The sequence below is a fragment of the Telmatherina bonti genome, assembly GCF_933228915.1.
Source record: "Telmatherina bonti genome assembly, chromosome: 1".
In the NCBI taxonomy this organism is placed as follows: Eukaryota; Metazoa; Chordata; class Actinopteri; order Atheriniformes; family Telmatherinidae; genus Telmatherina; species Telmatherina bonti.
Genome location: NC_136619.1, coordinates 34,649,696 through 34,793,874, shown reverse-complemented (window position 1 = coordinate 34,793,874; position 144,179 = coordinate 34,649,696). Strand labels below are relative to the sequence as shown.

At 39.4% G+C, this 144,179-nt stretch overlaps 4 protein-coding genes across 10 annotated transcripts in view; 1 reads left to right on the top strand and 3 right to left on the bottom strand.

The window, feature by feature from the left end:
• Window positions 1–30,676, bottom strand: part of myo9aa (myosin IXAa) — a 122,271-nt gene extending 91,595 nt beyond the window's left edge. For all 7 annotated transcript variants that reach the window (XM_079240383.1, XM_079240387.1, XM_079240384.1 and 4 more), the window contains exons 1-2: window positions 30,382–30,676; window positions 7,263–8,234 (exon numbers count right to left, since the gene is read on the bottom strand). In XM_079240383.1, the coding sequence (XP_079096509.1) occupies window positions 7,263–8,147 (885 nt within the window). In that variant the 5' untranslated portion in view covers window positions 8,148–8,234; window positions 30,382–30,676. The remainder of the gene's footprint in view (window positions 1–7,262; window positions 8,235–30,381) is intronic.
• A 422-nt stretch (window positions 30,677–31,098) lies between these two features.
• Window positions 31,099–33,787, top strand: senp8 (SUMO peptidase family member, NEDD8 specific). The gene is made up of 2 exons (XM_079241461.1): window positions 31,099–31,171; window positions 32,519–33,787. Exon 2 carries the CDS (start codon window positions 32,543–32,545, stop codon window positions 33,206–33,208), a length of 666 nt encoding a protein of 221 aa, XP_079097587.1. The 5' UTR covers window positions 31,099–31,171; window positions 32,519–32,542; the 3' UTR covers window positions 33,209–33,787.
• A 9,583-nt stretch (window positions 33,788–43,370) lies between these two features.
• gramd2aa (GRAM domain containing 2Aa) lies at window positions 43,371–77,631 on the bottom strand (the record flags this gene model as incomplete). Its single annotated transcript, XM_079246518.1, has 12 exons — window positions 43,371–44,276; window positions 44,571–44,675; window positions 45,557–45,650; window positions 48,353–48,530; window positions 49,404–49,460; window positions 49,560–49,631; window positions 51,467–51,565; window positions 52,041–52,144; window positions 55,393–55,465; window positions 56,796–56,853; window positions 68,243–68,325; window positions 77,470–77,631. The coding sequence occupies 12 exons, from the start codon at window positions 77,629–77,631 to the stop codon at window positions 44,273–44,275; spliced, it is 1,089 nt and encodes a 362-aa protein (XP_079102644.1). The 3' UTR covers window positions 43,371–44,272.
• A 5,271-nt stretch (window positions 77,632–82,902) lies between these two features.
• znf609b (zinc finger protein 609b) lies at window positions 82,903–140,653 on the bottom strand (the record flags this gene model as incomplete). The annotated part of the gene is made up of 7 exons (XM_079254276.1): window positions 82,903–83,032; window positions 84,593–84,970; window positions 86,039–86,393; window positions 86,497–88,804; window positions 90,692–90,779; window positions 106,760–106,985; window positions 139,901–140,653. The coding sequence occupies 7 exons, from the start codon at window positions 140,651–140,653 to the stop codon at window positions 82,989–82,991; spliced, it is 4,152 nt and encodes a 1,383-aa protein (XP_079110402.1). The 3' UTR covers window positions 82,903–82,988.
• Window positions 140,654–144,179: the final 3,526 nt, after the last annotated feature.

Genomic DNA, 144,179 nt, shown 5'->3' with positions numbered 1-144,179 from the left:
ATGGCAAAAAACAGCCTCAAGTGTCCCTGAAACCCTCAACTAGAATACATGTTATAACCTGATGTCCAGTGACTCCTCTCCAGAACACCAGTATTTCTTTTCTCTCCTCAGTTCTAACATTGTTCGATCTATGATTTGGTCAGAGCCACATTATTACATCTCTGAATGTTGCATTGAACACAGTCAAACATTCCTCCAGTATATTCTGAGTTTCAGTGAATGGTTAGCAATGGAAAGTAATATTATATATATTCACAAAAAATTATCAGATTTTGTTTCGTTTTCCCTGCAAACTGATGTTTTGGTCTCACCAGACTAACTCAGAGCCATTTGAAGCAACAGACTGAATTTTTAGAACAGTGTAAAGATGACGCGTATTTCCAAACACCAATACTGACATTAAACATTGGTTTTAAGAAGTACCTAAACATGATGGCTGACCTTATTAAAACCTCCAGCAATGTTAAACGTACAAACAAATACAATTTAAAAAAAAAACACTCCAGATACAAAAACTGACTGAAAATGCAGCCCTGTAAGGCAAATTTGGCAGAAACACTTTGTTTCTGTTATTGCACACATAAGCTCACAATGTGATCGTTGATCAATATTATGAATCTGAGAATCACTTCCACAGTTGGATGTTTACAAGTTACTTATTATACATTTTTTTCAACAATTAATATGGGTGTCAGAGGTCCAGCGATGTTTTTAAAGTTTATTACCCCAAATTTAGCTTTGGTCCTTTATTTCAGCCATTCCAAAGGTCGCTCTGGTAAATGGCAGTATTCACTACAGAGGCTGCAGTTATTTCTGTTCTTCAGGTCATAAAAGGAAAGATCTCACTCATTTGAGCACAAATTCGCTAAAAATTGAAGCAAGCAAGCTAGACAGGTGACCAAATGTTCTCATTATTTATAAAATGGAAGTTGCATATTATGGGCCCTTAAAAGACTCAACTGGTGACATGAGACAAAATATAAACAATACTAACTCTGAACTATTTTCCTTCTTCTTTGACTTTCCATCCATTAATGTTTGCCCAGTTTGGTTGGTCTCCATAATCCGTCTTCAGCTCCCAGTGTAAGTGGTTCCAAACTATGACCCATCAAAGAGTCAGTTCCAGTGTATCGCCAGTTTAGCAGTGCTCAAGTCAGGATTTGTTGGTCGAAACTGAAACAGCTAGTACAAAGTTAAGCTTGTTACATGCTCCACGAGAAGCGAGAACCTTTTTTTTTTGTTCTCGAGGCCCCAAGAAAAAAAAAAGAAGTTATTTTGTTCTCGCGGATACGTTTGAAGTATAGACTGTACATAAAAGATGGACGACGCCTTCGTGATGTCACCTGTAGGCTTCTGAAGAGCTGAATTAAAGCTCATTGAGCAGTTCCTACCATCGCCATCTTGGCCGCGTCACGCGTGTTATTTCTCCTGAAAAATACAAATATGGACAAAGAGGTGGAGCTGAGAGGGGGGCTGTGAGCATTGGGGTGGATGTTTGACAACAAGTGAACTACGAGATGCCTGTAGCTAAGCGTTAACAGAGCTAACTCGGAGCCAACAGGAGCTAACCAGCTAACGGAGGTAAGCAGGCTAAAGCTAAGGCACGCTGTAACCGGATAAAAACTTTGGTTGTTCTCCATTCCTCTCACTTAAAGCAGGATATCGGGCACCTGTCAATCAAAAGGACACGCCCTTAAATATGCTAAATTTTTAGATTAAATTACGTTTAAATGGGGACGTTTAAATGGGAAAATTAACTCACCCCCACGGCCTTGAGAGCAGAAACAAAGTTCTCGCTTCTCGTGGAGGATGAAACAAGGATTAGACTCTTGTTCTAAAGTCAGCAGTGGAGAAACTAAAACAAATTAAGCTTAACATGTAGGGATGTATCGATCCACTTTTGGAAGTTTCGATCAGATACCAATATCTGAAATTTGAATATGTGCAAATACAGTTATTTGCTGATAAAAAATCTGTTTATGTGAACAATATTGTGACTATGGTTATTATTGCTGTTATTACTGTGTAAGATTTTATTAGGTTGTAATAAAGTACCCTTCCTTCCTTAAGTTACCTCACCAATCCAAATATAAACATCACAGATCTAACTATTTCAACAAATTTTATTTTGATTGGGCACATTTTACCTAAATACAACTATAAATGTGTGGTTTTGAAACAAAGATATAGCTTTTGGTGTAACAAAACATGTCAAATTTTTACATTCAAAGCATTTATTTCTTTTAAAACACGTCCAAAGCGTGTCATCAAACACATCTTTGTTGGCTTAACTAGTGTGGTATCGGGTATCGGTTGTGGTATCGGTACGCTTTTATTAATATGAAGTACGAGTACACACACTTGGTATAGAGCAGATACCAAAATCAGATTTAGATATCGGTGAATCCCTATTAACATATTTAAACACCTTCAGAAATTCATTGCTTGACTCTGTTTATTCATTCTTAAATGTCAGACAGCCTCCTGATAACCTAAACACTCACGAGGATAACACCTGGACTCAAAGTATGGCTGCTGGTTGAATCAACTACAACTCACAACAAATCAAGGCAAAATAACCACATTTATATAAAGGATTAAATCCAACAGAAACAAGGACAGCCATCGTTCAATCATCCAGGAAATGTTTTTTTAATCAATAAACTTTAATCCAAATGGTTGACTGATCTGCTCCACAACTAAAATGAGAGGATGGGCACTGCAATCTATCACTTTTTCACTGCACTCTGTACAAACTAATCATTCAGGATGAGCACAAATGGAGCGATCGAGTAGAAATAGACTTGAACAGTAATGCCAAACAGCTTTCCATCATAGCTGTCCATCAACCACAGGAGCAAATGTCACATGTCATCATTATTGACTTGGTGATAAAGTTACCTATTTAAAAATATCCCTACTATATCAACCATACAACTGTAAACTATTGTTCTAGTTTAAATCTCTCTGCGCGCAAGTTTCCGCACAAGTCGAAACTTCTTTCATACTATAAACATCAGCACCATGGAGACATAAGACGATAAAGACAAATCCAAACAATGTCAAACAGCACTTTCCAATGAATAAGCAAGCAGTCAATGTAAGTCTTTAGTCAGTGGAGTCGTATCTGTCACATGAAGGTAAACGACGGACAGGTATGCATTGAAGCAAATCTGGGTGCAGAATTTCTCGTATTTCAGGTATGCATGTATTCATCTTCAGTCTGCAGGTTCAACTAAAGTCCAGACCTGTTGAAAGCAGGAAAAGTAGATGTGGTTTATTATCCTTCAGTCTTCAACCTGAAACTGAAGCCTGTCATCGTCTGCCTGTCTGTGGAATGATGCTGAAACTCACTGTGATTATGAAAATGACATGTATCGTTACAGAGAATGTTTTTTGTTTTTGTTTTGTTCATCTTCGTCTGAGCTTTATGAATTAAAACACTGCAGTGACGAAGCTTGTCAAGATTCTAACATCATGCCAGCTGCTGGCTGGTTTCCAGGACAAACCTGTTTGTAAATTATATCTACTCTTCATAACGCAACATTTCTCAGGATGTTTTTACCCCTGAACTGCCAGTCAGTAGGAATACAACTGTCTACTTTGTTTTGCTACTGCAGGGATCACCGAATGCAAATCCAGCCATCTTGGGCCCAAGTCCTGCAGATTTTCACAGTGTCCCTGCTCCAAAACACCTAAGCAAATTAAATGAATCCAACCGCGTATGAAATTCTGCATCATTACTCATTGACCTGAGTCAGATGTGTTCTAGCAGGGAAACATTAAAAACCAGCAGGACACTGGCCCACGAGGTCCGGTTTTGGTGGTCCCTGGAATATAAGAGCCCACTACAATGGCCCGGCTTTATTCATACAGTTTGTTCCAACAGGTTATGATGGGTTGAAGTCTCAAAACTTTTATTTTCAGAAAATTAAACTAAACGTTATTTTCTTACTAGCTGGTATCAACCTGTAAACAGAGTTTTCCTCAAACCTTTAATGAATTTTCACTGGTATATGATGTATCATGGGCTGTTGAAGCTTTAAGAACATTTTAACTAAGAGTTTGATTCTTTACTTGACTCATCCTAAAACATTACAATTTAATAGACAGAAAGCAGATGCTCCAAAACACAACCACAAGCTCCTTTGCATATATACTTCCATTGTTGATAAAATTAAACGTGTACATTGGCAGACATAGTTCAGAGACAAATTAACTTGGCGAGCATGTTTTTCGACTGTGTGAGGAAGCTGAAGTAGGCATACACAGATATGTAAACTCCACACAGACAGATCCCCAACCGAGCTTCAAACTAATAACCTTATTGTGCAGCGAAGGTGTTAACCACCCCCTCTGTCCGGTGTAATAACTTTAAAAAAAAAAAAAAACTAATTTCAAGCTTTTAATACACAACAAAACACAATAACTGTTTCCGTTTGAGCTCGTCAGTGAAACTGTGTGCATAAAGCATCTAAATAAGGGGGAAATCAAGCCCCTGAAAGCAATAGTCCATGCTAAGTTAGAAGTCAGGCTTGACTTTAATGCCATTTACATTAAGCTGATGGTACATCAACTACAATAGAGGCTAAAATTACTGCATCGGTGACAGAAACCTGTGATAAACACTGTTCCACATCGCCCAGCACTTCTCTACTTCCTTCAATGAAAAGCTTCAAAGACATGAAGATAAGTGACTCCTCTGAGGTCATTTTGGCTAATGTTCCTCCACTCCTCTCGCCTATCTCTCCTTGCAGTAGCACAGAGGCTTCAGTCTTGGCATCAATCAGCAGCAGGCAGATATGCAATCTTACTGTGCAAACAATTACGGGCTGCTCCTCTGCACTCTAAACTACTCACTCGTGTTAGTGTGTTGAGGATTAACACGATGTGCTTACACATTAAACCAGGAGACATGCCTATGAATGGCATTCCTTAGAAGTGGATTTGCCAAATGGAAGACAGTAAAACAAAGCGTAGAGCTACTTGTTGCCAGAAATGCTGTCATGTGAGCTACCTTTGGACTGTGACTTCAAGCTGCCAGTTTTAAGTTGACATTAATCCTAAAAGTATCTGTATTTAATCCTTTTAAACAGGAAATGAGGAAATGAGGAAAAAATAAATATTCCAAACACTTGTATACAAAATATTTTAATTTGTGAATCATTTTTTAATAATGGAAGGAACGAGCACAGTCACGCATCATCTCTTGGCTGATGAAGAGATAAAGAACTATCGGGGAACATGTATGGATTTCTGCCAAGCTGCCCTGTTCATTGTGAGCAAACCAAAAGTAAACACTCGAAGGTCAGGTGATTTGACAGTGAGGGATTACACCCCTCATAAAATATGGCAACGCTGTTGACAGCATGCAACCTGTATTTGCCTTTCTGAGCGGCAGCATTGTGCATACAGTTCAGGAATTCAGTAGGACAAATGAGAAAACAATGTGTAGTTGTAAACTTCTCAATGACTATTGACTGGAGTGTATTAAAGTGACGGGTCCCTGAAGGAGAAAAAGAATATGAGCGGAATGTCTTGAGTAATATGAAAACAAGCAGTTTCCTTCACAACCTCTGACTGGGCCTCTTCAGCATCTACCTTAATTTCCACCATGTAGAGAGAGAGAGAGAAAACAAGACTATAACTGGAGCAGTGATAGACCACTGCTGCTTGCAGATAGAGCTCCTTTGTGCACAAAATAATCCCAACACAGCTGGACTAAAAGTGTAATAAATCTCTGTATGTGGGTAAGACAGTTGTAGCTTAACAGTGTTGTGTAACTCGTGTTAAGAGCTGCACAGAACTAAACTGGAAGTCCCGTTGAGGGTTGGAGCGACAGGACTGCATTTACCGAAGCAAAACAGCATAAAGTATTAACGCAGAATTAACAAACAAACCTTTGGGGCATAAAAAGATGCCAAGGCTTTTAGTTGAACTTAAAATCCTGACTAACTTTGGAGAAGTTTTGGCTCAGGGACGAGGGAATCTCTCTAGGTGTGTTTCCATTACAACGAGAATTAAGCAAAAGCTAAATATCACAATAAAAAATGTAAATAAAAAAAAAAGAAATTTTGGGAAAAAGACTGAAACACCACTAAAAAGTTTTTACGCTCTCACCAAGTGGTTTTTCAGATGTTTGGATAGAGAAATATATCTCAAATGTGTCATGGAAACACTTTATAGTATTTCTGGGCGTGGTGTAAGGGGTCGTGACCAGTTCATTTCTGATAAAGATGGTGCGGTATAGAACAAACGGGAGCAAATTTCAGAGTTTTAGAAATAAACACGATGGAGAAAAGTTTTGAAAAGCTGTAGCAAATTCTCTGCAGCAAATAGAAAACCACAAAATAACCCTACATGGCAACTCTGCATAGGCCGCAATTCTCATAAAATCTCATTTTACGAGAACTGGGGTTTATGCAATGAACACTGTTCAATGGAAACGCCTGCAATTTACAATTGTTGTTTGCCAAAACTTACAAATATTGCTTTTACTTTGCAAGAAAATGCAATGAAAATGCAGCTTCTGATAGTGAGCAAATTTGTAGCTCAAAGAAAACTGAAACCATTTCTGCACTAATGTGGGATGAAACAGATGTGTTTTTAATGCAGTAAAAAAAAATTTTTTATAAAAGGTACTGCAATCAATCTTTTAACAGAAATTTCCCACAAACAGGTAGTCCAGATTTCATAACTCCGAGACAACTCCTGAATGTCAGTTCTAAATCTAGACACCCATCTTTACATGCAAACTCTTGCACATTTTGAACAAGCATAACTTGCTTGTTTCAAGCAGCAACTTGCCTGTTATGGCCCCTTTTTGATTTATAGCTGTTGTAACATTTTGTCAATACCTGTGTTTTGGTCTTGTGCCATTTTTTCCATTTCTTTTCCTGATGAAATTCTCGTTTGAAAGCAGCTTGTCTGCTTTGCTTTTACTCCAACAACCGTCTTCATTTGAAGGTTCAGTTTTGAGAAAACAGGATACAAAACTCGCTTGCATTTCTATTTGAATTTGTGACCATTTTCTATCAAAACCTTGTTTGATATTTTCTCAGTACAAACAGAACAGTACAAACAAAATCTTAAATAATCTGAGGACATGGATTTTGAAGGTGAGCATTTAAATGAGGTATTGGAGTTTATTTTGCATATTGTGCCTACAGTGTTGGAAAATGGTACCTTCCTCTGTTTCTTTGACCAGTCAGAAAACACATTTATGTTTGCACCGAACAGAAGAAGAAAAGTGTTTTACTCACCTCTAATACTGGTCCTGCCCCCAAGATTATCTGCTCCACTCCACTGGCGAAGCCCTTCTGACTGAGAGCCGTAAGATGATGAATGAGAAAGTTTGTGCTTTGCGTCTTGCCAGAGCCGCTCTCCCCAGATATAACGATGCACTGATTCCTCTGCCGCCGCAGCATGGCGTGATATGCTGCGTCTGCCACCGCGTAAATATGTGGCTCCAAATCTCCCAGTGTGTGATGATCGTACATCTTCACATACTTGGGGTTGTAGATTGGCAGGAACTTGAAGGGGTTGATGACAATGAGGATGCTTCCGACATAGGTGTAGATTTTTTCCTGGTGGAAGCGCGAGCGCAGGTTGTCCAGCAGCGAGCGCTCGTTAAGCTCCGCCAGGCAGCACAGATCCGCTTGGTCACCCTGAGATTCGGGCTGTGGCAGCAGTCCACGTTCTACCATGCGCCTGCGCTCCTCTGTGACCTGGAGCCACATCTGGAGGCTGCCGCCGTAATGAATGGAGCCATCCAGGTTCTTCTGCCTCAGGAGGAAGCGGTAATCCTCCCCACCGGACAGTGGACGGTGCTCTAGAGCCACGCGGGGCCAGAGCATCATCCTCTGGACTGGACAGTCGCTGGGATTCAGAATCCATTCCTCCCCACCAAACTCCTTCACCTCAGCGAGAACATAACACTTAGTGCGGTCCAGCTCCAGCCGTTCGATGACACGTTCAATGGCCTCAGCAGCTGTGGTGGTCTTGCGGGCACTGATTGGGCAGTAGATGGTGCCCTCTGCCAGGGCGCCTGGATAGATGCGCACGGTGAACTCTGAGTTCTCAAAGCGCTGCCGCCGGCCCAGGGTACCCATGCCACCAACACCACCAACCCCATCATGAGCACTCATGGCGAAGCAGGAGTTCCCATGAGCAGCAGCCCGGCACTGGGATGTCCTTTACTGGGCTGGAGGGGCCAAAATCTCAAGACATCACAACTGTAAAAGAGAGGGACGACAAAGAGACAAGACACGGATCAATCTTCTACACACATTAAAAAACACAGATTTGTTTGAGACCAGATCCAACTTCTCTGAACGCAACCAGCAAACTGATGTACGAGCAGGGTGTTCTGCACAATCCTCTGAAATCCGCCACGTTACGAAATTTGTCAGATTATGACACAAAGACCCTCATGTGCTGTTATGTAATCTACTCGAGGGCCAAATTATTTTGCCGGAGCCTGACATGCATACTCATACAGGATAAAAGGATAAGTCATCTGGATCCGCAGGATTTACCATTAACACACATCCCCACTCCTGACTTGCACACGTAAGCTCTCGCCGGCCCCAAGACCAGCAGCTGCCATCCTCTTCACTCAATGCACAATCACACCATTCACAAGTCCCTGCTTTAATACACAGCAGAGGGACACGATGGGAGAGCAGGGGCCACATGGAGACAAAGAAGCAGCGGCAACAAAAAACGCTGCTCTGGGGTTTCTTTGTCATCATCATGCAGGTTTTAGGCACTTCTCTCACACATAATATTGACATAATATATCAGTATGAATTAAAAAGAACCTGAAATTATTCTCAGAGGAGAGACAGAAGGATTAAAGTTGAAACACCACATCTTTTACAATGTAATATGTCATGTGGTTGGGTTTGTTGATCGCATGAGGTGTGCCAACCTAGACAACAATACAGACTTGTGTATCATCAGATTGAAATGTTCAGTGCATTCCAGGAGTTATTATGAAATGAGTTATAATTTATCTGTATGTTTTGCCTGCTTTGCTTAAAGCACACCTTTCATCTTCAGATAACAGTTTTCAAAGCAAACAGGAATGGGTTTCAGCTTGTTGGTATCAGTTGTGGTTTCTTCATACAGGTTGAGAAGTAAAGGCATCCTGTATCACTTTAGATTCCTGACTAACTGCAGCAGCTTGCGGATGTATTTCAGTCTAGCTTCAAAAGAATTTACAGAAGTTAGGACGTTTGACTGGTACAAGGACATCAATATGAATTCTGCAATTTATATCATTCAAAGCAAAGAAAATTCCAAAGAAACAAAAAAAAACTCATTCAGATCTTACAACTGGTGAACAGCATGTTTTATTGTATTTCTTGGTAATGAGACAGCCCTCTTACTATTGCAACCTTTGGGCAGAATCTGTCATTGTATCCCAGTGCGACCAGTCAACAAATACAGTAATATGTGCTGCACCAGTAGAATGAGGGGGGTTTTACTCACCCAGCAAAGGGGTGTGTTGATGTGTCTGTTCTTTAAACATAAAACTGCGACAAGACTGTCTAAAAATGAGGCTTTATTTTTCTGATTTATTGCTTTGTTCCATGGCTCACCGCAACATCTCCCATTTGGTTGAAAAACTGCAGCTGCTTTGCTGCATTCGATGGAAACTGGGAAGTTGGGTTACTTGTGTTCATTTTTTTGCCCACACAAAAACAAAGTCTGTGCTTTTTTTTAAAAAAAATCTCTGTCTTGTGACTGAAAATAATGTCAAGCAGAGATTATTTCCCAAATTAATTCCAATGTTTCTGATTGTAATTTCACTTAGAACAACATTCAATTACCATCCATTAAAAATAACCTCATTTAAATTTATTTTATTGAATGGAATATGTATTGTAATAAAAGTTGTTCACTATTATAATTTGTGTTTCATCAACAGATACTATTAGCAATTGATTCATTGTTACAGTTCTAATAAGAATCATAAAAGCAGTTTCTGCGATTATTAAGCCTAGTGTACGTGAACATCTAGCAAAACCTACAAAACACTAACTAACTAGATTAAAAGTACATTTATAAATAATTAATTAACAAATAGAAAAACAGAACAGGTGGCAACAGGTAAACACAGCATGAAGTGTAATTTTGTCTCCTTTCAATAAGTTGAAATATGGTGCAGTTTGTGGATTACAGGTGTTTTTATATTATGAATATAATTTACAACTCTAAATGCATGATTCTTACTAATTTACTGTCAATATATAAATGAAAGTCGCATTTTTTGTTAAATGTCAACCACCATGAGCTACAGGACCAAAGCAAAACAAGCGAAAACAGGAAATGGAACATTGACAAATATAGTTGGTGCACATGGCAGAAAACACACCAGCAGGGAAATGACACAACGCTGCGCCCATGCCTGGTCATTTCCTGTCGCCTTGTATCCAACCTGCCATGTGTTACCTCAGCAACTTTGACACATTCATGTGCCAAACAGACATACCAGCGTGAGGGGCCTCTCCCCTTTCCAAGTTCAAACACACAGTTAGGAAACACAGGAAGTGTCACCATTAACCTTTCCACGACACAAACTGTGTGTGGCTGAATTCAGGCACACGCATGTAGAGCCCATGTAGGCATTGCCTGTCTCGGATAAATGCACGTCTGTTTCCTTGCATGTGTGACTGCACTGTGTCTACATGTATGTGTGTGTGTTCGTGTGTGTGTGTGTGTTTTGAACACAGAGTTATGGCCTGGTTCCCCGAACAGATGGTCAGCTCGCTGCTTAAAGGATAGGGAGGGAGGAGGGGATTTAGGGTTGTGGCAGTGCTGGACAGCACAAGGCCTTGCAGACAGCTTCTCTGTTTACCATCAGAGGACAATCAGCTGATGGACTTTACCGATCCCAGAACATTTACCAGAATCTGTGAGACCATCGCGGTTCCGGTATATTTACAGAAAACTGCTCTTATCACAGATCAGATCAAGGAGACCAGAAAATCCTGTTCAGATGGGCTGATGTCATTTAAACATGATCAGTAATGAATCATGTAGGTTTTAAACAAGCTGCAAGGCCAATAAAAAAACATCAGCCAAAGAAAATATCATTAAAACATTTAATATTTGAATTATATTCATCAATATTGCAAGTTAATCGTCATTACAATTAACTAAATGTCACAAATAATCTTATAATCATTCTGTGCTTCTAAAGAAAAATTGAAAATCATAATTTACAAATTAAAAAGAATTAAATTGGTATTGTCCAAACAAAACAAACTAAATCATAGATACAGGAAAACCGTGATAATAATAAAATATATTGTGTCAGACAGCTAATCTCACAGACCTTTCAGTGATTAACAATTATTAGTGAACAGTTTTAGAAATGAGTCTACAAGGTTCTATTAAAGGGTCTATGGTGGTATAATAATAAACACAGACAGTGGAGAGGTGTAACAGGTGTTTTTCATCTCAATGTTTCACTTTGGTGTGTTTAAGATAAGCAGAACTGTTTCTTATACTGTTTCATAATTTAATTTTCAGGCCCAGCTTTGTGTTGTAGACAGTCAAAAGAAAATCCTGTGTACATCACTAAAAACGCTGAAATAACTTAGAGTTTTGACTTTTATTTCCCAACTAAAAAAGTATCATAAGTTTACACACACGCTTTGATGCCAAACAGTGACGCCATTACTTTGTGCAAATATTTCCATGTATCAGAATGAAGACGATTAAATAAAAAACAGCCTAAGAAAAAAACCTAATTTGAGGCATGATATTATTTTACCAGAGTATTGTCGATTCTTACACCAGCTTTAGTTTAAAGTGTGAGCTTTGTGCCCTGCAGGTGATGACACAGCAGGTGGACGATAGCGAAAGGAAACCTGGCGTGACCTCTTTTCTACATGTTCTCATCACCCGACTGAACCAGGAACAGATCTGGTTACGTTACATCAATGCTTAAGGTTGACGCACACCGGTGGCTAATCAGACCTGAAATCAGTTTCATGCCATTCCTCTCCAGACGCTGAAGATAAAGGCAGATGGAATCTCAACTAAAATACCAGAAACAAGCAACGATGGAATTCAGACAAACTGAATTCAGGATGTGCTAAAACACCAAAGTTGTGTGTTCTTCCTCTGCGCTTTTGTTAATGTTCAGCTTAAGTCTGATGCTATCGGACTCCACAGGGAAGCTTTTCAGTTTATCTGCAGTTTGATCAAAAAGACACTCATGAGCAAAGCACTAAAACAAGAAGCACTTTTTGGTAGCAGGAACCATTTCAAAATTACTGCAGGAGGAAACACCCCTTCTTTTTAATACCTGGACGGAAGGAACTCATTACCAAAGTTTGTGGAGCTACAATGGTGAGAACGTTCTTTGCCCCAACCTGTACCAGTTTAGAGGTAGAGAGAGGCTGTTTCCCTGCTGCAACACACCTGAGTCAAATCACGGGGTGATTAGCAGACTGGTGCAGAGTTCGATGTCCAGTTCTGCACCAGCCTGCTGATTATGCCTGATGTGTGTCGGGTGTGTTGTAGCAGGGAAACTCCCAATGCTTGCAGGGCTGCAGCTCTCGGGAATCAGACCTGGCCACCTCTGAAGTAGTTGCTTTTCCAGTACAAGAGGAAACATCTGAACGGTGATTGGCCCAGATGGCCCAAGCACACATGGATTGGTCAAACACATATGCACAGTTTAGAAAAAAAAAAGATACACCACCAGTTGCACAAGTGACAGCGCTGAAGAGCCGTTGGTCTCCTTTGAGACAAATTTCAATGTGATTTTAACTCACCAACCACTGACCATTTGGCCCAGTTCAAATTCACCCCAATATTATTTTGGTTTGCAGGAGCAGTGATTCCTGCTGATACTGGTTCCCTAACCTAAATTTAATTGGTTGGGATGAGTCAGCTCATTAAGACTGAAATGAAAAGGTTCTGAACCTGAAAAGTCAGTTCTCAAAGGTCACTAAAAGATGCAACTGGAGCAACTGGATCACGCCTCTTGAAGAAGTTTTACCTGAACACCTCACGGCTGAACTATTAATGTTTCAATACATTTTTTAAAAAATGAATCAACAATTAAGCGAAGTGTAAAAGAAAAAGAAAATAGCTTTCATGTTTTTTTTTAAAATTTATATTTTAAAAATAAAAAAATAAAAAAATAATTTAAATTTAAAGAAATTTGTACTGTGAATTCTCTGCAGCCAGTACAGGAAGAATCCCAGTCAGATAACAAGGTAGCCATCGATGGAGGCACATCACCAGGAAAATTGCAAACATTTTGTATTGTGTCTTTCAGTGGGTAAACTGGATTCATGTAAATTCGAAATGTTAACATCTTTCAAAACTAGCTTGTTCGTCTGAATGCACGGTTTATTTGGGGTGAACGCAGCTTGGTATGGAGCCTGACAAATTAATGATCATCTTTTATGACCAAATTTCTAAACTGTTTACTTCAGTGGAGTAAAGTCCCCCCACTTTCTGTCCCAGTTAAACTGGTGAGAACTAGAGCTGGTTGGTCAGAAAGCACCACAGTTCTGAGACAGAGGTTTTGGAGGGCCATTCTGATAGATGGACCACCACTTTAACCTAAAATGGAAAGGGGATGTAGAGGAGGGGTCATGTGGTAGGTCCATTGGTAGTAACTAGGTTTTAGCCAAAGCTCTCTCAGGAAGTTCTTCAGTTACTTTTACTTAGTCTTACTTACTGAGTTACTTAGTCTTTTAAACTAATGATAAATATAATGATAATATATAAAGATTTAATTGTACAAAATGGAAGCAGCTTTTCCACGAGGAGTCAATGCACATGGGTGAAGCTGTGTGTGGTTTTATGCATTTAAAATGTAATTTACAATCATTTAATTTACAATAAGGATGCTTGGACTATTAGAAGAGAATAAAACTCTACATTCTTCATGTAATATGAACTAAATCTAAAGGAGAACTTGTTGGTGGATCCCTCTGACAGGAAACCAAGGATAGGTTTAACCATGTGAGTCAGACCCATCAATGGCTGCCATTGTTGCAGAATAGTGAAGGATCAAGTTTGGTCAGCTAGCTGCATTGTGAAGTCATCTTTCTGAAAGCTATGCATATGTTGCTGTCATCACTAAGCTTGTTTACTCAGGGCTCACAACGCTGCAGCACTTCTTTATTACACGTTTAGCGACTAAGGGTGTGCATGTGTTGCACTGGGGTGTGCGAGCTGGCAGTGAACTGTGAACTTTCGCATCTAGTCTTCAAGTTTTCTGAGGGTTTATTTGAGAATTTAACAGCTCTGTGATGCCAAATTTAGCCTCTATGTTTATTAGCTACATGCCACAGGATTGCAATGCCACATTTTCCTTGTTGTACATTTTGTTTTTGTTGGTTATTGATATGAGTTTGCAATCAACTGTTGCTAAAACAACAGTCTGGATTTTTGGCGTGACTGGGGCCGCTGTTAAGTCTAAACAAGGGAAACATTCAGATCCACTTTTAGTGAACGTCATCTTCTTTCTTCTGACACCTCAACATGTGAAATATACAGTTTACTGTCCCAACCTTCACTGTAAATGTCCACGCACGTGTTACTCAGCTAACAGTGAATCAGGAGTGTCACTGAGCTCTGCGAAGCCGTGAAAGCGGCTTTACCTTCGAAAAGTCATCTGCTGATCAATAAATATAAAAATAAACTTTAAGTTCTCCATTTGTTGGGCACTTATTACAAACACCAAAACAAAAGGACATTCTTACACAAGACTGTCAAGCATGCCTGAAGTTTATTGCCATCTACCTGTATAGTAAGAAGGTGCTAATTATGGTGTTGCAGCACAGATCACACACAGATAAGACTCAGAGCTAGACTATGTTTTGAAGCTTGCATACCACAGAGAGAAATTTCTTTTAATAGAGCTGCGCAACCTTCGGAACAGGCCTCACCCCCCCTCCTGTTACCCCTACGTTCACATGCAGAGGAAATTGCACATATAATGCAAACAGTACAGCCAGTCATAAAACCAATGGCAAAGAAAAGGGATGGGCAAGAGCAACTTAAGCAAGGAATAACTGAAGTCAAATGCCTTGAGCACTTCCAGAGAAGATTGAAGTGAAAGAGTTTCAGGTTTTAAAGCAGCGCAGCTCAAAGTTTTCCCACTCAAACTGTGGCCCCCAACAAAGATTAGAAATGTTTGAATAAGAGACAAATTGGTGCTCATTAACTGCCACTTGGTTTGTTATTTGAGACATGATTTACTGCATTAAATAAGCAAGAGATGGATTTTTTTAATTTTTTTTTTTTATGTATATTAAGTCCCAGACAAGACATCAGAAAGTTTATTCTCTGTCCTTCCGTGTAGGGATGTGTGTGCAGTCCAGTCTGGATTATTTCAGGAACGTGATCATCAGAAGCCTGTAGTACGATGTCTTCCTTTATGTTGCTGTCGTGAGAAGCCTGACCTCTGGGAGGTCTGGGAAGTAAAAGTTCCAGCCCACAAATCACTGATAATAAACCTGAGACTTCACACAAAGAGAAGGGTTTTATTGAACTTGTTCTTGCAGGTCCTGCGATGGACTGGCAACCTGTCCAGGGTGTACCCTGCCTTTCACCCAAAAAACAGCTGGAATAGGCTCCAGCTGTCCCATGACCCTTAAAGGAATTAAGAGGTTAGGAAAATGAATGAATGAATGAATTAATTAATTAATGAATGTTCTTGCAGGTTTACCCACATAAAAAAAGTAATTAAACGCTGCTTGTGATGAAAAACTATTTGTCCATTTTTTGGGTATCTGATGAAACATATCAAGTAGGAAAAGCTCGACTAGCAAGCTGGAGGAAGCACAATTCACTACCTATCACAGCATAGCAAGACACGCTTCAATTAGAAAATGGATTCCTTTCACAGGTTTGTCTACGGGATGAAGCAGTGGTCTAATTAAACAGCTGATCCATGTGTCCATGGAAACCAAAGCAGAATTTCATCTGTAATGCTAAAAAAAAAAAAAAAAGTTGCTTTAACAGATTCTTCAAAATTTGTTGTTTTAAGAAAAGCTTCATCTTCCTTTAAGACCTTTTTTTAAATAATCCAGTTAAACTGTATACGTTAGCATTAGTCCCTACTCTGAGTGGATATTTGGAGAAGCAGGCCCAGCTGTTGCAGTACAGGCCAGCTGACTGATGTGCTGGTGAAGGTGCCATACGAGCACCAACTCGCTCAACGAAGACACAATTACAGGTCATCAACTATTTAACCAAAATGCATCCACTGTAAGAGAACTCTGTCTCGCAGGAACGACGGTCCAACGGCCTGGAGGCAACGGGCTGCTGCACGGAGACACAAAGAGTCACTAGAAGCTGTTCAGACTGTCAGACCGCTGCACATGTACAACTATCCAGAGCCTCCAAGTCACTGCTTACGTCCAACACTAGAGGACAGTAAATCAAATGACTGATGATCAAGTTCAGGCTTTTGCAGGACTCAATCTTCCAACTGTTTTGGGAGACATTCTGCGCTTCATGAAAATGGCAGCTTGCTGTGAGTTATCTCCTGTTAAGATTCATGTCAGTTGAGTAAAATTTTGTAAATAATTCGTTAAATCCTGTTGGGAATGACATTATTAAATGCAATGATACAAAATGTGTCACAAGGAAACTCCAGTAATGGTTTGTAACAAGTCCATACCACAGTGTCCACACTGTAATTAAAAGTGACTAAAGACCTCCTAATGGGCATACAGCAGCTGATAACTGAGCCACGTCATCCTGAATAAAGTGCTGGTCCAACACCAACTCCCTCCACATTCCTCCGTGCGAACACCAACAGGTGACACGATGAGCGTGAAAATATGACACTCGAGGAAGTGCTGAGTGTGCCTGCTAAATTAAGAGGCCTCCCTTCACTGTGCAGGCCTGGTTATTGTTGTTGACTGAAGTAGACTGCCTGAAGAGAGTGGAGGGAGAAACCAGAGGAAGGAAATTAATCCAGAGTACTGCAGAAATCCCAAGGACAACACAGAAAATACAGCACGCTACTGAGCACTCTGAAACGTACTCCTGATGTTTCAGTGCTCCCACTTTCACTGACTCACGTGTCACGAGTTGATATTAAAACATCCCAGAAGAGAAGATAAAATATAATAAATACAGTTTTTCTGACCAGATTCAGTCAAACAACAATTCCAAGGATTGAGGCATAATTGGTGGATTTAACTTATCGGACCCTCTGAAGAGCAAAGAGGCTGAAAGAAATAGGAACTCCCATCTCGATGCAAACTCACGCACCAAACTGAAGTTTGAGTAAAATATTTAAGTTTAATAAATATAATCATGCTGCCGTCTGATCCAGGCTGCTGCACAGACTGGTTCTTTATATAAATGCTTCAGGGGATTCCATGAAACAACACCAGAAACAGTGGGAGTAAACAGCACCACTCCTCTGTTGTCGCCATGGAGAATTCCACTTCCTGTGTCCACTCCCAGGACAGCGACAGCAGCTATGAACGGGACAGGAAGTGTCGCACTGTGTGGGGTTCAACAACACGACACCATCATGACATTGTTAATACATTTCACATTTCACCCTCAACAATACATGCTTGTAATGTCAAACTAAGCTTTCAAGTTTCTTTAGAAACAGGCAAGGAGTTTTCTTTTTTCATCATCTTTAACAGATTAAAACAAATGCATTAAGAACCAGCCTTATTAATCCTCAAGAAATCAGGACAAACCTTCATATACATAAGTAGTGCTTCACGTTTAACCTCATTTTTATGCTTTAATATGGAGAGATTCGTCAATGAGGAGCAAAAAAATGAAAAAGTATTAGCAGATAGTTCCATATTGCAACACAGTCATGTGACAATGCAGCAAGAGTTAAGTCCACAGTTAGTTCAAAACCAGCTTTTTACCCCTGATATTCTATGTTCAAGCCTCAAGTTGCTTCATTTTGTAGAAAGGAGGCCTAACGCAGATGAATATATGCTTCGTGTTGTTCATTTTTACTCATGTCCAGGGTGCAGAAGCAACGTTTGAGACACCCAAGGCGGCTCATTCTGAAACACCTGCTGCCTTTTTCCAACCACTTCTGGCTCGGATAAGCTCTAGTCTGGCTAGTGCACATGTAAACTAGCTCCTCTCCACTTATTTTATGTCCTGAGCTGCATGATTTGTAGACAAGAACATTTTCTTTACAAGTGTATCTAATCTTTAATAATAATAAAAATTTAAGTATGGGAGAAAAGTTCCAGATAAATTTCCATAAGATATCCGAGAAAATAAAACGATAGACTCTAAAATCTGAAGCACATTGAGAAGAAATCTCTTCATGTTTTTGCACCAACATGGTGGTTTCTGACTAGATTAACATTAAAGTGTAAAAGCATGAATGACAGTCAATGTAAATCTCTGAAGAGGAAAAGAAATGTTTAGAAAACGTGAAGGCTGCTGTCTTAAAACAAGCCTTGTTGGGTTGACCTCACGTTCAGGTTTTACTGTTTTAGCGAGTGGAAAAATGTTTTCCTTTCAGACTCCGTTTCAGCTCTGGAAACATCAATATGACACAGTCGTCATTTGGCCCGTGGAATAGGAAAAGTACACCGCCCTGCAATAAAGTAGGCCAGCAAACAGAAGAAACATCATCAACGGCAGCTGTTTGAAAGGTTTTAAGGTTTAAAGTTCCCTGAAAGTCAAACCAGGAATTCAAGTTTAGTTTCGATACTGAAAAATCTTACAACTACCTTAACTTAATGTTTCCAAGTAAAAACAGAAACAGTCTGCAGATGGAAAAGAACACTGTATGATGCGTTTAAATGTCAGCTGAAACAAATGCACGTATGTGGATGTAAAAAGCAGCGTTGCATCGGACGTAATGAAAATAATGTCTGAATTCCTTCAGAAGCCATTGCGTTGTGTCCATCAGAGCTGATATAGAAACTCAGCATGTTTGTGATTTCAACTGAAATGCAGCAAACATCCCAATGGCTCGTAAGATAAACAAACAAACTCAGACCGCTCATTTCTGGCAGAAGCTGGATTAAGCTGCGTTGAGGAGAAGAGGAGATGGTCAGCAAACACAATGCACAACATCCTCCCAGTTTCAGAAGGAAAATCGTGTGCTGATCATAAAGTTTCATCAATATTAGTGGTTTTACTAAACCAAACAGGAGATGAGAAAAAGAAACACCAGATGACAGGAGACAGACTTTAATAACAATCATACTCATCTTTATTTCTCTGTAACGTCTGAAAAAAAACAATCAGTTTAAGAAACTTAAATTGCTTCATTCAGAACCTAAATTGTTACCTCTGAGATTTATAATGGCATTATATAATTACTGGATACCACCAACTTCCAGCATTACAGTGAGAAACCACCATTTTATCACCAGAATTAGTCTTTTAGCTCACATGAAACCAGGTATTTGGATCAGTTTTTTCCTGATCGGCTAAATAAGCGTTGTGTCCCAACCTTGTCCACGCCTTCATCACATCCAGACTGGACCACTGCTACAGCTATTTTAGCTTGGTGTTCGAACGTGCTGCAGCCAGAACGCTGACTCGTACCACCAAGACAGATCCCATTTCTCCTGCCTCATCCTCTCCATGCGGGGTACCAGTAAAACTTAAAGGATTTAAAATCTTTCTCACTGAATTCAAACCATTCATGGCTCCATCTCATCTCACAGTTCCACATCACCCTCTCCGACGCCTGGCCTGCTTGTTTTCACCAGACCAGAATGAGAGACGGAGCTTTTATCTCATTTCCTGCAGAATTGGCTCCCAGTTTGATAGCTTTCATTTAATTTACTGATCTCTGTTGTGCTACTTCTTTTAGTATGCTCCTTTTGTCTTGAATATTTTCCATCCTTTTGTTTTCATGCAAGCTTTTGCTCTTATTTATACAGATATTTCAGATTCTTTCTGGTAGATCTCTTTCTATGTCCTTCCTTCTCCAAAGTACTTTAAATTGAACGTCAGCTTGAAAGGTGTCAAATAAAAATGCGTTGGACTGAGTAGCATATTTACTAATGGAAACTGCATTCATAGCTAAGTAGTCATTTTATAAGCATATGCTTTTCAACAATTAAAAAAATCTAGCTTTTGCAGTCAAGTGCAGTGATTCCAGACAGGCAGAGTTTCCAAAGTCACACTGCAGTTTAAAGGCAATACAAAAACAACTAAATAAGTTAAAAAATGTACAATATGTGACTTAGGCTATGTTCACACTACAGGTTGAAGTGACTTAAATCAGATGTTTTTGCCCCTATGCGAACTGATCTTTTCTTAATCTGAACGACACAGATATCTGATATCTGATATTTTCAAATGCGACCCAGGCCGCTTGGATATGTGGTCCTAAATCCGACATGTATCTGATCTTTTGCCATGCGACTTCAGTCTGAACGGTCAGGTCGCATTAATCCGACAGACGCGTCATTGACACACGACAAACGTCATTATTCTGCGTTTGTTGTTTATGAACTCTATCGGTAAATGCGCTCACATCACTCTCCCACCGATCCTGACTGCGACTCCGTACCCAAACGTTTCTCTCTACAGTTGTTGCTGCCACAGCTCCACAAAAGTCCTTGACCAAAACTTTTACTTTCCTCTTCTGTAAACGTCTCCTTAAAACAAACCCATTCACAATGTTGTGGCTGCGGTTGGACAAAACTTTTAAAATAGCGAATGCTCTGCTGCCGTCCATATTTACTTCCACAAACACAAAGACGTCACACAGATGCTCACTGCACGTCGCCGTGTCTTCTACGCATGCGGGACGCTTCTGGTGTGCTTGAGGTTCATACAGGAGATCACATACAAGTCACATTTGATCGGAAATCTGAACGGACTTTCAAAAAATTTGGATTTCACAAAAACATCCGATGTGAGCAGCGAGTCCTGCAGTGTGAACGTAGCCTAACTCTATGTACTCTATTGTGTTTCTTCCAGTTATGTACAGCATACTGGGTTGCCTCGTGGATTAAATGTGCTAGCTAAATAAATTGGCCTTACCTCACATCTTTTAATCTAATTTTCTCTAATATATTAATGTATAAATATATGCCAATATTGCCGTCTCTAACTTATTTCTCTTTTTTTCTGCAGGTCTTCCTGAATAAGTGCAGTTGTACATGTTGATCTGTCTTTCCTGTCCTCTCCACCCCAACCAGTCGAGGCAGATGGCTGCCCTCCCTGAGCCGGGTTCTGCCAGAGGTTTTCTTCCTGTTAAAGGGGAGTTTTTTCCTTCCCACTGTCGCCGCGTGCAGCTCAGGATGGAGGATTGGATCGAAGTCATGACTTGATGCAATCAGTTGGTTTCTATTATAGGATATGTATGAATTGGCTCGATATGATGTGTATGTTGATTCGTGTATGTAAAGTGCCCTGTGACAACATTGTTGTGAAGTGGCGCTATACAAATAAAGTTGACTTGAATTTAATTGAATCTTGTAGAAAGTTTAAACTAACAAAATGACTGAACCTTTTTCTCATGTCATGTAAATGTACTTACCAATCCTTCATATTTCAGTCATCTAAATAAACTTAAATCTCATAAAGAGCATTCACTCAGCAGATACAGTAAATTAAGCAGCACTGAAACAGTGATAATGCCTGAAAAACACAGGGTTTCTAAGTTTTAAAATGCACAGAAAAGTATTGTTTTTAGAGTAAGATTCAGAATGAGTTATGATTTATGTGTTATTAGCAAAAGTGTTAAAAAAAAATGATTTGAATAATATGTATGAATTGGCTCGAAATGATGTGTATGTTGATTTGTGTATGTAAAGTGCCCTGTGACAACATTGTTGTGAAGTGGCGCTATACAAATGAAGTTGAATTGAATTAAATTAATATCAATAATATTTTCAGATTTTTATGGGTCTAAAAAATTGAGCAACAACTGACAAAAATGGTTGCACTATGCTGCCGGCAGCGGATGGCAAGGTGTTATCTAGCAGAAGAGGAAAAGACAGATTACAGAAGAGGACGGAGAAGAAGAAGACAGTGAGGGGCGAGGAGATATCATTGACCCAAATTATACACACTCCATTTCGCTTTAAGAAAGGGAATCACTCAAGCCAAACGGACCCATTCAGAAGCCTTTGGCCTCAAGGGAAGACAGTGCTGAGGAGAAGTCAGACAACCATCACTCCAGAAACAGTCTGCATGTAAAAGTCGACAAACCAAGCAGCGGAAAGGCATTGTGTGCGAGTATGTCAGGCCTCAACATAGATGGGCATGGTGCATGTACACAATGGATGGGGGGCTTACAGGGATCGGGATCTAGTCAAACACAAATACATACTCAGCAGGAAAGACTGCAGATGCCAACAGGACTCATCTTGTCTTCCACAGCTGAGCGGAGATGAGTGATAATAAGTGTAACTGCTCACAGGACTGCAATGCCAAGGTGCCCCGAGCTTCCTCATGACGAACACAGATGTGCACCAAGATCTCTTCCTTTTCTCCATACCTGAGGGCAAGTCAAGCATGCGGACAAACAACATTTAGCAATAAAGTATGCATTTTTCAACCTCGTGTTTTGGCAGTGAAGGTGCAGTCTTCATGGTCAATTACATCTAATCAGTTGCCAGAGGTTTCTTTTGTGAAGTGCTGTAAATTGATACAGATGGATGGTTTTCCCTTCAGGGCGCTCAGCACCCACATAAAGAGCCATTTGAAAGACGTCACAATAAATCGCGCTGTACGCGAGTGGCGTCTCTGATCAAAGCAGAGTATTGCGATGTATCAGAATCTGCATGTGAAACTGAGACCCTGGAAAGGCAAAAGTCTGTGTGAGATGATGCAATTCAGGCCGTGCTATGTCATATCGACAAACCTTCAACACAGAGTCAGACTGTTCGGATGTTCTCATGTGAAAACCTTAAGTTTAATCCACTTTAGGTAAGCTGTTAATAGTCAAAGCCTCTTTTTTTTTTATGTAAATTGTGACAAATGTGATTTAAAAACCAGAAGAAAACAAGTCCATACATAGTTAAATGATGTGTTATGGTTGATTTCTTTTTTTTTTCTTTTTTTTTTTAAGTGAGCATGACAGCGACAGATTTTTTCCTTTATCTAAATCACTCAGGAACCACAGGCAGATTACACCTTCACCAGCTGATGGTAATGACAGGTCATCAAGTGTAACTCCGGGTCTGAGCGTTAAGAATAATCCTAAGCACATCTGTTTAGCGTATTAGGAAAAAAAAACACGGCTTGTAATTACAGGGCAGTGTTGCAGAGTCTCTTGCTATCTTTTCTGAGGATGGAGGGGGGGGGGGTGAAGGCTGTCTGCTGTTTTTCTGCCTACAGCAGATCGCAGGATGTTTGAAATCCGAGCCTGACGCTGCAGACCAAGCTGCTGTGTGATGATGAGAAAGTTTGGTTGCTGGCTTCAAGGGGATGATGGAAGACGTTGGTGAGCTCCAGTGCAGTCAGTGTGTAATGTTGTGGCCTCCTGGTTTACCTGTGTGTCCTCAGCTTATACACACACACATGAAGCAGAGCAACACCTAATAAACTCTGGTTGAGAAATATTCATGACTGGCTGAACCAATGCAGCCATGTACATGTGCTGAAACATGTATTATGAGTAGATTACTCCTTGAGCTTGTGAAATTCCTTCATTTCCCATAATGCCATCTGATACCCCCAGACACATGCATGGTCTTGTTTGGTTTGTTTCGTACACGCAGTGACCGATAGCACCAGCAAGGCGTGACACGAGGGGCACCAAACCAAGAACATAAAACATGATATACTTCATGTTTATGTTGGTTTACTGAAAAAACAAACAAGCCTCTTGCTTCATATCACAACATAAAGCGCGTGTGCAAAAGGACGAGTCTGGACGCTCTTAAATGGGCACAAAGACATTCTGCTGTGTTTGTTACAAGCTCAGCTGAGAAACCTTGGGAAACTTCACATGTACCTAAACACTGCTGCAGACTCAGCAACCCCCCCCCCCCCCCATTTAACAATGCAAGAACGGCTCAGGAACTTTAACACAGCCAAAAAACCGTTGAGACACAACCTCCACAGTCCCCAGATCCCAATCTGATCAAACATTCCCATGATGCGCTGGAACAAGTGGGATCCAAGGAGGCCCCTCCTCGCAACAAACGATACCTGAAGGATCCGTTGCTTTACGTCCCAGAGCCAGAAGTCACATCCACAACAAAGCTCTGAGATTTCTCTTCAGCGGGTCTTTTTTTGTTGTTGTTTACAATTACATACAAAATTAAGAGTTAGAGTTAAATTTACTTCACTTTTTTACTTTACTTCTTTATTTCAGACCCAGAAGGATCCATGTCACAAAAACAAAAAACACACACACAAAAGAAAACAAGTTTCTCCACAATGGTCCATGTCCAACATACAAAGAGGTTCACCAGTGGTTCCACAATCTGGAAGAGGATCTGGCATCACTGCGTACAGCATTAACCAACACAGCAATTAGGTTATTTTCTGATTTAGACACCCTACACATAAATCTAAACATCAAGTTGCACAAGACAGCAGAGCAGGTTGGTTCCCCGACAGTGACAAACATACTACGCACTGGAACTTCTTGACAGCCTCATACGGACATTATAAGCCACCGTGAGTTTTCTCAGGCTTCCTTGTTTATATCAACACCACAGATTGGAAGAATAAAAAGGTGTTCAATAAGCTTTAAAAAGTGAGATCTTCACTGGTATGGAACACATGTTAAACTTACGACATAGAACATTTGCTATGTCGATGCAAATTTTAAACAATATATCAAAATAAAAGTTTATCATTGCAGTACTCACTAAGGGCCGCATTCCATTTGAAGGTAGAACTGTTCTTGTGAATGTTGCACAACTAAGTGGAATGCAGCCCTCATTAATACACATGAAATGACCTCCATTAATTGAATAATTTCATCCCTGCAATATTCAGCAATGATCCCACCCACATGTCAGTATAATGTAGCTGTGTCTTGTGTTGCTTTGCCCAATTATGCACAGCACCTTCCCAGTTTCACAGTGGTTGTTCTACAAGGCTTTATAAATAAAGTTTAGTTGAGTCTATTTGGTCCAACTTTAGAAGAAAGTGAAGCAACACATAAAGGTTTAAATGATCTGAATGATGCATGTATCATCAACAAAATATTCATCATATTTTTTCTTTATTTCTAACTTATTCATACAAAAAGTGTTTAATACCCACAATTCCTCAGGAATGAACACTAAAAATTAACCAGTAACTTTCTGTTTTAATCCATTAACTTTATTCAATAACTTTCCAACCAAAAAGAACTAATGATGCAGATTTATATTTTAAAGTCTCGTGACCATCAATCCACAAAAAAAATCATAAAATAAAAAAAATTAAAAAAAACTGACACAGCCCAGTCCCAGAACAATGCCACATTGTCTGAGCAGAGAAGGTCAGAACAGTCCAACCCTTCATGTGAAGCCTTGTTAAGCTCCCACTGGCGTGAACTCTCCATCTCTACGACTGGCACTCGAGTCTGCTCCCATAGCTCACCTGTTCTCTGGTGCAGCTTAGCTGGCACGCCACACACAGAACACAAATATCTGCTAAGCTGCGACAGAGCGCTCTTTTAGTCTGAACGGACAGGGTGGGGGGGGGGGACTTCAGGATGTTCCGCTGTAATTATTTAGACAACCAGTCAGTATGGGGGCATGAAATGCATCACAGAGAGTGATCAAGGTGAATGCAGACAAGACAAGGATGTTAAGACTGAGCAGAAAGTACACATTTCTTCATTCTGTTGGCTCTGAAAGTTGCATAGAAATTTCTCCTCCCAGTGACTTTTCTGTTTCCTGGCAGATAAGTAAACCACACTCAAAATATATAACAGTCCATAAATTATATTCCTTATTAAAACTTAAATACATTTTTAAAGAGAAACAACCCATCCTGATTCCTCTGTTGGACCGTAAATCTTTCATTCAGCGCAGTAACGCCATACGAACATGTCTATAGTAGTTTCTGCAGAGTTACAATAGCACAGTGACTTCACTGAAAGAGTCTTAATGAATTTTATTTTCCATCAGCTTCACTTCTCATCATAATTCCACAGCTAATGGGAAGACTTAGCCGTAATCTCCAAGTAGCCTACATAGCATCCGCTCACATACAACACTGATAGCTCCATCCAGTTTAGATTAGACAGGAGAGGAATGCCTGCTATTAGTGAGCCTGTCTCAGGCTGAATTTAAAATCCACCTTATCACAGCCTGTTTGTTGTCAGTTACTCTCGACTATCTCAGCTCTTCCTCCCCTTTTTGCCTCATTCTGACACTGAACAGACTACTGTAAAACGCCTGTATTTATCACAGATAGGAGCAACAGTGCGAAGACAAAACTCTGAACCGTCTTTCTTCCTGCCCTCTCAACTAGTCTGCACTTCACAAATAAACCTTACTATTGAGGTTTGGACATATCCAACTCATGCAAAACATGTCGGGTTTAAAATCCAGAGTAATGTTTTGATATTTCCGGGTGCTATGACATGAATAGGGTTGGTGCCGCCATGTGAAGGATTCAAGATGATAAGCAGACTTTTGACTGATAGTCTCAGAGATTTCAGTGGAGGTTTGCTCTGTAAATGGGCAGTTTTGTGTAGCACTGCACAACAGCACATGCCTGGGGATTAACGGTGGGCCCTGTCCTGTCTGCACCGCGAGGCAGCAGGGGGCCTGTAGCTATAGTCATAAATGTGTCACAACCCATGAAACTTCTGCTCCTTTAGTTTCATGTAAAAGCTCAATGTGACCACTAACATCCAGGAGCTTCAGATATTTAATCTGTATGGCGTCAAGCACAGCTGCTTCGGATGACTAAAGTGTTGAAACTTCAGCCAAAGTATCACTGTTAAATTAGTTTTTAATCAACTTCTGTTGTCATACTGCCAAATTCAGCTGGGAATATGACATATTCCTCCATCATAGTTAGTGATTTTCTGCTGATCAAGACACATTACGAAACAAGAGAGATAAACATCTCATATTGACAAAGAAAATAGAAGGTTTTACATATTTGCCCTCTGTTCCAACAAACAAATGGGGAGAAAAAAAATTATTTACACAAAAAAATATAGTTTGCACAATGAGTTTCCAGCAAAAAAGTGCTTCTTTCCCATTTCAAAGAGTAGATAAAGAACCAGTTAGGCTCATTTCTCGCAAAGAACAAAGCAATGCCGTCTCCTCTCTGCATCTCATTCCAGCTACTGTTAGCAGCAGCACTGAGTTAATGAGGGGAAATGCAAAACGTGGTGAAGCTGAGCCTGTGAGGCCAAAGCCTTCCTCATATAATGGCCTACTAAAGAAAGGGGGGCTTTGTTTGGTGCAACACAAGCAGGTTCCTCTTTAATGACTTCATGTGCATGCCAATCACTTACGCCATACAATCCCATCATGCAACCATAAGACTATTCAGGGACATCCCGATCATTTGTGCTCGGAGCATGTGACTTGTGCCCCCCCCCTCCCAAAAATAGAAATAAATAAAACAGAAGCTGCCACTTGCTTCAGCGGGTAGCACCTTTCAGATGAGGGTGGGGTTGATCTCATGAACAGGTCACAGCAGAGAGGAGAACATCATTCAGCATATTATTAGTATCAGTGTGTGTAAACATCAGCCAATAACAGCATGTAAGTTTAATCACTATAGAAGTATAGTGGTTGCTTCAAATCCCTGTCGCACATATATTTACGAGGAATTCGAGCAGATTTAGGCAAATCATTGACTTTTGAATAAAATCAAGCAAATAGGGCTGGGCAATATGACCTTTTAGTAATATCCCAATATTTTTATGGCATGTCATGATATACGATATATATCTCGATACTTACCTTAGCTTTGAATTAATGCTTTGGTGCATACAATCACACCAGTAAGATGATTTTGTGTCTACATTAAAACATAATTATTCATACTGCATTAAGATATGCTGATTTAAAACATTCATGCCAAAAGGATGAAATTGTAAGGAAGCAAATTGATCAAAACCATATTTATTGAACAGTTAAAGCAGTGGCAGAAACATGCAATTTTAAATTAGTGGTACTACTACCTTTTGTGGCGACACTTTTGCAATATACTTTGCATACGACAGTTGTTTGGTCAACATCCTCTCTCCGGTATCCAAACCACGGCCAGATGATGGATCCTGTACTATTGTTCTTCGGAACAAATTCTTCCTCCATTTTTTGTAACTCGCGCTGCTACTGCTAGAAAAGCTGCTACACGCTGCCTCTCCTCTCATGATGTAGCACGTAGCTCAAGTTATGTACGTAACTACATTACATTGCTTTAACTCTCTGTGCAAAGCGGTGCAGGGAGTCGAGAAGGATTGAGAAAACCACGGCTAAAAACCACTGCATGACAACAGGCTATTCGAATATGACAAATATAGCAATTTTCTATATCCTACAGGGGACTAGCCACGATATCTCAAGTATATTCGATATATCGCCCAGCCATATAAGCAGCAGATAACTTTTCAATGAGACAAAGTGTGCATGTGCTTGTGCTTTAAGTCTGAACAGCATTTGTTAAAGACCTTTACCTCTCTGGTTTACTTCTTTCTTTTGTGATTTACTGCAGACACAATCACTGTGTTGGATCCTCAGTCTTCTGATGACCAACAACCATGAATCAAAAAAGGAACAAGAAGTTAAATCTCTTCATCAGAGAAAGTCAAGGTTTCCTTCTATTTCAAAGCCAAGAAGGTAAAATAAAGCTCCACCTCAATCCGATGAACCACAGTGTCAGTTCGTCTCCCAGGTGGCATCTGCGATAACACTCAATACACCCTGATATGGTACAAAACTGAGACCAGTCCTTTAGAAATAGCAGACAGAGGGTCTGTGGGGTGTCAGATGTCAACAGGGACCAGTTGCTGGAGTTGCAGCCCAGGCTGCCTCTCATGCTTCCAGCAGCTGTGTCTTCTCAGACCTCACATTCCTGCAGGACAGACCCACTCCACTCTCATCACCTGTGCTGATCTGATTGTGGGACAAGCTCAAAGTGTAGCGTCATAGCTCACTTTCCATTCATTTCATACAATTAAACAGGTGTCAAGAAACCAAACACACATTAATCTGAGCATTCAAAGCTCTAATAAGCATAATAATGCCAATATGAATCTGGTGTGGGTATTATGTAATTGAGAAAAAAAAATGAATGATGGGCAGGGGCTCCCCGTCGGAGGTTTATGGGTCAGTGCACTGAAAGAGATGTCTTCATGAAAGAGAGTCCAGCTGGGGACCTTTGTGGCATGCGGTTTTCTCTTTTTATCTCACTTTAGTTTCCTATTACCCCACCGAGCACACTGTCATAAAAATGCATGAAATGTCTCAGAATAACTTCCAGCAAATCAGCAAGTACAATGAGGACCATCTCTGTAGCCTTTTCAGCTGTGTGTATACCCAGCTAAAACGGAGCCAAGTGAGATAAAAAATAAAATCCATTTAAGTGCATTAAAGTCGCATCATGCTGTTCAGAACCAAGAGGAATCTGTCTGATGCTGACTTCTCTGCCTACTGACAGACTGAGGGTGCACACCCATGATTCAGCATCTTCCTCACCCTGTCAGACCTCACTGTACAACTCCAGCTGCTCTGCAGGGAGAATTGCCTTCGCTGCATTATAAGCTGTACTGTCTGACCTCCACTAAATAATACATGTAAACATTTACCCCACCCTGCTGCAGTCATAAAAGCCTAAACAAGCATTCTCCTTCCTCTCATTTCTAAATTAGTCTGAATACATTAAAACACATTATGTGTAGAAAAAACGCATAGGGTTTAAAATGATATATTTTTCAGTTTTATTTTAACTAAACTGCATGTGTGCACTGATGTTTTGTCTGCTTTGTCAGCCTCCTCTCTGTCTGCTGCTGAAAAATCCCCATCTGGATACTTTGGACATATTTGCAACACTGTGATGCTTCCTACAGCATTTTCATGTGTGATTAATGTGAAATAATCCTGCACTCAAAGTGAGCTCCCTGTAGTTGCAGTGTGTGATGACAGATTGGTGAGCAGCAGCCTGAACTTTTTTACAAGCTCACGTCGCGCGTGCGTACACACACACACACACACACACACACACACACACACACACACACACACACACACACACACACACACACGCACGCCTTTAATTGTGACTCCTAAATTAACAAAAGAGCCGACACACACGCACACACCCTGAGAACATGGTTACTTAAAACATTGTTGTACATTACTCCAGGTCTGAAGAACTTTCATACAAAAGCTGAGAGTCCCGGGTTGCTTCCAGCCTGTGGTCCTCTGTTGGGAAGCCCACCAGCAACACCAGTACCACCACCAGTACTACCAGCACACACCAACTACTAAACATCACTCTTACCTCCAGAAGTAAATGTAAAGTAGGACTCAAGTTTGTTTTCTTCTGTTGTCTTTGCTGCAGAGCCACGCACACTTGTAGCCACAGGATGACTAAGTCTCTATTTTAATTCCCTGCATTCCCTCTGAATTTATTTGTTTTCTTCTTCGCCTCCGAACAAACTTCTGGAAATTCAAGTCCGCGCCGAACACTTGCGCATCTTTTGCTTTCTTCTTTTTATCCGAGCGTGTTCGCTGTTTGAATGCGATTAAAAGGCAGTCCTCCGCGGCTTGCTTGCTTGCTGAAAACTCACTCCTCTTTGCTCCACTAATCAGTGCGGCCACTCTCATGCGCGCAACAGTGCGCGTTCTTGGTGCTGATGGGCGGGGCGAAAATCCGGAGGGAGGACGGCGCTGCGTCCTGCGGAGTGATAACAGGAAACGAGTGAGACATAATGAGGCGCCGGTGTGGCCGCAGCACACCTCATGTTTTAGATTATGGATTAATGAAACCAGAGGGTGGGTATGTGAAATTAAAAAACAAAATGAGAAAATTTAGTGTCATTATATGTATATATACCTGGTTTATATCTAATCTGGTGGTAAAATGTAAGTACTGCTGACTTTCTAGTGCTCGTAGTAATCGTGCTGAAGCCACGATGCGCGGATGCACACAGCCAATCAGGGGTGAGCTTGTCTCCTCCCTATTGTCGCAAAATGTTTACGTTTTTCTTTTGAAGCAGTTTACGTTAGTCATTGCAATGAGGAATAACACTGCAGTTTTCATGATACTTATTTGAATGCTTCTTTTACAGGTAGGGTAATGATACGTCCCGTTATATTTGTGATTTTATAAAAGAAGTTGTTCAGCCGTGAAGGCTTCGCTTATCTACCTAACAGTGTTTCGCTGTTTTCCTACCAGAGTTATGAACTGATCGCATTGCAGTGATGGTACTAAACTCCGCAGCAGATTTAAGGCCCAGCAAATGTCTGTGAATATGGAAACACAATATGATCTGTTCATAGAAAAAAGCAGCTCAAAGAGCAGCTTTTGGTGACTAATAACGACCGTGTTTGTCGCTGAAAAATGTTAAGGTTTCGAAGAGGGTTGTAAAGTAGCTGTTTGGTCACATTTTTACACTGTTTCACCTTTAAACCACCCAACAAACATCAGTATTCAGGATTAAGAATACTTTTTTTTTTTTACTTGAATACATTTAATCGAGTGATTGGTTTTAAAAACAGAGATTTTCCTAATGAGGAAAGTAAGTGAATGAAATGTAAAAAGCACTCGAAGATTAAAGTAGTTTTATTTCCTTAGGTGGCTTGTTAGAGTTGTTTTTATGTGACCCATCAAATAAAACTTTTGTTAAAATTTGCACAACAAACTAAAAAACTACTAAAATATCAGTTGAGAAAATGCACAAAATTAGCCTTTTTCTTGCTAAATAACTAAAAAGGTCCTGGTTTGAGTTTGCAGTGTATTGAAAAATGAAAGTTAAATGCTAATTAAAGTCCTGTATTATATCTGGTACAATTCATCTAGTTTTAAAAGTTTACTTCAAGTAAATTATAACTTAATAAAACCCCCTATTTTACACCAAAAAGATATTACCCTGAGGTTTAAAAAAAAGGATTATTAAAATAATTTGATTTCCAGTTGTCTCACTGATCTGTTTTAAAATATATTTTTAATAAACAAAATGAAAACCGATTCCCAATTTAGTGGTTTGTCACTTCATCAACAGCAGATTCAGCTGTCCAGTAAATCATAAAAACAATAAATACACTTCCATTCATCAACTATAATAAAGTAGCGTTAAAAAGGATCATTGACAGTATTAATAGATACCTCCCTATAGAGCAGGGGTGTCAAATTCCAGTCCTCAAGGGCCAGTATCTGGCAGGTTTTTGTTCTTTCCCTCTACTAACACAGCTGATTCATATCAAATGGATCCAGCAGCTTCTTTTCAACCTATTTATTAATTTCAATCAGGTGTTGAAGCATGGAGCCAAAAAAAACCTGCATTACACCATCCTTCGAGGACTGGACTTTGACACCTGTGCTATAAAGCGAGCAGATGTTCGAGAAGAACTCCTCCTATTCACCGATCATTTAATGGGATCAGTATTCAGTGTTAAAATCTTTCTGCATTTTCCAGACTTGACATCCTGACTGCTGGAGGATGGACCCTGTAGTGCTGAGCTACCAGGACAGCCTGCTGCGGCGTTCCGATGTGTCCTTACTGGAAGGACCTTACTGGCTTAACGACCAGGTCATTGGATTCGCCTTTGAGTATTTTGCAGCTGAACGCTTCAGAGTCCTTGGAAATAGCATCATTTTCATCAGCCCAGAGGTCACCCAGTTCATCAAGTGTGCTTCTTGTCCCGATGAGTTAGCCATTTTCCTGGAGCCGCTGGAGCTCGCATCTCGTCGCTGGGTCTTCCTGGCGGTTAACGACAACTCCAACCAGACGGCTGGAGGATCCCACTGGAGCCTTTTGCTCTACCATCATAATTCAAACCACTTTGCACACTATGACTCTCAAAATGGCAGCAATTTGCTGCACGCACGGCGCATCGCCAGCAAGTTAGAGCCTTTCCTGGGCGCGGGGAGAAAAGCACTATTTGTGGAAGAGCCCTGCCCATCGCAGCAGAACAGCTATGACTGTGGCATGTATGTCATCTGCATTGCAGAGGCCTTGTGTGAGAAGATCAGGCTGGAGGGCTCACCGCGCCTTCCTGTGCAAATCATCACGCCAGCCTACATTACCCAGAAGAGGACCGAGTGGTGCAGACTGATCCAGAGTCTGGCCCAGAATGACCTCTGCTGCTCTCTGTCCTTCCCTTAGCACACAGACTGTTTCTCACTATATGCAGAGCAGCCATCAGCCGCCACATATCTACTGCTGGAGAATCTGAATGCACTCCTTGAATATTGTATAACTACATATGAAATATATTTCTATTCTATTCTCCATTATACTCTATAATAAAAAACAAAGCAATGTTGGAATCTGTAATGCTTCAGAGAAGAGTTGGTGTCATGATTATCCCGTGTATATGCACAGCTACCTACAGTATGTAAACCAGAACACCAGCATGCCTATAAAATTAAAAGTCCCGTGTATGTGCTTAGTGGGGGTGAGAATAAGTGGTGTGGAACAGGAAGCACTATTTTTTTTTTTTTTTTTTTTTCCCATTAGCTTGGAGCGAATGTAGAAATGTTTACACAGATTATTGCTCAGGGTCATTTTAAATTGACAATAAGAATGTGCATATTAACTCTGGCTCCTACTGTATCTCAAAGCTGTTGTGCTCTTTTTCTTTCTCACTTTGTGTCGCAAATGCGGAAGTTTTAAAACAAGAAACTTTGTGCTGTGAGGGTGAGACGCGCGCTGTGTGTTATTGGGACGAAGGGCAACGTTGAGTGGTGGAATGTATGTTATGTTCCCACGTAGACGATCAAACTGTCTGATCTAATAAATGGGGCTGCTGCCGCATTTTTGTGGGCAAAAAAATAATCACCGTGTCTGTGTGTTTATTTATTTTTTTTGTTTCCTTATTTTTGCTAAACTACTAAATCTTTACTATTAAGCTGCAGAAACCTAAATTGTTATTCTGTTTTATTCTGAATACCTCACTTTAGAGTGTATGGACAGATTTCAGACATCTAATCTGGTGTTTTTAAGGAGCAAAGTTAATACAAGATAACACACAAACTGTTTACAAGTAAACAAAGATTGTCATACAAGCCCCTCTACTCAACATTGGTAGATTTTCTCACGGAGTCGCAGCATAACAGCTATTTTGGCATCTGACCTGCATAATGTCTTTACTTATCTCCTGTCATCCAAAACCTTCTTTTCTTTTGTTTTGTTTTTTAAGTAATGCCTTCATTTTAAATTAACAAAAATTTATAACAGTTGTTTAAAGGCCACATGGGAAATATTTCAAATAAACTAGTTTAAATTACAAGTAACTCATAACATACATGAGTATGTTATTTACTGTTAAACTGCTATAGCCTTTAAATTCATGGAGTGTGTGTTTGTTTGTCATTTGTCTGGTGTTGATTTTATTGGATCATAATGAATTTTAAGTGCTAAAAAAAAAAAAAAAATAGATTAATCAAAATTAGTAGGAACCTAAAATTAAACTTGAGTCACCAATATAATCCACAGCAGAGATTAGATTTGTTATAAAAACACATTCAATGTCAGTAACAAACAAACTGCATCTTCTGGCGCCTTGACCTCTGATTTTAAATTCACCCTATGATTGACTGTTTCCTTCTGCCGGCATCCTGCTGATATCCTGGGCTCAACTACACCCAACCAGCATATTTCACCCAGAAAAACCAGTCCAACAAGTCGGCAAGGTTTGCTATAGTCCTGATAAAATGCCACACAGCCGCGGCATTGCCCACCCTGGCAGCACGCTGCATTACTGAGACAAATCTAAAGAAAAAAGCAAACTCATTTATACAGATTTGCCTCTAAATGGTCAATTTATCAAGTCCTCTCTGCGATTCCTTACAAGGAAAAAGATCTCAGCTCTTTGTGTTGTCACGATTTGTCGCCCTGAAGTAGCTGCTGCACACCAGGTGTTTTATTTAAAGCAACTGGACCTCATCACCTACCAGATAACCTAAACTCAGGTGGAGTCATAGAAAATCTTGTTCCACGATCTTTGCCCTTTCATGGAAAATATGTTAAGCTTTTTGTGGCACAAAACAAAGCTTCTTTGTATTTATGGTTTCATTCTGCAGCAAATTCCCAGTGGGTCGATAATCTTTGTCCTCATTAGAATTCAAAGGCCCATTTCTAACCAGCTGAATATTTATTCATGTCTCTGCTCCCCACGGTGCGAAGTGAACGAAACACATCCACACAAGGGAATACTGACAATGAAAAGTTGTTTTTTACAGTTTGATTAAAGTTGATGCAAGAGTTGAGGAGCTGAAAGTGAACAATTAATAGAAAGTAAATTCGAGCAGCCATTTACATTGTCTTCATTTTTCCCATTTATGGGAATTGTTCCTGATCCGATCATGGGATCCGAGGACAGAAGCAGATGTTTACTGAACTGATTGTGAAGCCTGTTGAGGCAGAAATGTGAGATGTTACAGGAATGCATAAATAAAAAAAGATCCGTCCTGACTTTGGCATTCTTCTTCTGCCATGTGTCCCGCTAAGCTTCTTCTTCTCTGTTTTTCCTCCAGTCCTGCTTCTGAGCTTAAAACCCTTGTTTTCTGTTTAACCCGGCAAAGCTCAGAAAATCTGCGCTACAAATACTGTAGTGTGTAAATGAAGACGGGGTGCACACACGCATGGATGATGAAGCTACATTCAAACCAACAAATACTGCAGACGTCTTTAGAGATATTGTTGCAGCAAAGAAGCAACAATCACAAATGTTTGCAACACATCTGCAACCAAAGAGGTCATAAGATAAATCCTGTCACATCAGGTGTGTCAATGAGTCAATGCTTGGACATATAAAATATGGTCAATGTCTTATTTATTTATATGGCACATTTAAAAGCCACCGAAGCTTATCATAGTGCTTTAAAAAGGTAAAAAAATAAAGCAGTCCAAATGATACACATGAAGTGGGATAAAAATAATATCCTTTAGTCATTTTGTCATTACATATTCTGAATTGAAAGCCAGTGAGAAAAAAAAATCATTTTAGCAGAGTTTTGAATGCAGTAACATTGAGTGTTGTTCTCATTGGTAGAAGCACAGAGAGATGGATCAGCTACTCCCAAAGCAACACGTCTCTATCCGAGTCTGGACCTGGGAACTGCAAGGACCATCTGACTGGAGGTATGAAGATCCGAAACTTCATCCTGGACTTGCAGCATTTTGGTGAACTCGTTTCACAGAGTTTACTGTCTTTTTATACATGTTCAAAACTGCAAATAAAGTTTTGACAAAAAAAAAAAAAAAATTCAGCCCAAGTTTTTAAGCAAATGGGAGAGTAAACAACTCAAAGGAGAAGAGACTGCCGGCATGATCGTTCACCCCTTCTGAAGACCCAAACGCAACTATTTCTGTCTTTCAGTAAGATTTAGAAAACTCAGGTCCAACCACTTATCAGTTCATCAGAGGCCACAATGAATCAGAGGCACTAGTTTTAATGAGTAGATATATTTGGATATCATCTGATCTCCCTTTCTGCTCTCATATTATGGTGTTAAATAAAGCTAGAGAGGCGTTTATGAATGGATAGTCTCGAATCAATCCTCATCTTTGACCTCCTTGTGCAATGATGTTTAGTTTTGTAGAAGTGATGTCACTTACCACCGAGAGGAGCAAGTCAGCCCAGCTGTCAGAACCGCAGAGAAAAACTGGCCCATCTGCAGCACAAATGTAACATTACTCTTATAGTAAGCCAGATACTGATGACAGAATCCTGAAGTTATTAGTTTTTATTTTGGCATCAATGATCAGGCGAAATGGTTGGGTTGTGTGCATGTGTGGGTCACGTGTGTGTGTGTGTGTGTGTGTTTTTAAATGTGAAACTTTTTAATTTTTTAATGTTAAGCACTTTGATATGCTTTTGTATGAAAAGTGATATACAAATAAAGTTTGATTTGATAGTTAAGGAAAAATAAATGTTAAAGGTGCAGTGTGCAAAAATAAAAACTAGGTGACAACAAAGTGTAATTTATCATTAAAAAAATGTTTTTCTACTGGTATCTAATCACTTAACTAAAATCACTTGTGCTTTTACTCTATAAGAACGAGCAGTTTATATCTACCTGCCATGGCTCCACATATGTGACAGCTGCCATACTTGTGCCACCACTTTCACTATGGTGTCTCTGATTGGACAAACTACTCTATGTTGGATGTGAAAACCCTCTGAGCTTTAAAACTGCAGTACCAGGTTTGTTTGACAGCTCCAAAAGCACAGTTTGGAATAACACTTTAAAAGGAATAACACATAGAAGTTTGTTGCAGTTTTTGTTGCACCTGAAGCCGCCGGACCCACTCGCATATGAAAACATGTTTGTAGCTGGAGGAATTTTGACCTTTTATGGCCACCATCTATTCACATCAGCACTTAGCATGTGAAGTCATTTCACTGTTCATCTTTACCACTAGATGTCAGTAATTATTGCACACTGTATCTCAAATATTTTGCTGTAAAAGACAGTTTTTGTAAGCAGCGAACATCCACCAATCAGATGCCAACAGGAAACACATGAATGAAAATGAAAAAACAGACCAATTTATCATTTTCTACGATTTGTTCTTTATTTTGTCACTGTTTTTTGTTTAATTTTGCACCTCCGGGCGCAGTTTTAAAAGTGAAATAAATCATTTGTACATGAAGAGATAATTTACGTTTTTGTTTCAAAATACATAAAAACATGTCATTTGCAAGATTTATTTTTAACTGTAGCTTCATTTAAAACATAAATGTAAAAAAAAAAGATTCAAAGATGTTTTCAATTTCATGAGGAGACACATACCTTCATTTAGGCTTTAAGCATAAATAAAAGCAGAACTTCACTGGTGAACCGACTCAACGCTGTTCTTCATCACTGTTGTGTGTAATTGATGCCAGCAGCAGCCGGGGACTCTTCTCCAAGATCTCCAGCTGCTTCATATTTACCCATTAGAAAGCACTTCTCAGGCTTGCAGCACGAACATGTAGGCTACATACACAGATGTACACATATACTTAGACATAAACCACAAAGCTCCACAACATAAGTCCTAGACATTACATGTTTTGTATGTTTCACAATAAACCAACAACCAAAGGCAACAACTTCAAATCATTTAATCTTCATTACCAGCAGCATATGTGAGAAAAGGTTGGATTAAAACAAGGATCTGATTGAAAATAGACACAGTTACATCCTGGCAAGCATTCCTTCCAGGTGTGCTCTGCATGGACAAAGCACTGCTTGCTCAGGATGTCGATGTAGGTCAAATCCATATCACAACATCAGAGCGGAAAAGACAAGAGAAGAATTAGATGCTCCATCATAAGTGTTGGATGACTCCCCTGAGATAAAGCTCCCCATTGTGTTCCATGCTAACAAACAGCGCCGTGACCACCAGGCTTGTACGCCTCACTTTCCTGGATCAGGTGCTCACGTAGAACAGTCACAGAATGAGCAGAAAACTGTGGGAATATTTCACATTTTATGTGAAACAAGCAAACACAGAGCAGGGGATCAGCATGTGAAGCGTTTTATTAATCCCTGAATCTGATATGAAACAGCACAGCAATTAAAAACACACTGGAATTTTTCTGAGCGGTTAATATGATGAATGATTCACATTTAATTAATTAATTCACTTTTATCAGCATCTTTAAAAACAAATGAATTGGAATCTTGTATTCCCAAGAGAACTGTGCAGACTGAGTAACAGCTGATGCACATGTTGTCAAGAGTCCCTATTGTTCACACACACAAATATTTTATATATATATATATATATATATATATATATATATATATATATATATATATATATATATATATATATATATATATATATATGTATGTATATATATATATATACATATATATGTATATATATATATATTTATTTATATTAGAGCTGTGACGGTATGTGTTTGTCCCGATTCAATTCGATTTAAATTGCGATTCTCACAATTCTTCGATTTTGCTGATTTTTGTAAATTAAAAACAAGAAAATGTACAAAACTTTTTTTGCTTGATATTTTTCTTGATTTCAATGGGGAAAAAACAACACAGTAACCAGACCATCATTCTGTTGCTATAATGCCTAAGAAGGCAAGTAAAAAGATCAGTTAAAAACAATAAAAATTACAAAAAATTTACAATGAATTATTTTTATTTTACTTGTAAAAAAATCCATTAAAAAAAAAAAAAAAAAAAAAAAAAATATATATATATATATATATATATATATATATATATATATATATATATATATATATATATATATATATATATATATATATATACATATACACATATGTGTTGTCTTGTATTCACTGTATGAAGTTAAGTCTGCTTTAGATATTTGTTTGAAACCTTTCAGTTGTAGCAAATAAAGTTCTCTGTCTTTATTTGGTTCAAACAAACAACAAGAAATCATGAAACTGGGCTGAAAAATGTGTGATCAGAGTTCTGAAGGACCAGATATGTCCAATGGCTGGGTTGAATTAGCGTTCGCTGGAAGGAGAAGGGGAGAAATCCAACAAACTGATGAGGTGCAGATGCTCATGCAGAGAGAAAAAGGCTGTCAGGAAGATGGGAACGAAGCAGCAAATAAAGCTAAGCTACTCCAAATTTAATTCCATTGTAGTTTCCACACAGATGGCTAATCCAACCGTGGAGATTCAACTCGTCATGGCTGTTTGCCTTACAATAAAAAAAAAACCCACCATGAAACTCATAGTAAAGTAGGCCTCAACGTCTGCTCTCCCTGCAGTTACTTTTCACCGATATGTTGTAAAATGTTTGATCACATACGATGTCCATGCTCTGCTTTCAGCTCTCCAGAGGTTGGGTGTGAACATGTTGCTCTCAGTTCAACGGTGGGCACACAGACAAATAAATATAGCCAACCCTGGGGTGTGTCTGTGGTCTCAGCCTACGTCCGTTAATCAAAACAAGGCTTTACATGTGGCTACATCGCATTCGTGGCCTCTGGGGTCAAGAGACAAATCAAATGTTTAATTAGAGTGTTTTAACATCAAACTTTAGTTTTACATTGAGGATTATGCAGAACTGTCTTGGTGGCTGGTTTCTCAATCATCTAATACACACACACACGTTAAATCATTTTCTCCGTCCAAGCTCTGAAACTTTTAGTTAAATACACTTGGAAGAGTTAATAGGGGTGACGGACACATTCTCACATGCTTTTACATAATGCATGAGGCATGAAATAATAAAGACATGGTATTTTGGAAAGTAGGTTTGTGTGTGTGTGTGTTACATAAGACTTGTTATATAACTTTTCAGAAAATTGTAACATGCTGTCTGTCACTTCAGAGCGAATACTTCCATTAGATGTGTTGTGTAATTGTATTTTCGGTCCCAGAATGGACCCGAGGGAAGAGGAAGAAATGCTTGTGCTTTTGTCTTGCCGTGAAAAGGCAGCAGTCCTCCATAAACAGATCAGCTGGAATACACTCGGACTGACACATTTAATGTGCTGCTGAGGTAATGTGTTCTTGGAAAACCTCCAACCTATGCGGCCTGTGTGTGTGCGATGATTTCACTGTGTGTGATAAAGACTATTACCGTGAAGTTACAGACGGCATTCCCGCTCACACTGGAGGGGTCACAGGTCACCCGAGGAGCATTCCGGGATAGACAATATGGCTCCCCGGAGGAATGGATGTGGCTGCAGTTTGTCTGGCCATCTGCTTCGACCTGCCCCTTTGATTCACCATTAAAACACCACACTCACACACACACACACACACAAAGACTCACACGGCTGCCCCCTGCTCTTTCTGCTTCTAAGCTCTACAGGAGGCAGTGGTCCAGCGGAGACTGATAAACTTTATGCAGCATGAGCTACTAGTCAGAATAAACTTGTTTCTACTTCACTTTTAACACTTATGAAAATAAAAACTGTAACAAAAAGAGTCAGAGACACCCCTGAAAAGTGCTGGGAGGAACAGCTTGTTATTTTACTTATAGAAGTTACTTATCCAAGTATTTGAATGATCTGGATCCAGAAATGCTGCATGCTCGTTTCAAACTCGCTGAGGTGAAGGTGAAACTTTCCTACGGTATCCCAAATCAAGAATTCTGTTCAGAAGTTCTGACTTTGCATCACAATCCTGTCTTCTCATAACAAGGCTTAAAGAAGACTTACAGAAAGATCTGCAGATGTTTAGCTTCCATTAAGATCTTATTACGTTTGTGAAGAGCTTGCATTACAGCTACTAGTGGAGTTTTTGTTCCGCTGCAGAAGGCATGATGTGTCGGGAAGAAATGAATGGCATCGTTTCACACAAGTGTCTTCTGTGTTGTTTCCTGAAAGTTTTGTGTTTTTACTGTCACATACACACACAGCAAGAGTTTTACTTATCTTGCAGCTTATCCGGCTAATCAGTGTGTCCCAATCAGACTCATTTAACATAAATCCACATTGGTTCTTCACAGTCAAGGTGTAAGAGAACAGAAACGTAATATTAAAAAGAAAGCTTCAGATTTATTTTTCAATAGTTTTCTAAAGTTTACCTTTATAATTATTATTTTACTAAAATAAACATTTTAAAGTTTTTCTAGACTTGCACCTTCAAAAAAATCAAATATCAAGATTTTTTTTGCTTCACAATTTTGAAATCAATAGATTGTTAAAAAAAAAATTTTTTTTTCCAGATAGATAAAAACAATCCATTATAACTTTTTTGTCATTTTTATTTTTTTATTGATCTTTTTACTTGTCTTCTTGGGCATTGTAGCAGCAGAATGATGGTCTGGCTACTGTGTTGTTTTTTCTGAATTAAAATGAAGAAAAATGACGAGCAAAAAAAAGTTTTCTACATTTTTTTTTGTTTGTTTTTAGTCTTCAAAAATTAGCAATATCAAAGAATTGTGAAAATTGCAATTTAAATCGAATCTGGACCAAGAAAATCTGAAACGAATTTGGGACAAAAGCATATCTCACAGCCCTATTGGATGTGTTGTTTCTAGATGTGCAGGTTCTTCTATCAAGCTTCAGTTTAATATCTGAGAAATGTAAACTTTTATTCTGCCTGAAAGCACACAGCCATGAAATAAATCAAAAGAATGAACTTCAGGGGGATTTTAATGCAACATGTGAGCAGAACACACCTTTTTCTAATGATTAAACATCGATCTTTCTTTTTGACTGAAACAGGAGTAGCACTTTTAGACATTTGTTGCTTCAATTTATCATGTGATCTTTAATTTTCTACAGAAAGTTTATTTTAACAGCTATACGTATTAAAGAGGCTAAAATGCTTTTAAGTCATTCATCCACTTTGAAGTCTTCCAGTACAAATGTGTCCACACAGTCTGAAACGTACAGTTCTTCCTGATATTTATTCTTTAAACTGAGTAAATTTTAGTGAACTGGCGACTGCTGATGATGAGATAAAAAAAGACAATTCCTGCGTTTAAAGATTTATATGCTGCTGATGCTACAAAGTACTCAACAAATGTCTCAACAAACTTATCCAGTTTTTTTCAGATTTCTTTGAAAAGCTGACAGAAGATAAGTAAATAAAGAAACTCAGACTGAATCTTTTAGGCAACCTTGTTCTCATTGTGTGTTCCCCTGTATGTGAATTTAGCCAACTGTTGCTGCTAAATATGGCCTCGAAAATAAAATCTGATTTAAGAGTCACTTCCTTTCAGTTTCTCTGTAGTTACTCCATGCTTTTATTCCAGACGTGGTTCAACTTACAGGTCAGCAAGGGTTTTATTTCATCCTCTGTTTCTTACAAAGCTGGAAACTCAACCTCCCCCCATTATCAGTTTAAGGGTTGAGTGACTTCCAAGGAGGATGAGAAAACCCCGCATAGATTTTATTTTTACATTTTAAACATAATTCTTTGCTCCAGTTTAACTACAGCCTCTGAGAAGTTAACACTGTAGAACATTTCAGCCCATTAAAACAATGACAAGTTATTAAATCCAAACAGTCAAATGAAAAGAAAACCAGTGCCACTGGTGCTCAGCCAACACACCACATGCAATTTATTAAGCACTGCTTCTGCCAACATTTTTCTCCACTTTTATGATTTTGACTGCATTATGGGAGTTAATAAAATTTGTCGTGCTTCCTTTTTCCCAGTCATGCATGCAGTGGGGATATAAGGCGGTGAAGTTGCCAGGTTGTTTAAAAAAAAAAAAAAAAAAAAAAAAAAAAACCCAACAAAAAGTGAAAGAAAAGCTCCAAACCGACTTGTGTTTGTTGTCAGTTTAATTCATCAGGATGTCACAAACTAAAACTGCAGGACTACATATGACGCACATATGCAACGCCCATAAAACATCCTCAGGAACACTCTGAGCCTCAGTGTGTCGTTTAGTCTTCACTTGAAAATATATAAAAACACACACTCGCGCACGCTCACACACAGGGCTTTGCTTTTACACAGAAAAATTAGTGATGTCATGAAAAATTAAAATGATGCCTGTCTTCTCATTACTTCATTCACATTATAGCCAACACTCTCATGAGGTGTTTATCTCCCCCAGTTTGTCACATGAAACACATTTTCCTCCATAAATACCTTCATTTGAGTACCTTAAATAAAGCAAAATATAGATCTATTATATTACAAACAAGAAATAATGTGGACCTATGTTAAAAAGTGCATCAGCTTGGCTAGTTTTAACCTTCCTACTGAAAATACATCTGGTTTAGTCCACTTATCAGTCAATGTGTGTTAGATACAAATGGATGGGGTCTTCCTGTAACAACTGCAACAAACCTGACATATCTTAACCTTTAGTCTTTTCAAGTATAAGATTGGCTAAATTATCAGTTTCTATCCGCCACCTTCCAGCACAACTTTATCGGTGCCACAAACAGTAGATTCAACTCTACAATGATCAGTTTCAGGGTCGCTGAAGCATCGTATGGTTCAGGAGGAAAGAGACCTTAGGTGACAATCATACTCTAAAGTAGAATCTACTTTATATGTAGAAATAAATATACAGTCTATTTGCATAGTCTGGAAGTGATCACTGAATAGGAACTCATTCCACTGTGGGACGGTTCATTAGATGACTGGGGTCACATTGATCCTTTTTTTTGTCTAAATGGAAGCTGGTGTCGGGAGGTGTTGATCTCTTCTGGGCTCTAAGCTGGTCCTGGATCTGTGCAGGAGGGCATCATCAACTCCAAGAGTGAGAAGAGTAAACAACCGAAAGTCTGATGGGTCAAAGTGGAGAGCGGTGGTTACCTAAACGAGAAGAAAACCACCTAGTTAGCTGTGTAGACCAGTAATCAGTGTTGTCTCTTATATAGAAATATAATAAATGCACTGTAAAATACTGTGATATGGTATAATAGGCAAGCAAATTTTATTTGTATGCACCTTTCGTGTGCAAAACAATTCAAAGTGCTTTACATGAATGCTGATTACATTTTAGATAAGTAGCTCACATTTTAGTTTATTTATTTATTTAGCACCAAATCGCCACTCTCTGCATCCTTTCATATTTAATGAAGAAAAATGTGGCTGATGGTATGTTACCTCTCTCTTAGGGGCAGGTTTGGGTTACTGAGGAACGACAGCTGCTGCTCCAGACTGCAAACACGGAAGGCCAAGTAACACGATGACAGGATGAGGAGGATGATGCTGATGAAAAAGGAGGAAGAGCGTGTGTTAATTTAAATCATAAAAGATTAAATCTTAGGATTTAGCGACATCAGACAGATGTGGTGAAACGGGAGGAAAGCTGTAATGTCTTTTGGTGAACACTGGGAGGCATCATTTGACTGTCTGTCAACATGCTGAAGCAGGAACAGCAGATACAACCTGTCATTGAGGAGCCTGGAAAATTAATAATCATGTCGCATTTTAAAGTTTACAAAAACTAGAAGAAAACTGCAGATTATAAATGATCAAAATCAAAAACTAATATCTATAAAATACAATTTACTAATTTCTCTTTTTGTGTATAACATCTAAAAAACAAAATGTAGCATTGCATTTCTTTCTAAATTAGCTTACAAGACAAGTTTTGCTTTAAAAATTCAGAGTAAAGAATTCTTCTTAGTTAATCAGTTTACAGCAGATATGAGTCCATCTTTTCCTGACAGGGAGTCAGTGGTCAGCATCAGTAATACAACAACCATCTATCAACCAAACAGGGTCGCTGATCCCTCGAGGACAGAGCATCTTCATTTTTGCTAGGTGAAGGGCAGATCAACACAGCAAGCTAAGATGGACTGTTAGTGGGGAAAAGGAGTGTGCACAACTCAGTGTGACATAAATTGGTGTATTGTGACGACTACTATTAATGAAGTGTCTTTGACAGAAACCTCTCAGAGGAAATAACAAATTAAAAAAGGTTTTAACAGCTCTGATCCCCTGCACTGAGCCTGACTGAATCACCTGCTATTTATATCCCCACGTTAATGCTCACAGTGTGTGTGTGTGTGTGTGAGTTGTGAGTCAGCTGTTGGAGGAGGTGAAGGTGGTGTTGTCAGTGCCTGTGTGTCCCTTTGTATACTCACAGCAGGGTGAAGAACTTGAGCAGCTGGTACTCCATCTGGCCCAGCTCTGCCACTGGCTCTGATAAAAGACCTCTGTCTGTCTGCAGACTTCGCTCTGAAATACGTGAAATGACACAAAACCGTTAAGGCCGCTGATGCTACATTTTCCACTTTTAAAACTGCTGCTGGCCCACCTGTTTGCATTCATCTGATTACAAGTGAAATGTAACACAAAATCCTCAAGTGAATCATTAACCTGTATTCTGGATGAACGTATTAGCAACCAGATGATGCTATGAAATACAGATTAAAGCTAGACTGTCAGTAATCACAGCTGCAGACTACATAATGTTATTTTTAAAAGATACAACTTTGCCATCGTATTAATGAAGAAAATATATCAGGAAAATTGTTTAATTTAAAAATAATTCATAATATTGCTCTTTATATGGCTGGGCTGTTTGGGTCTTATCATTTTACAAGTTTTACAGTTTTACAATTCTAGCATGTGGGATTTTAGTGACATCTAGTGACATCTAGTGACAAAGTATCAGATAACAACAGCTAAATCTTCCTCCAAGAATGGTGTGGAAAATACAGTGGCAGCAAAGATAATCCAACAGACTCTATCTAAACTCTTGTGGTCTGCTTTTGCTGCTGTAGACCATTTCTAGGAAAAGATGAGTGCACTACATCAAAGTTAATTCTGCTCTTTCTTTCACACTGTTCTTGACAGAAAACAAAAGCCCCATTCAAATTGTTCGCTTGATGCCCAAATGCTCCACTATGTAGAGTCAACCATTTTGTAGCGTTGTTCAGATTTTTATTTAACCCTTAAAGCCTCGAAGATGGCAAATTAGGGACTTTTTCTTCATTATTAACACACTGTACTTCACACATTGTGCCAAGTTTTCCCTTTAATTTGACATTGAATTATTCAAATAGACCTTGTGGTTGCACAGATATAGACATTTTCCAAAAAGACTACAATTACAGGCAAAATAGGCTTATGGTTCAGAGATAAACTACTTATCTACCTTTTAGTCCACTATAAGTTTATTTGTGGTGCATCAAAAGTAATATACATAAACTATAAACTACTATACCAGTTTACATTGTAGCCTGGAGCCAGTAGCTGCTGGGAGCTGACAAACATGCTACTGCTAGCTAGGCTAACAGCTAACATCTGCAGCTTCATGTCTACATAACACTCCACATCTGAACATCTGAACTGTGAATTAACTAGTCTCTCTTTTAGTAAGATGAAGAATTTGAGAAATTATTAAAATGTTTCAAAATAAAGTTGCTCATTCTCAACAGAGGGCAGGAGTTTTTTTATATTGTAGCTTGCTTAGAAATATCAGCATGCTAGCCACAACAAAGAGGTCGTCATGTTTCTTTAAACAATTTCTTTTATTGGCTAACATTAATCTATTATTCATTTGTTGAAGATCATCACACTGTCACAGCAACAGCTGCACATTTATTTATTTAAATTTTTATTTGACAGAGAGCATATTAACTAACAAAAGAAACACTTAAATATGCCAGATTTAGCGAAAGGGCTCATTTTTATCTGTTGATCCTGACCTGATCTTACAAAAAATATGTATCATAAAATCTTCAGTCTGTGTTGTAGAGAGAAATGTTAGTTATAACTTCTTAAGTAAAAATAGAAACTTAATGCTGAGTTAGTGTTTACTCATCTTGTTGGCCCTTACTGTAAATATCTAGTGTGTTATAGTGAAGCATTGCATCATTCAATTATTGCCTGAGATGCATCAGCTGCTGTCTGTCCCTGTCCTCTGGTTAGTGTTCGATATAGGAAACACTATACACTGAGCGAACATGTGAAGGAAAGAACAGTCCAAACAAAGCCATAGCTGTATTGTACAGCAGCCCTGCCCATAGAGTTTCCTAAATATTATATGATCTAAAGCGTTTTATTCAGTCTTTAATCTGAAATCTGCACCACATTTCCATCCAGCTAATTTGATTATCTGCATGTTTGACTAAAAACTTAAATATCCCAAACAGTTCATATCATATAAAAGGACAAGCACACGACAGTGTCAGCATTATAACATGTTGGTCAAATGACCAAATTTTTCCAATTTACTAGTATAACAGCAGTAGAGAAAATGAATGAACGAATGAATAGTATGCCAAAATATTCGCATAGGTTATGCTTTTGATGCATAAGAGTTTGTATTGTACATTGTTCCTCAACTTTCATCCTGTGTGTGCGATTTATCATGTATTGGGAGAAACACTGATGTAGGTTAGTATGTGGAAATGATGTAAAGCCTGTCAGCATGTAGTGGTTTAACTATCTTTAAATGACTTTGATGGCAGACATTGTTTGGTCATAATCACAAATTAATCTGCTTCAGCCTGAAGCAAGCGACCACGTGATGTAATCTCCATTTGGAGCTTAAAATGCAGTTGCATAAGGGAAATGTCCAAAAGCAGCTTACTAATTCTATCACTCTTCTGCAAAAAATTTAAGCGGCAATAAAATAAAAAAAAAAAGCAGATAAAACCAGGCAACTCCACCGTGCTTGGTATTTGTTGTACAGTATCATGATTTGGATGAAAACACGGTGTGCTGAGGGGAAACAAAGTACTAACAAAATACTGACACAATCCTAATTATTTACTCAAAAAACAAACCAATAAAGTTTTGTTTATTTGACAGCAGTGACCTGAACTGTTGTCAAAATCAATTCAGGCACAATTATACAACTTAACACTCTTGGTAGAGTAGAGGTGACCTTGTTTGCACTCAGTGACACTGTATCATCATCGTTTTATCACCTTCCAGAGGCTGCTCTGACTTGAAGGGTGCGTCTGCTGCTCCCAGGCCGGCTGTAGAGTTCCCCAGGAGGTCAGGAAGGGAGGAGGACACAGACACCACTGAGGGTTTCCTCCTCCACTTTAACACTGATGGGAATTCATCAACCACTGGGAACTCATCCGGAGTTGGGAACTCGTCCTGTGGCAGAGGAGAAAGAGGAGACTGCTTTGGAAAGAGGGTTGGTCGAGGATTACTTTACAGACTGGTGGTTTTAAGCTAAAACTAGAGAGCGTTGTTCTTTTTACAGCTTCTTACAGTGTATACAGATATGATCCATTCATAACAGGAATTTGTCATTGTTATGATGCACACACAAAATATTAATAATTCATTTGTATGAATAAAGGTTTTTTCAGCCTGTAACTGCGACTCAGGTCTGCTGTTGTAACTGCCTTTTAATACAGCTAAATGTCATTCTGAACATTCATTGAAGATTCCTGGATTTAATGATGGTTCGCAACAGATAATAAAGCCTAAGTCAATTCAGAAACATCTATTAACAAAGCTTCAAGTCAGTAAAGCTTTTAGTTGAGGTATCACATTTATTTCCAATCTTCAAAGGCCTAAATTTGGGTCATGGGATGAGAACTCAACAAAAACCTTCATCATAATTCAGTAGCACCTTTCTCTCTATAAATATCATGCTACACTTGAGCATGATCAAGGACAAGCACGGTAACAAACCCCAATTATTCCCTAATACAGAGTCTGTGTTGTCGCAGAGCTGCCTGTAGCACCAGCAGACACAAGGTGACTTCAGAGAGCTCTTTGATAGCATCTTGCCGAGTCGGGGAATAATTCACTGCGAGGCTGCAGCTGCAACGGAGTGATCGATTGATCCTGTCTGCGTAAGGAGGTAAAGCCAGCCCTGTGGTTTGAAGTCAACCTTCTGCTACGTGTTTCATACAACATGTTGAATTTCCACTCGCTTTCATCTTAACATTTTTAAGACTTTACTGTGTCTGATTAAAAAAAAGCGCTTTGCTTTGTAAAAGGTTTGTTCTCACTGACCAGCGATAAAGTCGGCTCCTCCATGAACTGCTTCAGGCTCAGACTCTTGCCATTGACCTAGAGAAAAAAAAATGGCAACAGTTTCTTTAATTAGCATGCATACAACACAATGAATAGACTTAATTAATGCTATGTATGATGCATGTGTTTGCAGACCTGCAGGTGTGTGCAGATTCTGCGCAGGACGTCGTATACACTGTCCCTTGATAGCAGAGATACAAATACATACTGAGGAGGGAAAGAGACAGAAATAGGACAAACTTGTTATAAATATAGCTGCAATTATGACTGATATTAAAAACACCTGGAACAAATGTACATTAGATAAATGACTGCATGTACTCAGCTATGATTAGACATTATAAACAGGCAGAAGATCTTCTCTTTTATATCTTCAGCTACCTCTGCAAACATGGCAGTTGTAGAGTTTTATTCTCAGGCATCAGCTTTTAAGTAAGTCACGATCATTGGCTTCTTCCTAAGTTCTACGGTAACAGTGCTGCTTTGCTCACATTAGTGTCCATTTACCTGATATAAGGACACAATAATATGAATATCACAATGCAGAATGAAGAACAGGAACATTGCTAGGCAAGTCTTAAGATATGCTTGAAATCATTTCACTTAAAATTACTTCAAAATATATGGAACAAAGAAGAGTATTTTTTGTCAAAAATCATTTTTATATACGTTTTATTCTTATACACAAAATTATTAATGACAAGTCAGGAACAGCTTAAACTGATATGATGCAGCTGCTGCTAACAGAGAAGAGAAAACTACACAAACTTTTATTGTTACCCACCAAGATTCCTGATACGACCACAAAAAGACGCAAGACTTGTTGATGCTCCTTCTGTCTTTAAATAAACTCACTGAAGGGTCTGATACATCTCTAAATATAGTGCCAGTGTGGTTAAGTTAGTAGCAGAAGTAGTGGGTGCATCAGTATAATCAGTGCACCAGGAAACCGATTAAATGCATTATTTATTTTGATTTGTTAATGTTTTTGTAATTAATTAATCGTAATAAAAGTGTTAAGTCCGGCTGCTAATATATATATATATATATATATATTTATACTAGGTTAGACTTAAGATTGTGTCACTTTAAAGTGTACAATTTCTAAACTTAGGGGTTTATCTAATGTCTGTGTGTTTTGGAAACCATCTGTGTCGGGTTCAAAACTCTGTACTTCAATTAACAGGACAGTTCCGCTTAAAGCATTAGCTTGGAAAAAAGACGGAAATTTTACAATTTAGTCCTGCTAATAAAAGAAGTTCACATCTTCAAGCAGGACGAGAAAGAAATAACCTAAATCTATTGTTTGTTTTTCTGCTGTAAATGCTACCAATAAGTACTGCTTGTTTGCACTGAGTTAAATACACCACAGCCGATGCCTGATTACAGATTTCAGCTGTGAAATACCAAAACGCTGAAAATGATTTGTTTTTAACATCTTTCACAAAGCCAAATGAGAGCAGAACTGCAGCTTTAATGGACTAATTTGAGTTTTCAGTATTGTCATATTATTTCGTCTGTTTAGTAAACCATACTTAAATGACTTCATTCCCCCCTTCACCATGGAGAGAGCTCGCTGTATTGAAAAAATTAATTTTCAGGAATAGTTCATTAAAATTTTGCTAACCCTCTGGGCAGCTAAGACTTTAATGTATTTGTGGGATGCTTTTTTTTTTTGTTTTTTTTGTGCAGCACATTAATTGGCAGCTGAGGATGAATTGCCCTAAAGTCTACATGTTATTGTTGCTTATTGGCTATCATTACGCATAAGCTCTTGAGGCCAGAGGAGAAGCTGAGAAGTAGAAATTGCCTTTGATAGCTTGATGAGAGGTTTCTGAAACAGACAGTTGAGGCTCTTTTGAATTTTTCTGTAATGGTGGAAAAACTTTCACTCATTTAACCTTCCAAGCTGGGAGTCTGCATGTCTGGTGTGGCATGGGTTTTTTTTTTTTTTCCATCACAGCTACTCTGAGAAATACAGCTATACTGCTTTAATCAGAACGAGTATTTCGATTTAAAGTGACTTTGATGGAGGTGTGTACCTTCTGGCCAGTGTCTGTGGTGATCGCCAAGCCGTTGGGTACAAGGCCAGCTGTTTTGTGCTTCTTCACAAGCCTCACAGAAACAACAGGGATGGCCACCTGAGCAGCACGAACACAGGAAGAAATCCGTTTTATAAGGAGATGCTGCTTGTAAAAAACCTAAAAGCTGGTGGAAAAAGTCAAGAGGGAACATGAAACATGTCTTTTTGGAGTCAGAATGTGAAGAATGCAGTCTGAATAAGAAGCTTATTGTCACTAAGATCTTTGCAGAGGAGTTTGGTTTCAAGGAAATGCAGGAAAGGGTACAACGCACAACATCAAAGAGAAATGTCACATAACTGGTTAAGTCTAGAGGTTGAGGCAGTTCATTTCACTGAGGAAACTTACAGAAAGGCATTTACATGGGAAAGAACTCAAGCTGCAAAACTTCAAATCAATCCATAATCCTGACTGACTTTCGGTAAAATAATTTGTCGAGCTAGCCAATCAGCTCGTCAGACTGTGGCTGGAAGTCACTCGGATCGAGTTTCCCCGTCAGTTTGAGTTTATTAAGCTGTCCGTCAGTCACTCGTACCTTAATGTCCTTTCCAAAGAGGTTGGCATAGAAACACAACCAGTTTCTGGAAATGTAGAGACGGCCTTGTAGAAGAATGTCTCTGAGAAGAGCGCAGGAGTACACTGAGAAAACACAAACAGGACAGAAAAAAATGACTTCCTGTCGTTGAACCTTTTCCACCGCTTTTCTTTTGACAGTTTGCAGACAGCAGCAACATTAATGGTAAACCAACGCTGAAATATGCAAACAGAAGAGTTGATGCTGAGCAGGAGAAGTTTAGAGTCCAGAAATGTGACGGTTTCTGAGTTTAACCAGATGGCAGAACTGGCCAGAATCACAGATGGGTAAAATGCCAAGGCAGACAATTACAGAGTAAAAACACACAAAGAAAAAGGAAGGAAAGAAAATATATCTGTGGAGCATTTAAAGGTTTGGTAAATGACACAAATGGAATATTTCATTCATACAGTTTCATTCAAATGTGTCTCTCATGTTTGTTTATTCATTTAGCTGCAAGAAATCACCTAAACGTCTGCTGCTTTCATGGATGCTCCAGATATTTAAGAGGCTGATTGTTCTAATGTACACTCAGTGGCCACTATATCAGGTACACCTAAGTACTGCAGCACCCCCCCTTTGCATTACGGCAAAACTGCCTTACTATTTTATGGCTGAATTGAATTTGTGATGATGAAAATTTCCTGTTTCACTACATCCCAAAGGTGCTCTATCAGACTGACATCTGGAGACTGTGAGGTCACTGGAGCACAGTGAGCTTGTCGTCACCTTAAAAAAACCTGCATGAGATCATCTCACTTTTGTGACATGGTGCATCGTCCTGCTGGAAGAATCCAGAAGAAGATGCTTCGCTGTGGCCATAAACATGGACATGGGATGGACATGGTCAACAGCAGCACTCAGGTGTTTAAATGATGCTCATTTGGTGTTAAGGGACCTAATATATGCCAATAAAATATCCAACTGACACAAGGCAGGATTAATGAATCTTTTTAGGTTGCTTCCCCCGTATTCTGACCCTAGCATCTGAATGGAGACTCATCAGACCAGGCAATGTTTCTCCAGTCTTCTGTTGTCCCATTCTGCTAAGTGTGTGAACTGTGACCCCAGTTTCCTGTTCTTAGCTGAGAGAATACCACCTGAAGGGAGGATCGATATGTTCAGAGATGCTATTCTGCAAAGCTTGGATGGAACCAGTGGTTATCTGAGGTCTGGCTGCCTTTCTGTCCTGTCCAACCAGTCAGCCCTTCCTCCTCTGACCTCTGACATCAACGAGGCGTTTTGGTTCAAACGCTGCTCGCTGAATCTTTTCTCTTTTACAGACCATTCTCTGTAAACCTGGAGATGGTTGTGTGTGACCATGTCCACAAATACACAGAGTACACAGACTTTGGCTGATAAGCTGTTTGTATTAAGAAGCAACTGAAGCAAACTAATAATGTGGCTGCTGAATATTTATCTACATAATAGTGCAATAAAAATACCCCCAATGGACCCTCTGTGCATTGCAGTTTTTACGTTTAGGTAACAAACCCACGACGTAACTGGCTTCACTTCACAGATGGCAAAAGAACTTTGAAACAAGTTAACAGCTGAAGGTGGGAATGATTAACAAGTGCCTGCAATCTCTATTTATTTCACCCATCATTGAGTTTCCGTCGCGGAGGAAGGTGTGAATGAGCGAACAAGAAGCTTCAGATGTTCAGGGTGTGTTGAACTTCCAGCTGCACTTGGTTCAACATACACTACAACTGTGCTGACCTTTTGGATTTGGAGTAATTTAACTCTGAAACATGTGGGTTATGCAGTACTCATCATCAGAGGGCACCCCAAGTTTAAAAGGGTTAAAAAAAAAAGGTTAAAGCTGGGGTAGGTAATGTTGGGGAGCTAAATGTGAAAGTGGCGCCCTGTCTTGGCTCCTCCCCTTTTGGTTTTGCTCCTTGCGTGATCCAAGGCTTTAATCTTACCTCCGCCAAGGAGGTTATGTTTTTACCGGCATTTATCTGTTTGTGTTCAAGATAACTCAACAAGTTATGGACGGATTTTGATCAAATTTTCAGGAGTTGTTGGAAATTAACGGATTCAGGAATTTTCTTAAATTGACAGAGATTTGCGTTCTTCGAGTGTTTTTCTAGTTCGCAGCTTTTTCCACCAACGATTTTCTCTTTCTCGGCTGTTTAGCAGGAGGAGGCAAATAAACCGAGCCGGGTCTGGAAATCCTTCCTGCATTTTCTCAGCCGTGTTCGCCTTCAGAGTTTCTTCTTTACTACTTTGTATTTTCATCCTAACACGCTGTTTATATGCAGGGTGTGGCTGTCAGGTATGCTCTGCAGGAGGGGGAGGAGGGGAGCTGAGAGAAGAAGCTCATGAAGTGTAAGAAATGAACAACTTCAATTCGGCCTGAACGTTTTGATTGGTCAGAGTTTTTACAGATTTACAGTAAACTGAGGGGTCGAACTATATTTCTTATTGTTCATGATTGCAAAATGTAGAGACTACAATCAGGACGAGGAACCACTTCACCCAGTAAACAAACAAACAAAAAAGTCTTTAATTCCTGAAAAGACCAACAACCTGCAGACAGGTTGTCAGCTGCTCTCTACATAATTTCACTTGATGCAGTGGTTTACACTAATAAAAAAAAGAGCAAAAATCCAATTCAATAAATAATTCCCTAAAAAGAACTATTTTTCAGTAAATTCCTGTTGGTTACATCTGGCATCATAGTTCAGCAGGTGGCTGTTTTATGTCTGGTTTGCATGTAAACATCTGGACAGTAATGTCCAAAAAAAAAATGTAATTGTTAAAAGGACGTGATGGGTTGCAGGTAAAATAAACAAAAAGACGTATTTCAAGCTTGACATTATTTATTTATCCCTAGAAAGAAACCACTTGTCATTACTGCAACTAACGTCTCATTATGGATTCATTTTCAGACTAATTATTTCCATATAAACAATTTTTAAAAAGTCTACAGATTAATAATGATCTTCCTTTTCCTCATACATACTTACTGATGAAAAACAGAACAAGTCATCCTGGTTCTTTGTCTTTTTCATATATGTATTATTCAATTAAAAACAAGAGATGTTATTTAGTTTCATAATTCGCTTCATACCAACTACTGAAGTTATAAACCTTTGTATCTATTTATAACTCCAAAAGAGTACTACACACCCTTTGTTTGTATTTTCATTTAATTAACAGTTAATTAGTTTTGACAATTTCACCTCTAAACAATGAAATGTGTGACAGAAACCCACCATCTGTTTCACATTGTACCAACATGTTAGCAGCTTGCTTGGAAAAGAAGAGCAAAGCAAGTTAATGAAGTTAAGCCCAGGTCACGTACCTTTCATCAGGATCTCATCCTTGGGCACACATGGGAACAGTTTATGGTACTGCGAGTTGTACTTGCTGACAGTCTGTGCAGAGGGACAGGGCAGAGTCATGAGCAGCTCCTTGGTGGACCGGCCTGCCTGCACAGCGCCCGCCTCACCGGCCCCTCCGCCACCACTGGCCACTCCGGCTCCGCTCTGCGCTGACACCACCCTTTCCCTCAGAGGACGCGAGCTCTGCACCAGGCTCAGCACGTTGGCACCGTACTCACACACACACTCGCGCACATCCAAGGCCTGGAGCAAACTGCTGCAAGACACACACTGTCCCCCTGCCGCTGGTCAGTACTGAGCTGTTTGGAAGACTGCTTCCAAGCAACTACCTCTAGCGAGCACGCAAACACACACACACACACCTGGCTCTAAGGTATACAGCTGCACCTACACACACTACAGACTAAACTGCAACAACACTGCTTCAGTTTGAGCTCTTTCTCAACTACAAGGTTGCCTTTCTCTATCTGAATGCACCTTCAGTGACTCATCTCACACCCTCCCTCTTCTCCTTCCTATTAACGCACTCACTCCCTCTGCCCTTCATCACTCTGAGCTGAAAAATAAAGACATACACAGTGACTCCTCGCTGCTCTTAACTTACTTCCTTTCTGTCTCCTTTTACCCTGAAACTGTCAGTTTCTCTTCCCGTCTACGCTGTCAGTAGCTGACACCTCAAATTTCTTCCCTTTGAGCAAAAGAAAAATACATTTTTATCCCTGAACTCACACGAGGTCTCGTTCATTCCCCACTTTCCCCTGTCACGGCTCAAACTCACCTCCAGCTCTCAGCATCTCTGCAGCGACGGGATCTCTCTCCCTGTTTTTCTCCGCACAGCTCTGTCTCATCTATCACTCCTTTAACTCGTATCTCCTCAGTCTGTTGTTCTGAGCTGCTCCTGCTTTTGTTTTTCTATTTATAGCTCATGCTAGAGGCAGCTCCGGTCCTCAGAACTACGGTGTCTACAGGAGATTACAGTAAAAGAGGGTTCTTTTTTTTTCCACTTGGGAAAAACCCTGGTTCATGTAAATTTATCATCATATCATCAAATTTATCACACTCATCATTGAGATGAGTCACCCATGCTGCGGTTGCATTATTCTATAAAACGATTAGGAGTGTCTTGCTCTCCATATTCTGATTTGATCATCTTTACCTGAATGCTTAGCTACATTTGACATTAAAGTCTTATAGATTTAAAGGACTGAGCTTCTTTTTTAGTTTCCAATGTCAAAACCTTACATTGTGGAGCGGGAAAGTGCCCTTTTGAAATGCCATAAATGATTTGGGGAAAGAAAAAAAAAAAAAAACCCTCGTAGGACCTGAATCAAAGAGGATGTGATAAAAGAGGGACCAAACTCACCGAGCCCCGGTAACATTTCTTCACATCTTCATAGGACAAGTCTTCAATCAGCTGAAACCTGTGATGTAAGAACAAATAAGCATAATCAAAATGACATCCTCCGGGTTTATAATTAGTACAAGATTTTACATGCGTACCGCTGAAGGTACACGTTTCAAAGTGGATTGATGTGATCACATGTTGAAAGCCTAACACAGCACTTTGCAGGATGACAAACTGTGGCTAAATGATGTGCTTTATGCATGCATGCATGTGCACTATGTGAAAATCTCAGTGCTTCCATGTCACCAGTTTATTAGTATTTTGTGCCCAAATAGAGACTCGTAGGTTCATACAAGCAGCGTAAGCAAAGCTGAAAATGGAGTTGTTCAAACACTAACAGCGACCATGACAGGAGATTTATCCGTCACTCTTTTAAAAGCACATGAAGAGACACATCAGAAGCATCAAACTGGCCTCAGGAGAAATAGTCAGAGCAGTGCAGCAGATGTCACAGCATGATACTCATATCTATTGCTAAAGCAGAAACCTCCGCTGAGCAGGTAAAATTCAGGATAATCAGACCTAGAAGCAAAATGTCATCGAAATGAATTGCTGCCTAAGTTAAGACAGTTTAAAGAAGACGCACATATGCAACAATAAATGCTGAGTGGAAGGCTGTCTTTGACTGACAGAGACAAATATCTCTTTTTTCCAGTATCGCTGAGGGTGTCAGGTGATTGACAGCGAGTACAGCGAGATGTAACGCAAAGCTGATATGGAAGCACTGCTGCTGCTGGAGGAGACACTGATAAAGCAGGAGCTCTGGCAAATTGCAGCATCACATCTACACTGATGATTCATCTCACTCTGTGGAAGCTGTTCCTCATACTTAGCATGAAGAAAGGCATCAAATGCAGGGCAGAGAGGATGCTTTCATGTCACTGAACAGTCCAGCTAAAGACAAGACGGTTGCAAAACCCTTCTGATAGTCTTCATCCTGAAAATGATTCCTTTGAAATGTGAGCAGAATATCTAAAGAAATGTGTGAATAAGTATGAGCAGATAATGTTGTATGAGACGTAAACAGCTGGCAGATTAATCTCCATCATGCTATTTTACCTTTTCTTTTTTTTTCATTTGTATTTCATTGTCATTTTCACCGTATCAATTTTACATCAGGTGCATTTGCAAGATTAACCATTTAATAAAACTTTGACCGAATTGGATTTTAAAAAAAACAAAAACAAAAAAACAACAAAATAAATATATAAAATAAAATAAATTCAGTGTCTAACCAGGGTGAGATGTCTTTTTTTTTTTCTTTCATACCTCATAATTCCCTTGTCTTTGCATAACCCAAATCTACTGTATAGTTCAGTCGCTTAAAAAAAATCTGGTCTGGGTCGTCCGATGTACTTTAACCATCCACTCCAGATCGGGTTGAAATTATCGACCTCTAGTTTCATTAATGCAGTTCGTTTACCCATGTTATAGATGCATAAAAGGATCTCTGTCCACTATTCCACATTAGGTGTTGATCATTTCTCCATTTCCTGGTGATTGCTTTTCTGCCAGCCAACAGCAATATTCTCAGCATTTTGTAATCCTCACATCTTTTTAATGGTAGAGTATTTATTATTCCCAGATACATCATTTAAAACTCAACTGGAATCTGAACTCTCATCACTTCTTCAATAACTTTTTGTGTTTTTATCAAATATTGTTTAATGAGGGGGCATCCCCAAAAGACGTGGAAGTAGTCTGCTGCTCTTCCACCATCTCCAACATTTGGTATCTCCGTACTTTCTCTCAACTGGAGTTTCAAAAAACCTTATATCAGCAACGACAACATATCTAACACATAAATATTGTAGTTTTTATTTATGAAAACACTAATCAGCTGGGTACTGTCTCTGGTTATGTGGCAGTTCAAGGTGCACAAGGCTTCCCATTAGTCTGTACCAAACAGCAGCCTCCGGTGGTTAACAGTGAAGTATATGCGGAAGTGCAAAAAAATTGCAGTTCCCCCTTCATCCACTAGGGGCAGGCTCCGAAACAGAGCAAATCCCCATAGACTACCATGTTTAAAAGACCAGCTTCACAGGAGAAATAAACATGTTTACAGCCTGGCAAAAAAATCGATTTTTGGTTTAATAGGTCAGGTTTACCTTCATGACAACTGTGGAGGGGAGTGAATTTTTTTCTAACTCGCTCGTTTAAAAGTAATTTAATCTCGAAGTTTGGCATATTTAGGGGCGTGTCCTTTTGATTGACAGGTACCCTGTCAATCAAGTCAGAAGAACGTAGAACAACCGCGGTTTTTAGCCGGTTAACAATGTGACTTAGCTTTAGCCCGCTTACCTCCGTTAGCTGATTAGCTCCTGTTTTCTCCGGGTTAGCTCGGTTAGCTCTTAGCTACAGAAAGCTCGGAGTTCGTTCGATATCAGTCATCCACCATGATGCGAACAGCCCCCCTCTCAGCTCCACCTCTTTGCCCATATTTGCATTTTCCGGGCGAGACGACACGCATGCCCATCAAGATGACGATGGTCGGAACCGCCCACTGAGCTTTAATTCAGCTCTTCAAAAACCTACGGGTGACGTCACAGTGGCTCTGTCCATCTTTTTATATACAGTCGATGGTCTGTACATATGGCACCTGCTATATTTGTGTCATCATTTTTACTACGGTGTCTCTGAATGGACAAACAATTGTGTGTGTGTGAAGTGAAAACCATCTGACCTTTAAAACTGCAGCACCAGCTTTTTTTTGATAAGTACTAAAGAACTGTTTGGGGTAAGTAATGCCTTAAAAACATACAAGACAGTGCACATACAACATTTTGCAGTTTTTGCCTATTGTGCAGTCGTTACTGGACCACCTCTGGATGAGTCCTCTGGATCCATTTATAGAATAAAACATGTTTATGTTAGGGAAAGGTTTGCCCACTGTCCCCTCACAACCTGCTGTGTCTATCTTTATTGCTAGATGTCAGTAATCCCAACACACTGCTTCTTTAATCCACAAAGATTCGGTGCAACATGTGGAAAGGTGTATGGAGGTTTTTCAGAAAGAACAAACAAGTTATTAGATTTACCAGTCTGGAATAGCAAAAGCTGTGTCATTCAGACACAGTTTCTTTACTTAAATCCTAATCCTCTAGTTGAGTATTGGTCCCCTAGAAACTCATCTGGGCTTTTTTGATCCGTAAACCTAATTTTTTTTGCTATAGTAGGAAAAACATTCACAGCCTTTGAATGTCCTGGTGCCACTCTGTGCTCGTTTCTGCTTCTTTGGGTTTTCAGAGTCAGAACTTAACAACATTTAGTTTTTATTCTCTTCAAATGTGAAAAACTCCAAGAAAAACTGCAAGTCTGCTGAAACTCTCACCCGTTTGTATGTCAAAGTAAAAAAAAAAACCAGTCCTACAGGTCACCTTTTTATCAAAACAGCAGTTAAATCCTCAAACTGCCACTTTTATTTCTTGCATTTTATCTCATACCATTTTTGCCTTTTCTCTCTTTAATTTCTTTTATTCCTTTTAGGTTGGTTTTAATATACTTTTGCCTTGCACTTGCCATGCTAATAGGAATTTTAATGAGTTATGAGAAAACTGTACCAATGACCAATTGTATTGTAATTTATCTACAGTTCAAACTTGCGCAGTTATGGCAAATATTGGATGTTCATTGTGGTTCTCTGTTAAGGCACAATAACGTCAACCTTTATCATTTATATCCAAAAGCAGCTGTCATTCTGTTTCAAGCAGACCAAATACAGGAAGTGGACTACAACAAAAGTCACTTCCTACATTTGGTGTAGCATTGCATTGTGGGTAAGTAAATACAAAATAAAAAAACCCATAATAGTGATAGTTTTATCTCCATGTTCAGTTCACAAGTAGAGGAAGTTGAGTTTTCTTCGTCATGCAGGTCTCAGCACCACCTTCGGTGGGAATGGGGATATGTTATTATAAAAGTTTGGCTTGTTGGACCAAAGCGCAGGGTGAACGTGATCTCGGTTCACATGGATACACCCCCCGACAACTGAGTCTAGTGGACAATCCTGAAGTAAATGCATCCTTTTACTTTAGGCACATCTAAGAAACATTAAAGACTTTTTCCACTAAAAATCATGTTTTTAAAACAGTTTTTAATGAACAATCATTTATAACAATGTAATTGTTATGCTTTTTATAAAACATGTTAGGGTGCACAGCTAAACGTGAGTCGCGATGAACTGATTAAATGAGAAGTTCAAACTGCAAGGAGAAGATGGTGAATGCTAGCAGCTAGCTGCTAGCTGCCAGGCGTCTAGCTAACAGGTAACAACAGACTTTCACAATGAGTGGCTGAAGTGTGGACCCAAATGCAGGACTGGAGGCAGGAATGCTAAATCTAGACGCATATTCCAAAAAACAAACAATAAAAAAAAAAAACCTTGACACATGACCATAGAAAGCAAACAAACTGAACCAGCTAACAGAACTGAAACCAAGGGCTATAAATACCGGGAAACAGAACAAGACACAGGTGAAACAGATGAACTAATTGAGTCCAGGTGTACTTAAAGACCAGGAAAGCAAAATGAGACACAAAAAGGAACTAAACAGGGAAAACTACAAAATAAGACAGGAAACCAAAACCGAGAAAACCATGAAAAGTCACATGATAACACGGAAAATTGAAAGGCAAGGAGAGTTGACCCTGATGACCTGAAAGATCTGGTTTTTTCATGATGGACCATAAAAACTGAGAACAGCTGTGTAAAATATGATAACTGAAAATGGAAGCATTGAAAAATGAACACTTTTCCACTTGACCTGATGACAACCGCTCTGTCCTTTCACACACAACTATTTGCATGACAGAATTACAGTCACGGTTTTCACATAAGATGTTGCTTTGTCAAGCTAACAAGCACACATCCGGTATGCTGCACAAAACAGTGGTGGATGCAATCAATTGAATATACTTCTGCTGTGTTTTAATCAGACAACAGAAGCCAGAACTTTGATTTAAACGCTTTAAAATAAGCTAAGAAAATTAGCCAGCCCTCTATATAATCAATGTAGTTAAAATCACGAGTAGAAAAGAAAAAGCACTGCTTTTCACTCCTGTTTTTTTATTTCTCTTCATGTGAACTTGGAAAGTTTAAGCTTCAGTTTTGATTTTTTTTCCCCTCAAAACTTCAGCTCCAAAATGCGGCTCAAAAAGCGTTGATGGAAAGCCGATTAAATGATTGATTTAATTTCTTCTACCACAACAGATTCAAAATGGAACAGCTCAGACTAGAAAAGATCTAAGCAGGGTTTAAGTGTCAGAGAGCAGCAAGGGTTGCCTGCTGTGTGTGTCTGAGTGTGTGAGACTGGTTGTTTACAACAAAGCAGTACAGCTGTGGCAGCACCGCCAGCTCTCCTGCTAAATATTCACACTCACTTAAGATATTTAACATTAAATACCTTTGGTTCTTTTAAAGGAGAATCATAGTGGGAGGAATATTGACTGCTGTTACAGAACAAAACTTCCATATTTACGTGTAATGTATCCTGGCATTTTTTAATAGATAAGAAGAACCTAAAGTACAAATAAATACTTGTACGATTCCCCACCAAACGTTCCTGGACTTTATGTGATGGCTAAATCTGTCGGTCGAAAACATAGACTGCATATAAAAAGATGGACGGAGCCTACGTCACCCGTAGATAGATAGATAGATAGATAGATAGATAGATAGATAGATAGATAGATAGATAGATAGATAGATAGATAGATAGATAGATAGATAGATAGATAGATAGATAGATAGATAGATAGATAGATAGAATGAAACATTTAACGTGCTACATTGTGAGAACGCAGGTGAACTTCCTGCTTTATACTTCCATAAGAATAAAATCTGCAACGATAAAACTGCATTATTGTTCTTCAACTATTCCCTGTGTGATTGGTGGTGCATGTCACACTTCCTTCGGTTTTCTTGTAGGATTCAGAATTCGTTGATCTGATCAGTGTGGGAAACAGGTCCAACTCCCACCAACATGTTGTACAGACATGGTTCCTACATGAGACTGACAAAGTTTCTTCTTTCTAACCACGACATTTCTCACTTAGATACAGAAGTTTTACTGTGTCATCTGTCCAGAAAACATGTATTCTGCTGCCTTTAGGTTTAGTTTTTTGCTTTCCAGCTAACTGCAAACGACAGTGATGTTCTTTCTGTGGCTTTTTACTTGCCACCCTGCCATACACGCTATTCACTGTTCTCCCGGGAGGGAGGGGGACCTCATGAATATTGGCACTACTCAATGTGAAAGAGGCCTTTAGTTCCTCAGTGGTCTCACAGACTTTTAAAAACCTCACTTTCAGAGTGTTCTTTACGAGACAACCACTCCTGGGGAGGGTTACAATGGTCTTGAATTTCCTCCACCTTACACAATCTATATGCCTGTTTGAATTGGAGGAGTCCAAACTCTTTGAGGAGGTTCATATCTTTTATTTTGTACAACGGCATACAAGTACAAATATGGATTTTAAAGGATTTGATATTAATTACTACAGTTTTTTAAATTATAACAATTACAACAGTTTAGGCTGCACAATTTACTGAATATTTGTCATCATAGCAATATCAATACTGCAAAGACTGCAGCACATGCTGGACTACTGACATGTATGCAAATGGATGCTGCATTTCACCCAGAGGAAGTTCTGCTTTGTGTATGCTCTATAATTATACAACATGTATAGGTGTACATGTAACATGTACAGGTGCAGAACAGGAATGCATCCCTCACCGACACACTTCAGGCTAAATATTTGTTTATTTACTGAAATTTATAACACCCCAATGTTCAGCAAAGGTGCATAAATCACCAACTCTGGTCCTTAAGGGCCACCACCCTGGAGCTTTTAGATGTTTCCATGCTGCAATGCATCTGATTTAAATGAGATGGTTCTGCAAGTTCTGCACGAGCCTTTAATGACGCGTTAATTTGAGTTGGGTGTGTTGCAGCAAGGAAATATCTAAAACCTGCCTTTCCTACTTTTAATTACTGTATGGAGCTTGACCTAGATGTAAAATCCCCTTCCTGGAAAATACACCCCTTCATCTTGTGACCATGTTATGAATAACAGTGCACGTGTGCTTCTCTTCCTGCCTATAAATAGGCTTCTCAGCGGCTCAGCACTCTCAGGTGCAGAGAGGAGAGTGATTATTAAAACACAGGCAGCCCTGTGGAAACTAACTGGCTCTCGAGTCTTCCCTCTGACTCTCAATCTGTCTCTGTCTTTTACACCAGATCCAGGTCTTAATCAATACTGCTTGCAATCTCACCATGCTTTTAGGAAGGCTGTGAATGTGGTTTCCTGTAAGGCAAAGCATTTTTACAAATCTAAACAAGGAAAGGAATGACTGAACTAAAGCATGAGCACATACTGATTTAAATGTTACTCAAAGAATTAGAAATTTTCTATCTTAAAGTCCTGAACATCGGTTGTGTTTGTGAGGCTTTCATACACCCAACATATGTTGTTTTTCCAAGTGTAAGGAGGGTTAGGCAGACACAGAACTCCTACAGACAAAGAAAAAATGGAGGGCAATTGCCTAAAAGTCCTGACAGAGACAGCACGGCTTACTTCGAACCCTACCATCATTTCAGAGGCGGTAGGTTTGGCAACAAAACCAAAGCTCTGAATCAGCTCGTTCCCATGTGAGCCAGGCAAAATGTCGCCTGCTGAAAGTGTGCTTGTGTGCGCACGCATGCGCTTTTCTCCAACTGTGGCAGTGCCCTTGGCAGTGAGGCAGAAGAGTGAAACTAATTACAAGCTGAAAGAATCCTAAATTGAATCCCAAATTAGAAAGCGAACACCTCCCATCGGTGGCCAACTCTGCAGTAGACTTGGAGTCAGTAATTTAGATGGAAGAGAAGGAACTGGGACTGAGAGCACTGAGATAAGTTAGATACATGGACATATTTTCAGGGAGGAAAAAAAAACCCTATTAAGTTAATCGATTGGGGGTCTTATTTGGACCATCACATCAGCATGTTAAGAATGAAAATGAACTTGTAGGTCTGGGTGTAATTTCAGCTTGCTTATAAATTATAATTATTATTTACATAAACCTTCTGATATCTAAGTTTTTAAAGCATTATCTGAATTTGCCTTAAATATATGTTGTAACATTGACTTGTCTGCTCGTTTCCTTATTTAGAGTAGAACCTAAATCCTAAAAATGGAATGCGCAACCCTATTAATGCACACATTTGTAATGAAAACACATGGTGGGATTATGTATGTGAATGCCATGACTGTCCCTTCACTGTCAGGCCAGCTTGTGTTGGTGTTGGCAGCACGTCCTCTGAATCCTAGACATGTGGAGGAACGTTATGCTCAGGGATGAGTCCAGATTCTGCCTCCAGCAGTTAGACTGCAGAGTGAAAATGTGGAGAAGATGCAGGGGACGCTGTGATAATTGCTGCAGCAATGTGGTAACAGCTTTGGTAGAGGCAGTGTGATGCTGTGTGGCAGCATCTCCCTCACTGGAGAAACAAGGCTGGCCGTCACTCAAGTAATCTCAGTACAGAAATATTCTGCAATCATCAAGTACAACAAGTGGCAATCCCACATTTCAACAGTCTGGGACCGAACTCTGCCTTCCAATAGGACAGCGCTTGTCTTTTCAGACATTACCTTCTGTTACAACCATAGACTGTATATAAAGAGATGGACGGAGCCTCCGTGACGTCACCAATGGGTTTCAGAAGAGCTGAATTGAAGCTCGGTGGGCGGTTCCTACCGTCGCCATGTTGGCAGCGTCATGCGTGTCGTCTCGCCCGGAAAATACAAATATGGGCAAAGAGGTGGAGCTGAGAGGGGGGCCGTGAGCGTCATGGCGGATGATTGACATCGAGCGAACTCCGTGCTTTCTGTAGCTAAACGCTAACCCGGAAATAACGGGAGCTAACCAGCTAATGGAGGTAAGCAGGCTAAAGCTAAGTCACATTGTTAACCGGCTAAAAACCGCGGTCGTTCTACGTTCTTCTGACTTGAAGCCGGATATCGGTACCTGTCAATCAAAAGGACACGCCCCTAAATATGCCAAACTTCAAGATTAAATTACTTTTAAACGGGTGAGTTTGAAAAAAATTCACTCCCCCCCACAGTTGTCATGAAGGTAAACCTGACCTATTAAACCCTTAAGGGTTCCAGGAGGAAAGGGGGTGGCATCACAAACTGTTTCAGGCACCTAAATAAAAAATGAAGTTAACCTAAAGTAATCCTGTGACAGGAGAAAACAGCAAAAATTACTAACTAAAACCAAAAGTTCTGTAACCACAAAGCCCAACCAAAGACAGCAACCCTTTAGGTGGTCAAACCAAAAGGTGTAATTCTACGGCGCAGTTGGGCCGCCTAAACTGAGGAAATCTTTTGAAGAATTCTTTATCATTGTCAGGTCGTGTGTAACGGCCGTTAACACGTCACTTTGTGGACTACAAGCAGATGGAGACTGTGCATGAGCCTACTGGGGATTGGCTCCCCCTGCGTTCCTTCTAGTGGCGCCCTTGGTGTGACATTGCTGCCCTGCGATTGGTTGCCCATGCTCCCACCTGCCTGTGATTGGCTGGACCTTTGACGCCCCTTTTTGAGCTCCACCATAAAAGCCGCCGTCCCCTTTCATTCAGGGCAGCTGTGTTTGGACTTGGTGTCACAGTCTACCATTCAGCTAGTGATTGAGGTGAGCCTTTTGCAGAGTTATCAAGTCTCGGTTAGTTGTTCATCAGTCACTGGTTTTATTTCTAAAAGGACTTAACTTCTATCTCCACTCTTGGTTCGACTTTTGTTTGTTGTTCTGTGCTTTTTATGGGTGTTTGAATGAACCTTTATTGTATATTCCGGGTTTAATTGTTGTCAATGTTGTCACCTCTTGTTCTCCTGGACACACTCAAACAGAGGCTGTAACAAGGAATATTTTCAGTTTATGTGCATATAACTCCACACAGCTCAGCCAAAAATACAGATATTCCCAACAGATTTTCCATTACTGCAAAAGAACAAATGAAGATGGATACATACAACAAACACCACCATATAGCCAGGACCGTGTGGAGCAATCATGAGTCTGTCCAGGAATCTAATGGTGTATAAATATAAAATGAATTTAGGACTAGAACATGGGGAGTTTTCTGTTTCGGTTTTCTGCAGTCTATGTGTTTCTAATCAGATAAACAATTGATGAATATTTCATTCTTTTGACTGTTGATAATAATTTGTTTCTATTTTTACTGAATCAACATGAAAAATACTTCTTTATGTAAAATAAAATTTAAAAAAATCCCTGTAATGACTTAACTATAAAATCTGACACAGCAATATGTTCTTTTTCTCAATGTTTTATTTATTTATTTATTCTTTTCTGTTTATTACAGTAACATGTGATATAGCTCAGGTAAACAGGAATTCCTTTTAACACACATAGACCTAATCATTTGTTGCTCTGACCACATTTAACACACTTCCAGCACCGTAACTGGATGTTACGGGAAATGAGCTAAAGTGGAACAAGTCCCCTTTAACCCACTCAGATCTGATGCAACATGTATGTGCTTTGACCTTCCAAGCCTGATATAACATGAATGTTGCATCATAATTTTCAAGTCATAAAACATATAGTGTTTACTCTGAACTTCCTTTCGTGTTTATCAATCATTTACAGCAGCAGCCTGACGTTAAACCTCTGCTATCTTTAAGTTCTCAGTTACATCAGAGCTTCACAAATAAAAGGTTTAAGAGGACAGCTCCAGAAAACCATCATGCTATTTCACAATAAAACCTTAGTCTAAATAGTTTAATATAATACTGCAAACATCAAATTACAACCAGAGGCATGCAGCAGGTGATGGATCTTGGACAGTGGAAGGATGCACACACCAATTACTGTGTGCTGAAAGGTAAAGAGCGACATTATCATTAAGTGTTGACATCTTTCTCATGGACTGAGTTTACCAACACTTCGTGCTTCACTGCTTAATCCCATCTCTGAACAGTTTCCCAGGGTTAAGCGGCTCCTGTCTCAAATCCTTCTTATATAACACACAAACGTTGTGTTTGCAGGCAGGCAACAGCATGCATGTGAATCCCTGCACCAAAACAAAAAGGGAGGTTTTCAACCCTTAACTGCTTTAACTACAACACAGCATTGTTTCAACGTACAGTAAATCTCTGAAGCCTCTGAAGAGAGGGGAAAATAAAAAACATCCTCTGTAGCTCCCTGTCTCCATGTCTCTCTGTACGTTTCTGTGTGTGTGTGTTTGACCATTGTTTGACATCAAATAAAGAACAAAATAAGTCCTGTGAAAATAAATCTCCTACGGCTGCAACCCATGATCATGCACAGGATACAGATGGCGTGCTAAAACAGCAAGTGATGCAGAGCAGTGTGAGCTTGTGTGCGAGAGATTTGCCTGAAGTGGCCGTGCGTGTCATCGTCCTTGGAGGGGTCCAGGTCCTGCATCGAGATGAGGCCTGTTTCTTCACCATGCTCCTGCTGCTCAGTCATGCTCTTGGCCCTGGATACACAAACACACAAGTCTATGTTCACAGCAGGCACCTCTGCTCAGTCTCCATGTACATTCATGACAACATGTTTGTTTTCATGTCTCCAGGTTCGGCTTCAAAGCGAACATTTCCCAAAACCTTTTTTTAAGGGACAAACAAATTAACTTCGTTTTAAATATCACTGCAGCAGTGATGCAGTGTTCAAAATCTGATTCAGCATTTTAGATAAGATGAAAAAACAGCTATTAAGCAAAAGAACTTAGTTGTGTTCTTGTGTTTTCTGTGAAACTGGGTCAGTGTGTACTCATGCTGATGTCTACAAAGAAGTACAGCACCTCAGAGGTTGTGCAGATGGCTGACCTTATGTGCTGCTGCGAGCAGACTCAAATATTTTGAAAAAATACATCCAAAGATGTTTCAGCACTAAATGTCTCTTGAAATTCACTTCAGCAAGTTTAGGAAATACGAAGAAGAACAAAGTGGGAACAACCAATGGGCTGAAAAAAGGTGAAGGGGCCCAAACAAGCATCTCTTTATGAGCAATTATTTCCAACTGGAGCACAGCATGAATACAACACTGATAATCAGCCAAGGCTCACCAAGTGATTCAGCTGAAATGGAAACAGATCCAAATCCCAGCTTTAACGTTTACAGGCTTGGATTATGTGGTGCAGGTCATTTTAAGGGCTTGTTTAAGCTGTTTTTGCATGCAGATCAAAATGGATGGCATCAACTGGTTTCCAGTGAGAAGGAAACAGGCACTGGAATCTCCAGCTGAAACAAGACTGAAACACTGTTTATCATTTACCATAAATCTATCTGGTTTGCAACGCCCCTCGCAGTTCGGAAAGTCTGCATAGGACCACTTGGATACGATGCAGATGATATGCAGGTAGAAAAAGGCCACTTCATATTTAACATACTGTTGACATGTATGTCATGTCAACAACAGCAAACATGTGTTTACCCATTTTAACTTCATCCATTGTGTTTAATATCATATTATATCACATCATATAATATCATATATAACATCATATCATATCATATCATATATATAATATCATATATTACGTCATATATCATATATATAATATCATATATGACATCATATCATATCATATCATATATATATCATATATTACATCATATATAATATATATAATATCATATATGACATCATATATCATATCATATCATATCCTAGCATATCCTATCTGATCTGATCAGATCATATCAGATCAGATTTGAGGGTTTCCTCTTTATTTGAACTATGGTTTAAGATTTATTTCAGACAACGATCCAAAAAAAACAGACTATTAGCTACTAATCTCACCCTTGTCATGCTTAAATGCTGCCAATCTTTTGCCTGTAGTAAATAACAATTTCAATAATCTATTTATTTATATATTTTTTATTACATATTAAACTGGTTTTGCATTTACTTTCATTTAACCCAGAAACCCCAACCCATTAAAAAAAAAAAAAAATCATCAGAAAAGTCCAATTATTTGAATATGAGGTCTTTATTTGTTACTTTAACAAAATGTAAAATATAAAAGTACTAAAAATATTTTCAGGATATTTAACATTTATCAATATGTGTCAACATTTTTATAGTTTCATCTCCTCCTTTCTGATGTTCATTAAGGGCTGAAGACAAAAAGCAGATTGTGTTCCAGAGGATTTTGTACCATAAAGTGATGCAAAAAGTCTCAGAAATGGGATGTAGCATCTATGTCACGCTGGGTTCCTGTGAGTTAAAATAAATAAATTAATGAATTAGTTTAAACTTATAACTGTGTTACTCTTACCTAATAATTTTAACTTTATTAACTTCAAGATAAAGTTAACGATTAATCATTTTAACTACTCCACTGTTACACTTTTGATGGTTTTAGTGGTTTATTTCCTCTATTAATTTCCACTGCAGTTGACTCAACTCCTCTAGGCTTTATCATTAATAGCACATACAGAGCAAAACACAAACGCATAAAAGAAGAATCACAAGCAGACACTACTTTAAAGCGAATGAGCCGAGCATATATGTAAAAACAGTATATTAGACAAGTAATGCACAGAAAATACCAAGTACAAAAGTTAAGATAGTTTTATTGTAAACACAAATTAGACAAGAAGAACATTTTAAAGGATTTATTTTGGTACCCAGGGAAAGCAGCACCGCAGAAGTTGAGTCGAGACATGACATCTGCACAGATCACTTCTTCAGTTTAACATTGTAACTGAGCTTCTGAATTTCACAATATGTTGTGAAAGAAAGTCAGTCTACATAAAGACCAATTTAATATTTGATTTAAAAGAGCTTAGAAATTACTTTATGGTTCTTGAGAGGCATACCAGAAGTCAGTCAAGTCAATGTCATCCAGATTAGTAGGATAGTAAAGATAGTGAATCTCAGGATTCATGGCAAAAATAAAGACAATCCCGGTTTTGTCCAATTTCAACAGTATGTAGTCTCGTCCAGGCCTCATATGATGCAGTATACCAAACTGTATTATGTTTTCTAAACAGGTCTTTGACTTCAACAATTCAGTTTCCTCATGTTTCATAGATAAAAACAATTGTGTGTCATCAGCATAACAACAAACATGCATGACATGTTTCCAAAGGATATTGACCAAAGAGGCCATTAATAAGGTGATAGTTGGTCCGAGTCCTGAACATTATGGAATACCATCAGCCAACTTAAGATGCATTATGTATATTGATAAGTCAATATATATATCTATCAGATCCACAGCCACACCTTTAGGACAGTCTCTTGATTGATCAGCTGATTTCACTCAACTGTTTTTTTGGCTTGATGATAATTTTCAAACACTTCCATTTACAGACAAGAACATCAAAATGGCGCGATTAAGTTTATTATACTGACTCTTAGTTTTAGACATCCGGTTTCTTTTTTTCCGACAGAGTTTTTTGGGGGTCTTTTTCTTTTAAAGTAGATGTTTTTTGTTATTTTTTGTTCCTGCAAAGACCACTGGATGGCAGGAGGTGTGGCCCACCATTGGTCAGATTGCCCTGTTGGCCACACCTCCAGGAATCCACCATCAGCTGATAAGGATGCGTCACGATGGACGTCGCTTGATGTTTCTGAGGAAGACTGAGAAGACAGCTGTTTAAAAATAAAAACTTTGTCTGGAAGAAAAAAAGCTGTAGATCTAAGAACATCACATTTGCAATGTTGTTTGGAAATGTGTTTGCTCTTCAGTTCTAAATAACATCTTACATCATCTAAGCTGGAGGCGTCCAAAGTCGGTCCTCTAGAGCCGATGTCCAGCAGGTTTTCTAACACACCTGAATCAAATTAATGGGATCTAGCAGCCTATGAAGTTCTGCACAATGACTCATTAATGGGAGTCAAGTGTGTTGGAGTGGGGAGAAAATGAAAACCTGCAGGATTGTGGCCCTCGAGGTCCGGAGATGATCTAAGCACTCCACAGTCTTCACTGTATTGTGTGAATATTGCAGAAGTAAATCCTGTGCTACCAGCACTACTCATGAGAAATTATGGATTGTTTTGTGTTAACTGACAGAAAATAATAAAGTTTTATCTTATATTTGCTGCAAGCGTTTGAAAATTTATTGTTTCTTTGCACATTCATTTTTCTGCCTTTGCCATTTGAATACACAAACACCAGCTTAACCTCTGCCCCAGTGTCCTCTGGGAGAGGGGGGGTTGTTGCCACCTGCTCTGCTATAATTACAGGTGTTGATGAGAACAGGCACCTGCATGCAGTTTCCAGTGTATTGTCTCTAATTGGCCAGAAGCTTTGCGTCAGCCGCTGACCTGTTCAAACAACAGGGGCTTTCTGATGCTGCAGGTTACATCTGACATGTTATCTGTGGTCAAGGAGGGTTGAATGGGAAGTGAAAGGCTTTTTGTAATAGATAAGAATGGGAATTGTGGGGGTCTTCTCACCTTTATTCAGGGCTTTAGGGATTCAAGAGAAGATATGGAGGAAAAGTTGAACAGAGAGCTCTAGGCTTATTTTTGTTCTAGTATAAAACAAACAAGCAAAAGAAAAACAACAACAACAAAATTTAAGTTGGGGTTAACTGGTGATCTTAAATAACAATAAAGTAGAGACAAATCAAATTTAAAATAAAAACCAGTTTGATTCTTTGTCAGAGTTTTTTTTTTTCCTTCTATTTTAGGTGCCAGACTTTGTCCTTGTCTGAAGTCCCAAAAAACCAGACTTTGACTGTTTGGTTAACTCATTCACAAACTGTTTGTTTCCAGTCAAATAGATCTCACACAAACAGCTTCTTAACGTGAGCTTAGCCATCGGAACGGTTCAGCCACCAAAGTTAGGCTGTCGTTAGTGTGTATGGGTTAAATGCAGAATAAACTTTACAACAAAAGCGAGATAAACCAAAGCAGCACCCGTGACTTTCTCCCACTTGTCTCATTGAACTGTTTATGTTACTGGGAGGGCAAAAACAAGACAGATTATACTAACCTAAATAAAGAGTAAGAGCTGTTCCAGTCCATTAGAACGAGATTTCTGGAGCTGGTTCTGTTGTGAAATGGTACAGAAGAATCTGTACAGACTATTCTCTTCTGTCTTCCATGGAGGAAAAATCTCAAGCAAACCATGGACCAATTACTTAGATATAAATAAATATGTGGAACTATTTATTCCATCTTAAAGCTGTGTACTGTACAAAGGGATAAGAACTTCTATCTATCTATCTATTCATTCTACCAAGTTAGTTGAAAAATCCTCCACTATCCTGTCTCTCCTCCATCATGCCCTTCTTTGTCTCCTGAGACAAACATTTTGCGCTGTCACAAGACATCTTCCAATCCAAGAAACCGTAATCTTGTTAAGGCTGTTAGCCACTGAGATTGTTGCTGAAGAATGGCTGCACTCTCTTTGCCCCCAAATGCTCATTTCCCTCCACCCTTGTTCAGCCATGTTGTTGTTTATTGCAAATCATCACGTTTGCTTTGGAGGCTCCACTTCTGCACACCATATTACAAATGTTATGTCACTATGTTTTAATCTCAGCTAACAGCCTTTTTAAAAAAAAAAAAAACTAAAAAAAAAAAACTCAGTTCATTGGGTTTACATACACACAAACTGCCTGGACTACAACTGTATTACGAGTGTCGAGCCACGGACACAGCTAGTAAACAAACTAAAACAAAAACTCTGTGAGGGACCAAAGATTTCCTCCAAAAGGAGAGTCCCAAGCAGAAAAAAGAAGCAGCTTGTTTAGTAGAGGAAAATAAATGAATATGTCTGAGAAGCTGGGAGGGACTGTGGTTTTTATTGTGCACAAGTTAAAACTGAAGACAAACACCGTAGTGCGTATCATGCTTGATTTAATTTCATCTCTTGGTAAAATGATGGTCTTTTTTCTCTTCGTTTAGCCACCTTTGCAGTTTCCCTGACGTTATTTAGCTTTCTGGTATCTCACAGACGGACTGCACAAGACGTCCAGCATTTACAGTCTGAAAAGCTCCACCTGCGCTGCTGGAGGCCCCTAGAAATAACCTCCCCATTGTGTCAGAAGCTCAAAAACAGTCTTTGATGGCAGAGGAGTGTTTAAAGTCAACACAATGCTCCAAATATTCAGCTTTTTCAAAATCAAGTGGGGCACAATACATATTTATAGATATTTCAGAAAAAGTTCATACTAAGAAAATTGGAGTATTTCTTTTTCAATAAGTCACTATAAACAAAAAAAAAATCTATTTTTAAAATCTTCTAAATAGCAAAACCAAACTCAGTTATAGACAAATAATATTTTATCTATGAAATTAAACATCTTACACACGTTTAATTGCTGAAAACTACATTTATATTCTTTTCGAGTAAAAACTCCGTCTGTTGAGAGAGCAGCGAAATCGTCAAGTTTGTCATCAGAACAAAACCGGAAAATGGTTGTTCTTAGCAATAAAAGCATAAAACTACAGACATTTTGACTAAATGCTACTTTTTATTGTTTAACTACTTTCCATACCCGGTTCATCCAACTTGGTGTCATGTGCTCAATAGTTGTGAAACAGGGAAACAGTAAGTAATCCCAAGATAATCTATAACATATGATCAACATTTAACTTTTGACCAGCCTCATTAACACATCCTTGTTAAAATAGTCACCAGCTTTCTTCACAGCTATTTAATTAGTTTGAGTCAGCATGGTGTTTTACTATTATGCTATTATCAACAAAAATAATTGAAATGACGCGGAATGATGAAGACGTTTTGCAACCCGTACTTTTAGTTTGAAATCCCAACCGGAAGTAGTGCTATTCTTTCTGCTAGCTTGATGTAATTAGCGGCTCCTACCTGTAGCTTTCTAGCGGTCGCGACTTTTCGCAACAAGTTGTCCCCTCGAAGCTTCACCAAACTCCTCGGAACTGTGCTGCATTTCTCGATCAAATCATTTAGTGTTTAGTCAACTAAAAAACTGACAAAAACTGGGTTTGTTCCCCCCTGAATAATTACAGCTAGTGCAGACAAAGTGGCTGAGCTGCAGCGTCCTCAGAAGCGTGTCCGACTGCGGAGAGGTGGGTTGAGCTTACCTATTAACTGAGTGTGGGCTGGGGATTAAAGGGTGGCTATTTTTTCCCCACAGACTCCCAGAACAACAAAGTGACTGCACACTGAGTATCTGCAGTGTTTACTAAAAGATCAGTTCAAACTCTAACTTGTTGATGTTCATTTCCCCGAATAGATCTAAAGCATTTCAGATGCAGTTGTGCTCATATGTCTTCATCCCCTTTCATGAAAGAAAAGGCTGAATTTACAACAGTCACTCAAATAACTGGAGACTTAAAAAAGGAACAATATCTAAAAATTTGCAAAAATATAATTTATTAATATAAGACACTGTTTTTTCATTTAATTGAGTTGAAGAAAGAAAAAAACAAACAAATAAATTGGTCCTGGACAAATGAGAGCACTTTTCTGTTGAACAGTGGGACAAAATACCTGTCAACAGGTGCAGAAGTCTGACTGAGAGGAACAGAAAACACCTGACTGGAGCGGAAACATTAAAAGATTGTTCAACTAAATATTAGTTTATGAGTGATGTAATATGTAATAAATTCTTTTTTTTTTTTTTTGTTTTTTTAAAAAATATTTCTATTGAACCAGAATTAGAAAATAATGTAATGATTTTCATCAATTTATTATTATTATTATTATTATTATTATTATTATTACTTTAGTCAATTTCAGCTTTTTTTTTATACAGGCAGCTGTTTTTTTCCTTCTTTAATGAAAGGGTATGGATAAATATGAGGACAACTGTAATTGAAAAATAATTCAAATAAAATAATACAAATCAACAACTGATTCAGCCTATTTTAAGTAGTTGTAAATAATGTATATAATTATAAATAAAAGTCAATGAAGAAATCTTAAATAGTTACGTTATTCATAAACTACACATAAAAAGATTATTTATCCTGTTTTTTTAATACTACTTCATGCTGTTTTATACATCGTTGAAAAGCTTAAATCATAACTTTTAAGGATTGTGCTTCAGCGCAATGAGCGACATGTTTAAACCTGTGGTTAGTGGCATGGGATGCCATCCCACTCTGAAATGTGACCAGCATGAGGAAGAGCTGCCAGGCGGTTGTGGTTGCATATGCATCATCTGTAAAAATGTTTAATATGAGTTTTTTTTCCCCCTTCTTGTTGTGGGAGAGTGCAATTTTCCAGTACGCCAGGAAACTCCTAACTATTGAATACTATTAGGAGAACATTACAGGGGATTTCTGGCCCACTTACAGATGCGAACGCCCACTCGTCGTTCTGCAAAAGCTAAATCCTTACAAGTATTACGTAGTTGTAAAGGTGACAAGTCAGGCTTTTTAGCTATGTATATTACATCACCTGTTGTTTTTATTCAAATATGATAAATACCTGACCAAATACAAAGTTTATATACAAGTATGATGGAAAAAGTCTTGGACTGAATCACATTTCTTTTTAACAAGTTCTCCAAGGCTTTTCAAGGGACTTTCAAATTTTTTATAAAGACATAGTTTTCCTTTTCACTCACTTTCCATCCATCCTTTCTGCTTGACTGATGTCAGAGGAATTCAACTTTACTTTCATTACATCACAGACATTTTCTATAAGCACAAAAAAGACCCTTAAGCCCACGGGATGATCCCATGTTGTGTCAACATATAACTTAACAGGGAGCCAATTTTAAAAGCAGTTTTTCACATGCACTTAATTTGCTCCAATTTTCTTAGTTGCATCCATGAAAAGTCCATCAGACATCGCAGGTTGACAGGCGGCTTTAATGGAAAAACTGCGCAAATCTTGGCTTTTTGCAAATTTAATAAAACTGAACAAGTGGAGGAGGAAAAAAAAGAGTTTGTTCTAATAAAATCTGTTTCTGAAAGCAGAAGATGCCTTCAAGATTTTTTTTAATATGCAGTGAAAATTTGACACAGGATCTGAGAGATGCATCCGACCCTTTAGCTGATCCATCTGCTGTTCAACTGAAGCTGCGTTAGAAAAGGTCTCCATGGAAAGGTGAGAGTTAATTTGCCAGCAAACACTGAGTTTGACTGGATGAAAAGAAACAAGCTTTAATCTGCTTTCCAGTACTTTTACGCTAAAACAGAAATAATAAAGTAATATTTTCTATTGGATGCCAGACAAAAGAAACACTTAAAGAAAATGAGGGACCCAACAGAATTTAAAAAAAAAAAACAAAAAAAACTTGAGCCTGGATGGAAATCAGGAATACGTGCATCACTTTCAGCCGCCAGATTTTCTACAGCGAGCACAACAGACTGGAGAAGTATTTCATATGTCAAGAAAAGTCGGGTTATATCTGAGAAACTGCTGCCAAAGAAGCCGTGACACACGGATGGCAGCTGCTGCTGCACCCAGCATGACCCACCTCTGCAGCATTGATTTAATCCCCTCACTTTTCATTTTTACATGTTTCAGCTCTTCTCAGCTGACAGCCAGAAGTAAAACCTGGAAAAACTCGTTGTCCTGCTACAAACATAAAAACAGTCCTTGTTTTGGTTTCATCTTAACTTATTTCAGATGGATCTGACTGGAAATAATCACAAAGGATGAAGCCTTTCAGCATGAATTTGAAATTAAGACTCTCAGTGTACTTCCTGTGATGTGTTGACTGACCTGGCTCTGCAGGCTGCTATCCTCTGACTGCAGTTACCATGAGGGTGGCGGTAGTGGGGAAGCTGGTAGTATCTGTCCTGGCCTGGGGCCTCGTCAGCAGGCAGGGCCTTCGGGCTGGCTGCGTAGATAGTGCATCCCATGAACACCTCCTGGAAGTCACCCTCAGTGTCCACAGCGAGCGAGGTAAGAAACGTCCTCAAGGTATCCTTCCTGTGTGCGGCCTGTCCTGTCCTGATGCCAGCCAGATGCTCTGTGGAAAAGCCATTGGCTCAGCACATTGGTATCTTAACCCCTCCCTCCTTCTGAATCTCTCCTCCAGCCAGCTTCTCTCTCTCTCAGCCTCCCCGGCCCTCCTCCCTCTGCCAAGGCTGAGAGCGTGGAGGATAATCAGATTTCACATTTACACTCAACAAAATCATCCCCAGCGTAATCACTCGCCGTCACTGATGTTGCATTATGCTAATGCACGGAGCAGTTCAGGGGCATTAGGGGCAGTTAAAAATATCCCAGCTGTCTGATAGAAGCGAATACCACATCAGACACAGATAAAGTTGTCACAGAGTGGATGTTAGGAGACTGAACTGTTGACCGCTGGTTGAAAGTATCACCAGGGGTGCAACAAAGGATCAGGTCTGTTTTAAAAAAAATGTTCTCGAGTGAGAAACTGCATCAAATAAACGTGACAAATTTTAGGTTTTGGAAGGTGACTGTGAATCCTCTCAGTTTATGTAGTTTTTACAGGAAAATGAAAAGTAAAAAAAAAAAAAAAAAAAAAAAGACGAAATCTTCTGCCAGCAGACAGCAACAGCAAAAATTGTAGTCTTAAAGGTAGAGTATGTAAGATTTTCAATATTTTCAAAATCAATTAATAAAATAACTACAATCATAATTAGATAGTTTTTTGAACATGTAGGTTCCAGTTTCTCCATATTTGAGGCGTTATTAAATTACAAGTTTAATTAATGACAAATGACAAAAAGCACTTTTTTTTTTACTGGTAGGCAAACTTTTAAGAAGGGTCTGTCATTAATTAAACTTGTAATTTAATAACGCATCAAATATGGACAGACTGGAACCTACATGTTCAAAAAACTTTCTAATTATGATTGTAGTTATTTTATTAGTTAATTGATTTTGAAAATATTGAAAATCTTACATACTCTACCTTTAAAGTGCAAATGTGGGGGGGGAAAAGTCACAATGAGGCAAAACTTGATCTAAAATAGGACAAGTTTATTATAATCATCCTGTACTTTCTATTCTTTTCTATTCTATTCTAGTCATTTCACTGATGCTTTTATCCAAAGCAACTTACATGCGAGCGAGAACAGAAGCACGAAATCAAACAGTAGAGGACGTCGTAGGAAGGTGCTAGTGGACTGTCCAGTTGGACGCAGGTCTGTACATAAGGAGCTACAGGCTTTTCTTTTTCTCCCTTCTCACCCCATAATATCATCTATGTTAAAACACAAAGAATTAATACCATAATGTTTGTTGCAAAGAACTGGGCCAAGTTCTCCAACTTTCCAACAAATATAGCTATACTAAGTGTTGAAGTGCTCCTTGAAGAGCTGAGTCTTCAGCTTGCTCTTAAAAGTAGACAAGGACTCTGCAGAGCGGACACAACAGAGGAAGAGAGTCTGGCTAGTGATTTAGTCCCACGTATTGGTGGTAACACTTTCCCTGGTGGAACATAGCTGTGGAGAGGGTTAGTAGGTCTGGATTGAGGAGAAAAGGAGACTTTCATAGCGATGCACAACATCAGCACCATATTATGTCTTAGTGAACTGCATGCATATTGTTAGAAAGCGCTCCTTCTCACTTGCTGCTGTAAAGTCAGCAGTAAAACTCTGTGCAGCCGGATAAAACTGGAAACTTGATCCTGTGGAGACTAACTGCAGCCTCTTTAAAGACACTGCTCTCCTGTGGCCACATGCTACAGTACAACCTGCAGCCTGAGGTGAACTCCCCTCCAGAAAAAAGCCTGCAGTGGCATTAAAAATCAGATCCAACTAGTTTCATGTCAAACAAAGTCAATTCTCTCCACCACCAGGACTCGACCTGCAAGCTAAACAATGTGAAAGAGAAGAAAAAAGTTACACAATAAACCGGTGTTGCTGAAACATTTACTCGTCACCGCACAGTGAAAAGATTCCTCGTCATCTCACAGCAGAAATCATTGATCAGTTCTTGGGACAGGTTGTCTCATAAAAAGATTTATTTTTTTTTCCAGCCCAAATTTACAAAGGCAAGTTACAGAGTATTGTATAAAAAAGAACCATGGTAATGTACACTTTACACAAACTCCTGAAGGGAAAGAGAACAGAGGAGGAGGGAGAAGAGTTCTGAATTTCTCACACAGAAAGAAAAGGAGAAAAAAAAAAAAATAAAAAAAAAATGAAGCCACTGTAAACATCCTTGCAAGCACCAGTAGTGGTACTTGGGAGGGAAGGAGGAGGGGGGGGGGGGGGGGGGGGGGGGGGGGGGCAGGGTTGGTTGGGGGAAGAGGGGGATCAGGTGGGATGGAGGGGTGCGGGTGGAGGAGGGAGGAGGTGTGTGTCAGGAGGTGGGTTGGGAAAGGACAAACGAGCAAGTGTCTCTGCGTTTTCACAGAAGAATGTTCGACTAGGCACCAATTGAGACAACTGCTGGCCAATAAATATACTCTTCACCATGAAACAAATACAGTCCTGAAAAATACAAGAGCCAAGCACTTTCCAATATGTTGATAGCAAACATTACTTTTCTGGCTTTTCATACACTTTAGAATAAATGATTTTCACTGGGCTTTGTTTACTACTGAGATAACATTACTACTCTCAGAGAGAGAACAAATGCACTTGTCACAACCATTGTCTGATAAAACTATATGTACTGTATGCAGTCTGCTGGTACTAAAACCCACTGACTTTAATGACAACATCACAGCTGCCTAGATTACCCTTACAGATTAATTACAAGTCACACACCACCACATTCAGCTTATTCGTGTCAGCCATTCTCCTTTAAAATGCGCACAAAAGTCAAAATATATACCGTCTTGCAAACTTTCATGGGGCGATAAACTGGCAACGCGTTCACTTGGAATGTCCGAGAACCTCGAAATGAAGAGCTGCGGTTTCTCGATCAGGAGAGGTGTCTCGGTGAACGGCTAACTTCCAGCTTCAGAGGGTGTTTTAACACGAGAGTTTTACTGGTGGTGCGGGGACTCCATGAGGAAAAACGAAAACTTCAGGGATGGGAGGATGGAAAAGTGTTTGCAAAACCAAAAAAAAAAAGAAACAAATGGTTGATATTCTACTGTCATTACAATGCTGTAGAGGAACATTAAGACTGGTCACAACCCACAACAGCATGGTTTAACCTTAACAGTGCACATCCAGCACAGAGCAGAATGGGCTGCTTTTTTTTTTTGTTCCCACATGCCCACAAAGAGAAACCCTCTGAAATCAATGCGAATAGCATATGGGTAGAATTTCACTTCCAACCCCTGAGGTATAAGAGAACTGTAATTTAAAGCCAAGACGGGCCTCTGGTAGAACAGGCCTTGCTGACAGAGCTTTTTGTGTCAATTCAAAGTTAACCAGACTGAATTTATAAAGATGGACCACCTGTCTGAGATCCAGGAGGACGCCTGGAGCGACGTGTTGCTTTTTCAGCTCACTGGGTGACTTTAAGGCTTCCTGCTTTCAGTCATGTGTGCATGATCGAGGCCCCATTTCACTCGATTTACCACATTCACGTTGCTCCGTGTTACACTTTAACTGGCTTGCACTTCCTTTTCATTTAGACTCAGCTGTCGCCATCTGACTGGTTCGTATTTGTTTTTGTAATGGCAACAGCTGGGTCATCACATGCACTTATTGCAGATTTAATGTGCCAGTCAGCTGATGTTACTCCACAGGCAACATCAGTTAAAGAAAAAAAAAAGAAAAGAAAATGTGTCCACTAATGGACTGATCCAAAGCTAGTCGCTGTTTCAAAGGAAAACAAAAACATGCGAAAAGTCGGAGGGGGGGGGGGAGGGGCAGGGTGTGTATGTGTGTTATGGTGAAGCCACATGAGCAATCGAAGCACAGAGAGAATCAAAGTACTGCCAGTGAATGTTAGCGTAGAAATCACACCGATTCATCACGTTGTTGCCACTTCATCCAACTGAGACGCGAAGCTGTAGAGCCAGTCTAACTGCACACAGAGCGTTGGGATGGATGGAGACGTTAACCAAGCTTGTGATCAAGTAAATCAGAAAAAAAAAATAAAACAAAACAAAAAACGGAAACATTAGAGGCAAAGACGAGCAAAACCTACGCACCAAAGAAAAAGGACACAAGACGTCCAGGGACTGCAGCAACAGCAATGATCTGAGCACATAATGGTAAATGCTGTGAAGGCTGAAAGCTATTTAACAGTTTTTTCAAACAGTTGCATGCTGGGTAAATATAAACATTTATGCACATAAAGGTAAGATAAAAGTCTATTTTACAGCAGAAAAATACATGAGTGAAATTTCACATTGTTTACAGGAAACAATCAAAGTGAAAGAAGCACAATCAGAGTGAAATACCCAAAAAAAAAAAAAAAAAAAAATGAAAAAACCACACGTGGCCGGATGCAACTATGGCGGTGCCCCATGAACCCATCGCTTGCTGATGTGGCTTCACTGTTTGAGCTTAAAGACAGATGTGACTGGAAAAACAAGACCAAACCAGCATCAGACACATTCAAAGATGGACAGGATGATATGAAACGAGGACTTGTGTATTTACTGAGGGAAAAAAAAGAAAAAAACATGAATAGTGTTTATTCTCCTTTGAGGTGAGTGCGGTCCCTTCGCAAAACATGACGACATCATCCCTGAAACAAGACGTGAGGGTTCAAAAGAAGGTGGGAAGTGATGACAATGGAAGATGAAAAACTTCAGTCTCAGGCTCTTAAGTCTCTGAGAAAGCAGCTGTTGCCATATTCCCTCTACCCACGAAATATAGCCAAACATTTGTCAAGTTAAGGATATACTGTTGTCTCATGGCATACAGTGAGCCAGTCTTTAGTTTAGTTTGACTCCTCTTCCCCATCAGCCACCCGGCTTCTCCACATCCCCTGCCAATTTCTTTCTGCGTGACCCAACAAAAACAAAACAAAAACAATGCGGTCAGAAAAAAGAAAAAAAAAAAACGACGAAAGCTGTTCTGGCAGTCCAATAGTCTCTTTTTGCATTGCATTTGTTGACAGTGCAAAGACTAGATGATCAGCGGGTCGTGTTTCCTCTGCGTGATGGGGCAGAAGAGATGGCTTTGAACCTGGGTTACTGTCAGTCCTGTTACAGTCCACAGATGGAGAATTTGGGATATTTTACGAGGAGGGGGAAAAAAAAAAAACAACCAACAACAACAGTCTGCCTTGCCTTGGGGCAGAGGAACTAAAAGATAAAGATAGAAACACCATTCAACTGATGTCTAAAAAGGTAACAACCAGGAGATCTTGTTCACATGTGAGCCAGTCACATGAATCTTTGCAGGGTTGAGGTGTGACGGTCGGGTTTCCCTGGAAGAAACAAAGACAATACTTATTAAACAGATAATTCAAACAGAAACACTTCATTCTTCAAATTTGACACCCTTTTTTTTCCAGTTATATTAATGCTGGAAGAAAACATCTCACTGTTTACATACGACTGGATTCACCACAAAAACAACTGCTTTTAAATGCCGCTGTAGTAATACAACATAAAATATCAGCTCTGAAAGCAGGTGGACACAATCTACTCTACATACAGCCAAGAATGCTCTCAGAAACATTAGCCTCAGTTTGATCCGAAGATTTTTACCTTTTTTTTTTTTTTTTTTTTTTTTTTTTAAAAACGACAGATTCCACCTCTCAAATAAAACACTGATAACAGAGACGGAGCTCTGCTTCACTGCAAGGGTCATGGGTTTGAAATGGGAATAAAATCACTATAAATATGTCTGTTAAAAGATGAAACAGTGCTTTAAAGGAAAAGCAGAAAATGATGCATTGATCCTCGCTGAACATGTTTTTACCACAGCAGAACGTGTGCAAAAAAATAATACATACACCTTTATGGAGCACTGCTGAAATAGCCAGTTTAAATAAACTAATGCTGGTTAATGCTTGAACTTTGAGCCTGCTGCTGCGGTCCAGATTTACTAAAACTTCGACAGAAGCTGTTATAATGCAATGCAGCGGGGCGTCACTGAAAGAGAGGTTGATTAAATGAGGCCAGTCAGTTGCTCAACATCCATAATGATCCTAAATCACTGAACTGTTTCAGCGTCACAGAAAGCAGAATTTCATCCAGGATTGTTAAGTTTAAAGTATCATGTGGACGACTGAAAATAGATGTATTTTCCAGATTAACTGTAATTTAACTGAGCAGCCACTAGATGTCCTTGCAGGCTACAGTGGTTTTGTATCTTGGCGGGCTCATTCAATCCCTCTATTATCAACACTGTGATCCACTTGTCCTCAGAGGACCTACTTAGAATGGATGAGCTGAGGGGGCTAAAAGCTGCACTGCATATTGTGCTAGACTGCAGCATGATTTGAGGGTTTTGTTTAGACACAATGTGGTTTCTTCACAGGTTGCTGCCTCCGAGTCTCCAACATAAATGTAATGAAAGAGTACAACAGGGTGCTCTTCGCACTTCCCTTCCAATAAGCCCATGACAAACAAACACCCAGTTTTATTTTTACAGGATGTACATCTGTGCCAGAACTCATAACCCACATCATCTACTATTTTTAGCTAAATGGACAATGTGTGCTGTGTTTACATTAAACACCTCTGCTAGCTGCCTTCGTCTGATTTGCAAACACCCAGTATGTGTTTTGTGTCATTGTCAGTATTTTGCATAAATCTGCTGCAGAAATTGTGAGCTGGGAAAGGCTCAGAAGTGAAAATTCCTAATGTAGTTCACTCTGTAGGATATTTATGGGCCATCAGCTGTGATTTCAAAGTTAAATTACTGTAGGTTAAAGGTTTTTTTGGCTGAGCACTTGTTATATGATCTCCTTTAATGGTTTGGTTTGCCAGAACAGACTGTTAAGTGAGAGGAGAAATGGGATAAGTGAGGACTGACTGACCTGTGGCGTAGGACAGGTCATATTGCCCTGAGAGCAGGGGATATCCCAGGTGGTGGTGAGAGGGCATGATGCGCTGGGAGGGCGAGGAGCGCGGTCGGTCCACATCTCTTTCTCTGTCCCTCTCGCGCTCCCTTTCCCGATCTCTCTCTCCAGCTCCTCGTTCCTGCTCCCTTTCCCTGTCATGGGGCGCTTTGTCACCCACTGTGGGGGACTTGCTCTTGTACTGGCTGGCGTGCTGATGCAGGATATCCAGGGCTTTGGAGTCTGTTGCAGTTTTAGAAACAGTAGGGCTAGCGCGAGATTTCTCGCTGCCTTCTTCACCTCCAGCTATTTTACTCCCATATGGAGAAAATGGATAACCTCCAGGTAGATAAGAACCTATGCAAGATGAAGAAAATTGACAGTTGAAATGTAGGTTTTTGTTTATTTACAATACACAGAAACCATGTTTGTTGGGTAAGATTTAGCAGACCCTCCAGAAGTTTGGGATTTAACTCAAATTCAGTGCTTGCAGCTGAAACTCGTGACATCATACAATTCTGTCTATAAAGGACAGAAGAGTAAGTCAAGAACAAGCTTTCTACACACAACAGTTCTACCTAGAGTCACTTTTACAAACTTGACTTGAACGATCCAAATTTCTTTTTAGGGATGCACCGATCCACTTTTTGGAAGTTCCGATCCAATACCGTTATCTGAAATTTGAATATCTGCAGATACTGATATTTACCAATACCAAATCTGTTTATGTGAACATTATTGTAACTATGGTTACTATTGCTATTATAACTGTGTAAGATTTCATTAGGTTGTAATAAATTACCCATCCTTTCTGAAGTTACCTCACCAATACAAATATAACAACATTACAGATCTAACAATTTCAACAAGTTTTATTTTGATTTTGCACATTTTACTTAAATACAACTATAAATGTGTGGTTGTTAAACAAAGATCTAGCTTTTAGTACAGTGTTCCTAATTGTTCTTTTGACTCGACTTGCGGCTCGTGAAGCAGCCACTAGCTTTCTGAAAATGCTATCAAAACAAGTCATAATGATCCTCAATGGTGCAGTTCTCTCCACAAACAAGAGCTGCAGACTGCTTGCAAAAACTTTACATTTGTTTTGCTTTCAAAAGCTAAAGGAATAAAACCATTTGAAGCTAGCAAGTCACAAACAATCTTTTCCAGCATGTTTTTTCCAGAGTTGTAACTGCAAATAGCAAAAGATGCTGTGTTCTTACAGCCATGTTGCCCACCATATATTCCATTAAAGTATGATAGATGAGTAACTTAATTGTTATGCTAACCAGGAATGTGTTTGCAAAGCGGAAACCAAAGTAAGAGCTAATTAAACTGATGGGCCAAAAGAAACCTGATCACTTAATCTTTCAAACAAGTACAAACCTTTTCAGACTGTCTGTAGACTGAGTCAATGTCACATACCTGGGTAGTTCTGCATCATGACTGAAGGCATGCTCCTGTATCCAGGGTGATTGGGGTCATAGCCTTGTCCATAAGGGTAACCATGCATGTAGGGCATGTAGCCTTGGTGCTGTGCTAGCGGTGAAGCAAACTGCATGTGGGGATTAGAACGAGAGTCTTTGCTCATGGCTCGATGGTCCTCTGAAGTGATTCTGGGATCATTGCCATCTTTGCAGTCCTCCTTGGGTCCACTTTGACTTTCCTTTGGCCTGGGTCTTTCTTCTTTTAATTTACGGTCCCGTTCACGTTCATCTTTTCTTCTAAGCTGCTGTTGCTGGTGTTCATCCTCAGCTTGGAGCTTCTGGCTCTCAGGGTACTACCAAGGAAAAGACAGAAAGTTCGCTCAAATTCAACTCCAAAGAGCTACATATTGAAACAACAATTTACAAAATAGATATTTGAACACTGGAAGTGCTTACCTGTCTGTACCACATTGCCTGCTCCATCCCAGCCTGACCTCTGCACTCCAGTGCTTGCATGGAGTCTTCCTTTCCATGGTGACCCCCTTCCGTCAATTTCATCTTTAGTCCTTCAGCTTGCTGGGACTTGGAATCCTCCCCCTTTATGCTTCCAATGGCCTTGGAGGAGGGCTCAGGGGGTGAGTCCCTGGATTTGCTTAGGGGCTGCTGCATCTTTCCAAGGTCAGACTGACTTGGGGCTTTGGAGAGGCTTGGTGGCATTGGGTTCTTTTGTTTCCACTCCTCCTTCATGGAGGCTTCTCTCTCTTTCATGACGACATCTGACTTCTTTTCAGCAGCACGATGCTGTTCAGCCATCTGTCGCTGCCGCTCCTCGTACTGTTGCCGGTACGCTGGGTTGGTGTTCATCAAATGGTTGTGGTAGGCTTGATCAGGGCTATATGCATAAGGAGGGACGTAAGCGTACTGGTTGTAGTACAGTGGCTGCATGTACATGTTCGATCGCTGTTGAATGACTGAGGGTTGTTGTTGCTGCTGGCTAGAAGCACTGCTATCTGGTTTACGATCTTCATGAACTTCAACCTTCACTTTTTCCTCACCTTGGTCTAGTTCATCATCCCTTTTGATCTTAGCCTGACCTTCAGTAACTGGTACACCTGGATTTGGACCGCCGGGGCTGGGATTGACATAACTGGGTGAGTAGTACGCCTCATACCCAGGATAGTACGGGGAATCTTTGCTGGGTGTCTGGTTTGGAAAAAGTGCTTTTTTGACACTTTCCCTGATGGCTTGGTCCTCCGTCCTGACTTTGACACCTTCTAGTTTCCCTTCACCATCCTCACCAGCATCTGAAATGTCTGAATATGCTGGGCTATTGGTTTTGACTGAAGAGTTATCAGCACCATTCTGGTTTACCACATGAAGTGGTGTGAGAGGCTGTGGCATTCCACTGCCATCTATCCGACTTGCAACGCCAATGGATGGACTTGGAGCGTTGTCAGAAAAGCTATAAATCTTGTCAGCCTCAGCCTTGATACTGGCCAAGCGACTCTGATGAGGATCTGATGAACCATTTAGGAGACCATCCCCCTTGTTTCCTTGATCACAAGGTTCAGAGTATGGAAGCTTTCCTTCATCTGGTTTCCCTATCTTTCCTGGAGGTTTAGGGCTGTCAGCATCTTTCCCACCATCTTTTTTCTTTTTGTCTTTCTTCTTCTTGTCTTTGGAGCTACCTGAAGCAGGATCTCCAATGGCAGGGGGTTTAGGTTGCGTGCCTTTCATTTGGGGACTTTTGGGGATTCCTTGTATCATTGGGGTTAGCCCTGGGGAAGAATTTGGGTTCCCAGGAGGAAAAGAATACATCTGCTGAGATGGGGTCGGACCAGGACCAATGGGACGTGGCGACTTCAAGTTTTTCTGGCCCATTTTATCCGCCTTAGTGCCAGTGCTAGCCTTTTTAGACTTATCTGATCCTCTCTTATCATCTAAACCATCGTTACTGGCCTCATCGGTAAGGCATGGCCCATCTTCACAACCATCCATAGGTGTACCTCCTGCTTCTGGATCAGTCTCTGCAATTTTCTTTTTACTTTGCTTCGAACCAAACTTGCCAGGAGATGGGGAAGGACTTTGGGCATCAAAGTTCCTGCCTTTTGGAGTAATTGAACGTGCTGGAGATAAGCACCCTTTCTGGGAGATAGATGCTCCATTACAGTTTCCTGGTTCAGGGTGGAGTGTCGAGTCCTCTCCATATTCACTGTCTCCATCTAATTCCAACTTTATATCATCATCATTGTGGGCACGGGCTTGGTGGTACTTTAGGCCATTGATGTGCTTATATTTTTTGTTGCAGTTAGGATGTGGGCAGTCAATAAGAACTGGAGAGGGGCAGCCACGATCGAGAGGAGGTGGAAGTGGCTCAGTCTTCACCGAAGGAATAGGGAGACCTGTTGGTCCCACGCCTCCACTGTTGGAGTTTGTCCGCATACGTTTGTTGCCTTTGGTGTCCTCTGAGCTGGAATTAGGCTCCATGTCTGATGCTGGTTTGGTCTTGCGTTTTCCAGCCGAGGAGGGACTGGCCTTGATGTCCTCTGTGTTGCTGTTTGGTGGAGTGCGGCGCTCTGATGGCGTCTGACTGCCCCTACGGCCCTTGCTGTTAGACGCAGCACGTGTCTTGTTGTTGGTGGTGCCCTTGTTGTCAGATGAATTGCTATTCTCGTTGATGGGGGTGTTGCTGTTTGGTCTCATTCGCTTACCGCGACCACGGCCATTCCTCATTTCCAGATCACTTGTGGGTGATTCACAAAACCTGCAGTAGTATTGAAAATACATGTACTAGTTAGTTGAGTAATCGAACAAATGGTTAATTTCAGTCAAGTCTATGGCTGCACTTTGGTTATAAATTATTCTTACACTTTGAGTTTTGATTTATCAAATATCTGTGGAAAATAAATCATTCCAATCCAATAAATGCCATTTAGACTCCATTTTATTATTTGACTCATTTAGTTACTGTAAATACAATTTTGTTTTTTCTGATTGAGCAGCAAACATAAAATGATTAGAAAATCTAATTAGTTGTGTTATTAAATATTTTGGCATGACTGACAAGTATGTAACCAAAACGAGCCATTACTATACTACCCATGCTGCCCTCCTTGTTTATTTTTAGGCAAGCACAAAGAACTAAAACTTAATTTTCAAGAAAATAAAATACATGTTTTGATAGCTGGGATATTAGGGACTTCAAAGGCATTTAGCCATGCGTTTAAAAAACCTTTAGAGTTTGGAAATACTATTTAGTCTGGAACAGCCCTTTGTCAAGTTTGAGGGAGACAGTTTCATACTTCAACACAACTCAATTATGTGGCGATTGGCTGGGATGTCATTATTGCAAATTTTCTTGCAGGGAATTCAGAAACTAAACAGCAGCAAGGTCAATGTTGATAATACATTTTTATTGTAGGCATTTTTATTTCCAAACAGTAGCAATTATATCAGAACAGCTCCTGTCATTTAGTTGAAAGTCATATGTTTTATATGAGTCAGTTTGTTGAACAAAGCAACAAGACCGTTTAAGTGAAAGTCATGTAAGCATTACTTTAAATGACGGCCATGAACATTCTTTTCTACGTTCTCATCAAAACATGCAGTTAGTCAAATACTTAAAAATATTGGTTTGGCCTTATCTTACCACAACAGTAGTGTAATTATCTCTACACTGCAGTGAAGGTTAGCAGTCTCTGACAAAGTCAGACACAGGGTTTATATGACTCACAGTTTCCTCTGCAAATCTCTCCAAACAATTTCAACCCCAGTAGGGGATGTAAATACATCCGTAGTCTGACAGTGGAACAGGAACTTAGACTCATTACAAGCCCAAGTTTATATTCAGTCTGCTGAAAGATTTCTGAATTATTCATGGTGTGTCCTTAATGTAGTCATGCTGCAAACTGTAAGAAAATCTTAGAGCAAATTCAAACCTTGCATACTGGCATTACAGTATCACATTAGTGCAATACGGCATCTCCTTGTTTTCCATTAGCAGTGCTTAAATCTTGAATTTTTTCCCCCTCCCATTGTAACTAACCACACAACTCCAATGCAGACTTATATTTACATTTATATACAGTTCAGATGTTTTACATCAAAGGATGTACTTGAAAATTTTACCCATCCTGTGTACTTTGCATACACAAAAATACTTCATGTTTTCATCACAGGACTGATCTTAGAACTCAGTGCCTTTGTGATGGAGAATGTTATCCAGTGTTGAGGAAAAAAAAAAAGCTCTTAGTCCAATAATTGGATTCTGCAATCTGGGCTGTTAGAGTAGCTTTCTATTTCCACTGCTGCCTCCTGGGACATCAGCTGCTTGCCAATGAATCCTGTTTCTCCAGGCTCAACATAAAGACTAACATGCACTCAGTGGTCCTGTGGCACACTAGCAAGTCAGCGCATTAGGAAGTATATGCTTGAGCTGATGCTGCTACAGCAGATTCATATCACACAGAATATGAAAAGGTTTAGAGTGTGCATCAAGACTTTGGATGCAGGGCATGCATCAGTGGTTTTTGGCAATTGTGAACTCTTTTTACCTCGACCTTCACAGTTTCCATGCATGGTGGTAAATTTAATATAACGCTAAGCCTGCCTTCTCCATTTGAAACGGACAGAGCAGGGTGATGATTCGTACCTGGGGGGAGCCCAGTCGTGCCGTGTACAGTCCAACAGGGTGCCTACATAGGTCTTGTTTCTCCAGGTAACATTGACCACCAGCATGCCTGGGGGAGAAGGAGTTACAGAGTCAAATATTTATGTTGGATATGCTCATCCAATATAAAATTACACTAGAAAACAGATTCTTTACAAAACAAAAACACATTTTACAGCTGAAAACAAGCCCTACTGCCTGCATACGTTGAGAAAAACATGCATTGAGGCTGCTGCATAAGTTAAGTAATCTCTGCCAAAGGGTTTTCTATGAAAAACAGCAATACAAGCCAAAGATGCTTTTTTAAATCTTCTTCACACAGTAAAGCCGTAGGGGCAAAGCTGACTGATACCTCCTAAATGACTTGGAACACACTCAGCTGCAGTCAGTATTGTAAAACCGGCATAAGACACTGGCAGAAGGAGAATGCACACACAGGTTACCGAGGAATGACTGAACAGCCTTTCTATTTAAATAAGTCATCTCACGGCACAAAAGATTTCCCTGAAGGAGAACCTCTTGGAGGAAACTATTTCCATGCAACTGTCTATCTCACATAGCAGCCCAGAAATTTACTACCTTGGGGGAGGGGTGTATGGATTGACTACTACAGCTTCTAAAATATAAGCAACAAGCTCCAGGCTCCAACCAATGCAACATGAACTGTTCAGTTTGACAGACTGTAAATGAGTGTGCAAGAAAAGCCTCTTGACTTCACTGGTATTGCTGCAATCTGTCACATTTAGATGTTTCTGTGTTGCCATTTTGCCAGTGTGAATTTCGTAGGACTCGGTGTGGGCTACACAAACCATTCTGTGTGATACCTGATCTAAAATCTAAAATTGGTTATGGAAGATCACTTCCTGCTTTATGTATATTTCTCAATTTGGTAAGAGCTTAAAGGTTGTCAGAAATTGTATAGAAATCCTCCACTTTCAACATTTAAATGCAAAAAATGCTATATGTTTCATGTGAATGTAAAACTAGCATGCAGGGAAAAAAATGGCTGCTGCAAAAGGAACTGCACATTTGAGGGTTGAGGATGATAGTAGATTTGCTCTCGAGTCATCAACCCAACAGCTACAGAGGTTTAGCAGCAACGACTGCACAAAACATTGTGAATTTATTGCCCACACCATCCCCCTCACTCCCTGGTGGTGACCTCAGCTTGCCACTTCAGCACTGCAGAGAAACTGGAGGCTGCAGTGAGCTAACTTATCTAATGGCACAGGAATGCTGGCTGGCAGCTTCCATCCTCCCGAGCATTTTATTAGCTTAGGAAACCTCTCTAGCTCACCCCATTTTCCCTCTCTCCTTCACCCTCACCTTCATTTCCTCTTTTCAATGGCATAACCATCCATGGCTTAAAATCTTTTTTTTTTTTTTTTCACTACTGCATATAAGTCACAGTTTAGCCTCCATTTTTCACTTGCTGCCTCTGGCAAAAAAAAAAAAACCAGGGAGCATAAAAGGCATTTATATATGTTTACAAGAACCTGCTAACACTTTGCTGAATGTCTCTTCCTTAAATCTACGCCCATATATAACATTTAGTGCTTAATTAAAGTCAGTGCAAATGTGCATGTGTGTGTGTGCATGCAAGGTAGTGGAGAGGTCCTCCAGTTCGGATTTCTGTCACATTAAAAGAACCCAGACCTTTTCTAAAACGTCTTCAACAGCCCGCCCCCTAAGCTCTCCAAACACTCCAACACAAAATGGCTCTGGCAGCTGGTCGAGGAAGGATGTAAATCAAGGCAGGGCAAATGAATGGCTAGCCTTTCATGATGTGCAGGATACAGCCTTCCCTGTGCTCTAAATAGAGGGAATTAGAAATTATGTCATAAATTCTTAAAGTCTTTAATGAGTTTCAATTAGACCATTTTTTTATGTAGCTGGGTAATGGAGGAAGAGAAATATGATTTAATCCTCATTTGGATTTACCTGCAGTTTGATGGGCAAATTTATTGCAGGAGCTTTTGTCAGGGTGCAACCATGATATCAAGATGCGGATAAATATTTGGCTCGTCTTGGACTAGATAGAACTTGACGCTAAGGTTTTCCTTGAGCTACAGTGAGGGTGAGAAGTATCTCATAAAACAATCAAGGGAAAGATTTTCCATCGTGACTCAGTTATCAAAGACATTCACTGTCTTGTTCAGAGAAAATTCCTGGCTGAATTGGTGTGCGCGTTCGGGATCAGTGCCCTGCTGGAAGACAACTCCTCTCCAGAATATGACAGTGTGTGCGCTTTGTGTTGGCTTTTCCAGAGGACTTTCCCTGTACTTCCCTCTACTATAACTCACTGTCTGCAAGTGAAAAGGGGCCTCAGTGTCGGGTTTCACAGTCAGCTTCATGAAAACAAAGAGGATGATTGCTGATGAAGAGGTGTGGTGATCAATCTTCCTGAGCATTTCCACTCTACATGGGTTGTTAGATGACTGGCTAGAACCGCTATGTGCTGTCAGGAGTATGGTGCGCAAAAAGCCAAGGAAACAAGTGTTTCCAGATCAGATTGCTAGAAACGTAAGGGTGTGTAAATAGAGCAAGATACACAGCAAATCCACCTTTGCTGACAAATATACTATAGACACTGTGCTCGCCGTCATACATCTTTTTTTTTTCTTGAGTGGCTTCCTTCTGGCCATCTTCCAATGCTGGAGCCAAGGAAGTCTGTAATCCTTGGCTTCTGAGTCACCTCAAATCTCCGCCTCCAGCTCTCTCTCAATGATAGTAACATAGTTCCCTTAAAAAGATGTGGGACACCTCAAGGACATTTGGATGCTTCGCAGCTCACATTAACTTCACGTTCAATTAAGCAGATTTTTTTTTTTAAAAAAAGGTGTGAAAAATTTATGCTTTTTAAAGCCTCGGTGTGTTTATAATGTTTAGTTTACACAAAGTAAACATGACGGGTCAGGATATTATATCATATCAGTCACATATTGGACATTAATGAAGATTTTTTTCTTTATTAACACAAAGACACAAAAATGTCTATTTTGTGTCACATACATCTGATGTAAAAACATTCTTGATAACTCAACTAAAAGAAATTGAGTATCATGATTTTTCAATTGTCATACCGTCAGTTTTACTGTAATATACTTAAATCAGTGATTTTTTTTTGGTGGGTGCTCTTTTGGGTCAAGCTTTGCACATCTTTCTTTTTTACTGCATGTACAAGCAGACACATTTTCTATTCAGATGACGCCTTGTGAGATCATTAAGCAGTCATTAGTGCGTTAACATCAGCTTAAAAATACATTTAATATGTTCACAGAGCATCTGGTTGGACAAAAAAGCAGTCATTTAGAAATCATAAATACTTTAAGATAAATGAACATGTTGGGTAAAAACTAAAATTTATGAAAGGAAATGAGTAGACGAAGACAAATTCACAAAAAGAATTTTCAGTGATAAAGTCGAACTACAGACTACGAAAAGCTATTTGAATTTGTATAATAAGCTTCCAGCTGCTATCACAGAGGTGGAACTGTCAAGTCTAAATATAAAAAAGGTAAATACAAAGAAAAAATATATTCCTCAGGCAGACAGAAAAAATGACACCAAAACGAATGCCAGTGCAGCACGTACACAGACATTTTAAATTTTCTTTTCTGTAATGCAAGGGGGTCCTTAAAATGACGATCATGGAGACAGCTCTGCTTTCTCTGGTTTTTTCCTGAAAGCAGTAATTTTTAATTTTTTTATTTTTTCTCTTCTTTAACCTGTAAATCGACTTGGACAGAACAATGTTTGAGTGCTACAAGAATGGGCACTAGAGCTGGACAAGATGGCAAATAATGGTCAGTTTTTTTGGGGGGGTTCACAGCCAACTTAGGGGCTCATTACTGCGAACTAGGGCCGGGTGATATGACCAAAATCTCATCACGATATAGCTCACTTTATATCCCCATAACATAAGGATATAAAATTGTTTGTGTAATTTTGTGTCAGTCATCAGTTATGTGTCAGATGTGCTCGGTAACGGCAGCAGTGATCTCTTTCCATCACAGGTAAATGTCTATTGCAGCGTTTACATCTGGAGTTTACTATGAGTGCTTTTGCCACCACTTGACGCTGCTTTTGCTGCTTTTGCTGCTTTTGCTGCTTTTGCTGCTTTTGCTCGTTGACTCTATTCTGTATTCTCTTTCCTAATTCTTGCGCAGGAGATAAAATGAGTTTGATGCGTCGGAGTCTGTTGTTGGGACTGTGAGCTAGTCTGGTGTCAGTTCCACGTTGGTCTTTTTTTTTTTTTATATCCAAACCGCATCCATGCGACAGAAATTTACCTTCTTTTATGAAGAAGCTCAGCAGTTTTGGTTGGCTGGTCATCTTTTAGTGAATTATCCTGCTCTGAAACATGTCTGCTACAGTCTTTCTCCATGTTTGTATATATATTGCAGCATGCATGACGTAAAGCGCATCTTGACGTAAAATACTGCAGTAAAGCGCCTTATTGTGGCGTAAACGATAGAGCCTCATTTGAAACTATAGACATTTTCTATCATCCAAACGATATATATCGTCTTATCGCTCAGCCCTACTGCCAACTAGTGTACTGGAGTGTCTTACGCTAATCACCAAGAACTATGAAAATTTAATTGCGACCTGCTTCTGAACTCATTTTTATCACCTTGCCATAATAAGGGACAAGTAGGATTCGTGTCAAGATTACAACATGATTGGTGCGAATGGCCTTTAGTCCTGTGTCAAATGACCCTGCAGTAGTTGCCAATGTCAATCTGAACATTCACCTCATGTTATAAAAAAAAGACCAAAGACATATATGTCCCATACTGTTACTGATTGCTAGGAAAATCCAGGCTAAACTGGAGGAAACCTCCTCCCCTGTCACAAGCCCAGTGGACTGTAATGAGGTATAAAACATGTAAAACTTCAAAGGCATATGGAAATTTTCTTCAAAAATGGATTCTAGTCTTGTTATATTTAAATTCCCTGTTTGGTTGAATGGAACAAAATACTGATGTGAATGAAAGAAAATGAAGTTCTCTCTCAAGGATTGCTCAAATATGATCAATGCTGTGAAAAAAAAAAATCAAACTGGTCCACTACAATCAGTAACTTGCTCTTTGGGTGCCCCTTCTTATATTCTTTTCTTTTTCATCAATAAACCCAGATATGGGCGATAACTGGGACATAAAAAGGCTAAACAAATCCTTCAAGTTGTGGATGCACATCATGGAGCATCTCAATGAAAAAGTCCTTCATCCAACCGCTGCATTGACAACATCAGTCTTTTGACCAGGAATGAGTTTTTACACCAAAAAACAATTTCGAAGGAGTTTGCTCTGTTCTTTAAAAGACAAACTTGGGTACATTTGCTATGACATGCCGACTAAATCTCTCTCGTTTCAAGTAATTTGCCAGTTGTAGTGTGTGCTTGTATTTATCAATCCAATCCAATCCAGTTTATTTATAAAGCACCGTTAAAAACAACAAAGTTGACCAAAGTGCTGTACAGAAGAAACAATAAAACATACATATTTACATCATAATGGGGCATCAGCACATTGTTAATAGTAAAACAACCCTTTAAATTAGTCAAACGCCAAAGAGAAAAAATGAGTCTTCAGACAAGACTTAAAAACAAGAAGCGATTCAGCCTGTCTAATGTACAGGGGCAGCTTATTCCACAACTTGGGACCAATACCAGAAAAAGCTCGGTCACCTCTCAGTTTACGCTTCGTCTTAGGAACCACAAGCAGAAGTTGATCTGTGGACCTCAGAGAGCGTGTAGGGGAATACCTCACCAGCAGGTCTGACAGGTAGCGAGGGGCCAGACCGCTCAGGCATTTAAAAACAAATAAAAGAATCTTAAAATCAATTCTGTAACGGACAGGGAGCCAGTGAAGGGAAGACAAAATTGGTGAAACATGGTCAGACTTTCGAGATCCAGTTAAAAGACGCGCTGCAGCGTTCTGCACCAGCTGCAGCCGTGCGAGAGAGGACTGACTGATCCCACAGTACAGGGCGTTACAATAGTCAAGCCGTGTAGTTACAAAAGCATGGATCAAAATTTCAAAATCATGTCTTGAGAGTGAGGACCTTATTTTTGCAAGCTGTCTCAGGTGGAAAAAACTTGCTTTCACCACAGCACTAATTTGTTTGTCCAATTTAAGTTCCTGATCCATTTTCACACCAAGATTGCAGACAGTAGGCTTAACAAACTGTGACAAGGATCCAAGGTTAACTGAGACAGCATCACCAACACTGCTAGGTCCAAGAAGAAGAACCTCTGTTTTTTTATCATTAAAATGCAAAAAATTTATTGACATCCAAATTTTAATTTCATCAATGCACTTTAAAAGTTCAGTGGCACTGAAGCTTTCTTGACGTTTGAGGGGAATGTAAATTTGGCTATCATCAGCATAAAGATGAAAAGACACACCAAGCCTTCGGAGAATAGACCCCAGCGGCGACAGATACAATGAAAAAAGGAGCGGACCAAGGATTGATCCTTGCGGCACGCCACAATTCAAGGGGACCGAGGATGAAGCTAAGTCACCCAATCTCACACAAAAACTCCTATCTGCTAAGTAGGAACGGAACCACTCCAAGGCAGCCCCGTGAATGCCCACTGTGTTCTCAAGTCGGCACAGTAGGATTTCATGATCCACTCAAGTGGAATTATCAAGTATGAATTCCTCACAAGGAAAAAATCCTGTAATTGACAACATCAAAGGACTATACTGAACTGGACCAACGTTTCTGATATGCATCATTTCAGTAGATAAAAAGATTAGTTTATGATTTTTGACAAGGCTGTGGAAATTTACTCTGTAAAGAGGGATGAAAATTAATCATTGCACCATGTGAGACATTACATAGTAAACATACTGTAAAGAAAAAGTACTTTTTGCTCACTTTGTGAAAGAATCATCTGAGGTGAGAATGAATGTCAATTGAACAATTTCTCATCTCTAAAGCTAGATGTCAAAGATTGCTGGTGGGCTTTTTGACTAGAGTAATTAGAGTTTTAACGCTTTTTTTTTTTTTTTACCCCACTACAAGTGAAGATAAAAACCAGATGTAAGCGGATTTTTATCCAGTATAGGAGCTCGAGATAACTCTCCATGTATAATGACTTGTTTACACACAGGAAGTTACATATGAGTGTTTGTGTCGGCCATGGTTCCTCTCTACACTCAAAGGATTTCTGTCAGGGGAAGAAACAGACTGAAGTTCAAAGATCAAAAAATAAAACTTGTTCTGTGGTGCAGCAGTTCACTTGGGATTTGTTTGCTAGGGGAGGGTTGCAGTGGGGTGAGAGTAAAGGGTCAGACTGATTTGAAGCAAACCTGGTTCTCTGGACTCTGCCCTCCCCCCTCTCTTCTTTTGTTAGCCTTAATAAGGTCACTCAGGACGGTTGAATGAAGCTCACATTCATGAGAGGAACTGGCCTGTAATTTTCACACTCACTTCCTCCAGGTTCTGTTGGCCAACAAATGGCAGCCCCACTTAGACCCTTTCATACTTCTATGAGATTATATTTAGAAGAGGATAATGAAAGGAGAAAATGAAGTCAGGAGTAGCATGTCTGCTGCATGGGTGACTGCCATGTCCTGCCCTAAGCCGCCCCTCCTCCCCACTTAACATTTCATCGGGTTGCAAAGGGACCAAAATATCAGGTCCTCTGCTGCTGGTGAAATCCATGAGGGCCACGAGTTCACTGGCTGACCTCTGCTCTGCTCCAACTCAACAGGAATCCAAAGAGGTTAATGGCATTTTCACTGACTGACCTTGGCAAAATGCCTCTGTTATCTTTGAAAATGGGAGCGCACTTCTCTGTAATAATTGGTTGTGACACCGTGCGACTTGCAAAATATCACATTAAAGGCTTCTATTTGTCTTTATATGCGAGATAGATTTCTGATTTAGACAAGGCAAGCCTGAAAAAAAACATCCACTTGTGTGAACAATTACCAGCTCTTGCAATTATCACCTTTTGAACATTGTCAGATACTAATGTAATTATTGACAGACCCTCTATGAATGCTGCTAAAAAAAAACCAAAAAAAAAAACCAGCTCTTTTTCCCTCTATTCCCAGTTTTCTGTGCTATAAAAGCAATTATCATCAAGGCTGCATGTTGACAAGAAAGTGAGAAAAATGGAAAGAAAAAAAAAAAAGTGTCTGTATTCATTACAGAAGATAAAAGATAGCTGGGTGCTGCCGTGCGCAACAACTGTAACCTTGACAAATGAAGCGTTTGCACACACAAGAGTTGAGGCACGTTTCCATTTTATCTGTTATTCTGAACTTGTGGTGTATAAAACAAAGTTGAACTTGTCCGGCTATGTCAGTGTCAAAATACAAAGTCCTCAGACTGACCTTTATTTTAAATGTTGGGCAGACAGCAATTTAGAAAACTGCATGAGTCACAGCAGAACTGGATGTGGAGGTTATACACAGTAATGTAGTACTGGCAGCGTTTTTAAAAACCCCAAGGGAAGCAGTGCTCCAGTTTGAAAGCTCCTGTGTTGAGCTGTGTTTGGTCTCATGCGATTATTCTACCTGGACAAGCAGGGGCCACAAAAACATCTTATGTAATAGAATAGTGCATATTCTATAGAATGAAATTCCTTCATCAGCAGCTGGTTTCAATGACTTTCAATCCTACTGGTTGCTTTAATTCGATATTTGTTTCTAAATGGTTGGCTTCCAGCCGAGGATGTGAGCCGTCAGCTCCGAGTAGCTTTAGGCTGAGCTAAAACATGGCTGACTTTCCGGAAACAGCCATAGAAGAAACTGTGATTTAAAACAAATACTGAAGTGTGTGTATTCACTGCCGACACTCACATTCCAGTTTCTCCACTCTTAATCACTGGAAGTTTACTTTAAAATCTCAAGCGATCGATGTGTGTAACACACCAAGCAGTTCGGTTTCGGTCTGGCCATGTCCTCCACTAGCTAAAACGTAAAGCTCGAGACCATGTTAGACTGAGGTAATGCGCTAGGTTAGGATCATGTCTATCCAAATTGCAAGATATGTATTTTTATACATAATCAATCGGAATAGCTTTCTTGTTTCAGAATTGAATTTTGATCCTGATGATCAACTCATAATCATGCATTTGGTATGTTTACATGCAGCAGCTTTGTTATGATCAAGCTATAATTCAAATACTTGTGTCCATGTAAACATGGTTACTAGGGCTGTGACGATTTTTTGGGTGCCAATTCGATTTAAAACGCTATTCTCACAATTCTTCGATATTGCTAATTTTTGTAGATTAAAAAAAAAAAAAAAATGTATAAAACTTTTTTTTTTTGCTCGTCATTTTTCTTGATTTCAATTGGGAAAAACAACATAGTTGCCAGATCATCATTCTTCTGCTATAATGCCAAAGAAGACAAGTTAAAAGATCAATAAAAACAATAAAAATGACAAAAAATTTTAAATGGATTACATTTATTTATTTGAAAATAAAAAAAATTTTAATTATGAAGCAAAAAACCCCCGATATTCGATTTTTCTATTCGATTTTCCCACCCCTAATGGTTACAGTGAAAAACATCTACACTTACAACATGCTTGCATGAAGGTGTTTCTTCATGGGTAAACACAACCCAGCTTGATGGTTGTGGTCACCAGTTCAGGCATGGTTGGTTTGGTTTTTGTAATGCCATCAAGACACCAAAATGTGAAGTCTTGAGAAGCTATGAACACATCATTTAAAAAAAAAAAACCAAACAAAAAAAAAAAAACACAGCATGACTTATCAGGCTAACCAGCTGACTGAGGTCCAGCATGCCAGCACAGATTTAATTTTCAACCAAAAAGTGGTACGTTCTGCTAAATATTTGCTTAAATGTAGAAACAAGATGATCCCAGCTGTCAGCTTACACAAGAAGAGATGCACTCATTTTCACTGTAGACAGGAAGGTAAAAGAAAAACTCAGTTTTGCTGTAACACAATAGCTTAACTGTACAGCTGCCATTCTCTCAGGTCAATGACCATGAAAATGCAACTGATCAATCCTAACAAAGTGCTGCCCAAAAGCACTACATTCCAAGTCCAGAACAAGGACATGAAAATGAAGATTGTTTAAAAAAAAAAAAAAAAAAAAAAAAAAAACACAAGTAAACACACAGACCTTAGTTTAAGAGGAGAAAAGAGAGACTACTGAGGCTTGGAGCTGGGTTGACAGTGTGTTCCAACGAGCCACATCTAAAAAGTTCAGGCTACATTCTGGCTTTTGAAAAGAAAAAAAAAAAAGGGGGTAAAAGTGTGAAGTCACCCTCACTGACAAGAAATAACAGCCTGTGAGAAGGTCAGCTCTCTCATACCATTGAGGCAATGGAAGGGAGCATTAGTATGCCTTCTACACCGTCCCGCATTATCAGCTGCATGCAGCAGTTTCTTCCAACACAGAAATCTGCTCACGCACATACAGAGGAAGTACATGAAAAAAAACAACAACCCTGCAGTCTGTCATTTTAGTTATGACCAAAAAATAAATATTTGACATTTCTACCAGCTGTATGCATACTTATTCCTGTAAATCATTTGCACTGAGGCAGGGAGCAGTTTCCTTAAATGTCATGTGGGTAAATCTACAATCTCTTGTTAAAACAACCCCTCTGGTGTTTCTGCTTAAAGGAGATGGTGCCGAGATTAAGGGACGGCTCTGCCAAAGGCGCATTAGTCGCCCTGTCTTTGACTTCTATATAGAAAACATGATATCTTGTGACAACCGCTGGCAAAGTCGGCAATTCCTTCAGGCATATGATTTATATTTCAAGACTGTTTAAGTGCTTGGAAAAAAAATGCAGTTGTCAACTGGGAAGAATGGGGACCAGTGTCTCCTTTATGAGATTTTTCATTCCAGCGCCATCTTGCCAACACCACCACAGGGACTGAATGTGTGACTAACAAATCAAGCTTTCTCCCCGAGGAACAATGATCCTTCATTATCTGAACATTTAAGATTGTCATTTCAGCTGCATTTAGGGAGGTAAAGACTTCGCTTGCTGGAAAGAAACATGGCTGAGTAACTGGAAAATAAAAAATCCACATTGTGAGGATTTAACAAAAAAAAAAAAAGAAAAAGAAAAAAGTGGCATCACTTTTGCTCTTTTCTTGAACATCCGTCCTCCTCGGTGAACAGAAATTGGTCTCCTGTGATTGATTTTTCACTCAGTCTTCTCCTCGCTCATTGGCCTGGCCGACAGCTACAAGCCTCCTGACAACGCTCGCTCTAATTTCAAGGACAGTTTCTACAGCAAGTTCACAGAAAGCAGTCACCGCTCGCCTCTGTAAAAACATTTCAATGAGGCCACTGACAGGTGGTCTTCAAAGGAGCAAGGAAGCATAACTTGCAAGTGAGTTACAGAGCCAAGTACTCCTTTCATACAGTATTCTCCTCCTCAGTACTCTGACAGGGTTGAAGAAACAGAGAGGTTGGGAAAAAAAAACCTCAAATGTTTATAGAGGAATATCCGTTTCACACTGACCTCTTGTCTTTGCAGATGCCAAACAGCTTTTAACTTGTGTGCTAAAGCTCATACTTGTGATGTTGCCGTGATCTGTGTTGCATAAATAATCCATGAGACAAACATTTATCACAAACAGCCTGTATTATTTATCTATTTAAGAGCTTAAGAAGCAGTGGAACCTGCTTGGGGAATAGCCTGCTGTGAACTGGAGGATGTGTGTGTGTGTGTGTGTGTGTGTGTGTGTCACTGGCATGGTGCTGCAGTGTTTGGCTAAAGGGGCCCCCTCTGTGTTCCCTCTGCCCTGGAGCAGGAGCCAAGGCGTTCTGGGCTGCGTTTCAAGAGTAATAAACTTCTCCTGCATTTCGGAGATGGCATTTGGAGGTATCAGCATGCTAAGCCTGGCCTGGGAGGGGTTGGCCCATCGTTCTGCCGACACGACCCTGGGAGCTGCCACTGCTTCGTCTGTGCTGAGGGGATTTGTGTCAGCGCCGGGCCTTAAAATACCACAGATCTAACCCCCACCTCCTCCTCCTATCTATGCTTCACTTACCCCCTGACTGACAGTGTGACACTTTTTTCTCCTACACAGGTCTACATGCATCACATTATCCATTTTTTAAAAGATATGCGGGTTATTTTGTTCATTCAGAGAGCCTGTGATTCATGCAGGCTTCTATTTAAATCTTGTTGTTATCCAGATTTGGCAACATCTGTGCTCAAAGCCACAGATTGCTGGGGATGAAATATTTATTTATCCTCATCAGCCAAGAATCTTGTCAGCTCTGACCAAAGGTGCAGCAGCTTCTGAGATCGCTTTTTGTTATTTGTTGCTGGCTTCTTCCTCATCTGTTTCCCTCCCTGGCACTCGGCGAGTCGGGTGAGGCGCAGACAATTACTGGGAGCCTGTTGTTCATTTACTCCCACAAAGCCGAAAGGCGGAGGTGATGAAGCAGCTGTTGGTTGGCATGCTAAATGATACGCGCACACATAGTGCTTAAATGCCTAAACAACACTGTATGAGACATGTCATGAGGAGAGGTGGGGGACTGCTTAACTTCAGTGCTAATCAGGATGCCTCTACGATGTCTTTGGGGCCTCAGCTTGTTGTGCTTCCCTGGTCGTCTGAGTGGATTTACTTGAGTTGCTTCTCATTTGTTCAGTTGCCACTCAGTGTGAGATTTCTACGTTTATAAACCTCTTAGGGCACAGCAGATGAGAAGTGTTGTGTGATGCAAACAGCAACGAGATCTTTTTAAATAAAAAAAAAAAAAGGGGGGAGAAAAAAACCCCAAAAACACCCAGTGAGTTTTTCGGTCTCGCACCATTAAAATGATGTGAAAGGATTACAGTGCACATCTTTGTGCTGTTAAATGTAGTGTGCAAAATGGAATACAATGGACGGGATTGAGAACGGCTTACTGCAAAAACCCGTCCAGTGGCACTTTTGTCTCCAAACAACACTGATTTTACTGTTTATGTGACACCTAAAACGGAAGATTACATCCCTCGTAAAAATTCAGAGACGGCATGACACACTTGATCTTAATAAAAACAGCCCAGTGAAATCTAGTTTTGTCTGGAGCCAACGAGCTGCTGTGTCACACAGGAACATCCTGAGCCATTTTCATAACTGCAGTTTTTAAACATTTTAGCTTCACTCTTATATTAAGCTTAAACTGTAGCAGACTTTAAAAACGCTTTTTAAAAGAAATGGTGCATTTCTATTGCTTGGCTTTGAGTTAATAACCTGAGCTGCACAGTGTGTTTGGAAGGTGGACATGCAACAGTGTTATTACATGAAAGGTACAGTGGTCACTACACAGAAACACAACAAACATCTGTATTTCTTATTACAAATTACTTGAAATTTGTTGGGTTTTTTAATATAATTTTCCAATTAATCCACGGTCATGGTAGGTTTACTATATACAAGGTAGAGTTGTCAACCTTTGCCAGATTTTTTCTGTAGCCTTTGCTGATCATGGGAGTCGGAGCCGCTGATGGTTCATATATAGTATGATAAACCCATTTAACAAACATGCAGGTTTGCGATACAATGCAACAAACAATGCTTTGTGTATGTTAGCACCAAGCTACCCATGCATAAAGGTAGCCAGTTAATGCAGGGATATTCAAAATCAGTCCTTAAGGGTTGTTGTCCTGCAGCCCTGCTCCAACGCACTTGGCTCACATTAAATGGATCCAACAGCCGATGAAATTCTGCACAAGGACCGATTCATTTGAGTCCAGTGTGTTAAAGCTGGAATAAATGGAAAACCTACAGAATTGTGGTTCTTAAGGACCGGAGCTGGACACCCCTGAGTTCATTTAAAATGATCATTTTAACTTAAAAGTGACAGTATGACGTTTTGTCTCTTTATTTCCATAGAAACAACACCCTGCACCCTGATTTGCCTGTAATATATTAATTGGCTTTGTTTGCTCAGGCATTTGCTGACACTTTATATATATATTTTTTTTTTTAAAAACTGCTTAACATTAATAAATTAATTCTTTTAGGGCTAGCTTTACCTGCAACAATTTTTTTTCTTTTTTTAAATGAACAAGTTTCATGAGAGAACTTTTTCTTGCTTCAATGGTCTTTGGCTTTTCATGTTCCTCTTATTTGCACACTGTCAGCATCTATTGTTAACACTACAACTTATAAATATCCTCACGTATTGTCAACAACTTGCAGCGACAGAAACCAATTATTAAAATTAGTTTGTTTAAACGAGATCCAGATAAAGACGGCAGTCGCATATACTACATTTATTTGATATGGAAATTTGAAAATGACCGTCTACTGCTGCACCAAAACCTCAAGTAGTACTTCAAAGGAAAACTATGTCCAGTTTATATAGAAATGGGAAGTTTTAAATATAATTGTTCTTTCATGGTATCGACAGTGTTTATTCTTTCTAAATAAAATAGCCGAACCCTGAACTGAACACCTAAATGTGACTTTTTCCATCAACCTCTTCGCGAAACATTTCAAATCAAGTATAAAAACATTGAAAAAGGACCTACATCTGCCTGACAAGTTCTCTGAGATAAAAAACAGAGCAGCCTTCGGTGAGTGCAGTTGTAATCTTACCCCACTGATCTGAAAAGCTCTGACAGCCATAACAACCTGTATGCTACACCTGCAGAGTGCCCCCCACTTACTCTTCTTGCACCCCCCTCCCCCCTTTTCCGTCCACCTCACCACTTTTAAAACCACTCTAAAGCACCCATCATCCTCCTCCCTACCGAGCCAGACAGCGCAGAATCAGAGGAAAACACAGCTCCACCAGACCAAACCACTACCTCTTAACGCCCAAATACCAGCTTGTGTGTGCAGGCAAAGGGCAGACTTGGTTGGGAAAAGGGAAGGGGTTGGGTGGGGGTAGGGTAAGAGGGAAGCTCAATCACTCTGTGGGAGGCAGAGAATGAGGGAGCACAACATAGTCCTGGTGTTGGCTCTCAGCCATGTTTGTGTCACTAACAGAAGTGGCCTTGTCTACCACAACCCAGCCCTCCACCCCCTGCCTCTACCCCTCACCATGCACTCACTCTCTCCCAGTTTGCCTGGAAACAGAGTCAAGAGGTGACTGGCTGGATGCTTGGTAACAGAAAAGAACTGCAATACAGAGAAGAACAGGAGGAATCAGACAGCTCAGAGCTGGAGCAAAAATCAAAATAAGGAAAGAGGGGGGGAGGGGGCACCCGGTGGCAGGGACCGTGCTTTGCGAATGTTGATGAGGCAGGGACCTTTTTTTTCCTTCCCCTGTTTAGTTCTTCAAAATGAACCAACAAGCAGCACAGTGGATGTGTGGGCGATTTGTACTCAGCATGCCCGCAGAGCGACAGAGCGCAAGCTGCTTTGAAGATTCACTATTTGCATTATTTCACATACACAACAGGAAAAAAAAGGGGGGTCGTTTTTCAGATCCTGCAGAAACTGATAGTGATACATCTTTAAATTAAATAAGCTGAACGTGCTTTCGATCAAAGAGGGGAAAACTGAGTGCCTAAGATTTCACTCGGACTGCATTGCAGGAGATGAGCCAACTCTATTCCCTACTGGCAGATTAGCAAAAAAAAAAGTGCTTTGTTATGAGGCATGATGTTGTTGAGCAGATATCTCTGTGAAACAAATTCCCAACTGAGAACTCCCAAGCAAAAAAAAAAAAAAAACAACCAAAAAAAACCCCAAAAACAAATCAAGGCCACCTAAGAACTAGCTGCCAACTGCTATTCTTCTTGGCAAAATTATGCAGCATGTGTGCTGTTCAAGCACAAATTGGTACCACCATCATTTCCTGAGGCAATCTGAGTATATCCAATTATATTTTAGCTGGCAAAAAAATGTATGCTAATGAAGGCAAGATGATGATTTTTTAAACGACACAGGCTTAAATAAAGCCTTGCAAAAAAACTTCTTTGATGTCTTAACCACACAACCACACTGACAATGTACATAAAGGGAAAAACTCCAACTACACCATATGTTCCAACTCTATTCCTTTTGTGCTGAAATCCTGGACTCGTATGTTTCACACAGAAAAAGATTTTCTAAACAGCATGTCAAACCGCTTCTCTTACCATCCTCGGTTTCCTGCCACACGATGCCTTCGAGGTTGACGCTGGTACCGGGCTCGCAGGGTCCCAAGCACTCAGGTTCAGTCGCCAGGGCCACGTCGGATGTGTTCACAGCCACACTGCGTGTGCGCACCATTATCTGTTCACATGGTGAGGCAATGTCACTGTTGCCTACTGTGGCCAGGAGGTGGAGGGGGGGAGGAGCTGGCGTGGAGACAGGAGATTCCATCTGTGAAGGACGAAGGAGAGAGGGATGAGAATGAAAGAAAACACAAGACCGTTCCGATCCTCTTTATGAACATGACAAGAGTCGACGCTGAGATTCAGCCAACGGATGCCACAACGAGAGGAAGTGAACCCAACGCTGAGCACATGAGAGACTTTCTGGTATTTCAGTGGCCCCTGAAAGCTCTCTCCCCCCCCCCCCCAACAGAGAAAGGCCAATGCAGCAGTTAGTGCTGCAGTGTACAATTTTGTCTATCCTCAACCTTTCTCTGCAACCTTAGAGGTGGCTAGAAGGCAGAGAGGGAATGTGAACTACCCCGACTTCCCCTGTGGAGGGACAGAATTAGATATGCAGGGTCGGCCAAACAATCCCTCCCCCAGTTTTTCCTCGCTAGCACACAGCAGAGTGAGATCCATGACACTAAATCATCTCACAGACTTATCACTCATTAATTCCCTCAATTAAAGAGCTAGTTGTGGTAAGGGAGCGAGCTGCTGAGGGTCAGTAATTGATTTCACCTGTTCTGACACATTGTGACAGCAATGAGGTTATGTGGAAAATAAAAAGGACAGCCAAGGAAGGAGGCAATGTGAGCAACTCGGGGCGGGAGGGCACAAGAGAGAACTGGAGGCAGAAAAAGCATGTAGGTGGAGGAGAGATGGGAAGAGGAGTGCTCATGCTGATTTAAGGTCCACAATGACACCAGGCTTAGTGCTCTTTATTCAAGACAGTCGGCATTAAAACGCTCCCAATCATCAGCACTGAACTGCAGGAGGAATGCCACGGTGCAGCCAACAACGCACATTTATTAATTGGGCATAAACCACTCAGTGTTGTGGAATACACTGCCAGTGCTGGATCCAATTAAGCTCAGAAGACAAAACAACAACTGACACATTGGATTATAAGCTTGTTACGCTTTTAAATAATTGTTCTAATCTCCTCACTGTTCCAAACTGTGTATGATGTGGTGAACTAAAATCACTTCTTGCTGAAAAATACGGAGGTCAGAACAATGTAGGGCACTTTGGTGCAGAATCAAATGCCTAAAACGTTAAATATACTTTATCCGTCCTAATGCCTCTGCTGGCAGCCTTACTGGATGTTGTGAGAGAAAATCTCTCCCCATGAGATGATCACTCAACTTTTACTAAAAGAACTGGCAGGGAAATCAGATTTGTGGTGCTCAGACAATAAATCTAGCCTTTTTTCGTCAAGTATCTTCAAAAATCAATGCATGGATCTATCTAGTGCTGCTGCTAAGGCTATGGCAACACACTAGTAGGTAATTACTACATAACATACAAATCGTATTATTACGTGGGTTTTGTTCATCTCCACCACCCAATAAAACAAGAGAAAATACAAATGTCAATATTTAAAGTCAGTTGAACATTTATGTGAAGAAAGATGCAAAAATCCTCAAGTTACAGCTACTTTAGGTCTTTTTTCAGTATGTTCAATTTTTATCAACATCAGTGATGCAGGGAACTTTGAAGGTTTTATTCATTCTTATTTAAAATATATAACTCAGTGTAAATAAACACTGACTTTCTTTTTTTTTCTGTATTATAAACATCAATCACAAAAATCTGAATCTGAGAACTGAGTGCTTTGAAAAACCAAACATTAGTCTTTGTTGGAACGTTATATTAGCTCAAAACTTGTCATCACAGAATCTGCAATTTATGGTTTACTGATACCAGCGAGGTTGGCCCGATTCTTCCCCTGCTCAGTGGAAGAGCAAATTAATGTGTCAAGAGCAAGAGAGTCGAGGCTAACAGCGTCGTAATCAGTATGTGTCAGTTTTCCATGCGTGACGTGGCCAAACCACAGGCTAGCTGAGCGAATGAGACGGGACAGGTAATCACCTGAGCTGTCACCGCACTGTTTCTGGACCACAGACAAAACCCACAACAACACTTCCTCCTGAGAGACAGCGAACGGTGAAATGTGCAAACACGTTCATTCAGAGCCTCCACCAAACAGGCTCAACAACTACTCAAACCATCTATGCTGACAATTTGGACGTCGTTTGTGACCAAAATGAGCCCACCTAATTACAGCCTAAAACTAATCTCCTTCCACATGATCAGACTTCTCTGTCAGCCATCTCGTTCTTTTGCTGACAACTTCCACATTTATTGCCGGACTCAGAAAAGGTGTTGGTTTGCCTCTGAGTCCATTATGTATTTGTAAAGATACAGTATCCAGTCTTGGACAACCATAGGGATGTCAGAGTTTTAGGTTGTCTTCATACTACTAGGATTTTACAATTATCATGATCATGTAATTTCACAACTCTATAAATGTGTAAAAACACATGAACACTCCCTGAAGTAAACCCATTTCAACGACATGCTCTGTCAACAAATAAATACTGCATATTAACTGCATTTCTTTCACAGAACACAAAGGAAAAAGGCCACAGGACTGCTACCTGGACCTGGGACACTTCTTTTTCTGAACAACATCATAACAATGTTTTTCAACATTTCTGTTGAACCCGAGTAGAAAAATTAGAAACAGAAAGATATAAATAAACAAACAACAAAAAAATCCAGCTAGCTTTGGTTTCCAGGTGTCCTTGACCAGAATATCTGCTGTTTGAAACAAACACTGAAAGAAGGAAAATAAGGAAACATTCCAACATGGCGCCTCTACAACTCGTGCAGGACGAGAAAGCAATCCAAGCAGCAAGATGTGGATGTGGTGCAACCTTGTTTTCACTGTGCAGACGTTGCAAAACATCTAATTGTGACACCCTGCATTACTTATGTTTATTTTCTATACATTATGGTTTTGCCCAAATCGCTGCAGTCAAGTCAGACTTAAAATGACAAGTGGCTAATTATAAGAACTGATCATTAATTAGGGGAAAATAGAGATTAAAAGTAAAGAAAGTAGTTCAAGGATTGTCCTGGTTTCTGAGTACAGTGCTGGTAACAGAAGCTTTTAAATCACTATACCATTTATAAACCATTATAAACCCTAAATGCCAATGATCCCAAGAGCAATGTTTTTCAAAATTCTTAAGATTAATTGTTTCCATTAATGAGCTGATGAATTTCACCATGATATCTTACATTTTCAAATTAAGTATAACCTTGCTGCGATGTGCTTTGACTTTTTCCACTCAATTTGTGTTACAAAGCAGGGGAAAGGGAATTATCTCAAGTTATAGAATTAAAATAATTAGAAGCCAGCCTGACGTTAAGACACACTAAAGCCAGCCGCTGATAAGGAAACGGTTCAAATGAATTAGTAGAACACCAAAAGAAATGGACCCAGTTTACAGCGTGCATGAAGAGTCTGCTGTATTTTTGTTTGTTACTGAACAAAAGGACTTTCAGTCTGGTGCTGCAGGGCGAACGCACGCACACATGCACAGTGAAATGCTTGACGTCTTGTTCGGGGTTTCAAAAAACCACAAGTAAAGAACTTGTCAGATTACAAGGCTTTACCCCAACGCTCAGTTGATGCCAAATTCCAAGATTTCTTCCCTACTTGCAAGACTTTACAGAAGGGTTCTGAAAACCACATTCCCTCAGTGTCACGCAATCTTTTTTTTCCTTTTTTTTTTTCTTTTTAACTGAAATCTTACGCCAGCTCCCTGAGAAAGCCACACTGGGGGAAAAAATAACGTTTAACGCGGTGACAAAAATCCTGTAAATCTTGGACTGGTGGTACATATAACTAGAGTGCTGACTGAGGGGGAACGCAGCCTGGATTATCAGTGATCACCTAATAGCTCAGCAGCAGCAGATGGATGCGTGTTGTACTTTTAACTGGACACGTCGACATCGGCTTTAACTTGTTTATTAGACTTGGGATTAAGAAACTGAGCACCGAGCTCAGATGAGGATTACGAAAAAGGATTGCGCCAAAGTGTCATACTGAGACACCTGTCTGGTTGTACTTGCGTGGCAGATGAAGAACCATTAACAGCAGGCCAAATGATGCCTTGAATCTATTACTCTATCCCACAATATAGTCAGATATGGGAAACTCGTAAGAAAAACAATAATGACTCACAACATTGCAGCTTGGCGATTTGAGCTGATTAATTTATTATTTCAGATCTAAAATCAATTCCACACAGCTTTTCTAAACAAACTCACAGACATCTGAACAAGAACATCTACACAGTAAATCTGGTCCATTAAAGCACTGTGTTGACAACTGAAGCTGAACAGAGATCATACAGCTCCCAAACATATAGAAACATTGCAAAAGAGTAAACACTTTTTTTGCATTTACGTGTCCTTGGACATGACGTAGGGGGTCGTGACCTGTTCGTTCCTGGTATTGATGGCGCGGTGTGGAACAAAAAAAACAGCAAATTTAAGAGCTTTAGAAAATAAAATTACGGAGAAAAGCTTAAAAAAGCTGTAGCAAATTCTCCACAGCAAGCAGAAAACCCCAAAATAACACTACGTGCCTACTTTGCATTAACCGCAGTCTTCATAAAATCTCGCGAGAATAACAAGATTTTACGAGGCTTGAGGCTAATGCGCTAAACACTGGTCAATGGAAACACCCGCAAATTGCAATTGTTGTCAAAATGTACAAATATCACTTTTATTTTGTGAAAAAATGTAATGGAAACGCAGCTAGTGTAATCCCAACATTCAGTGGCTAAGAAGATGCCACAGATACACAAGGAGGAGAAAAAGACAGCCAAGGTGGAGAAAGACACACAACATTAAAGCTATACGTGGAACCACTCAGTTTCACTTCACCTATTTCTAATAATCTTTTTTAATTACAGTTATGTTTTATTGGTCTTTGTATTGTATTATTAGTTATCACCATTAATGTTTTTTTCCACTGTCAACAATTGTTTTAAACTCCATCCTTACCTGCTACTTTATATTAAGGAACATGGGGAAAGAAACAACCACCAACTGCAAATGAAGCACTGAATGATTCCTTCACTGAAACATTTTAATATAGAAACTAAAAGACAATTTAGGGCAGCCTCAGGCCAGTTCTTGTTTTAAGGCTGATTAGAGGGCTGAAAGAACCCCAAAACATTTGTCTAGTTCAGTTTACGTTTATTTTAAAAAAAAAAAAAAAAAAACCCTATGCAGTGGATTAACTTTAATGCAATCTTGTCATGTGGAACACGGATCCAGTTTCTAAAATGGTCATGAGTCATCCGTAACAACAGACAGAGCTGAAATTATTCTTGCACACAAACCTCATGTTTAACATGGGTTTATAATAAATGTTCTGGTCATGGTTTACCCGTTTCTACAAGACTGCTGCTGCAGGTCACAGAGAATCATGTCTCCAGCAGCGGTTCAATGCGCATCACTGCTAAACCATGCAATCACATTTTTTCTGGGGCTTTTTTTCCTGTGTTTAGTGTCTGCAATAAGATGAGCACCATTTTTTTGCCTTCTCATTCTTTTCAAGGACCAGTTTGGTAGCTGGCCACAAAGCAACTTGAACAAAAATGTGATGTCCCATCAGATAATGAAAACAGGGTCAGTGAACTAACTGAAGATGTGGGTTACCATACTATCATTGGATTCTTTAATAAACATAAGAGGAATAACTGGGGAAACTAACGTTCTGGTGGTGGTTAGAACTAAACCAGCAAGTCTGTGAAATCTAAATAATTCACAGCAACAACACTGTACAAAAGTCACATTATGCTAACATGTGTAAGCATGCTTCAGGGCACTGGAGCATGTGGTTAACTCAACCTGTCTGTTAACATGCTTCTGTTGATCACTGAAGCGATAATAGATGCAAAATCACCTGTGAAATTTTTCATTTTCACTCCAACATTTGTTACAGTGTATAAACACTGAAAATGGTTGATCTACGGCAGATAATGTTGACAAATGTAAGAAATGTTTGTTTGCTCAAAGCTAAATTACAGGACATCATTATGATCTGCTTCATTGCTATATACCTCTTCTAACTGCAAAACTAAAGTCACAATTTAGATGTCTGAGTTGAATTAATGTTTATTGAATCGTAGCTAAGTGATAATCTGCCTGAAAATCTAAATGATGCAACTGTTTAATCATAAACAAGTTTGCACATTTGAGATTGATAAAAATATTTCCTAAAAAAAAGAAAGAAGAAAACATCTTTCTGGAAAAGAGAAATTAGAATTCTTTTTGACATGCAGCTGTTATAAAATACACCCTTCAAAACAATAATGATTATCCCAAATAATGATCAGTGGAAGTCAAAATCATGAACACGTGGAGGTCTGGATGTAGAACAAACGTAAAAAAAAGTGGAAAGATCAGATGATGGGATGACCCAACTTGTGTGGAAATTCCTCAAAACGATCTAAGAAGTTCAGTAATGTGTGTGGCCTCCATGAGCCTGTATGCACTCCCGACAACATCTGAGGGTGCTCCTGATGAGACAATGGATGTTCTCCTGAGGGATCTCCTCTCAGACCTAAGCCGGGGTATCAACCCCTGGCCTGCACAGTCTGTGGTGCAAAGTAATGGCAGTGAATGGAACAGGATATCGTGTCCCAGAGGTGCTCTATAGGATTTAGGTCTGGTGAACCGGCAGGCCAGTTTGGAGCATCAACGATCTTATCATACAGGAACTCCTAACACACACCAGCCACATGAGGCCGAGCATTACTATGCATCTGCGGGAACCTAGGTTCCACTGCAGTAGAATGTGGTCTGACAATGGGTCTAAGGACCTTATCGTGGTACCAAATGGGAGGTCTGGGTACCTCTGCCAAGCATTTGGAAGTCTGCAGCCCACTGAGGATATGCGTCTCCAGACAATCGCTGAGCCACTACAAAACGGGTCATGCCAGAAGATGCTGAAGGCAGCAGAATGTTCTCCATGGCATCTTTAGACTCCCTCACATATGCCCAAACAATCCTGGTGTTGTCTGGCAAAAGCCAATGAGGCAGCATGGTGTTAGGCTGTGAGCACAGGTCCCATTTTTGGACGTCAGGCCCTCATATCACCCTGATGAAGTCTGTTTCTGACTGTTCTTTCTGGTTAAACTGGTCTGGCTCATGGTACTGCCTCCTTCCTCTTCACACTGTGCTGTTAGACACAGCAAACCCTCTTGCCACAGCACACATTGTTGTGCCATCCTGGATGAGCTGTACTACCTGTGTAATTTCTGCAGGTTGCATACATCAGCCAGGGCACAAGCAAAGTGCAAACGTGATCAAAAATCAACCAGGGAAGAAGGAGACAGCACCCGGATCATGACCATTTTTTTATAGGGACTTAAGTTGCTGATTGCCTCTGATTTCCAATTTTGTCTCTGATCCACAATCATGGTTTCTTCCTCACTGGAACTGAATTGGGAGTGATTTTGAGTCACAAAATGATTATGTGTTCCCTTTTTTTCCCCTACAGTATATAAAGGAATCCTGCTTTGGTGCCCTTAGTTGGCAAAGTTTAATATTCCTGCTTCAATGATGTTGTTGGGACTCTTCAGCACACCCTGCACAAATCATTGGTGAGTTACTGATGGTGAAGGCCAGAAAAGATACTATTCTTGCACTTCTTTCTGGTTCTTATGGAGGATACCTTCAACACTATAGATTAAGAAATGTTTGAAAGGGACCAAAGCTCCTCAATCTGGCTGTCATAAAGAAAAATGTAAGAATTTGGAAGTTTATTCTACTGAAGTTTAAAGAACAGCTATGTGTGGATTTTAACCATTCCCGACAGCTGAGATATAGATTAGTGAAAGCACAAAAAAAGCTCATCATCATTATGAGACAAATGCAGATAAATGTTCAAGCTTAATGTAATTTAATAGCTACAACATTCAATGTTGCCTGGGGGGAGCGCACACACATACATACACAAAAAAGAAAGGATGTAAATATGACTGTTTCAAGTTGTGAATGCTTGGTGATTGTTTTCAAACACTGCACACTTCCTCTTCTTAAACCACACTGTCATTTTCTTTGAAGCTCAGAGTAATCACAGACAGAGAGAGGAAAATACAAACCGACACCTGACATCTAATGCAGACCACCAGCTGCCAAAAGGCACTCAGTTTCTAGGCAACTCCTCTCAGTTTTAGCTGCTAATTGTGCTTTCAGGAAAGCATAAGCACACATAAATAATACAGAGAGGAAACTAAGCTGTGATGAAGTCAGTCACCCGCAACCTACCATCTCTTTGGAGCTATAATGAGCAAGACAGGATCTAAGCTATCTAAGCGGTTAACATCTGACAAATAAAACCATTTGCTGTGTGACTTTACTTGTACATAAAGAGATATTTTATACGACAGTTTAGCAAGCAAAACATCTATATTTTCTGTTAAAACAAGCTTCAAACACGTAACTGGAAAATTGTTAAGTCCACATTTCTGACACTTATCAGCTCATTTAAATGGCTCAACACTACCCCTATGTTGTGTTTGGTAGTAAAACCATTAATAATGTCTGTCAAGCTAATGGTTTTATAGAGAGTAAACTTCTGTCTCACAGCTCTGAACAGTTGTGAATTACAGCCAAGCTGTTAGAAAAACACGCAATGCTTTCACATTTATGCAAATTTTAGCAGTGATAAAAATTTGATAGTATTTCAAAGTGACACATTATAGCTGTAAGCTGCAAATCAGAGCTACTACTTTATAAATGCCTTTGATTAGAGTGAAGGAGGAAAAAAAGAGCTACAAAGGCTTGACAATGTGCAATCTCTTATGAGAGCGCAGAGCTTTACCTGTAGAGACTTGCTGATGAAAGGACAGCATGCATTAGTCAGAAGACGGCTCCTACAGCTACCAGCTACATGATGGGAAGTAAAAGTGATATAAAAAGACAGAAGGCACAAGGGACTGCAGGGCAAAGAACTGAGCCAAGATAAGTGGAGCTTACCAATTTGCTCACTTATGAAGCAGTGGCCTAATTTGCACAGTAAAGACACAAAGAGGAAGAACTCCTTTCATTTTATACGACATGATAAAACTGTAACAGCAAAATCAAGCATCTGGCATGAGTGCTTAAAATTTCTTTGTGAGAATAGCAAACTGGTGCAGAGCTAAATTTTTGTAATTTTAAGTACTAAACAAGTATTAACAAAAAAAAATCAATTCTTTGTAATGCATCTCCATATTGTCAAGGAGAAAGCATTTTTTGAGTTACAGTGCTAAAATGCTAATGTTGAGCACGTTTAACATTTTAGTGTAATTATCAAAGCACCAAAGCATTAAAGAAACAGAAATGTCTAACTTATAGGTGACAACCAATCACCATACTCAACCAGTGATTAAAACATTGTAAGTATATATTAAAAAGTGTGTATTAACTTTGTGTAGTTTTGTGTTGCAGAAAGAAAAGGGAGAGGATTAGTAAAACCACCTGGATACTTTTGGGAAAACCATAAAATGCATTTGACCAGTATAGCTTTTCTCTCAATTAGATCCTCTGGGTACTGATTTGATTTAAATTGTGAAGTAAAAATGGATGATTTTTACTTTGCTTTTTAAACACCAGAACACAAGAAAAAGTTGCATGATGAGCAAGTTTATCATGAGCCAGATTTCACAACAAAAAAAAACAAAACAACAAAAACTGTCAGTTTTTAGATTCATTTAGCAGCAATATATTTGAACCAGCTGTTTGAACAAATACTTCTGTTTTAAAAGCTTGAGCTGCAAATAAAAGTGCTGGTTTAAGTTGGCTTGTTGCTGCGGTACGTTTGACTGTTAGCTATGCCTTTACCTCAGGATGGTGTTTTGCTACTTGGGCAGTGATGTTAGTCATGTTACCATGTGCACTAAAGAGTTTGCAAATAGCTTTCCATACGTCCAGCTCTGCTTTTCCTTTCAAAGCTAAAAGTTCAAAATGAGTCCACACTTTTTACCTAAAATGTGATGGTGGAGGATTTATTTCTGCGCATTTTTGCAGTCGTCCGCCATTCTCCGTCTTCTGTTTAAGTTTTTTTCCAAAACACTTAAAGCCATGTTACTAGAAAGTTTCTCGAAAAGAAATGGATCATCCTCTGCTGGAAAAAAGCGGTATCTCTTTTTCCATCTGGCATCTAAACATATAAATATTTAAAATTGATAAAAGAAAAAAAAAAAAAAAGTTGGCCAAAAGATTTTATATTGTAAAACAAAAGAAATCCCCATTTTTATGGGAAACAATTTTTTTTCTCCCAGCCCTAATGTCCAGTAACTACTGAGATATTCCACAGGTTCCTTAAACTTTAACATGAAAATGTCTTGAAAGTTATTTGAACCATAAAACATCCATTATCTACAGCACAAGAGTAATTCGATCTGCAACAACTACTGCGATGATGAAATAGTCAAAAACATTGAAAAAAAGAACACAGTTTTGCCATAATATCACGCAACTAACCAGCTTACTGAACATCTGCACAACTAAAGAAGATAAGTCGGTTAACTGTGCGATGCTCGATGTCGTCTGAACTAATCCATTCACCTCTCATAATTACGCTCTGATCACTAACCTCATGAACAGATGGAGAAAACTACATTATCATCACAGCAGAAAGCAATTCCAGTTCCAAAAGAGATCTATACATTTCTTTTTAAAAATGGAGGCACCAGTTGCACTGCTTAGTTGCACTGCTTAGCCATTTGGCAGGCAGGCTGGATACCAGTTTGGTTGAGTGGTTCACATACAGCAGGTGGAGTGGTACACTCTCCTCTTGTCTTGGTTTAGTTTGACCTTGTCGACCTAATTCCTTCCTCTCTTCTCTGGCCTCAGAGAGCTGCTTTGAGACTAGGTCTGGTATTGTTCGCTTGCTGACAGGGTGGGGGTTGGGTGGAAAGTGTGCTGAGGCGGGCTGTTTGCCATCACGAGCAGTGAAAGCTCTCCATACAGAAGCCAAGCAATCTGGATATCTCTTTATGGTGACTGCAGACAAAATGTGTTGACTGCTTATATGAAGGATAGCCTGAGCAGAGTGCATCTGCACTAATGTAACAACATGAGCAAAAATAATCTCTGACTCATATGAAGGACAGTGTTTAATCTTAGTAGCTCAAAAGTGCAAGATCTTTAGTGCATAACAGAACTTAAAGTGCTAAATGTAGAGTTTTTTAGATGCAAAAATAATTTTTAAAAAAACAAAACAACAACATGCAGACAAATTTGTGAGCAACACACATAATGGTTAATTGGTTCAGGAAAGAAACGCTTCAACTCGTAATTTAGTTGTTGACTTAACCTTCTATTTTGGTTTTGTCTACACAATATCACAGCGATAACATCTCCATTGTCATTACCTGAAATTGGGTCATCAACCAATTGATGCAGCTATACTTACAAGATTGTTTCAGCTTTAACCTTGTAAATGTGTTTGAATAGTCCAACTTTATCAGTTATCCATTTGGACTTAATCCTATCTACATGTTGATTCGGGCTTCTATCCCCTTCTCACATTCCTCATCCTCTGGCCCTCACCAGAGGTCAGTTGACAGCAACAGTGTCTATTACAACAATAAGCCACATTCTTGTCAAGGTCACCCACTTGCAACCAACAGGGAGTGAAGCTGTGCTGGGAGCTGAAATCCAGATAAGCTAAGCTGAGCGTGCCAGGATTTCTCTCTAGCCAGCCTGCTTCATAGTCATAAATCTTATCTCACAGTAAAGGGAAACCTGACAACAAACTGAGAGGTTGCCATCAACAGCTCAACCACCTAGATCCCCTCCCACACACCAATGATTCAAACTTCTCACACACCTAAAGGATGTGGCCAACTGCAGTCTAGAAAAACCCTACACTCTGTGAGGGGTTTACTTATTTCATGATGCACTCTGATGTTGACAGCTGGGACCCAAAATCCAGTTTCACATACCTACCTTCCTGCATCTCTAAGTTGCCCAAAGCAGTTTAAATTAGGTTGGACAACAACAGATGCTCCTAGATCCAATCCAGAAACCTTATCAGCAAAGTTACAAAAGATATTTTACGAGTCCCACACAACGTACAAGGAAAACAAGTTGTTATTCAGGCTGTGAGATTTCCCCAGAGCCCTCAACCTCAAACTATTTATAGATGTTCTGTTAGTCTGTTTCCCTTGTGTTAACACTCTGCTGTGGGTGGTGCCTTCTCCAAACATTAGAAAGACAATCCTGGGCCACACATCAATGAATATATTTTTCTTAAAAGAGATTCATGGCAAATTACTCTCTATTGTCTCATTTTACTTGCACTGACATCAAAACAGAGAACGCTGAAATTTATGTCTAGCACAACAGAGACGTCACATTTTTGAGGAAGTTTGTCAGACTGTGGAAACCAGCTATATTAGATGTTGCTTTATGTTCAACTGTAATTAATCAAACGCCATGCACCTGCTAAATATAGCTCGCAATAATCAGTAGATAACCTTTAGGACCCCTGGATTCAGTGGATGCTTAAGCTGCTTGGATAGAGAAGTGGATGATAAATGAGCAGAGGGTAAGGCCATGGCTGCAGGAGTAGAGAAATATGTCTGTACATACGGAGGAGAACATTGAGCTTTGTTCTACAAATGGCCCTTGAGCTGCACTAGTTGCTATGTCCCTCAAGCAGCTTCTTTAACCAGGGCTTGCTACTCTGATTGACCTCTTCTGCCAGCTGTCTCATTGAACCATGTCTATCTTAATGGCCGGTGATGTGCACTATTACTGAGTGCCAGTTCCTGCTGCACTACAGCTTCAAAAAACCCTATAGACTTTTACACTTTAATGCACCTCGGGGCGATTACTATTGCAGCTCTCATACCACACAGCATTTCAACACTCTTACTGGTGAAAGGTAAAAGCACTTGTAAAGGTAGGTCATTCAACAGGTATATGAAGCATGTTACCTCACAGTTCATTTTCTGTCACATAACATGTTCATAGTGGTTGTAAAACAGATTTACATACATTACCTAATAATATATTATATTTCCTGCCAGTTTATTAAAGTCAGCGTAAAGCAAATAGAGATTTGTATGAAAACATGTTACATGTAGTATAATATTTAAGTGTAGTATAACTATTTTGCTTAAAATGTGTTAAAAGACAAAGAACTGACTTAATTGCTGGGTGCAGAGATGGACTGATGTTCTGATGTTCTATTGATTTTCTGTTTAGTAGGAAAATGAAAAATACACTGCCTGGTCAAAAAAATGACCTCACTAACAAAAAAAAAAAAAAAAAAAAAAAAAAAAAAATCAAATTAAAAATGCACGGGGGAGCTGTGTAAAGTCTTTTCAATGGAGTTCAGGTCTGAACTCTGTAGTGGCTAATCGATGTGTGAAACTGATGCTTCCTGATCCACTCTTTCACAATTTGAACTCTATGAATCCAGACTTTGTCATTTTGGAATAGAAAAAAAATGTAGAACTGAAAAAAAAAAAGAAAAAAAAAATCCATTGATGGAATAACCTGGTCATTTGATTGATCAGCTGACCTCATTCTTTGGACACAATGTTGCTGTACTGACCAACTGCACCAAATCCAGATCATAGTACTGTCGCCAAAAACTCATACAGTGGGCACGAGTCACTCAATCTGCCTCTCTTCTTACCCAGTTGCACCCACCACTCTGGAAAAGGGTCAATTTGGACTCATCAGACCACATGATGTTCTTCCATTGCTCCAGGGTTCAATCTTTATGCTTTCAAACAAACTGAAGCCTTTTTCTTCTTCTTCCTGATTAGTGGTTTTCTTATGGCTACACATCTGTTCAGTCCCTATCACTTCAGTTTCATTTGCACTATGCATGTGGAAGGGTTCTTACTTTCACGATAAAACATAGTCCTGAGTTCTACAGTTGTTTTTCTTCCATTTGATTTCACAAAACATAAGTGATCAATAATCACCTCCAAAACTTTTTTCCCTCCCACATTTCTTCCTGGATGACAGCTTCCCACTATTATTCCAAATTTTGGTAATGCGTAAGGCAATTCTAAATCCAGTTTAGTTTCGACAATCACGTTTGACTTTTTCTCTGCTTATTACATCCCATTGGTTTTACCCTTCTTAATCAACGTCTTTTCATGCACAACGTCGTTTAAAAGATGAGAAGTTAATCATTGCATCAGCTGAGCTTAAAGTGGAACTATTATGTGCATTTCAGGCTAATTTATTTTTATTTCTGAGCCCAGAAGGGCTGGGATTGATCGAGTTATTGTCACAAATCGCTTTATTTACTTCAGACCGACCCTCTCTGTAGGCTGTCAGATCAGCCTGTGGGCAAAATGAGTGGATTGAGACGCTTCCGCATTAAGCCCCGCCTCCCGCCACTGCACTACATCGGGAGCGCGCACCGCACCTGCTTTCGCCGTCATTGTCTCATAAACAGAAGGATTAGGCTAATATGAACTCAATAAAAAAAACAAAATACAATGTCAACACATAGCATACAGCCCTACATGTTGGAACCTGAATCAGAACCTGAAAACGAAGTGGAAAACAGCAACCCACAGCAACGAATGCAGCAGGATGTCTCTCTTTGGTAAACTCACCAGCCATCGTTGGAAATAACTTTATACGACGTTTTCCACCCGCCTGATGTATTTGTACATGCCCTTGTTAACCAGTAGAAGGTAACCAATCACCGAACCTTAAAAAAACTCTCTAAAACGACGCGTTTTTCGTTGTCATGGAAACCGAACGGAGAGCGTGCTGGAACTGAAACTGAAACTCAAACATGTGTTTAGGTGATAAAAGACAGTGCCATTCACATGTCTGATGAGGATTCAACACTAAAAAGCTCAGAAAACTCCAAATACCATAATAGCACCCCTTAAAAAAACTTGTTGCCAGCTGAAAGATAAACACCCATGCAGTATTTATCCAGCACGGGGCTCAAACATATTTGCTTAGGGAAATACAGATTGCGACATTTCTTTTGGGCCAGGCAGTGTGTATGAAAAACTGAACATTCATTCATTCATTTGGTTGTATTGTCCAGATTAGTTCATGACCAAAACGTTTGAAGTTTTAGTCATATGATGACTAAATTGGCTAATGATTGATAAACCTGCGTCACTTTAAATGAGTAGTATCTGAGTCTGTCCCCCCCACCACCTCCCGAAACGATTAAATCTGACCCATGAATGTGGTGAAGGACCGCTCTTCCTTTGCAATGGGGTTAAATGTGCTGGATGTTATTGATTGCTTTATTCCTGCCTTAAAATGCTGCTGGCAGCTACCATCAGTCTAGCTGCTGACATCCCATTTAAGTTGGAAAAAACTATTTCCTGACTGTTTGGCCACAATGAAAACAGTAGAAAACCTTTCTTTGCAAAGTCTTAAATTTATAAACGGCATCAGTGTTTCAGCACTGCATCAAATGGAGATTACCAGCTGACCACATCTTATTGTCATACATTTGGGATCTAATTCTGTACTATTTTATTCCTTATCATTTTGTTTTATATTCTGCTGCACTGACTGAAGGCACACCGCAATTTGACATGAAATAATAAAAATGATCTTATTCTGACTGTGCTGTGAAAGAACCCTCTAGATCTTTTTTCAACTGAACCAGAAACTGTGCAATTGGATGACAACACAAACCGTTTTGACAACTCAGAGCAGACCGTAAGGTTTTGTTAGCTTTACTTGCTCATGAAAGAAACATAGAAACATACTGTAGCCACCACCAGAAGCTGTACAAGACATAAATGATATTTTTTGAAAGTTGTTCTGGTAAAGCAATTTATTAAACAAGAATTCAGTTCCTCATTATTTATTTTCAAATCAGCAAATTTGTGATTGTTCTTTTATGTCATGTTTTATTGACCACATTTTCTTCAAGAGCTGCTCTGTTATCGGAGAGACAACAAATTCACACAAAAAAAAAACCCCCCAAAAAAACCCAAACTTTTAAGCTCCTTGTCTTTAATCTCCAAATTTTCCAAAATAGGAAACCTCTCAGCAAAATGATGCTTTCTAAAACAAAACTTCCCAATGTGCTTTTGTGAAACCTTGATTTTATGCTTGTTAAGACGGATGTAACCTGGTTTACTCCACAGAGATGAGCAAGAAATCTTTTCTGGAAATCAAGAATGGAAACAAAATCTACCTTAGCAAATATCAAATCTAAATAAAAGCCATCGGAAAAGGTTTAAAGGTACTCGGTAGATGCACTTTGGCATAACCACATAAGCAGGTTGAGGCCCTTTAGATGTTTTTAAGACATTTATACAACGTGGCAGCATGTCAGCACAATACAGCAAAGCCTCGAAACTAAACCCGCTGCTGGGGAAATCTTGAACAAATAATACCGCTCTCCTCTAGATCATTGAAAGCACTAATAAAGTCAGACTGTAGTGATGTCGAGGGAGCAGGAGTAAGGTGAAACCCACTATATCACACCAAATCTCCCCTCTTGGCCAGGCGCTTAGCAGAGGTCTGCTGCTCTCAGCCATCAGAGTTTGATGACCTTGTTAGTTTGAGTGCCTAATCTGCTAATGCCCTGATAAAAATAAACAGTCAGTGCAGTCATTGTAGCCCCCCCTCTTCTCCTCCCCGTCTGCAGCTGCTATCCATAAACACAGATGATACCTCCATCTTTCTGTCAAACTGACAGTCTGAAGAGCCAGAGGGGCTTCTGCTGTCTTTATTGCTACTTCATAGATTGAGAAATGGCTTTTAAAGCAGCATAACTTAAGTATTTTGGTTATCTTGACTATGTGGTATACTTTGTGACACAATTATAAAGAGGTGTGTATTTTTAATGATATTTAAATTAGCATACCAGTTGACAACAGGAAACCATGCCAAAAATTATTTTTCCTGTTATACTTGGTTTTTACAAGTTTTTATAAGTACATTTTGAAGTACTTTGCATCTCTGATGCTTAATTATTCATGCTGACACTACAGCTGAGAGTCTGGAATTAATAATTAATCTCAAAGTATATTTTAGAAATCCTACAAAAGCCTCATTATAAAAGTTACTGATGCTTTCCCATTGCTTCTCAGTGAATTTCCATGAAGAACAATAAAGTTATTTCACTAAAAACTTCACATCTAAGGATTTTAACAGCCTACAAACATGGCCCCACAAACAACCTGCTCTATAACAGTCAACAGTAATCCTGGGCACTAAAACAAAGCCTCTGAATCCATGTATTACATTTTCTACTACAACAAACACTCCATATTCACACACACACTCAAATTCCCAACACCTCTATAGTAATAAAATTGGCTAAATAATTAACAATGAAAATCCAACAATAATTGTGATATATGTGTTACATGAATGCGTCGAACAGAAAAATGTCTCATTCTTCAAGGGATACATAAACCAAATGGATGTGATTAAATATAATTTAGTTTTCCAGATGGACAGTGAAGCCTCTCTTACAAAACATAATTGAATGTGCGAGCTCAGCTTATTGCCAAGGACAAAACAACTCCCCAGCCTCCACTACAAACAGTAGCTCATTTCCATATTAACTTTACCTTTATGGATCCCCTTATGCATCCTTCCTTTCCTCCACTACACCAACAGACTGAATTTCTTTTAGGACATTTAGAACGAATAAATACTTCCTAGAGCACGAATAAGCACTATGGAACTTAAATTGGTTAGAATAGGGAACATTTTTGTTATTTTTCATTGCTTGGCCTGAGAGTACAGAGTCTTCTCAGCAGCTATAATTCAGTAAGACGACCATCCAGCTAAAAGGAGATCATATGAATTCTTGGCACGCCCAATTATCAACCTCTCACCACAACAGTGCGCCAATGCAGAGTGCTGTGAGACAAAAGAAAACACAGCTGAATGTCTCTCTATTTGGGTTGTTTATACTCTTGAGAGTCCACACTTACAACTAGATCACCAGGTTATTAACATATGATTAAAATGCAAAAGCAGCCCATGTTGGTGCAAGTTTTGCTATCAAATTTGCTCTAATTAGTTTATTGTAATTTGGCAAATGAGACTGGAAATGTGACCGTAAAAGGGATCACTCCCAAGCTTGTACATAATGACATAAATCAACAGTATTGCGTATCTTTCTTGCAAGCACACCACTTAAATTCATTCAAACCACTCCAAAAGTGCTTTTAATCCCCGACTGAGCAGCTGTTTTCAGAAAAAATAAAAGTTGTAAAAGTTGCTACTTATTCAACATCTAAGACGTTGCCTTACTGCTAAATGCTGTATTATGTTTCTAACTCATCCTTTGGCTTAGTAATTGGTTAGCTTCAGTGTCTGAAATGACTCATCTGTCTTATATTGTGGAACATGAGTTGGCTGAGACCTCGTGTGGTTTGTCATGACTCCTGATGGCTGGTTGGAACACTCCTATATACAAGATCAAGTCATCTTAAAGAGTGCTTTGTACTGAAGTGGTCACAGTATCTAATCTTTATGACATGATTTTTGTGGTCACATTCATTAAGATAATGTCAATGTGATATCAGCATAAAACTTTCTAAGAAATGTAGAGAAGTCCACTGTTTCAACTTTACATCCTTGCCTGTAAGCTGTAAAATCTAGTTTCAAGAAATGAAGCCATCATAACCATCTTTCATCCTCCTACTCTGGTTTTAAGATGGGCGTTATAAAGAACACTGCAGTGTTTGCCTTCTCAACTATTACAACTTGGTCTTCTGGAGACTGTGTTGTAAAATCCAACCATGCCTCAATGCTACACTCTCCACCGGACTTCCTTGCGAGGGTGAGGCTTCACGGTGGACTTTCTTTTTTCCAGAAATGTTCCTAGACTATGCCTTTCCTATACATAAAGATTGCTGATTATGAGATGTGGGAGGCTAACGAGTCTGCTGTTAAAATGACTGTCATCTAGTGGTGGCCCTTTCTAGTGTACAAGGAGCTGCTTGTTGACCTACTACACTTATAGATTTCATAACATAAATTAATCAACCAGTTTGCAACCACATGTGAACCAGCAAACTGCTGAAAAGCATAAATGATATGGCAACACTTTTCTTTTTTAAGAGCCCTCGATTGTAAGCCCATGTACCCAACAGAAAAACAGAGTGACTTAAAACGCATAAGAGAGCTGCCAGACACATTTAAGGTGGAGTCTGAATGTTCTCCATGTGCCTTAGTGGGTTTCTTTCAGGTGGTTCTGGTTTCCTCCCAGTCAGACATTGACTTGTGTGTATTGGGGACAATAAAATACCTTCCGGTATGAGAGAGAATGTTGACCACAGGAAGAATAATGACTTCTAAGGTGTCAGCCAGTGGCGATTCACATACAACATACTGTCCACCTGGATTCTTAAATAGTTTTCTTTTCACAGTCATGGTTGCTTAATTATTTCCAGCTGCACTACCCACATCACAGCCGTGTCCACAGCTATAAAAAATAAAAGAACATCCAACAAGACTGCTGACCAAATATGCCTGGAACAAAAAGAAAAACACGGGATGATGGGGCGAACAGTGCTTCGACAGGGGACTCTTTCTACCAACAGATAATGCAATGCTTCTGTATTCAAGGACACTGAAGCAGTCTCTAGTGAGCATATCAGCATTCATAAGAGGACTGTGCTGTAGCAGGGGTGACTTTGATGCATGTGGTACTCTTGTTTAAGGAAAGGAAGCGGCATGAGAAAATCTAGCCTTCATACTCTGGAGGCTATAAAAGTCTTGGGCACACAGCCAGTTTTTGAAGAGAGGCATAACCAAAAGACAACCTACATTTATCAGTTGTGACATTTACGTTTTTTGATACAGTAAATCATCTACATAGAAATAATTTATAGGACACGGAGTTCAAAAGTCTGAAATGAGACGTATTTAGAGGACTGGAGTTCTTGGAGCAAGAGGTGGAATAAATTGCTAAAGTTAAACAAAAAAAAAAACTCTCCGGCATCGAGTCAAATTCCATATATTTTAACATTTAGTCCATAAAGTTTTTTATGTAGTCCCCCTATCCAATTTACACTGTTATTGTGCCTGCTATCAGGCTCAACTCCTCTGTCTTACCTCATACGGAACTAAATGTACAGCATCCTAAAATGAAAATGCACTTTAAAGTTAATGTTTGGTTAAGTCTTCAGCAACAATTTATTTTGATTTATTGATTATAACTTAGTTATAACTTTTATATTGTTATTTCATTGACCTCACACCTTTGTAGACCATGTCTTCCCCTGGTTAAAAAACCACCGCAAGCAACAAATATCTGGGATGATTGAGTTTTTCATGTCCAAGCCAACACTTGGGGGTCATTACATTTGGACAACTTGGCAGCAAAGCAGCGTTTAAGTAATGGGCAGGGAATAAGCACAATGTTTGTTTGTATACTCTGTACATATACTGTATCTATTTATGTCTTTCTCTTGAAGAGCAGTAGGATTTCTCTTGAAGAGCGTGAGGATTTACGGGATTTAGTGGTGATGAAGCATTAAGTTGTTGGACTGAAGCCCAGGTCACAGAGCCACAAGACGCTTTACCTCATTCTCAAACATTCATTTTTCCAACATATTTAACGTGAGTATAATCTCACGAGAATCATGCTTTGCCAAATTAATAAATCCAAGGCAAACACAGCTGAACAACTTAAATACGAATGAAGTAAAGTATTCATCCAGTCAAACTGATCAAGAATGTGTGATGTATTATTTTTCACACACAAGCCACAGGCAGTGTCCTGAGAAACTGGTTAACATTGCCCAGAGGTGTCTTTCACACATAAAGCATAAAACAGGGGACTGTTGAAAGGCTTAAAGAAAAGAGTATGGAAGATGCAGGAGGCTGAACATGATGAAAAAATAATGTGCGGCAATCCTGACAGCTACTGAAGTAAGACATTTTCCAGTGTTGTTTTTGTGCTAAATGATTCTTCATCGCTGCCTTCTGATCCTTGCGTTCTTCTCTCAGTCCCAAGACAGAAACAATAAGCATGAATTCCTAAGAGGTTACTGCCTACAATCATAACATATGGAATCAGTTGAACATTATGGAAAGACTGTGCTGGGTAGCTAGCAGGGGAAAGTCGGGTCCAACCAGTTTGGATGTTTGCATGCTAGCATGCAGCTCTTCCAGCAGAGAATTTCAGAGCTGCAGAATATGTAGGAAATTGGCTTTATTGACATTCTGAGTAGTGGTTGAATACTGAAGTTAGCCCTCTTGTTTAAACATGCTAAAGTATTTCAACTTTAACGCCATTTTTCAACGGCATAAATAATGCAATTCATAAATACATTTCTGTAACTACCACTTTTAAAATTAATTAGATCATAATAATAGATTAGATCATTTATTATTTCTCTCTGTTGGTGCTAGTGGGGAAAATCTTTGTTTTGTTTTGTTTTTTTTGTTTTTTTAAACAGCCACTATCAAACATTTTAAAATATAATCCAAGATTGTATCAGCAGTTACAGATTAAACCAAAGCTGCAAAATGTAAACCAATTCCAATCACTCCATATTGTGAGGCAATCCGTCAACTCATAAATATTTGACATTGGTCCCAAAGGACGGACATGTTGTCCCCTTAATTTCTATCAGCAGTATAATCCCCTTTTGAAACCCTTTTTAGGGTGAATTAGAAAGGCCCGGTATTCAAAGAGATGAGTGGAGAGGAGGGGGCGGGAATAATCACAAGGGCCTTGCTGTCTGTGTGGATTAGAATGGCAAAGAAAATCCTTTCATCTCAGATTTGTACTTCCAAGCTTGGAAGCATGCACACACACTCGCATGCACAAACCTCCGAAGCACACGTCTCATAAAAGAAAACAGAAGACTTTTATATTGCTTAATTCTTATTAAAAAAAAATACGAGCATGGACATTTAAATTTAAACAAAATAAATTAAATTTCGCTCCAAATGGGAAAAACGGTCTCTGGATCGAAGAGATGCTTGTTTAGAGGCTTTGCTCTCGAGGCTGACCTCTCAGTTTAGCAAAACAGAGCCTAGGAGGGCTTGCACGTGATCTTTTTTTTTTTTTCCCCTCCCCGCTGACTTCTCATGCTGAAATGTTGACTGCTGTGCTATTTTAGGCATACAGCCTGTTGACATCCCACAAAATGTAATGAGATGTATAAAGGCAGAGAACCTCCTCAGCCAGAAAACAACTAACGCCCACAAACAACACCATCTGACAGATAAGAAAATGGATTAGCTATTATGTCTGTTTGCTCAGTTGTCTACCCCTGTAAAGGCAAAAATGACAACCCTAGTTGTGTGTAACAAACTGACAGTAAAAAGCCTGGCTGTAATAAAATAAATATCAAAGCACGCTAAGATGATTGTGTTGTTTATTTTTTTTGACCAAATTACAAGAAAAAAGTTGTGCTTGTTTCAATTAATTTAAAGAAAAAGGGTTTGTTTTAAGGCTTGTGTTAAAATGGCATTGCACTTTGCAATGTGTTTTACAGAAACCAAATAAATATCCACTGCCCCAACTGAGTATATGCTTATTAAATGCAAAGAAACTACATTTCAAATAGCCAGAACTGGAACGTTGACAACATCCTACACATAAATGTGTATACTTGTTTTCCCAAAAGGCTATGCAACCATTTGAGTGGTATTTTAGGGTAATTATAGATAAGCACACAGTGGGAGTAGGTGTGTAACTGCACTATAACTCTGACTCAAAAACACACAAAGCCCCACCATTTTGCAGTCAGATGAGTTCAGTCTTTCCAGATCGCTTTTGGGAAAAATAAAGAGATTATTTTCTGGATCTGATGAATGCCCATGTGAAGATTTAAAAAAAAATTTAGCATCAGCAAGTGGTTAGCATTAGCCAGAAAACATGATTTTCAGTCAAAAGAAATGTTTAATTTACCAATAAAGAAAGAAAGGAAAAGAAAGATTTTACTTAAAAGTTACAGCTGAACAAAATGAATGAGTAAGAAGACCTAACTAGCATGATCTGAAGGACATTTTGATCCTTTTTCTGCTCTTTAATTTACTCAATTTAACATGAAAGTGGATAATCAATGTGTTAGCATGTGGCATTTTATAGATTAGAGTATTGTCACAACTAAAGTATTGTACGCAGAAGCTACTGGTTTGCTTCATCACTGCAGAAAGGTGAATCTCAAACTTCCTCCGGCTAAATGAACCAATGGAGGTGTCATCTTTCTGCAATAGACTGCATGGATTGCAGATAAAGAAACAAGGAATTGTGCCACAAGGTAAAGAATTTCACAGCAGAAGTGTGAATGAGTCTCTAAATTTGTTCCACTGAACAAACTGGCTCCAAATAATCCCTTTAGAGCAGTATTAAAAGGGGGGGAGGGCAAGAAGCAAGTAATCCTCTCTGGATCACTCTTGTTCAAAACACTGTCTTGCTGTTAGCTTCCTCTCTGTTAAAGAGAAAACCTTCCACAAGCTAAGCTCTTGTGTTTCAGTACTGATGATTATTTTAACTTTCAGCAGCTAACATCAGAAATTTAGGGCGGAGCTACCACGGGCAAAGAATTAAGTGAAGATTCTTTTCACATGACCAAAACAATAGAGGTCGTGCAGAGACAAAGCCTTCAGAAACAAGTGAGAAATCCCCAAACATAGCCTGCAAACTCTTTTACAACCGTAGCAAGTTAGTACAAAGTTTGAGCCACCTCTTTCCTCGCTGGGAGAAAATTCCAGTTGAAGGGGAGGGGGGAGCCACGTCTGCTCCTCCCCACTGTGTGGGTTTTGTTCTGCTAATCAGACCACATGCCTCAAGGATCCAGGAATCCAAGAGCTCTCAGCCAGCTTCTCTCATTCCACATACAGCCGCAGCAGCCTGTGACAAACTATTCAGTGTGTTGGGGGGTTAAAGACTCTATCCATTCATAACACTGTTCAACCCTCCCTTCCGCCCTCCCTCCCTCCTCTTCTAATCTCAGGCAGCTCTTTGCCCCTTCCCCTCCCCTTCATCTTACCCCTCGTATGCCCTCTTTCTCCCTTCTCACCACAGCCGAACCTTTACAAAGATTTTTAAAAACCTGTTTGCACACTGCAAACTGGATCTGAATTGGTTCACGGTTTATTATTAGACCGTGGTAAAACCGCACACCCACCACAATTTAAAATAGAAAAACAGATCTAAACCTACAACATCGAGTTAGTGCTGAGAAAGTTCTGATATTTGCCTTCCTCTTTCTTCGCTTGTTTTTTCCTCCTTATTTTGGTTCGCTTCCTCTCTGTTCTCTCCCCAGCTCTCTTGCTACTCACGCATTAAGAGGCGAAATGAGGCACGTTGGAAATTTGCAGGCTGACAATGGAAGACAGCTGCTCTTGCTACATAAGTCTTTCATGAGCTGAATTAGTTGTACAAGCCTTAGCTCCCTTCCCCCACACATGCCTGCCTCCTAGCAAGCGGATCCAGACAGAGTACAGCTCACCTCCTGGAAAGCTTAGCCCAGAGAAAGACAGCGAGGAAAAGACAAAGCGTGACAAGGGCTTTTGTTTGACAGATCTGTGATTGCTTTTTGAAAAAGTAGTTCAATATATTTTGTTTTCCTGTAACAAATCTTTGTGTTTATCCTAGGTGAGGCTTTGAGGCTGTACCTGATGGTCATTACAGTCTTCTTTGTTACTTTTCTACAGAATATGCACGTATGGAAGCTCAATACAATTATGCTAATTAAATAATAAAGTCAAAATACACAATAAAATAGCACAAATTTAATTTATAACCACTGTGAAAACCAAGATTACACCTGGATTAGTTGAGAGGAAACTGTCAGATATGATCAAAACAACTGAAGACAAGAGCTCAATGCAAACCTTTCCTTAGGGTGAATAAGGCCATTCACTGAGCCTTTTATGGGAATTGTAGCAATAAAAGTCCCAAGGTCATTACTGAAATCAAATGGTGTGGATGAATAAAAGAAAAATGTTTCATGAAATAAATAGAAAAATAAATTGATACCAGGAGAGAACTGTTGGCATTGCAATCAAGAATAATAGCACATCACAGAATGGGGTACGCAGAAGATGATCCCATCAGACGGAGCAATCAAGGAGCAATGCCCCTCTAATGATGAAAGGGAAAATCTTTCAATGACTTGAATGAGCTTGAAAAGAGTGTGAGCTGACAGCTCCTTAGCAAGAACTAAAACCTAAGAGTGCCAGTTCTATTGCAAGTTAACAATGCATGGCTGATGTTAGCAATTTTGCTGTTTGATTGCTGCTGTGTTTTGCCGTTCCAGGATATCACATATGCTTGACATTACCACGACAGCCGTCATGAGTTTACAAGCAGTTTGGGAGGTTTAAGATTTGATCTGTAAACCTCTCCCATTACAAAATAATCTAAGCCAAATATGAACACAGAGCAAAGTCCTGAACCACAACTGTCCTCTAAAAATCAGTCGCGCTGAATCTGGTTTAAACTGTCTGTAAACTCCTGTAGTCTGAGTCCAGCTTGAGTTTGTATTTGGAAGAAGGAAATCTAAATGACAAAATAAAACCAATATCAATAAATAGATAAATAAATAAAAAATCCTTAAGGTTGAGAAACTGCCAGTGAAGCTCCGATTGCAAAATTTGATATGTAAACTGCTTCAGAACGGTTGCACACTTTCCAAATACGACTCGTTCTGAGTTTCTAAACTGTACTGAAAGATTGGTTACTTTATACTCAGTACAATGAAGTCTAACAACTGACCAAAAAAGCCAAAAATTTCAGTGGCATGGCACAAATCCGGCTGGATAGTCAAAACTACAGCCAGTGCTCACAACCAGGAAGACCTGATACAAGAGACAAGATAACCAGTGTAGATTATAATTTTGCATCTGAATTCTGGGTTAATTTTGGTAAATCAATGGTGTTTATTGCAAATGACAGGAGAAAAAGCTACTTTGTATGTTTGAAGGCAGCTTCAGATTAAATAGTTAAACTGTAAATTAAGGCTGTGACAATATGCTTTTTTCCCCAATTCATTTCGAATCCCATTTTTTGGGCGCCAATTTGATTTAATTTGCGATTCTCACAATTTTTAGATATTGCAGATTTTTGTAGACAAAAAAAACCCAACAATGTACAAAACCTTTTTTTTGCTAGTAATTTTCCTTGATTTTAGTTTGGGGAAAAAACACCATAGCCAGACCCTCATTCTGCTGCTATAATGCCCAAAAAGACCGGTAAAAAGCTAAATAAAAACATAAAAATTGACAAAAATGGATATTCTTTGAAAATAAGTTTTTTTTTCTTTAACAATCGATTTTAAAATTGTGAAGCAAAAAATCATGATATTCAATTTTTTTTTTTTAACATCAATTTTCCCACCCCTATTGTAAATTATTCTTTATATCAATAGCTTATGGAACAATGTTACCTTGATGCAGTTTTACTTAAGGAAAAAAACGCATCAAAAGGGTAGGTTTGGAGGAGTGCTTTTGATTAACACTGATTCCAGAGGTAGTTTTCATGTGCACCGGCATGTCTCTAAAGGGATAGGGCACAGTGAACCTGGAAAATGTGTGGTATGCACGATATGAGTCATACTCTGTTGCCATAAGAGCTTTCCCAGGAAACAGATTAAAGTATATCAAAACACAACCAGTACTGGGTCACACTACTCCAAATATACACACAAAACATTCACCCCCTACGCCAGTTTTAACATGTAATAAAGATACTTCAATATTATCATTATGTACTCAGCAGCAGGAGAAATTAATTGGTGTCAAATATTTTCTTCAGGTTATGGCGAGGGGGAATGCTTTCTATTGGTAACAACAAAGAAATCACAGCAGTAATGAATGTGAATAATTCAATACTAGACAATGTACAATCAAGTGTTCTGGGGCCCTGAACTCTAATCAGATGAGGAATGTTGTGAACAACTCCAACGGATTATAATTTAAAACACCCAGTCGTTCACAAAACATGATACTGGATGTTAAAATTACATCACTTAAATGTTATTGCATCTGCCTATATCTTAAGGTATTTTCATAATCTAGCATGATATTCTTTCAAGTTCCTGTCATTAGGCAATATATTGAAAATAAAGGTTAAAATTGTGCTAGAAAAAAATCAGTTAATAAGCTTTGTGTGAAATACTTTCCAGGTCAGGGAGGGTTTTCATCATGTATTGATAAAAAGGTGCACTGCGACTAGAAAAAGACGGAATTTAAATACCTTCAGGCTATAAAGAGCCACATTATTACAGCTCTGAATGATTCCTTCACTGAGGTCTTAAGTATAGGGTAGATGAGGAAAGATAAGTCCATTAAAGTGTAAAACTTTACTCTTCTGCAGTTGCGTTGGCCATCCTCACAACCATTTAAACCAGGAAGTGCAGCTCAGCTCCATCAACTCAAGCCAGTTGTACATTTATTGAAGGTTGTAATCTTTTTCCTTTATACTACTAAACAATCTGAAATTAAAGCATGATTACTCTGATTTTTACTGCTTTCTTGCTCTAAAAAGTTCTCTATTTTATTTTGAGCTATGTGAGCTACCATGACATGTTTAACACTGGTTATTTTAAAAACTACAAGAAAACATCACACGAATCTGCCTTGGACACAGCTTCTATATATATATATATATATATATATATATATAGCTCTGTAACAGAAATGTCTACGCAGTGCATTATGGGATGGCACGGATATAATTTCAGGCTGACAATCATAAAGCAAGAAAAGTTGCCCTATGCCCTGTATTTTATTACTCTCATGCCACATTTTTACTCCTGCAGTAACACTGATACTAGCTTAAATTAGCTTCAGTGCTAATACAACACTAAGATGATTTAACCTTTAATACTCACTAGAACTAAAATGTATGAAGCACTATTTTAACAATTTTGGGATCCTGAAGAACCTAAAGTTTGTACAGCTGACATCTGATATCAACTATCTTGTCTTCAGTATATCGAACACTTACTTCAAATTCTGCTTCTACTAAAGGAAACCACAAAAAGAGCACCTAGCTTTTCACCTAAATGTTCTTCATGTTGGCTGTGTGAAGGGAAATTTGATTCAATCAGTGATGATGATGAGCTTTCAACGGATGATATTTGAGTGGGTCCAAGGATCTTTCTTAAAAAAAAAAAATAAAAAAAAATTCTTTCTATACCTTATAATTTTGTATTTATTAAATTCTAGTCTTAAACTCCCTTGAGTTTAGCACTATGATAATACCTCAATGAGGTACTTTTGGTAGGCTAATCAGTCAGGGATGTGTGCAGAGGAAGCAGTAAATACAGATACCATAGTCAGTGGATTTTATCTTCTTTGTTGGCAATTGCATGTTAAAAGCAGCATGTATGCACCGACGCATACATGCACACATACAATCAGAGCAAAACAAAATTAGTATTTTTAAAAGTACTTTTTCATTCAGCTCTTCAGCAAACCTACGAGTGATGTCATGAGGGCTCTGTCCACCTTTTAGAAACAGTCCATGGTTGTAACTAGCTAGTTTATTTTGGTAGCGGCTGAACTAGCATGTTGCAATGTTGTATTCCTTCTCGTGTTCACATCTAAGACTGGCAGATGTTTCTAGTGATTGTGAATGTAAACACGAGTTGCTGTTCGAAATGTATAATTTTTCATGGGAAAAATGCATCCATGGGACACATCAATAGGGAGTTTTTTGTTTTTTTTGGTTTTGTTTTTGTTTTAAAAAATGAAATCGCAATATGGCGTCTCACAGCCAACGCTTATCTACTGACAGCATCTTCAAAGTCTGTGATGAAATATTGATCTGCTAACAACAACACAAAAGTTTCTTTATACTTGCCGGTATTTTAGCCTTAAAACAAAGATTAAAAGTCAGACATTTTAAATTCGTAGGAGTTACAAATTGTTTTAATTAAGCATCAACTCTGTTAACTTGTTTGTGTAAAGGTAATGCTTCACTTTGAAGAGAGCTTGTAAGTTAGTTTCTTCTCTTCCACAACCTTTACAATCCCTGGCATGACTTAAAAGAAACAAATTGTAACATTGTAACAACAGTCAGGCAAAGGCAAAGAGAAAGAACTAAAGCTAGCTCTCATGACACCCCCCCCTCCCGACTCCCTGAGGTGGACATCAGCGACAATGCAGAGCGGCAGCAGTGCTCTTTCATTCAAGTCTAGTCTTTCCTTTTCTCTTCCCTCTTTTGAAAGTAACACAGCCAATGTAATTTTCCATGAGCGCTGCTCCATTTATCAAGGCCAGTGGCAGATCGAGGAAGCTGACGAATGCCTCACTCCTTTAGATTTGTATAATGAGAGGTGGGAGAGTGAGACACACTCAGAGGTGGTTAGCACTTGTACGAAGGAAGTAGAAATGATTTATTCAGCATCTGAGAGCCAATGCTTTGGGCAGCTTTAACTTAGGACACAGACAATGTACCCATGGCTATTACACCATTACCATGGAGAACAAGATTGCTGGTGAGACATGTACTGATTAATGTTTGGATTATACAATCCTTGTTCACTAGAATTAACAGACTATTTGCAATGATGCTGAAACTACTTTTTTTCCCTCAATCATTGTAAGTATCGATAATTTAATCAATACACAATAAGCTATATAATAAAGTTGCACACTATTCCATAAAAGTCATTCATTAAGGAGGCCATGAAATGGTCAAATAAAACAAACCCAAGATGCATGCGTCATTTGGAGTGTAATTTTCCAATCTCAAGCCATTTAACATGGAGGTATGTTGTTGTGGTTCATTTACAATCCAAGTAGACTTGCAATAACAAAAAAAACTTAACACAATTAAAAACTGATATGCAAGAGTATCTGCTGGGAATGTGTTTACACAGTCTAATGACTAGTCAGTCAAGCGACTAACTGACTAAACATGGAGTTTCTGTTTTCCAGTTTGTTATAAAATCTAACATTTTCAGTGCCAGATGGTGACTGATCATTTAGTAGGTTGAAATATAAAAAATGGGATCAGTTACAATTGTTGTAGCTAACAGACATTAAACGCCCTGAATTGGCTCTCTCCAGAAGAAAAATTGAGTATTGGGTAAGCTTACAAGTTAACACAATGCTAGCCAAGTGCTCACAGTACCAATTGTGTGGATACAGTCTGCAACAGAGATCTGTAAAATCTTTTCTCTTTCCATTTTTTTTTTTAACAATCAAGTTCATCAGTGATGAAGACTTGATCATTTAATCGGGCTAAGTATAAAAGAAAAAATAATTTCCTCCCCCTCTTCATTTTTATTTTCAAATTGATATTTTAAAAAGCTGCAACTTTTCAGGTAAAAACTAATCCTACTAACCAAGGCCTGTTTGATTTTTTTGGTTCCGGATGTTGAGAGGGAGTGAAGATAACATCACTGGAGTTGACAACAAGTCTATATGTCACCAGAAGCCTAATAAACCATAATAAATAACTGTTATCCCATGTAAACAAGTAATAGACAGATACAAATAAAAACTTTAGTGATTTGCTGTCAATTTCTTGCCAAGGGTTAAAAAAAACAAACCAACAACTGCAGTTCACTAAAATCAATTAATCTATCAGATAATCTGCAGTCAACATTGCATGTTCCACACTAGCCAAACAGTGCTGGATTCAATGTCATTACAGCATAGATGGTTGCATTCATAGTTATTATTGGGTTATTATGGGGTTATTATTGTGCTACAAGTAATATGACAACATTAATGTGTATATCCCCTTACCTAATGCTTATTCACCTGGTCATTTCAGAGCTCTGGTCTATGCAACAATTAAACAAACAAAAAGGGGGAAAAAAAACAAGATGCCTACGGCAAAAAGCTTTTTTCTCTCAGCATGACTTAAGATAGGAGTGTTGTTCTCTTTAAAATATGACTTATTTTATGCCACAAGAAAACTATATTTTCAGAGCACAAATTATTAACAATGACCAACAATTGGCTGCTGTGGATTAAATGTGATATGATGCACAAATTCCTTATGTCCAATTAGAAAAGAGCAGCTATTAAAGCATGACCTTTATCTGTGAATTTTATACCAACAAAAAATGCTGTTGAAAATAGCAACATTATAAATCAAATCCGTCATGTGAGTAGTAATCGGTATTGGCTGATCTAGCTTCCAATTATTGGGAAATGACCCTGAAAATCCTGATTGGACCATCCCCATGTTTGACAAATGACCTGAAAACACTAACAGCTTAGCTCTCGTGTAACTGCTGATGTATCTTAAGTAGATTTTACCTTGAAGGCACAAAAATGCAGAGCTGAGCCAGCTCTAATATTTAAATACTATAATAGATGCAGATTGTTTGCCTGTTGAAATAACAATTAGAAAGACATTTCTATTCATTTTATGTGCTCAAAACTGAAAATACTATCATCACATCATGTGTATGAGGAGTTAATTACCAGCCTTATTTGTTTCAGCAGTAGATTTTATTCCATTATTATTGCTGCACTTGACTCTGCCCTGTTTCTGTGCCCTGTATGGTGACACATTCTTGTTTGTTAATGTTGAAGCAAGCGTAACAAACTGACTTACAAAAGAAAAGTGCTCCTTGACACATTTTCTTTACACACCTTAATTTACTGGAGTACTGATCTAAAAAGAAAAACTCTCCTTTAAGCTAGAAATTATTAATACAGCATCCTAATAGGGATACATTTAAGGGATACATAGCCATTTAAAAGCAGTTCTGACCTCTTGTCCTTTATTCATTGTTGCCTGTCAACGCAGTTTTCCCTCAAAAGTCTTTTCATTCTAAATACATTATGATGACAAAGACTTTCTATGAAATTCCTTTCATAGCAGTCAGCCCAAGGAGGCTCTGCAGCTTGTGTTCATGACTGGGTGTCCTGGATTTAAGGAATCAAACAGGCTTCCTCACAACCCATCCCCCACACCACTTTCAGAGCAGCAGGAAAAACGACGAAGGCGTGCTGTGCACCAGCTCCCTCCCCCACACACTACTCCGCCAGGCATTGCTGGGGCTTGTGGGATTAAGAATGGAACACGATGACAGACAAAAACAGTCCTCAGCACCTCCCTGCTCTGCTGTCTTTTATACTGCAAGAGCATGAAAAGGCTGCTATGAGGCATACAATAGACACAGTGATAGATAAACTGAGTGAACAAGATAAGTGTGGGTGAATACATGGATCTTTATATTATTCTTGTACCACAATGTCAGCATTGAAAGTGTTAAAAAAAAAAAAAAAAAAAAAAAAAAAAAAAAGGTGGACTATAATTTGACATTTGCTTCACTTCACAGGCATAGTGCTCTGTATCAGTATATAGCTGACAACGTTGATATATTCAAGTCATAATGCTTTTCTGGTTAATGTGAATTAATAACATGTTTACAAATAACTGCAAAAATTATCTTCACTAATTCTTAAAGTGACAATTATTAAAATACAAGAGGGAAATTGTGCATCCGTGTAAAAATGAATAAAATTTCCTTTGTCAAGAAGAGAAAAGAGCACTGCCACTCTGTGGGCTATTTCCTGTAGCTGGTCTCAGCATTGGGCTTGTCAAGGGTGCCCTTATTCATTGTATGGTAATAAAAGAGAAAACAGCAGTAGGTCTTTTTTATGCATCACATGTCAGATTGCTTTAGGGGATGCAGTGCATCTCTATGCCTGCAGTAGGCAACAGGCTGTCACAAGCACAATGTCAAGAAGCCTAAAGCATTAGGTCAGACTATATTAAATTAAAATCGATGAAAGCCATTTCTGTTTCCAAGACACATCTCAAAGGCTTCTGGAAGAGAAACTGGTGACTTAGACAAGCATGTCTTGTTGCTAATAAATATTTCAAAACCTGTTGTTCCTAGCAAAATCTTCAGGGCACAATACCAGACAATATGGCATGATAGTTAGCATAATTATTCATGATTGTAGATGAGTTTGTTTTCTTTTTTTTTTCTTTTTCTTTTTTTTTTTTTTAATCAATTAAAATGAATGTGTTTAAAGATGTAAATGGTTTTGACCTGATCTATTTAACCAACTGGCTCTGAAAAAAAGGTGAGTCAATATATTTCTTCATAAAAAAAAAAAAAGTAATTAATGGAACATGAGATTAAACAAACTCATCCAACATTAAAAGAGAATTAAAGAAAAAATACGTACCTTCTCATTTTTGACCTTCTTTAACGTCTTGCACTCATTACCATTTTCCACCTCCTCTGGCTCGGCTTTCGTGGTCAATGCCGATACTATCCCAACAGATTCAAGTGCAATATTCCCCATTTGATTGGCATCTGCCAAGTCTGCTGATTGTGTGTTCTCAAAGGATGCATTACGGCTATTCCCCAAAGCAACTTGGGCTTGAGATACATCCTTCTCTGTGACACCAATTGCCACAACTGGGGCGCCATCTGTTTTGTCTTTCTTATTTTTCCCACTAGCCCCTTCTTTCTCCTTTTTACCACTGAGAACACCTCTGGAGGCTTTGCCCCCTTTTTCCATGTTCTTCCCAGAGGTGGAATTGTTGCTAGCAGCTACTGCACTTGCTGCTGCGCCTGTTGGCTCCCCTTGAGTCCGTCCTGTAGTTTCTTTTTTACCCACATCTCCAGCTGAAGCTTTGCTACTATTGTCTTTAGAGTTCTTACTGCGCTTGTATTTGGATTTGCTCTCTTTGCCTTGAGAGCCAGACACTGGACTAACAAACCTTATGTTGTCAGGCAATGCTGCCACTGCACTGGGTGGTGCCGCCATGCCGTCCTTGGTGCCAGACATCTCAAGTTTGTCCTTCTCTAAGTCAGCGTCAAGGTCAATAATCAGATTTCCAACACCGATATCCCACTCATCCCCGCTGTCGTAAGTGTCCACCGCATTAGAGTCCACACCTTTCCCGCCTGCAGTGCCACCACTTAGGGACATTTTAGTGCCAACGGCCCAGGATTGCCTCAGTGAGGTCCGACACCCTCTCAGACGGTTGGGACTCAAGGGCAAGGGTTAGAGAATCTTCACGGTCTACTCGTTCCTGTCCCATTTAACCACATTTTGCCCTAGAAAGAAATCAGAAAACAGGTTCATTAATCCAACATTTTAGCCACAGAATAAAAGCATTATATCTCCTACATCACAGAACATAAATACAGCATTTCATTGTAGGCATCATAAAAAAAAGAAAAAGAAGAAGAATCTTTTGATCGTAAGCCAGTAATTCTCAGATGATCACTGTGAAAACCACTATGGTAATGCCCACTGGTGTGACAGCACTGCTCCAAAACCCTCTCTTCATAATCACTTCCCACAGTTGTCATGGCAACCTTGGGAAATGTAGCCTAAATCCTGCTTTGACAGCCAAGGTGGCCCCACTGTTCTGAATGACTGGCTCTCTTTTCACGAGGCACTGCTGATAGTGTCACTGCTGATAAATAAGGAGAAGCTGGTCTTACAAACCCCCACATGCTTTATGGAGTTGTGCCTTTTCAACTCCACAGCAACAACCGTAATCTTGCATTAACAGAGGGGCTTAAAAACATGAACCAATGTGTCTTAAGAGAAAACCAGGTGGATGTGTTTGCTGACAAAGAATAATACAAAAGGTCATCATAAAAAGGTTTTATTCTTTAGCAAAATCATTTAAATATTCTTGTAGCAAGTCCAGCTTCATCTGATTTTAGACATACAGCGGATCAGGGAGGATAGAGAACAATAAAAAAAACATCTTGTTAATCCCGGTCTTCAAAGTGGCGCATTAGTATGGGTTTAGAGTACTGAAGAGCCTTTTTGTTTTATCTAAATATTTGTCACTTTCTTTGTAAAATATTTAGTGATTGGTTGCAAAAAGCTGCATTAAAGCATAAGCTAAATATGAATATTAGTCCGCATGTTTAACAGGTCTAAAAATCCTTAATGGTTGTTTGCATATGAGCTTTATGCTGCATTAAAATGATCCTGGGGATTTTCTTTTGTTTTTAATGCCAACACACTGAGGTCTCAATGAGTAACAGATGCATTGCTAAAATTCAGACTGCGGCAGTAGTACTATTACTGCTCATCAGTATTTTTCTATTACATTTTTGTTTGTCAATTTGGAATAAACACCTTGTGAAGGGAAAACTGTTTTGCTTCTTAAAATGTTGTAAATGTAAAAAAACAAAGCTCCAGTTTACGAATCATCAAGCATTAATAAAGCCTATCTAGAAAGGGACTTATTGCTTTTGACAGAAATGACACAGCCTGAGATAATCCCCCAAACGATGTGCTCATTCTCTTATCTGTTCTGGAAAAAGATATCAGTTTCACCTTATGGACATTTTTATTCGGAAAATGAACGGCTCGCAGCAGTTTGTGACCAGTCAATTTAACCTCACTGAAGTTGGAAATCAGATTATGTCAAATGGCAGCAGCCATGGACGGGAGGGTAAATGGATGAACATCTTACAGTACAGTCATCTGGGAGCTCTCTAAATGTATGTAAACAATGAGCACGTACATTAAGAGCTGTCATCTACCTCTGAAGTGAAGAACATGAAGGATAAGTAGCCCAAGTACAACAAAATGCAGCTACAGTGAGAGTGACAAAGATAAATACAGCTGGTGATTGGCGTGCATTTCTAGTGATTTTCTTGGTGCTGCAGTCATGATTCATAAAAGCCAGGAAGCAGAGATTCAAAGATCCTTTCGGCAAAATTAGTTATGTGCACTTTTAGTTAGAATTAATCAATGATCATCATGGTGTGCTTGATATGTTTCGAGTGTTTCATCTTAAATAAAATCAAATTTGCTCATATCTACATTTAAAATACTTTATGTCAAAAATTCAAACATTATTTGACAAGCCAATTAAAGCACTGTTGCAAAACAAAAACAAAACAAAAAAAAACTGAATTTTTACAATAATAATCATATCTTACTTTTCTGACCCGTTATTAAGTGTTAAAATTATCATCTGTAAACACATAAATCCAACACTGTAAAGGGTCATTAAATCAAAGAAACATGTATTTTAGTTATATCTGCCACCACATACAAAAACTTCTTCCTTAACATTGATGGGCTTACATGGGTGTAGCATAGAGTTTGCATATATTTGCATTGTTTGAGTTCTTAAAACATTTCAGTTAATTTCAACACGAAAAGCTAAATAAATGATTTACACAATAGTGTTATATCAACAGCAGTATCTAGTATTACCTTTGTAAAACTCATTCTTTGAAACAATCATTCCTTCTTCCATGACTGAATTATTAGTCTAAACGGGCAAGTAGATAACAGATTGCAAAAAGCTCATTACATGTTTTGCATCACTCCCTCCATGTGACCGAGGTAAAACTATTAAACAATCATTTCAGCTTATTCCTCACAGATGGTTCCATCAAGGAACAACAGTCAGCGACAGGTTTTAGAGGGCGGAGAGATGCAGCTGTCCCTGTAGGACTGGGTAAACAGTTGTGAGGTCTAATTTGTCCAACACCTTCACAAAGGAGAGGTTGTAACTCCATCGGCAGTTGACCCACTGTACTGCCCTTAGCTATGCAATGCAAGCCTCTTTTGAAAAAGGGTCCAACAAGGATATGTCCCAGTGAGAGCCCCATTGAGCGAAAGGCATGCAGGCTGTGCAACTCCCAGAGTGCTTGTCCTTTTTTCACAGGTCTTGTTTCACTCTGCTATCTATTAGAGGCCATGTAGAGGTGACTCTGCCTTGACATTGCAGAATAAAATCCAGGGGGGAAGGCCATTTGTGGCTGATTTGGAATGGCGCACAACCGAATTAGATATAGTGTAATGTAGTTTTCTAGATGTGACTGCATGGAGCACCATCTGTGCATAAAACAGAACTTAGACTATGACGTGTGTCTATAAACACGGTTCTGAGACTGAGTCTTTTCAGGCACAAACCGCAAAGAAGGGCTCATTTTCCATTTCAGCTCGCTGTTTAAATATGACAGAGTCGTATATCCAGATGGGCCAAGGAGGAGATGTGGAAAATAACACTAGAAATAATGTTAAGAACATAAAGTGACTCTGGCTGTTAACTGACCATTCTTTTAAGGGCTGAAATGCAAACAATCTTTCAAAAACAGCATGAAATTCTCAAAATTTACAGTTTTTTTTTTCTTTCATTTCCTAAAGCACACATAACAGCTTGTGATGGATAACATATGTTTCAAATCAGTGTGTAGAGCAGCTAATTATTGTTTAACTTGAACAGATAGAAAAATAACTCCTCGGCTCAGGCATAAATGAAATATGCTCTCAAATTAGGCATGTGTCGACATGAAGATCTCACAGCGTGATTAACTTGGCCAGGAGGCTTAGCATATGCAACTATCACAATAAATATTAAAATCTCCTTAGAAATTGCTATTAACAAAATAAAAAAAAAACAAAAAACAAAAACAAAAAAAAAAAAACTTGTCCAAAATATTCAAAATCATGAGCAATATAAGCTTTA

Excerpts from the sequence above, each read along its gene's own strand:
- senp8 (XM_079241461.1), top strand. The coding sequence starts at position 32,543 with ATGGACCCTGTAGTGCTGAGCTACCAGGACAGCCTGCTGCGGCGTTCC.